Source organism: Zosterops lateralis (assembly GCF_965231275.1).
Source record: "Zosterops lateralis genome assembly, chromosome: 21".
NCBI classification, from domain to species: domain Eukaryota; kingdom Metazoa; phylum Chordata; class Aves; order Passeriformes; family Zosteropidae; genus Zosterops; species Zosterops lateralis.
In genome coordinates this window covers 7,117,119-7,259,941 of record NC_139781.1, presented here as the reverse complement: position 1 = coordinate 7,259,941, position 142,823 = coordinate 7,117,119, and the positions used below count along the sequence as shown (strand labels likewise).

Sequence of the window (142,823 nt, the reverse complement as noted above, 5' to 3'; positions counted from 1 at the left end):
TAATACTTCTCTCCTGGTTCCAGACACACCTGGAGAGAGAGCAATGGAAGCTCTAAAAAAACCCCCAAACTGCATCAGAATATTGTCCACAAACCACTAAAAGCAAAGACTGCTCCTACCCAGTCCCATGTTACTGAGCTGGCCCAGGAGTTTCAAACATTTCTCTAAAACTGTAATCAAAATAAAGAGCACTGTACTAACTTCAGGGAGGATAAAAAGAAATAAAAATCAGTCTTGTGAGCAACTGAGAGGCAAGATACCTGCTCCCTAATTTATTTTTATCCCCTGTGCCCAGCAGATAAGTACCAAGGAAGACTGCTGCTTAAGGACTTGAGGAGAGCAGAAGATAAAGTAGGAAGAGGAAAGCTCTGCTCAGTGAGAAACAAGTCACTGTGAATCATTAGCACTTCCTTAAAGAGTGATAAAAAAATACGCCCTCACTACATATGACATCAGAATACAAAGAAAACTGACCTTCCTTTCAGCATCTCCAGTCCAGATCATTCTACTCCTCCCTTTTTAGCTCTTCCCTTTTTATTTTATAAAAATATTTTGCTATTTTGTTGGTGAGAGAGATAAGATTATCCAGAGCTGTTGCTTAACCCAAGAGAAAAATCTGAAGACAACTACATCAAAAGCACCCCCTGTGCATTTTGAGCTCTGCCTGGAACTTCTGCACTCAGAGAATGTGGATGACTGGTTTACATTGAATCCCCAAACTGCTCTTCTATCACACTACCAAGTTTAAAGGTAGATTTTAGAAAGAAATCACATTTAAAAGAACATCTACAGGGAAGGGAATGAGAAAAGCATTAGAAAAAATCTATGAAATCCAATGCTTTCAAGGTTTATCACAGTCCATTTAAAGTAGCTTTAACAGTTTATCATAACTGGGTCTCCTTTGAGTACTAACCTGACACTTGTCTCCTAAATAGTACTGTCTCCCAGCAAACACCATGTAGTCAGTTTTCTGAAGCTCTAAAAATAAATGAATAAATAAATGAGGGGGAAAACAGCCTTTAAGCTACTGTTCTTTCATCACACATCCTACAAGTACATCATGACAGCACCCAACTACAATTTATAGGCCAGTTGAGTTAAATACTTCCTGTGCACACCTGAACATTCCCCACAGTAACAGCTGGAGTAACTTTAGATGTTCTTACAATAGACCATAACCAGGCTAAGTCACACGAAACCAGTGAAAGCCAGATAATGCAGCAAGCAGCACTACTACAACACTGCAGCTCCTGTGGTGACACAGAGCTAATCCTGCATTTAATACAAATCCTGGAATTAAGAATGTTGGACATCTCTTATCTCGCCAGAGTCTCGGTGGTACTTGGCAAACACGAAATGTCATCAGGAAAAGCTAACATTGCCTTAAGTCTCCTTGCTGTTAGATTTCAGCTTTTTTTACCTCTGTTCCTTGCCTGGCTTCTCTGCACGTCAGTATTCTACACAGATAATTGGTTACTGCACTCTGTTCCAAGAATTTTAATGATCCTCATTACTGATTACGCCGTGGTGAAATGCTGGAGTTCTTCAGCGTGCAAAGCACTTTGGGTCAGACATCAAGTATCACTTAAAAACTTATCTTTTTCTTGGTAACTCCTTGCTTTACAGATCTGCCACAGTGAGTGTCGAAAAGCAGCCAACCTTTCCCAAGCCATGAGAACCATGAAATCTCTGCAGAATGTTCAAGCCCAGGAGGGCTGGGAGGCAGGAGAAAAACTCATCTGACAGATCTCAATGCTAAATTTGAGATCTTCATTATTATACAATTCTGGGGCCAAAATCGTGCTCTAAAAAGAAGTCTTTTGCACACATGCTGTAACAAAAACCTCACATTTGAATGCTTTCCAATACAACAGAATGGCAACGGAGTTCTGTGCTCTGCTTTGAATCCTCCTATTTCCTGTGTACAGTCCATAAGTAGCAGAGATCAGATCTTTAGCAACCTCATACCATTATACAGTATCAGAAGCTGGGTATTTTGTATTTTGAATGCCAGACAGGAAATCAAGAACATTTCCTACCTACAGCTACCTGCTGGCTTCACCTGTGTCCTTCACATTTCAGCTGAAGAAACAGGGGACTCAGATTCATAAGTTTAATCCTAACCCTACTACAGGAAGAGTTTTTTTTTTACGTTCCCCTTTCCAAAGATACCTTTTCTGCTGTCCAGCCAAACATCAAACTCCACATTTCGATAGATGGTGGAGTCCAGTGCTTTTAGCACTTTATAAGGAACAGGCATCTTTGGAGGATTTTCTGGAGGCTAAAAACAGAATTGGAATGGAGCATTAACAAGTGCATTTCATGTGTTCAGCACAGTCTCTATCCTGCCAGCATCTGTGCACCACTTAAAAAAGTACAGATGCTATTTTCCAAAATTTTCATTTCCACTTTAATTCCCTAAAAACTAAAACTCAAGGGTATGAAAACAGATTGAGGCAATCAGGTGCTGAGCAAACTGACTCTGGAGAACAGAAAAAGCTCAAGAGTAAAACTTGGCAAGTTCTGTACTCAAAAAGAATCAAAGGAAGCCAACTAGACCAATGAAGCCACAGCTTCAAAAGTTGGTGAGAATTCCAGTTATTGTATCTGAAAATTCTACTTCTGTAGAATTTCTAAAAGTATTCTGAAGCAATTTATATTAGGGTCAAGACAGAAGTGAACTAATTTAAACCACATTCTGGGAAAAACAAACAGCAAATCAGGAAACATCTGCTAAGCTCCATCTTTTGGGGGAAATAAAAATCAGCCAGAAAAGAACTAGAGAATTTCAGAAAGGAAAAGAGCATTTCCAATTTAAGAGAAACTCAGGGGCAAAACCAAAAGACAAGTAGATGGAAGAAATAAGCCACCCACTTGCCAAAAATACATTTTTAGAAAGTGGTAAAGAGGATTTAGCCCTTGGAAGGGTAACATCATACAACAGAAAAAAAAAAAAAAAAAAAACCAAAAAAAACAAACCCAAAAGTAAACCATAAGGATTTTTCTCCAAACTGCCAAACCTTTTGCTCTTCAATGCCTTGTTTGAACTTGGTTTCCTGTGGGTTCTCAGGGTCATTGCCTTCCCAGTCGCCCAGTCTAAAAAATTGAAAATAAGACTACAGAAGCTACAACACACGATTCCCAGCCAAGATTAATATCACCAACAACCTGAAAAAGCACCATGGTGCCATCAAGTGGCACGTTTTGCCTTAAACACCAGCAAGGTGAAATGCAGTGCAGGAAAAGCCTTTTCCAAGCTTTAAGAACTTGACCTTTGTTCCAAAACCCACCTGTAATGAGGGCTACTGCTTGAAATTAGGAAAGGATGAAGGTGATCCCACCGATTGAATTCTTGCACTGTCAAGTACAACACTCTGTGCAAGGTACCATCAAACCAATGATGCCTTCAAGCATTCAGAGGCAGCTCTGAAGTCTTTCAGAGCTTTGGAGGCTTAGAAAACTAATAGGTCTGTCATTAAAAAATAATTTTAAAAAGCTCTAATGAATAAGGAGCAATTTTACTTACAAATGAGCTGTCATTTTACAGAGTAACACACAACTACAACACAGCCTGCAGCAGAGGATATTCAATACATGGCACTTCCCAGCTCCAAGGAAAGCACACTCTTCCACAATATACTTGAGCTTTGTGTTTGTGTCATAATATAGGAAAAGAAGAGTTAATGTTCCACAAAAAATCATAGAAACTTGGAAAAGTTGTTCTCTGCAAGGTTTTTAAGGTTTGGTGGGGTTTTGTTTTTTGCTTCCCTCTTACCAGATCCCCTTTCCCAGCATACTACCTCTTTTCTGATGGATTTCTGGGCTCTTTTTCATGGAGACCATCAAAGTTTGCATCCTCACTTCCTACAGGACCACTGTTTCTGTTCTTCTTGGATCTACTTCGAAACACCTCAACTGCAGACCTTAATTCTTCCTCATCCATGCCAAACACATCTTTGTAGAGGATCTCATATAATACAGCTGAACAAACCAACACAAAGCTCGATAATGTGAGATCCATGAGAACTCCTGCAGTTTTCAAGGCAGGCAGATCCTCAGATGTGATCTACTGTTACAAGGCAGTAGTGACATCAAATGCAGTTAGGGACAGGATCATAAACTAACTCAGTTGGGAATAAGGGACTTCTGGAAGTCATTTGGTCCAACACCCACTTAAAAGGTAAAAAAATAAGTCTATGCATAAAAATATACCATAAGTGAGCTTCCATCTCTCTTCTCCCCACCCTTGAAAATTGAAACAAACCTTGCCTCTAAACATATGAAAACACACAATTCTCTTCCATAGAAAAATGATTTCAAGTTTACCCTGGCAAATGGCAGCATTTTCCTGAAATTGTTTTGTATACACAGAGTCATAATGGCCGTTACCGGAACAACACAGTAAAATCTGGGAAAATAAAATAAGAAGAAAGTTTTAAGGCTGGAATGACATAACCCCAAATTCTGATAGCCTTTCATTCTCCAGTTGACATCAACTCATCAAGAGAACAGTAAAAATTCTCAATATAAACATAAAAAAGCTGTAGCATCAGCTCAAAGCTGAAATCTAGGTAAAGCCTCTAAATAACTTTGTATCATACAATGAAGAAAACCATCTGTACATCCTGCTGTATTGAACTTGTTTCCAAGACCACCATTTGCTCATGAGGTAAAATAAATACAACCCATTGAATGTAGCACCCCGAGACACACTATCCCAAGTGTCAAAGGCACATTCCATCCTCCTCTGCCTTAAAGGCCAGAAGAGCATTAACTTCTCTAACCCTTAAAAACTTACTTCTTTAAGCAGCAGAAGAGATGCTTTCTGCAACACATGCATTGACACACCATGTAAACATGTCCTACCAAACTTCTTGGCACACAAGCACAGCCAACTGCAATGGGCAGAAGCCCTGAGGCAGCTGTCAGCACACTGCCAGCGAGGATGGTGCCCAGAAAAAGCAGCTCCCAGATGCCAGGACTCTTAATTCTGTGTGCTCTGCGGATTTTGCCAACACAAGCTCTCCTCTCGTGGTGAGGAGGAGCAACACCAGAAGGAGCTGCTGCCCAAACTCACAGTGTAATGACAGACAGCTGCCAACACTTAATGAGAGCTCTGGTGGGAAAGCCTTGGAGGGCAAACATGCACTTGGATCATGCTGTTTGATTTAAACTCAGCTTGTTTTGGAATTAAATTAAGCTACACAGGAAACTGCGTAGATGAAGAAAGAAGAACACATAAATGAAGACAGCAGTGCTCATCAGCAGATCAGTGACAGCTGCAGCAGCACAGGTTCAGAGCAGAATGGCCAACTTGGCAAATCTAGGAACCTACACTGAAATCCACTCCACAGCAGCTTCACTGGCATCACGCCTGAAGTAGCCACACAATTGTACATCTACAGAAAGCACCAGAGGGGTCAGATGCAAGGTAATACAAAGTATTTGTCCTTTATGCCCTTTCATTCTGCTCCCAGCAGTAATGCTGATGTAGACAAGCTGTTACAATAGCTCCCATTCTGGACTGGGATCAGTCTGTAGATCACAAAAATCAATCAGTTACAGTCATCCCTTCCCATTAACTTCCCCTTTCCAGGTAAAAAAAAAAAAATTGCACAACTCATCCAGTTTCAGGAAAACTAAGGAAACAGACTAGGCAGGGGAACAGAAGGAAACTGCCCTCACTTCTACTGACCTTGTCTTCAAAGCCATTGTCTGTGGCATGTATGGGTGGCTTCCCGGGGTACCGGTACACAATGAAATCCCGCCTAGGGGAGCAGAGAGAAAACAACACTTGCAAGAGCACACTTCCAGTAGAAGTGCTGCATGTTATGAAGAAGCTTCCAGGGAGCAGTTTAGAGCTGCTGGTTTACAGAAAAATCAAGCAAAGCACTTTTCCTGATAAATGAATGCTACCATAATGCAACAGCCAGGTGAGCAAACCCATCCTGAGGGGATAATAAAAATTATCTGAGAAAGACCATGATATTTATTCACAGATTAAGTCAAATACTTATGCTTACAGAAAGGTGCTCAGACACTGAGACAATCCAGCCTAAGTGATTTAGGCACCCTGTGAAAGGACTAGAACCTCAGTAATTCTTGCCAAACTTCAGTTATCCCTTTAGTACTGGGACAAAATGAGATTCCAAAAGGAAGCTTCTATTTTCTACCACTAGAGAGCCAGACTGCTTTTCACAGGTGGCAGATAGTTCTGTGTTACCTCTGAAATAAATACCAGTGCTTACACACCAGGTAGGGCAGATACTGCTCACTTCTGGAGCTTTCAAGAACACCTACGTGAGGAGTTTTAGTCATGTTTAGTCAGTGTTTCCACTGCACACAGCTCTTTGGTTCTGCCTGTTTTCCAGTCTTCAGCCACTAGAGGCAAAACACTTGACGTTCAAGTTTAATATCAGCAAAAAGATAACAAACAAGCATCTCTGGAAACTGACCCTGCCCTTAACGCCCATTAAAACAGGGGCTGTGATGGCACCATTTATACATCTGTTAATTCCTTTAGGGAAGCATTTCTCATCATATTTCACACATTCACCTCTCAGTGGCAAACACAAAGAAAGTTCTGGGGCCAGAACTCCCACACCAAGTACAAAACAAAGCAAACCTTAAGAAAGAGGTACTTACTTGTACATCATTGATAAAGCACTTATTTCCAGCTGGCCAGCACTCTCCTATGCAAGAATATGAGATTATGTGAGATAGCAGAGGCATCTAAACATCAACAACTATATTTCACATTCCTGTAGTATTAAAATTCTGTACTATTAAAATACCCATTCAGTTTGCTTGTTAAAGCAATAATGCACTGAAAGTTGAGATGTAAGGATTTGGGAGAGTGTGGTAAAAGGAGTCTGCTACATGGGGTGACCAGAATTACCAAAATTAGTAAAATTAAGTTGCTACAACACATCACTTTAGATAAATTTTCTTTAAACCCATATTTGTCTCAGAAACTACTACATTCACCAAGGTTACTGGTTAAAGACTAAAGAAATTGAAGTTTGAACAGTAAAGGAAGAAGCAGGGGAGTGTAAAGCCTGACAGACATTTCATTTAAGGTACACTCCACATATTTTGGGTTTTTTTCCATAGAGAAGAATTACAGTTATGAATGAGCTTTTACTGTCCAGCCTCCAAAGACTGTTCCTCTGCACCCATGCAAATTCCCCACTAAAACTGGTATTATTTATACATGTACATTTTATTCACATTTATCCAGTACAAACCCTTAGTATTACTTATGCAATTGCTTCCCAAAGATTTGGGTCTATCTAAAAAAAAAATCCCACAAACTTAAATAACCACATTTTAAATAATTACCTAAACACCTGTTTAGTTCTAGTCTCTAGTCCTGTTCTACTCTCTTCACATTTAAATCTCTTAATACATCTTAGCTCAGGCTTACCTTGGGATCTCCGAGTCGTTCTAGGTATTTCTGAAATGAGCCTTCCACATACTTTTAACAAAAACAAGAAAACAAATATAAAAATTTAGGCAGTTAGAAAACAAAGTTTAAACTAAACCTAAACACTACTTAACAGCTACCAGCTGTTAGTTTGGAGGAGGCAAGGCACACAGAACATAGGAATGATTTGGGTATCAACATGAGAACTCCAGGAAATCCTAAAACAAAAAAATTAAGGACACAATTCCAAGTAATACTCAAGCCCCTCCTAGATTAGATGAAGCACTTAAATGTGATTACAGGGGAAACAAACAAACAAAAACCCCAGAATCCACATCAATACCCTACAAACCTACATTGCACTTCACACAAACTGCCACAGACAAAACCAACCAAAAATTCCCACGATTTAACTCCATTATTCCAGGATTTCCCACCACCTTTCAATGTTCATTTCTTGCTCCAAAATCCTACATATTTCCCACCTAAATCCTACAACGGCAGCTCCACAATAAATATGCTACACAAATAACTCTCCATACTCCTGATGTAGCTTTTAGCAACTCGCCTGTTTTCAGGAACAGCAGAAACAAAGTCAAATAAAACTTTTCCAACTGCGACTCAAGGTAAGGGAGCAGTCACCTTTTTCCTGCCTTCCGAGAGTGGCAAAGCATCCTATTCACAACGTTTAGTGCTAAACCACCCGTCCCACAGCATTTCCCAGTTTATATATACACAGAGCACACGGTACTTACGGATTCAAACCTGGACTGGTGCTGCCTCATAAACGAGACGCAGGCTTTCCTAACCTCGGCGTGGTGAATCTGAGATGAGAAGAGCTGGGACAACAACGTTAATAAAAGAGAGAGAGTTTAATTAGTGCCTGGCGTTAGGCACAATCCCTCCAGACCAAGGCCACCACCACCACAGGAGGCAGAGCAAAGGCTGGGGACACCCGGGGACACTGAGGCTGAGGGCTGGAACCGGGAACATCCATCCCCACACACATCCCCACCCATCCCCAAGCCATCCCTCGCTCTGGGCACCCTGCCGGCTCTCCCGGAGCTCTCCCGGAGCTCTCCGGGCCCACCCCAAGCCCACCCCGGGCCTGAGGCGCCTCGGCCGCCCCACACCCCCCTGGCCCAGCCTCGCACCTGCTCCGAGACCGCTCGGAAAAGGCAAGACGCGTCCTTCGCCGTCATCTTACGGTACAGCCCCAAGCTGCCTAGGTACTCATCCATAGCCACCTCGCTGAAGGACTTCTGCCCGAAGTACTTTTTGGAGGCTTTGTGCATTTTCCCGGCCGGGGGTGCGGGGGCTGAGGGGGGCGCGGAGCCGCGGCGGGGGCGCGAGGCGGGGGCGCGCGGCCGCGGCTCTTGAGGGGCCGGGCCGGGGTCAGTCAGGGCCCGCCGCGCCCACCTGGGGCCGCCCGGCCCTCACAGGGCTCAGCCCCTCGGATCCCTGCGGGAGGCGCCCCCAACAGGGATGTTTTAGCGTGGTTTTGGGTTGATTTTTAGCGTGTGTGGTGTGCAGAGTGGGTGCGCGTCGTGAGGTGCGGGGAGAGGGTTGTGCCGCACCTGGCTTGGGTAAGATCGGGCCTTTAGCTTTGTGTTATTGCTGTGAAGAGCCAGCGGGAGTGTCGGTCCGGTGGTTATTCAAAATTCCATCCGGGGTGGAGGCGAGTTGCTAGCAGTTTATTTGAAATAGCTCCATAAAAATTGTTAATGGAGTGAAAAAAAATTAAAAATCTCAGTTGTTTCTGCTCAAGTGTTTGGGGTAAACTTTGGGGTATTGGCAAACCTGGCCCTTGCACAATTCTGTGGCCGGATTTATTCCACCTGTAGCCCTTTGTGCTTGATTTGAATGCCTCTATGTACATTTAATTTCGTCTCCCTGCTGCGAAAAGTCAGTGGAAACGTCAGTCCAGTGGTTATTCAAAATTTTCTCTGTGCTCCCTCCGGGCTGGAGGTGAGTTGCTTAGCAGTGGATTTGAAATAACTCCATAGAAATTGTTAATGGAGTGAAAAAAACATCTTAGTTGCTCCTAATCAAGTATTTGGGGCAAATTCTAACCCTTGCACAAGTGTGTGGTCTGATATATTCCACCTGTAGCCCTTTGTGCTTGATTTGAATGCCTCTAAGCATACTTAATTTCGTCTCTCTACTGCAGAGAACCAGTGGGAACATCAGTCCAATGGTTATTCAAAATTCCCTCCGGGCTGGAGGCGAGTTGCTAGCAGTTTATTTGAAATAGCTCCATAGAAATTGTTAATGGAGTGAAAAAAAAATAATCTTGGTTGCTCCTATTCAAGTGTTTGGGGTAAACTTTGGGGTATTGGCAAACCTGACCCTTGCACAACTCCGTGGCCTGATTTATTCCACCTGTAGCCCTTTCTGCTTGATTTGAATGCCTCTAAGCATATTTAATTTCATATCTCTATTGCAGAGAACCAGAGGGAACATCAGTCCAATGGTTATTCAGAATTCCCTCTGTGCTCCCTCTGGATTGGAGGTGAGTTTATTTGAAATAACTCCATAGAAATAGTTAAGGGAGTGAAAAAAAACCAAAAAAACTTAGTTGTTCCTAATAGAGTATTTGGGGCAAATTTTGGGGTATTGGCAAACCTGACTGTGTGGCTCGATTTATTCCACCTGTAACCGTTTGTGCTTGATTTGAATGCCTCTAAGCATACTTAATTTCGTCTCTCTACTGCAGAGAACCAGTGGGAACATCAGTCCAATGGTTATTCAAAATTCCCTCTGTGCTGGAGGCGAGTTGCTAGCAGTGGATTTGAAATAATTCCATAGAAATTGTTAAAGGAGTGAAAAAAATCTTAGTTGCTCCTAATCGAGTGCTTGGGGCAAATTTTGGGCTATTGGCAAACCTGGCCCTTGCACAAGTGTATGGCCTGATTTATTCCACCTGTAGCCCCTTGTGCTTGCTTTGAAAGCCTCTAAGTACATTTAATTTCCTCATAAAAAATGTACTTATACATCAGATGGGCCAATTGAGTTTAATTTTCTTATTTTAAATAACAAAAGCACCCCCCCAATAATGTCATTGTAGGAAGGGCAATTAGCACCAATTGTGCATTTCTAAAGGTCTAGCGCATTAGAAGCCTAAGAACATGCCTGAACATGTTAAATTTTAAGCCCTCTTTGGTTTTCTTGATACTTACTTGAAAAAAATCGATGTAACATCAACATAATCTTCAATTTCAATACTTTAAATGGGAAGCTCTGATCAGTATCAAAGAATCCCAGAATGGCTTGGGTTTGCAGGGGCCCTAAAGCTGATCTTGGGCAGGGACACCTTCCACTGTCCCAGATGATTCCAAGCCCTGTCCAACCTGGCCCGTTCCTGTCCGTGTTTTACTTTGTGGGTGAATCACCCAAAGCCAGGGCAGCAGTTTGGCCGCAGGTTTAAACCTCCTGACTTTTTTCACCTGAATTCACCCCATCCCTTTGTTCCTTTTGAGGCTTCAATCTCTCACTTTTAAGCTGTCTTGTCAGTCCTTCTGTTAACATGAAACAAGAGCTGAAGGCATTTGCGGATCATCACAAGAACATCAACAAAGACAATTTATTTCCACCTGTACTTGGCAAAAATGATCGAGAGATCACTATGCCTATGCCGTGCCTGTAAAGAAGTAGTTTAGCTTGTCCTCATCAGTGCAATTACCATCCCAATGCAGCTTTTGTGACATAAATATGTTTGTCCATGCAACTCGACAGTTCATACTCCCTCCTTATTGACACTGTACTCTTTTTAAGCATAAAGCTGAATGAGTTTGGCACTAAATTGGAAGCCATTTAGTATCAGTTAACATTAAATGATAGTTTCTTTGAGTGTTTGGCCCAGTTGGCAGATCTTAAGTGTAGGAGATGAGACATTGTATTCCAACTTTTTTATTTCTCAGTTTTGTTTATTGTAACCCAAGAACTTTGTCCAAGAATGAAGCAAACTTTTCTGGCTGTCCAGGAGGAAAAGGTTTCAAAGCTGACAAGTTCATTGACTGCAGAGTCTCCACAAGAGTGCTGTAAAAACAGAACAAAAGCAAAAATTAAAGAAAGATCCATCTCATAGGAAATTTTTAACACAATTTTCTTTCTAGTCATCCATCCGTAATTCTTTAGCATGGAAATATGAAATAAGGATATGTAAGGAAAGGAAAAGCATGCACAGAGCAGCAGGCCCCAGCCAGCACTGGCTCACAGGCAGCATTGCTGAGAACACACTTCCATCAGCTTTCAGAGAAAAACTCAACTTTTAAACTTTTTAATCTTGCGTGGTTGCAATGCTGGGAGACTGAACAAGATCTGAGGCTCTTCTCCATAAACCATAAGAGGAAATCCATCCTATCTGAACACATGGCAGAGTTCTCCCCTGATCACAGAGCCAGAAAGAACAGCTACATCAATCTGTTACTTGCTATTATCAGGCTGCAAGTAAGGCTGCAATGCTTGGCACTGCCCAGCACAAAGAAATAAAAATTCCAAAGCTGACAGAAGCACCAAGATAATGAGTTTAAGAAACTTGCTCAATATAAATGAATGCCAGGCCCGATCTGTTCAGAAAGCTCTTCTGAAACATATGAAATTCTGCTTGCAAGGGCAAAGGAACAGGATGCAGACTAAGTAATGGGAGTTACATTTTCTCTGCCTTCAGTTTAAAAGTTATTTTTAGAGTGGAGTCAATCACAAGAGAAAACAGTAAGATACAGTCAAAACCAGGAGAGGAAATAAACGCAACAGGAGTCAGGATGAACTCTAAAACAAAAGGAGCTAGGAGTCTTGGTGATGGTGGGACGTTTTCATGTGTTGTTTGCTTGTGGGGTGGGGCTTTTTTTCTGTGTTTTTGTTTGGTTTGGGTTTTTCTCCTGAAGCGACAGGCAGTAGATCTGTGAAACTCCTTGTCAGAGAGTGTGGTGGATTCAGTGAAGTTTGGTTAAAGAGGCAGCCTGAATAAGTACTTGAAATACAGGGGCACTTAAAGTTACTAACCAGATAATATCTGATTTATGAATCCCCCTGATTCCAAGTGTTTTTCTTCTTTTAATCTAAATACATGTATCCTCAAATGGAAAAAAAAATAGAAGAGGCCACTGTCAAAAGGCTTGCTAAGTGTGATAAATTACTATCTAGTGTTAAGTCTATTCTCTCTGGAAAACCTAATATCCAGATGGAGATTACAGAGAAAGATGTACATTTCCTTGTTACATTGTCAGTTCTGCTGTGACACGGACTGAATGTTCTCCTCCAGCGGGAACAGCCACAGCAGCTCCATACCTGCAGTTACAGTAGAGCACATAACCATCTCTGTGCAGCTGTTTGGCCAGCTCGAGCTGATGGTTGTCCATCAGCTTGTCATTTATCACTACTATTAGCGGCTTTCCTTTCTCTAGAGTCTCCAGGCAGCTACCAGCACCTATGACAGAAACAGAAAAGATGGTGAGAGATTAATTATCCCCCCTCCTTGCTGAAACAGAGGAGCCTGTTGAACAACCCAACTCTAACTGTGGATCTCAGCATTCCCAACCAGCCGTGAGCCGAAGATATTTCATCCCACCGACCTCCCTTAGCCTCAGGAAGCAGGCGGGGCTGTACCTGCGTGGCTGATGACCAGGTCTGCTCTCTGCAGCTCCTCGGCCAGCGACTCCTTGAAGCGGAACACTTCCACCGCCACGGCCGAGCTGCTGCTGCCGGGCTGCGCCTGGGGCAGCGAGCCCCGGCCCACCTGCAGCACCAGCCTCTGGTACCCGCGGCTCTGCAGCGCCTGCGGGGGAGATAACGGGGAGATAACGCCGGTGGGGAAGACGGGGAGATGCCGGGTGAGGGGAATGAAGAGAGGGATGGAGAACAGGCGGATGACGGGTGTGGGAAGAAGAGGATGAGGCGGGGATAAGAGAAGGGTGTATGAGGGGTGTGCTCAGCTCAAGCATCGCGGTGCCTGGCACAGCTACCGGCTACACCGGCCCGGATACCGCCACCCCGCGCCACAGACCGTCCGTCCCGCCCTTTCCTCCACCAACACTTGGCGCTTCTCCCCGCGGGACCCCCCGAACCGCCCGGGCTCCCTCAGCTCTCAGCAGCGAGGGCGGGGCCGCTCGTGGCGCGCAGGCGCCGGCCCCGGGAGGGCAAGGCCCGGGCTGGAACCGGGGCCGGTGCCGGTGTCCCGGCCGGCTGACCTGCAGCGCGGGCGGGGAGCGGGCGGTGGCGATCAGCTCGTCGAAGCTGGTGGTGCCCACGGTGACGAACACGGACTTCATGGCCGCCGGGACCGGCCGGGCCGGGCGCGGGGCCGCCAGGGGGCGCCGCCTGCCCGCCTAGCGCTCGCTCCCAAAATGGCGGCCGGGCTGAGGGGAGGGACGGGGCGGGCGGGAACGCCCCTGTCCCCTCCCTGTCCCCTCCCTGTCCCCTCCCTGTCCCCTCCCTGTCCCCTCCCTGTCCCCTACAATCGCTTCTCTTCCCGCTCCTTCTCCGCTCGTTTTGTCCCGCTGCCTCAGCTCAAGCGGGGCGGGTGCCGCGGCGCTGTGGGGTTTTCCCTCACGGTGCCACCACACGAGCAGGAATGGTGGCCACTCTAACGAGCCCAGCATCGTTTAGAGAGGTAGCCAAGGATGTTTCAGTTTTTTAGACTTTCAAAGAGGAGACGTAGAAAAAAAAAATGGAAAAGGGATTCGGAAAGTTTTGGCCTCCGTGTGTTATTTCAGCATTGAGGACCTACATAAGCCCGTCTGGGTGTGTTCAGAACTGCCATGGCCAGGGCAGGGCCACAGCACCGTCCCTTTACCGACTGACATTGGCACAAACCTCCCACAACACTTACTGGGGGAATAACATGTCAACTTCTACACCAAAATTATAAATATTAACTATCTTAACACAGTATTGTTCCCTGAGGAGTAAGAATGACCTGAACAGTTGCACAAACTGAGCTGGCAGTTTCATTTCTTCATAGTAAACATAACACAGCGCACAAATATAAACCAAAGTTAAACATCTGAATCTATTTATTCCCTGAATTAAATTCAGAGGAATTCAGATGAGGTCACAACTGTATACAGTGTATATACAACTGTATACAGGTCAGAAGTGTATACAGTGTATAAGAGTTGTGTATACAACTGTTAGTGTATACAGAGTGTTGGAAGAAAGATGCAGCTGCCTTGAGGATACCTCTGATTGCCATGTTAATGCCTTCTTCACAATGCTCATTAGCCCCCTGTTGTTTTCATTTAGCATAATGAGCTGAAATGTATTTTAATTTTTTCGATTAAAGCAAGTAGTGCTGACAGCAGACACCGTCTGAGGGAAAAAAAATACAGTAGAAGAAAACAATATTAGTGTCCTGAATGCACAGGGACTTAGTGGCTCTGCCCAGCCTCATCCAGCTCTTGCTGTTGTCCCTTAGGAAAAGAAATCTGGGAGCTGAAGGTGGCCACAACATGAGCCAGGTAAAGACCTCACCAACAGGGCACAGTCTGGCAGTGACAGCTCCAGTGACCATCCAGCAAAGACATTGTGTCAATGGCACTCCAGGAAAAGCCAAACAACAGTTCAGGAATAGAATTAGCAGCAAAGCTGCCCACAAGTCACCTCTGTCATCCCAGCATGAGAAGGACACGGTTAGGCAGATCCAGAGGAGGGCCACAGGGAGGATCAGGGGATGAACAGCTCTCCTGGGAAAACAGGCTGGGAGAGTTCAGGGTGTTCAGCCCAGAGAAGCTCCAGGGAGACCTTAGAATCCCTTCCAGTGCTTAAAGGGGCTCCAAGAGAGCTGGAGAGGGACTTTGGATAAGGCTGTGGAATGACAGGACAAAAAGGGATGGCTTTAAACTGAAAAATAGGAGATTTAGACTGGATATTGAGAAGGAATTGTTCCCTGTGAGGGTGCTGAGGCCCTGGCACAGGGTGCCCAGGGAAGCTGTAGCTGCCTCATCCCTGGAAGTGTCCAAGGTCAGGCTGGATGGGATTTGGAGCAACTTGGGATAGTGGAAGGTGTCCCTGCCCATGGCAGAGAGTTAAAACCAGATGAATTTCAGGGTCCCTGCCAACCCAAACCATTCTGGGATTCTATTTAAACCCCAAGGTTAAATAAAGTCCCTGTCCAAGAGCTTGAGTGGAAGCACAGCTGAGACTGGTTTGGGCAATTAGGAACCTATTAATGCAGTCAGGGCCCTGACAGCTGTTGGACAAGAAGGTAGCCTTGAGATGAAAGGAAAATGCTAAATTTCCCAGGTGTTGGAGATAAGATTCAGCAGCTGGTAAAGGACAGGATACTTAAATGTTAGGGATTTTGGTTGTTTTTTTTTCATGTGTCACTAAAAGTTGGTGTTCTCTGCAGCTTGCACTTCCAGCTTCGTGCTGTATAGGGGGCTAGAAGAATAAATATTCACATGTAAAATTCCAGTGACTTAAATTTGTATTGGAGTTTTCACTGGAGGGTAGATTACACTTGCACATTGAATCATGCTTGTTAGGGTGATTTTAAACAGAAGAGAAAAGGGAAAATTATCCATTAAGGGACTCAATTTCATGCTAATTTGTACCTGCTGTTTTAATTAGAACTTGTGTAGGGCATAAGTAGAATTTTGCCCATGAGTGCTCATGCTGTGGTCTGTGAGAACTACAGATCACTCTCAAAATGAGGTACTTGGAGCTGGTCCTGTGCAGTTTTAGGGCAGGTAGAGGTGATGTAATTCAGGCTTGATGCTGTGCCTTGTTTCATTGCTGCCTCTGCCCCGTGTTCCTACAGATAAACCACACAGTGATCCTGTTCTCAGATCTGACCCCACAGTGACTTGTTTGCAGTCAGATCAGCTCACTGAGCTGCACAAGCAGCACTACCAGCACAAGGGAGGTGGCAGAGCTGTGGTACCTTGGATTTAGTCTGTCCTGAACACTGGGGACTTGCACCTCTGTTCACCCCTTCATTGTCATAAACTGCAGGCACATTCTCTGAGCCTTGTGGCTCAGGCAGCTGAGTGCCTGTAGCTTTTGGGACAAACCCTGTGTGAATCTATCCCTGCTTGGGCTGGCCAGTTTCTCTTTGCAGTGCCAATTCTCTCTCTCCAATCTGTATTTGTGTGATATTATCAGGGACAGTCCAGAAACAGGGGCTCAATCTGACATAAAGTGGTCCTGGACTCCAGGGAGTGGCTAGGAAAGGGCTGAAATGGAACAAGATATCTTGAGAGAGCTTGCTCCCATCTGTGCTTTGTAGGGCATGGTTTATATTCTGATATTTTCTTCCTGTGACAACATCTGGGCAAGAAAGTGAAGATGTCATGAGTACAAGCTGGTTTTTGTTGTGAGAGGAGTGACATTCCCTCCCTTCTCCTCCTTAGCTGGTATTTGAAATGTTTCTGGATACTCAGTTTTGAGCACTGTCACTTTGTATTCAGTTCAGCTTGCCACAATTTGCCCAGAAAGCTCTATAATTATGTTATTCAGAGGTGAGAAAGTGCATAAAAATAAACCAGTCAGCTTACATCTTTGTTTCTGAAAACGACATCCTGCCTTTAGTTTGCTCTTGAAGTCTAAATGCTGACCCACAGCTGTGGAGATAAAACTCTGATGACCCCTGAAATGCACGGGCCACTCTTGGGTTTGGTTTTCTCTTCCCCAAGATTCAGGTGATGGTTCAAATGGTGGTTCTGGTGGGTCTTTTTTGCCCTCTGCCCTCTGAAGGCTTTGAGACAGATGTGAGAGTGAATTGGAGTCTTCAGGTCTTGTTTTTTCTTGGTTTCTCATGTGTTTATTAATTCTTATGTTACAATTCTCTGTGCTGGCCGAGGTGTTCGCAGCAGCTCAGGCACAGTACAACTCCCCCCACGATGAGAGGTCACTTTGCTTTTGTACAGATTACTACATCTCTGTTATTTACAATTTCACACCAATGCCTAGTACCTATACTCATCTCTACTCTGATCCAATCCCCTCAAACTCCCTTGTGCCCACGTCACTGCAGAAAATGGATGCCAGGGGAGAACAAGAAGAACCCAGGGTTCCACCCTAAATCCTCCATTTTGTTCCCCAATTCTAAGAACCCAAAACTACAAAATTTTCCACCCTGTGATTAGCTACACCACTGTCTGTCACACCTTTGTGACTTGTAATTCCTTTCTGTGTTGGAAGTTTTTCTCATGGACTGAAATCAAGGCCTGTGTCTTCCTGGGCTCTGTGCCAGGGTCTCAAACCCCCCTGTACAAATCTCAAACCCTTCTTGCTCTGCTTCCAGGGTCCCCAGAGGGGTGCCCTGGACTCTGACAGGCCACAATATATCAAATAAGGAATCATTAAAAAATATACACCATCAGGAAGGCAGGAAACCTGTATGAGTCTACAAACTTTTATTTTCTTTGAAGGAAAAGAAGCCAGTGACTGTTATTGGCTAGTTACTAGCCAGTGGCTAGTTACTGACTTTCCTTTTCTTGTATTTTGTGCACAGATTGATTCTCCATATGGCTTGTGATATAATGCTGCAGCAGATGACATGAGGCACAGGAGAGCAATTAGACTTCTCCACACTAAATTTATGTTATATTCCAGTACTTTTTATATGCTTATAAATGTGCAAAAGGAGTGAAGATAGTCCTACTTTTCTTTCTGATTTGCTTTATATAAATTTGAACTGAAAAGTGTTTGCTTCCTTTTCCTCTCTCATTGAGATGTAGTGCTGTACCTATGAGGGTTGATATTTCTTTTACTGTAGGGAGCTTTGAAAATCAGATGGAGGATATTTTGGGGAATAATTCCTTCATATTACTGTGATTCAGAGGTGCTTGGCACGGGAAAATAATGGAGTAGCATTTGTCAGGCAAATGTCAAATTGAAATATTTCATCACATTTCTACATCCTTTGAATTGTGTCTTTTTGGGCTTGTTATTTAGCAGCTGGATGGACACAAAGGCTCAGACTGATGGAGACAGGGGGATGTTGGATCACCTCCTCCTCAGGGCTGTCTGACAAAAGACAGACATCAAAGCATACGGAGAAACTCTTCTGACTAAATGTAGAGTGGAGAGGAGGCTGTGGCTTAGCCAGAATGAGTGTCCACCATCTGACAACCCTCATGGATTTTTCTGGATTTTGCCACGTTTGAGGGTGTGCCTTTAAGCCCCTGGTTCTGGAATTATGGAATCATAGTTTTTAAGGCCTTATGTTTCTGAAGAGACAGAAAACCTCCCAGTGACCCTTTAGACCCTGAAGGCACAGTGTTTGTTAGAGATCTATAACTATGTATCTGTTTGTTACTCCTGTTTTGCTTTGTATTTAAACAATGTAATGATTCATTGACCCCTGAGCTTCAGGAAGCTGTGTTTACCCATCAGTAAGAGTAAAGTGCTGCTGGCCTTTGCTTTTACATGAAACAGGAGGGCACCTCTACATGTGTTTCAATTCTTGTTACAGGGACTGTGTTTGGCTGATTTGTTCCATCCCTGGGGCTGGATCCTTACTGGTGCTCGAGGTCTCTGCTAGTTTTCTGCCATTAATGAAATGTCTGCCTTAAAGAACCAGAAAATGGGCTCTGTATCAAATAAAATTTCTCAAAGCTGGCGGTTTTCAGTAGTGTTTGGGTTATTGGGAGGTTAAAGGAAATAGTTTGAAGAGTGGTGGCAAACCAGGCCAGGGTGCAGAGGGAGAAGGGAGTCTGAGGTCTATTTTGAGGAGGGCTCAGTGTTGTGATGTCTCCTGGTTACTGGTCCCCTCAGCTCCCCCAGGATCCTCCACCTGTGACAGCTTCTCGCTGTCTGTGGAAAATGCTCCCCACCATTCCTGCCTGCTGGCCAGCAGCAAACACCTCCACAGCAGTCCACTGTGTGAGCTTCATATTCCTGCATAATCCCTCTGACAACCAAATCTATTAAAAATTCATTTTCATCCAGGCAAATCAGAACTCCCTGAAATCAATTGAGCTTTGTTCTCTGAGGGCAGCTTGTGCTCGTGCAAATATAATCAAATCCTGAGGTGCCTTGCATGCATTTTTACAAGCGCTGAGATGGAATTCGTGTTTCAATTATTCTTTTTGATGTGCATTTTTGAAGGAAATTAGAATATTATGCTCAAGTAAACCAACAGTTTTAGATCTTTAGGAAGGAGCTCCAAATGAGCTGAATTCCTTTTCCCAGACAATCTCAATTATGCAAGTACATACAAATATCTCTGTTTGCCATGCAGCATAAAAATAGGTGAGGAGGTGAACTCAGTGTGAACTCAGAGTAAATTTCACTTCTGTCCATTTGCCTGCTGCTCTCCAAGAAGCTGGCTTGAGACAGCAGTGATTCATGTGGACAGGTTGAATTGTTCTCCAGAAGTATTCAGGAACACCTAAGTCAGTCCACTGATGAAGTAAATGGATTTTTGAAATATGTAGACTTGCTGAATATGTCCTACAGTTAAAGAAAAGCTGCTCTAATTTGAATTGTTCTCCAGAAGTATTCAGGAACACCTAAGCCAGTCCACTGATTAAATAAATGGATTTTGGAAATACGTAGAGTTGCTGAATATGCCCTACAATTAAAGAAAAGCTGCTCTAATTCTGCCAGCAAAGCAAAGGGGTGTTGGGCAGATGTGAGCAGTGGTGTTTGCACCAGGAGAGGGCTGCCTGCCTTGGCTGCAGTGAGGGCACCCAGCCTGCAGGCTCCGTTTTGCTCCATCTTTTCTGCACAACATTAGCATCTTCCCGTTTGCAATGCCTGTTTTTAATTGCCAAGCTCAGAACCAAAGAGAAACAGTGAAAGCACTGGAGGTTTCACTTCCCAGCCGATCAACTAACACAGATCCACTCCAGATCTGAAAATCCAGTGTTGTTCCATGAACTGTTTGCAGCCAGCCTTGTTCAGGGGAACTGTGCCCTCTGCATCATCCCCTGCTGCTTTGCAACAGCAGTCGGGGTGCTAAAAGCAGTGACAGACATGATTCATGTCTCTCTGCTGTTTGTTTGTGCTAACAAGATGGTAGCTTATTATTTACAAGCAGTCTAGTTTCCATTAGACATTAGGGATCATCACAGCAGCCACAAGATACTCAGCAAAACCACTGAGCTCAATTTGGAGATTCTCTTACAGCTCTAGGCCACCAGGTTGGGGGATTTTTTTGTGTGATATACATTGTATAGTGAGAAGAATCGATACCAAAAACATCTTTGCATACATTTCCTGTTTATGGCTTTCTTTTTATCACCAGAAATGCTGGAAATGTTTTATGCAGAGGCAAATCAGGAGGTTAATGTTATGCAGTGAATTTCACAAGGGGTGAAAAATTGTGGCTTTTATTTTTTAATGTTCTAAGGATAAGGATATATGCAGGGAGACATGTAAGAGAGATCTAAAGTCATATTTACACCTGTAAAGCTGTTTTGAGTGTGTGTGCATGTGTACTTTACAAATAAATCCTCTTATTTAGCTATCAACATATACTGGTGAATCTTCTCTCAGGATTTCTTGTGTCGTAATTCCAGGATAACATTAAGCTGTTTAAAATAAATCATCATTCTACAACTCGCTGGGAAATATTGGACCAGATCCATCCCAGGTATGATTGAACTGGCTTGGATCTAAATCAGAGCTCGGTGTTACATTTGGGAGAGCCATTATTACTGCATGCACTAATGTCAAAACAAGAATATTTTTCATTATCTTGCCTTTAGAGAAAGCTTCTGAACTCAGATTAGTCCTGTTTGCTGCACCCTTTATCACATTGAGGCATGGCCAACCTGTACTTCCATCCACAGTAATTCTCCCTTTCCCTTTCCCTTTTTCTCTTTCCACTTCCCTTTCTCTTTCCCTGCTGAAACCAAGAGCTGTTCAGCTGCTGAATGTTTGTGTTCATTAAACCAGGCTTTGTGTACCAACGTTTCCTGCTACAAAACACTGTTCTTGTCACTGTGCCATCTTAAAATGGTGATTCATGGTTAAATCCATCCAAATGAAGGGCCTTGGTTTTGCTTTTTTGTTTTGTAAGCGTATCACAGATTGGGCTGATGGCTCCAAAATCCATCCAAAAGTAGGGTGAAGCGTGACAGATGTACAGACAGGTCAGCTTTATGTGCCTTGTTTGGAAAGTGGAACTGTTAAAGCTGAAAAATTCTTCCCAGTGCACAGCATGGTCCATGTTTAATCCTTGTGGTAGCAGCTCTGAGGTTTCAGTGTGGGTGTGGGCAGGAATTGCACTGAAGACCTTTGCAGGGCCACCCTTGTGTAGAGCAGCATCAGGTTAATGTCAGACAGTGCTGAGCTTGACCCAGGGCCTTTGCCATGAAGAAAATTATATTTCTTTTCTGTCCCTTATCAAAAGGTTGGAATTGCCTGGCAGCACCCACACTTATATGTTGACACTTCTGGCGTAACTAGTAAAATGAATTAATTTTTCCAAAGGTAATGAGCTTGATATTAAAGAAGTGATTCATGCCTAAGATCAAAAGGAAATGTCTTCTGAAGGAGTGTCCCATGTCCCTCCAGGGCCTTAGATTTCTGTCATCACAGGGTAAATCATTCCCTTTGGTTCCTCTGAACCTGGAATTTTATATTTTATTTTGTGAGGCAGTGACTTGGTGAGGATTCAGGTAAAATCATTGATTCTGGGTTTGATTCTACACAAGGTACTGCTGGGATATAGTGATCCCTTATTGTTTTCTGTGTATGAACAACCTGCCCCAAGGTGCTAATTAGCTGGAGGAGTTGCATGTAGACAGAGCACTGGTTTGTTTCTCTCTAAAAATACATTTGGGGTTGATGTGACTTGGCTTAATTGTGAACATCCTGTGTTTTCTGAAATCAGCAAGGTAATGTAGCAAAAATTTGCGAGACTGGTGTTTTTTCACCTAAAAACTAATTACAAACATTTGGTTAATTCTTAATAACAACCATCCTCATTAAGGGCTTGTTAGATGCAATAAATACATTTAAATTATTTTTGTTTGTCTTCCACAAAATCTGGCCACATCTTGTTTGCACTCAATAAGATCAGTTCTTGTGGGTTGCTACCTTTGTTCTGTGGTTGTCATCAGCTATTTTCTTGTCCCAGGTGCTGTGCAGGCTGGAAGAAATTCTTCTTTTTGGCATACAAATATCATTTGTGCCATGCCAAGTGTTTCTATTCTGACTCTAAGGATGCCTGAACAAACAGGAGGCAAAGCATGGCTGGGTGTCATCTGTGGCTTCTGAGATGAGTTAATGCAGATGCCTTAAACTGATCTTCAGTTTTATTTTACTCAGAGGAAGAAAGTTCATGTCAGACTCAAATGAAAGTCTTGAAGATATTTGTGGGTTCTAGATAATAATGATCCATCAGTTTTAAGTTGAACTCTGTGCTTCAGAAGTGGCTGCAGCAGGAGGAACCAGCATGATCTCCATGGGTTTGTGTAACAAAAATGAACACCAATTACAGTGCATTTTTTCCACTGGGACTTAGCACATCATTTTGTCTAATTATGGTATGAATCCCACAATGGAGAAGCCCTTCTTCTGTAAAGAACTAATTCCCCCTAGAAATGCTAAAAATCTTAACTCCAATTACAATGAATTTTGCAATAGATAAAGAGAGCCTGTGCCAGCCACAGGGAAAACACAAAATAAAACAAAAAGGCCCAGAAAAACATGAAGGACTAGCCTGGGAGACAAAGAAGGAATGTGTAATTTGTATAAACTCCTCTCATCCTTTATCTAGGCTTGTACTAAATAAAATGACTGATCTATGAAACCTAACTTTCAATTGAGTACTGGTGGATTTATTGACATACAATCAAGGAATATTGTTGGATTAGAGAAACTTGGGAAGGAAATGGCTGAAAACATGTTCTTCACCACTAATAAATTCTGAGACAATGAGAACAGCAGTTCTATCACCAGGCATGTCACATCCCAGAATGGTTCGCCTGTGGTCAAGAAGGGAAAAAACTCTGATTTCCTCACTCACAGCCCTATTCTTCAGCCCAAGTCTCAGCATTGATTTGATTGGATTCCTGCAGATCTGAGATGGTTCACTAAGCTGCAAAGCTCTGTTGAGAGTTGTTCAAAAGACTGCTGAGTGACAAAAAAGTCAGCAGAGAGGAGAGCTGCAAGGCTTCTTTAGCACAACAGAGGATGAGAATGACAAATATTTGGCTCTGGTCACTCAGGGATGAAAACACCACATACACATATTTTATTTTGCCTGGTGTTCTCTTACGAGTTTAAAATCAGCAGTATTAAATAAAGAGGGAATATTTAATATTGAAATTGCCTTCCCCAGCTGTCTGGTGAAATTGAATCCAAACTCTTATTTTCCTTTAATAAAATGTAATATATGTTCATACTCCATAACACCAAATGAAAGATCTTTCAGACTCACTTACAAGAAAGAATAAACAGCCTTCCCCAGAGCAAGACTGCATTTATTTACAGATTGGTCTGTTAAAAAAACCCCCAAAAACCCAAACGAGGTGATGATTACTGCTGAAAGATGATACCTTGGGAAATGAAAACCTGGTACAGCTGGATCTAACCAGGTGAGGCAGTGACAAGAGCTCTCACAGCTCCCTGGCTGCAGAGATGTTTGTTATGTTTGTCTTTCCTTCAAGGAAACCATTGAGAGAATTTATACACCCAGAAAGACAAAATCCCTGTTAGACAAAACCTTCCAGCTCTCAGATCTTCCTTCTTCAATAACAACAAACTCAAACCACGGAGTAGCAGTCCAGGGAAACCTGGTTGTTTTCTCCTTATTTTACCTTTAAATTACATTCAAAGATTTTATCTAGATCATTCCTTGCTATCATTTTCCTGTGAGTGGTTGCCACAGTGATGTGCCAAGGTAAATGGAAGGAGCAGCCCATGGAATGTGCACAGAGGGGAACTGGAACCAAGCTGTGTTTGCTGTACCTGACCTCAGTGGAAGGGGCTGCTTGGCCAAAAGGATTTTCAGAGCAGGTCGTGCCTAGGAAAAGCAGACTCGTGGTCTGTCTGCATTCCCAAGTCCCAGGCTGGGAGGGCAGTTTGGACCATTTGGTTTGGCTGATTCTGGTTTCTCAGCCTCTGCTGCCTGCTGGGAGGGAGGTCACATTGCTCCAAAGTGAGAAATTGCTGGTCTTCTTGTCTGATGTATCCTAATGTGCATTTTTGCCTTCTATGAACATCACTGGCACTCTGCTGTGATTCATTCCCATGATTTACTGTGTGGCTGTTGTGTCTGCATTCAGCTGGACCATAAGTAAAACACCAGGAGAAAACTACAGTCACACATCCATCCTTGGCCTTGCACACCCCTTATATGGATTAATATTCTCTGTGTCAGGGGTACTTGTGTTCCTGCAAAAACCAGACACTCTGACCTAAAGTTTTCATGATAAGTATCTTGCTCTGTCCCCTGCTCTTGAGGTATGAATAATTCTTGTTTCCTCAAGAAGATAGGAAAAAAAAAAAAAAAAAGAAAAAGAGGCAACGATGCTGAACTATTCAGTATTCCTAAGATGGAGAGGCTTATCTGAGCTTCTAAGTGGCAGAAGTGACACAAATATAAAGGTGTTGTCTACAAGCTTTATGTCTGAACTGTGACTTGCTCACAGATATGAAAAGCAGCTTTCTAGAGAAAGGCCTTCAACACATCCCGCTACCTCAAAGTGTGATACACTTTTCCTCATCTCTTTGTCCAGCAGGGGCCTTGAAGGCACTGAATTTCCACAAAAGGAGTTTCCTTTTGGAGATGTTTTAAGAATTCTAAGCCAGCAAAATTCATTGAAAAAGTAGAAATGGAACAAAGTCCCACCTAGGCTAAGTATACACTCAGTCTGTCAGCATTTATTTTCCAAATTGCTTTGCAGCAAATTATTATTCATCTCATATAGCTCATATTATTCATTATGAGCAGTGTGAGTGGAGGGAAGCAGGTCAGCAGAACAATGATGTATCTACAGTAAATTGATGGATACTTACCAGCAAAAGTCAAACAAAGGAAAAGCAGCCTCAGCACTCTGATCCCAGGGGTTCCTTTCTTCCTGAGCATCTTGCAGAGGTGCATATGGAGAATACAGCTCTGGTTATCTGTTACCCATCCCTTCAGTGGTGGTCATGCCCTGAAACAATAAACAGCTTGGAAATTCAGCACAGCATTAGCCCAAAGCTGGTGCATTCAGGGTGTTTCCTGCTTTCCTCTGTTTTGTTGGACACAAACAAGAAGAAGTAGTCACATTTCTTCCCCTCTAGGTGCCAACATGAAGTGCAAACTGGTGTGGTGTTCCCACCCTGACAGAGCCAGTGCTGAAAGGGCTGCTCAGGGCTTTCCCAAGGTGTGAAGGCATGAACAATTTGTGAACAACAGCAAACCCACGTCAGTTTGATTCTGCAGTGACAAGCTGTAGGATTTGCCATGGAGTTTACTGCAGCAGCCTCACCCAGATCTGAGCTTCCTGGGGCATTGTGTGCTGGTCGTGCCACAGCGACTTGGACAGGTCCTTGTCACCTAAAGATTATGGAGTAACATTACAGAAAGTGCTGGATGTTAACTGCTGTGAGCACAAATTAGGGATTGCTAAGGCATAAGGAGTAAACTGGAAACAGCCACTTGTGAGTTCTGGGCCGAAGGCAGAATTCTGATATGGGAAGAAGAATGGGAAGCTGGAGGATGCCAAAGCCTATGGTACAATCAAATCCAGCCCTGTGTTGTCCTGTAGAGAGTTTCCCAGTGCAGCACTTGCTTGCCCACACAGTTCAAAGAGTAGCCCAGGGCCAGTTTGCTTCCAAATCTCCCCTGCATTGTAAAGAAGAGCTTCTCTGCCTGTGGCTTGCTCAGACATGTGGGGCACACAGAAATATCCCAGACAAGTCCTACTTGATCCCTCAGCATTGCTGGTAGGAATGTGGTTTTCCCTTTCCTTTCCTTTCCTTTCCTTTCCTTTCCTTTCCTTTCCTTTCCTTTCCTTTCCTTTCCTTTCCTTTCCTTTCCTTTCCTTTCCTTTCCTTTCCTTTCCTTTCCTTTCCTTTCCTTTCCTTTCCTTTCCTTTCCTTTCCTTTCCTTTCCTTTCCTTTCCTTTCCTTTCCTTTCCTTTCCTTTCCTTTCCTTTCCTCTCCTCTCCTCTCCTCTCCTCTCCTCTCCTCTCCTCTCCTCTCCTCTCCTCTCCTCTCCTCTCCTCTCCTCTCCTCTCCTCTCCTCTCCTCTCCTCTCCTCTCCTCTCCTCTCCTCTCCTCTCCTCTCCTCTCCTCTCCTCTCCTCTCCTCTCCTCTCCTCTCCTCTCCTTTTCTCCTTCCTTCTTCATAAAACTATATAAATAAACTTCAGTTTATTATTGCAATTGTGGTGCCAGTGTTCAAGGACTTGAAGAGGAACTGGCTTCAGGACAACAGCCCAGCTTAAATAAAATAAATTTCTTGCTTGCAGAGAAGAACAGATTTCAAGCATCAAAGAATGTTGCTGAGCTCTCTCTCATTTGGCTTTCAGGTGCCTTTTGTTGTCTTGCAATTGATTTTATTAAATGGTACTGTGAGAGTAGGACTATGGCCGTGCAGAGAGAATTAATGCAGAGAGAGGCAGCTTAGGAAGTCTGTGGCTATTAGCTTGATCAAATTATACTTTGAAAATGGGTTAATAAATCTGGAGGAGATGGGAGGGAGGAGAAGGTCTTTTGAATTATTCATCATTTGTTTGACAAGTTTACATAGCCATGAAATGCAGGTGGGAGTATAAGGAGTGGGTTATTTATTAATTACACATGAAATGCACAGACCTTTCCTTCTTGCAGCCAGATCTGCTTTCACAACTTGGCTTTGACTACAGCTGGACAAATTATTTTGCCTTCTGCTGAAGAAATTCTAAGTACCTTTGAAAAACCCAATCCATCAAAATTCAAATCCAGTTTATTTTTTCACTCTTAACATCAGTCACCTTAGATTATACTTTAACTATTCTTGATAATGAAAGGACTGAGGAGGAAATGTTCATCTATCATATTCTGGAGAGCAAGTGTACAAGAAATCAAATTATCATAGTGGGATTTTTTAGTTTTTTGGGTTTTTTTAATATCTGTGCCCACAGAATGAAGACCAGGAATTGAAGACTGCTCTTACTCTTGCTGGAACTTCACAACCTTCTGGAAAAGCCTGAGAAAGGTGAAGATCTGAGAGGGCTTTATGGGATGAGGTTTTTGGCAGATGGAATGCATAACGCAGTTCCTTTTTGTGAACAAATGTGAAATCTGTGTCAGGAACCGTAACTGAAAATACCTTCCCCAATCCACAAGTATTTATCCTTTTCCCTTAACATTCTGTGTAGGTTTTTTTGAGCCCACTGCAAAGACTGAGCAGACTTCACCATCTCTAGCTTTATTTTTCTACCAAAATATCAACACTCGAGTCTGCAGCTCATGTACCAACAAAACCCTGCTTGGGATTTCCCCTTTCCAGATATATCTGCATCTGAATTTTTAGCCATGAATGCCATTGTACCACTGCCCATTTTTCACAGGGCACAAGAATAAACTGTGAACAAACTTTCCTTCCATACCAGAATTAATCTGAAGCGTAGACACAACACAAAGATGTATCTTCTTTGAGAAAAACTACAACCACTCCATAATTTCATCTCACCTGCTGCCTGACTTGTAGCAGAGCTGGTGCCTTGTGGCATTACCTGCCAGAACAGGAGTTGTGTGAATGTCTCTTCCTTTCCAACCTGCCCCAAAGCTGGAGCTGTTTGTCTGCACTTCCCTTGTGAACAGATACCTCCTCACTGACTGCAGGGTAAGGATATGTGAGGATATATAAACTCCTAGTGAGGACAAGCCACACATCTAAGTTTTCATTAGTGCTGTCAGTTAAATGGATGGGTGACTTCACATAATTTTTGGGCTTTGAATATTTTTTATTTCTTTTTCAAGTAAAATTGAAAAAGATGTTTTGGGAAGGATCGAGGATCAGGGATCTGATCTTTCCTTTGGGAAGGATCAAGGATCTGATCCTCTGCTGAGTTATGTTGTTTGCAAAATCAAGTTTTTCTCTGCAGCCCTGAGAGGATATGAAAATATTTATTCTGACACAGAGAAGGAGCATATTCTGCATATCAACTCCTTCTGCTTGATGCTCAAGGGTCTGTTAATACAGAAAATTCATCCTTGTGAATGGAAATCACCTGGGTGAGGTTAATCCTGTGTGGTTTGGGGAGTCCCACCACACTCCTGCCAGCTCCCAGACTGGGAACCCCGGGAGATTTGGGATCCCTGGTGGTTTTTGGGGAGAGGAGGAGGGTGGCTCTGGGCTCACAGCCCCACCCAGCAGGGGAGGTGATGCTCGGGCGTTTTGTGCTCCTGCAGAACAACAGGTGGTTGTCTTCCCCCGCAGGCAGGGCACGGGGGAGGTGAGGAATTCACTCAAAACTCGCTTTGTTTCCAGTCTCTGATGGGAGTGAGGATGGGGGCAAACTGTGCTGGTTCAAATGACACTCACACAGACCACCAGAGGGTTTTCCAGCCCAGACACTCCCTGTGGCCACCAGGTTTGGGATAGTGGCACCAGCTGAGCCTTTCTGTGAGCTGGTCCCCCAGATCCACGAGTGGGAACGTACAGAGCAGTCAGTGAGTCACCATTGCCAGCACTGTGCCTCTTTATTTTTGTAAAAAAAACCCCCATTTTCTACAGCAGATGGACAAGTGGGAAGGGAACAGCCTGCAGGAGGGGAAGGGTATGGCTGTGAGACCTGCAGTGCTCCGAGATGCAGCAAAACTGTGCAAAAAGTTCCAATAATCACTTCTTAAAGCCAAAGGATGCCAAACTCCATTAGAGGCCCCTGGGCAAACACAGGGCAGCCCATCCCAACAGTCTCTTCTCCCAGACACATCCCTCAGGTCTGGGACAAATGATATTAAAAGAGGGGAAAAGGCATTCTTCTGTTTCTCAGTGGGAAAGGTTTTAAAATACACTGGCATTGTACAGACAAATGAGGCACCCTGAGTGCCACCAGAGCTGTAAATGTGTCAAGTGGGACAGAGTTGTTATGTGAAATGAAGCTTTAGAAAGGAAAATTTGTCATTTTTTTGTGTGAGAAGACAGGGCTGCATTCCATAAGAGTGCTGTATAAAAATACCCAGTCTGCCCAAAGATACCATCTGATATATAAAGAGATTACTCATTTATTTAAAGGATAAGTTACTGAATAAGCTTTAAAGTGTTGTGAGACTCTTCTGAATTAACATTCCTTAGTGTGGTGGGAAGAAGCTCAGTCCTGACACGTACCTCAGGGGCAGTTTTGGCTGAGATCAGAGCACTCAGAATTTGATAGTGTCATTTTCCATTAATAAGTCTGATATTTTGTATCAATAAAAGTCTGTCAATAAAAGCTGAGTCTGTCCTGCAGACTCTTGGATACAAGGCTTTTCTGCAGAGAGTTATGTTGGGAAGCTAATGTGGTTTATTTGCTGATTTAGTATTTTAGAATATTTCTGGTCTGGGTAAGTTGTAGCTGTTGAATGGAGAAGTTTCCCAGGGTGTGTCAGATGTTGAGCCTGGGCTGCCTCATGGTGGCTCAATGAATACCACACACCAAACCAATTTGAGCAGCGTAGATTTTTTTTTTGTTAATTTTAAATGTCATTGACTAACTCAGCAGCCATCTGTCTTGGTGGGATTAATACCCTGATCATCACACTAAATTTTGGCTCTTGTGCAGTGCTGAGAGTGGAGGAGCCAATCTGCAGATGTGGTGTGAAGGCTCCATCCTGCTGGTGCTGTGCCCATAGAGGATAACCTGGATAACCTGCAGCCTGCCTTTTTTCCAGGGAAACACAGCCAAGCATGGCATGGACAGACACTGCTGAGAGGGAATTTTTTGCTGTATTCCCTCATACAATCACTTGTGTGAGGTTTGGAGCAACCTGGGACAGTAGAAAATGTCCCTGCCCATGGCAGGGGGTGAATTGAGATGATTTTTAAAGTCCTTTCTAACCCAAACCATTCTGGGATTTTGTGATTCACAGATATCGTGGTTAATGAAGTAAAAAGGAATTATTCAGTATAAAGGAGCAATGTTTAAATGGTTTTGTTCTCAATATATCAATGAGAAGCAGCGCTAGTCCTGCCCATGGATCCAGTGTGTCCAGTAGGGATGTTATTCATCATTCTGCCTCCCCCCTGCCAATCATCTGTAAAAGCCCAGAAATTCCCAGCCCAAACAGATCACCCAGACCTTTAAAGGAAAGAAAAAAACCTGTTGTAAACAGAGCAATTGAAGAAAAATTTCATACTACAATCACAGGTCCATGTGACAGTATCTTCTCTAGTTTTGCACTGGGTTTGTGTGAGGAGTTCACACTTTCCAAGCCCTTGGAGAGATGAGAATTGGCAAATAAGAGTGTATGTGCCTGTGGAAAACATCCAGGGGTTTTATTGCTGAACTAGAGTTAGACTGTAATAAAGTGGATAAGCTGTGTAAAATACCTGCCCTTTAGAGACGTGGCTGAAACAATTCACTGAAGGTTTTTCTGTGAGCAGCAGTGGCTCTCCCAGGAGTGATTTGCCATATTTGGTTCCATCTTTTCCATCCCCAGACTCAAATCCTACCTCTGTACATCACTCACAGGGCTGGGTCACATTGTTGTTCCACAAATTCAAATAAACATTTCTTTTCCCCCGTGACATTCCATCAGGGTGTTTGAATCCAATCACATCTTTCAGTGCTCAGTGAGTTTATTTTCCATCTGCATGTTCCCCATTAGTCTGTCTCCAAAGCTGTTCCCACTATTCCTTATTGCAGTGCCAGGCCTGGGCAATTCCTCAGCTTTCTTTGGAGGAAAATAAATGAAAAAAAAAACAACTTTGGAAGAACTCATTTGTCTTTTAAGGAAGAAAACCCAATATGAGAGAACATGTTATTATGAACTCGAGTCTGTTGGGAGAGCAGTGTCAATTTGGCTCCCAAAAATTACACTGCATTTTAATTACTGAGTGATACTGAGGAGCCTAAAAGGTATAAAAATGTTTGTATTCAGCTCAGTTAATGTAAAGGAAGAAAAAGGAAGAGGTAGAGTGTCTTTTAAGCTTTTCAATCTCATTTCCTGCTGCGGCTGCTTCTTTTTATTTTAAACCTTGCTTAAATTTTGGCTTTATTCTCTTTCCTCTTTAAAGTTCTGTCTCTTTTTGATATCCAGTGTGCAACTATTCACTAAATGGGTTCTAATACCAGCAAGACATAGTTCCAGCAGGTGATGAAACATTTCTGTATTTGTGAAACTCCATTGTTTAATTGCCATTCAAGTGGAAAAAAAAAGAGAACAATTCAATATTTTCCTTCTTGAATGGGAGAAATGCCTGAGAATTTTCAATTCTGTGACAATTCCATGGGCTCTTCCCACTTACACTGTGTTGATTCAGAGAGAGAGGTCAGCAAACACAGGCTGCAGGACACATTCTGCTGTGTTTTTGGCTGTCATTAATGAGGTGTTTCCCATTTTCTGTGAAGTTTTTAGAAGTTTTGAGCCTCCCCTGGCAGCAGCAGGTTTCTATAATGTTGATTTTATGGAGGCTGCTGCACACACACAGCCGGTGACACTGCAAGAAACTGTGGGGCTCAACAGGCATCCAGACCTTCTTCTTTCCACCACCTTTTGCAGAATAAAACACTTTTCCCAAGCTTTTTTCCCCCTAAGTGGTGGGAATCCTGCTGTGCATCTCCACGTCCGTGAACTGCTGCGCGTTGTCGGTGCTCTCCGGGGACGTGATGGGGGACACGACGTGCTTGAGGCGCAGCAGCATGGAGAAGAGCAGGATCAGCAGGAGAGCCAGCAGGGTCAGGAACAGCCCCACGTACACGTAGAGGCCGGAATATTTGTCTGCTGTTGTGTCAACTTCGGTGGCCAGGGTCGGGAGGTGGACACGGCCGGTCAGGTTTCCGCGGAATTTGAAAGAGATCTCGGTCATTGCTCTGTGATTTTTCAGCCTTGTGGTGGTTTCACATTTCTACTGGAGTTTTCTCATGCTTGTAACAAGAACAGAGTGATATTTTGTAAATAACACATTCCTTTCCACTGGGAAGGAGAAATTGATGGGCTTCTAAGTTGATCACTGGGATCAGAGAGGTGTTGCTCTCATCCCCCAATCCCTGAACAAATTCCAAACCCTATTTAAACCCCAAACCATAATAAACTCTCTCCTCCTCTTCTCACTTCTCAACTTAACAGGTGAGTGTGGTTCTTTCGTGTCCTCTATCAACACTCTGTCAGCTTTGGTCCATTTTCCAGATTTACCTCAGATCTCCTGTGTCTCCTCAGCAGCCTCAGACAGGAGGTCAGGAGAGGAAACTGAGCACAGATGGCTCCAGCAGGAGATGCTCCATCCTCTGGGTGTCGAGGCTGCTGCTCACACAGTTGAGCAAACTGTGATGGACAGGCCTTTGCAAAGCATTTTGCACGTTGCTGTCACAATGACAACGAGCATCACACTTGTGCTTTACACTTTTCCTTCTGGCTTTTATTCCGTCCTAAAAATACCCTGGGCCTCCTTTTGGTAGGTCACCTCGTTTGGATGGTGAAAAGCTTTGGTCCTTCTCTCTCTCGAGCTGAGCCACGATGGTTTGCACAGCTTTGGTCTCTGTGAGTGTTGTTTTTCCAGACTGAGCAATCAGCTTCTCTCTCCCACAGCAGGTGGTTTATCCTTGGGTCAGCTGGGGAAAGTGGTTTTCTGCTTTGCCAAAAATGTCTGGGGGGATCTCTTATCTCTTAATTCAGGGCTGAAGGAGGATGGAGTTCTGAGTTTCTTGTTAGGAACGGTCAAAAAGTCGTCTTTCTAAAGGGAAAAAGTGAGAGAGAGAGAGAAATGACAGCAGGCACCAAAGCAGCCTGGCCTGGATGTGGGATCTTTAGAGCAAATAGATAAGAAACCCCCTGTCATGCTCCTGTGAGACACTTTGAGATGAGGAGAAGCACTGAAAACACCATCCAAATCTAATTGTTAATGTCCTCTCTGGTAGCACATTATTTGAGGGTACAAGAAAACCCCACAGGCTGTGGAATCAGATGTCAGAGACGAAGGGGGGATATGAATCCAATCAGTGCTTTTCACCATGTGTCTCCTTTATTGTGTGTCAACACCCCCTTTTTCTGAGGCTGGATGCACCTGGCAGTTGTCCAGAGCCCCACCTGTCCCCCTGGAGCAGCTCTGCTGCAGGATGTGACATTTCCTTCACCTCCTGGCAGCAGAACTCACTAGAAATTGGGGGAATATTAATGTTTTAGAAGTTTCACTTCTTCCAGCTGGAAACAGAAAATGAAAATGCTGAAATTTTACTGTAAATGGTGCATTCAAAAGCATCATGTCCTGCTCTGATAAGACCAGAATTTTGGTTTTAGCTGAAACAAGAATGAAAGCACTGAACAAACTGATGCAATCATTTATAATGCCCACTGCCTATAAACCTACACGAGATGTAAACAGAGTAATATTAACATGGTAATACACTATGATAATCAGAATAAATTAAACTTTAGGTCAATATAATGAAAGCTCTGACACATGACATTTCACCTAAATGACATATTGCTGCAAAATATTTTGACTTTTGGGGGACTCAGACTTTCACTACAAGTAAGAAAGACCTGCTTTGGCTGATGTGATGGAGAAAAAAAATCTGATTTGCTGAGTTTTTGGAGAAGGAACAAGGGGGCTTGGATACACTTTGCCTCCCGGCTCCTTCTCCAGGAAACATTTGAGAAAACATCTATCCAGTTTAGGGAATTATGGAGCAGATCCTGCTTAGTAATAAACTGGCCCAAATTGCTGATTAAAAAAAATGACCTTTTGAGGGTTTGACTTCTTCTGCAGCCCCTGTGTGGGCAGAGGACTCTGAGCTGTGCTGTGTGTAGGAGGCTCTGGGTGAGTTCAGCATTTTCCAGGGGCTGATCCAACCCCTCTGGAGCCCAGTTATTCTGGCAGAGGGTTTGATGCTGATGCAGAGGTGTGGGCAGGGCAGCCAGGCTCTTCTGCTCTCAATTACAGGGCAATAACTGTGATTTTCACACTCGGAATCTATAAATGGAAATTCTTCCCCCGTGAAGAATATTCTCATGTTACACAGCAGGTGGGAAATAGAGGGTGTGAAGGTAAACTGTATTAAATTCTCCTCTTACAATGTGATTTCTCTGCTGATAATGAAGTGCAACCAGTCTGGAATCTGACACTTGTGTGAGTTAAAGTACAGAGCAGTGTCTTTGCCCATCCCGTCTGCTGTTACTGAGAGGAGAAGCCAGAGCTGGTTTCTCTCCTTAACGAGCAGAGAGCCTTTAAATGTCTTCATATCCTTCATAAAATTAGACTGCAGAACGCTAAAGACATTAGTCTGAAGTTCAATAATTAACTACAAACCAAGATTTGAATTAGTAAAGCTCAGCTGGGTGTTTATTGATAAAAGGAGCAGATAAATAGTAAGAGGTATTAGCAATGGGGAGCTGGCACTGTTTGGGTTTTTTTTAGGCTCAACTATAGATTTGTCAGGAGCAATCAACTATTCACACTATTGAAAGCTGCAACATTAACTGCATCTTCTCCAGAAATGAGCCAGAAATAATTCAACAGCTCCAGGCAACCCCAAAGATTTTTTTTTGCTTTTCAATCCACCAGTTATCCCATTGAGCACATCTCTTTGGATAACAGCAGATTTAGATTTTGTACACTCCCCTTTAAGGAGCAGGAGCTGAATGAGTGTAGACACCAACATGATGGGAGAATGAGTGGTACACAACAATTCTGTGAGTAAAACAGGTCAGACTCTGAGTGTGTGACTCAGATTGGAGGAGACAGAGCCTCCCTGGTTACCATGAGCAGCCCTCAAGTTCATGGACACAGGAACATTCCCTGTGGCCTCAGTTTCCAAGGTTTAGTCATTCTCTGGCTGAACAATGCTCCAGCTCTGAGTGATCACTGGCGCTCAGTGGGTGCAGATTGATTCCAAGCAGACACTTGGGGTTGGTTTTTTTTAATCAGTTTGTGGCTTTTTTAAATCAGGGATTTAAAAAAAACCCACCCAAACCCAACACATTTCATTTAATAAAAATCTGTAACGAAAATAGAAACCTTCATACACAACAGGAGAAGGGTGGTTTGTTTTTTTTCCCCCAGAGTGTGTTGCTGAGCCAGGAAATCCATCAGCCAAAACTTCATGGGCACTGACATTCCCAACCTCCCACTGCAGCTACCAGGGTGAGCTTCAGTTCTGGGGGAGCATTTATGGAGCCTGCTCTGCTCTGCTCTGCACATTTAGTGGTCACAGGGGAGCAGAAAGGAAGATTTTCCCCAAAGAATGCACACAGGCAGAGCAAACTGACCCTGCAGCTGCAGGAAATGTTTTTGTCTTGCCCACCTGCCTCCTACTCCGATGTTGAGTGTGAGCATCACTTGCTCACAGATAGTTCAGGTGACTTTCCTGAGCTCCCCTTTGCCTCTCCTGCTGCTCTGGCTCTTACAAACAGGTAAAGTGGGACAAAACAGGACAATTATTTGTAAATCTTCTTCAAATACAGGAGGGTTTGGGGCTGAGCACACAGCACCAGGTGTGTTCTGTCTGGGTCACCTTTACAGAAATATATCAGCACTGAAGAAATGCAAAGAAAACTCCAAACCATCAATTCCACCCGCGGTTTGCATTTTCTCCATCAGATCCAAGGAGGGTCTGAGGGGGAGAAGAGATGCAGGGGGTGATGTGTCTCCTCTTCCCGGGGCACAGAGGGGATTCTGTTCTCACACTGACCATGTGTGAGAGCGCGGGGAGAGAAGAGAATAAAGCGCAGTTACCTTTCAGCGCTGGGATGAGGCACCGGAGTCCCTGATCCACACCGCGGGCTTCTCGCTGATTTCCCCGGGAGCATCTCCTCCGACTGTGCCCGAAGGGTTTGCTGGCTTATTGCCGGAGTCAGGACAGCGTCCTTTCACCCGAGAGCACTTTGCCTCCTCTGCTGGCAGCAGGGACGGCTCCGGATCCCGGGATGTCACCAGAGCAATCCCTGGGGGCAGCCGGGACAGGGGGGGCGAGGAGCTGCCCTGGCTGAGCTGCTGGGCTGGGATGGAGTAGGAAGAGCTTTGGGATGGAGTAGGAAGAGCTTTGGGATGGGGAGGGCAGAGCTCTGGGATGGGGAGGGCAGAGCTCGGGGATGGAGCGGGTAGAATCTTCCTCCTTCCCTCCCTCGGCAGCCGCAGCAACAGGCAGGGAGGGATGGAGGGATGGAGGGATGGGGGGATGGAGGGATGGAGGAACAGGCAGGAAGGGATGGAGGGATGGAGGGATGGAGGGAGGGATGGAGGGATGGGAGGGAGGCTCCGGGTGAGCTCAGCTCGCTGTAAAGTTTGTGCGAGGCTCGGTTTAACTCTTTCAGTGCTTGCAAAGGCGGCGCTGATGGAGGAGTGAGAGCTGAGCCAGGAAGGCGGCTTGGGCAGGTTCTCTCATTTTCTAGGGGGTGCAAAGGTTTGGTGGGATATTTTTTTTTTTGGTGGGTTTTTTGGGGATTTTTTTTGGGGGGGGGGCGGAGGGGGTGTTGGTTTTTCTTGGTGTTTTTTTGGGTTTTTTGGGGGGGGAGTTGGTTTTGGGTTTTTTTATTAAGGTTTTTTTTGGGGGGGTTAAGTTTTTTTAGGGGTTTTTTAAGGTTTTTTGTGGGGGGTTAGTTTATTTTTCGTTTTTTTGTTTTTTTTTTTTGTGTTTTTTTTTTTTTTTTTTTTGGGAGGTTGGTTTTTTTGTTGTTGTTGTGTGGTTGTTTTTGGTTGTTGTGGTGGGTTGTGTGTGTGTGGTTTTTTTTTTTTTTTTTTTTTTTTTTTTTTTTTTGTTTGTTTGTTTGTTATGTTTTGTGCCTCCTGGGCAGGGTTACCCTGTGAAGGCTCCCATCTGGGTTCCTGTCTGGAGCACTCACAAGTGTCACCTTTCAGCTGAGACCCTCAGGACAGTCCCCAGGTGTGAGGATTCCCATTGGTCCTTCTGCATGTCAGAGCCAGGATTGATGCACAGGACACCGTTTTTGTGGTTGGACTCAGATTATTAATTCTTATCCAAAGTACAGTCTCACAAATTGTTTTAGCTAACAGAGTAGGAAATGGTGGTGCCTCTAACTCCTTCCAAGGTTTTTTTACCAATAACTACCCAATAATGATGTCACACCCATATTATTTATACTTTTAACCCAATAATTGATTACTTAAGGTCCTCAATGCAGAGCCTTTCACCTAATAAAAAACCACCCAAAACCATGAAGAAGAAGGAAGAAGAAAGTGAAGAAGGAAGAAGAAAGTAAAGAAGAAGAACTTAGACAATGCCCAAAATCTTCCATCTTGCTCTATATACTCTGCTATATACTAAAATCTTAAATCTGAGTTTTTTACCCTGTAAGATAACACAGCACCATTCAAACTACACAATTCAAACAAACTACACCATTCAAACTCACAACCCAATGCTCTCACTTAATTCCTATTCCAAGGCTCAAGTCAAACACAGTCCTTGCTTGAGGGTCAGTACCCAGTAACACAGAAAACCTGAAATTTTCAGCCTCCAACCCAACACCGCTCTTTACCAGTGGAGTTTCTGGTGCATTTTTTGTCCCTGTGCTCCTGTTTGGTGGTTTGGGAAGGGCTGTGTTGAGTTTGCAGGTCCTGCCTCCCCTGAGTAGTTTGAAACTGCAAGAACAAGCACAACCCCAACTCTGCAGTGCTGAGTCAAATTGATTTTTGGGCAAAAATGATTTTTGCCAATATACCAATGCGTGAAGCACAAATTTATTTACAGACAAGATGCCACAGAGATGAGGCAGAAGGAGCCAGGGCTGGGTGAGAACCCAAACCATGGGGATCCCTCTGATTGCCACAGCTTTTAACCTGCATTTCTCCACCCTCCCAGGCTGGCACAGGGGGGATGATTCTGTGACAGATGCCACATTGCAGCTGTCCCCAAGCACAGGAGATGGAGTAGCAGTTTGCAGCTCTGATCACTGAGCTCATGCAGCTGTGTGCAGCTGGATTTCATCTGCCTGTGCCCCTGCTGGAGCCCCCCATGGGGTGAGCCTGACCCACAGCCCCACATTGACCTCTGGGCTGGTGACACTGCCCAGATTGTCTTTTGTGGCAAGGTGTCACCAAGGTGTCCCCAAGGTGTCACCAGCACAGGAGGTGGGGTAGCTGCAGTTTGCAGCTCTGAGCACTGACCTTGTGCAGCTGGATTTCATCTGCCTGTGTCCCTGCTGGAGCCCTCCATGGGGTGAGCCTGACCCACAGCCCCACACTGATCTCTGGGCTGATGCAACTGCCCAGATTGTCTTTCATGGCAAGGTATCACCAAGGTGTCACCAGCACAGGAGGTGGAGTGGCTGCAGTGTGCAGCTCTGAGCTCATGCAGCTGTGTGCAGCTGTGTGCAGCTGGATTTCATCTGCCTGTGTCTGTGTTGGAGCCCCCCATGGGGTGAGCATGACCCACAGCCCCACACTGACCACTAGGCTTGTACAACTGCCCAGATTGTCTTTCATGGAAAGGTGTCCCCAAGGTGTCACCAGCACAAGAGAGAGTAGCTGCAGTTTGCAGCTCTGATCACTGAGCTCATGCAGCTGTGTGCAGCTGGATTTCATCTGCCTGTGTCTGTATTGGAGCTCTCCATGGGGTGAGCCTGACCCACAACCCCACATTGACCTCTGGACTGCCCAGATTGTCTTCCATGGCCTGAGTTTGGGCCACTGAAAATGAGCTTCCCACTCTGAAAAGTGGGTCCCACACAGGGGTTTGGGAAAGACGAGTTAATTCTCTCTCTCCCTGCAGCTTTCTGTGTGACAAAACAGAGATATTTAATCTCCAAAGTGTCTCCTAGAATAGCTTTCCCTCTCTGTTCCCCATGGCCACAGCCTGAGCAGAGGGGCCAAAGGGTAATGAAAGCCAGAGCTGCACAGCTCTTTCATCCTCCTGGGATGCAGAGCTGCATTATAAATCCATCTCTCTAAAGGCCCTTCAGTCTCTGGGGTTCACAGGCACAGTGTATTATTACAATGCAGCACTCTTTAGATAAATAAAACATCGTCCCTTAAAAGGAACCCCAGTTTCTCCACGTTTCTGTGCAGGGATGAACTTTCTCTAAAACCAAGACATAAAAGGTGGCTTTGACTGCTGATTTTATTTCATATTTCTTTTGTTGCAATATCAAGTTCTGTCCCCAGTATTGCAGTCTGTGCCACCATTCCCTGCCAGGCACATCGGAATGAAAGCACAGGGATAGAGCAGAAGGAAAACTGTGAATTTTTCCCCTGGAATTGCTACAATTGCTGCTTCACCAACAAACCACCTGAGAGCACCTCCAGACCTTTGCTAAATGTCCTTGTATTTGAGCAGAAACAAGTGAGAGCTCTGTTTTAGCAGGAATTATGTTGCTGGTTGAATTTATGAGACCCAGAAGAGACAGAGATGTGGAAACCTTGCATCCTTGCCTGCCATATAATGCTAATGAGCAGTGCTGAAATGAAAGGCTCTCTCCCTGTCCGTGCCATCCAGCTTCTCTGCTCAGCTTTTTATTCCCCCTTTTGTTGATTTTGCAGTAAATTATCTCTCCCTTTTGTAGGACCAAAGCTGCTGCTTGCTGGGTGGGTGCACTTGGATTCCTTGTTTGCTTCGTGGCAGGGTGTAATAATGACAGATGAATTTTAAATGCTGCCACAATTTATCCCAGCTGAGGCTGATGAATACTTGGCTGAATGATTGCTGAATTCCCAAATTGTGGAGAAGGATGTAAATTTTTTGGGACAATCAGTGACAAATTTGTGTTACATTAAATGAAGGTGTACAAATTCCCCTGGAGATACTCAGAGATATGACCCCAATGAAAGTATATTTTTAAACAGCCTTTGGGAATTTGGGGGCAAAAAAACCCCAGAGAGCTTGTTGGACTCTTTCCTTTTTATTTGACCTGTGTCTCAAGCTTTTAATCAGGTCACTTTGCACATCTTCCTCATAATGATCCTCACCAGTCTTAGGGTGAAATTTGGATTTAAGAAGTAAACAAGATCTTTGAATAATTTTTAGTGAGTCTAATCTGAGTGTTCCTGTAGGGATTCTTGTGTTATCCTAACTCATGAGTCCTATCAACACAGTAAATGCATATTTTGGGTCTTTAAAAGCCCCTTGCAGTGCAGCTGCAGTGGATGGAGAGATGCTGATGCTGTTTGTCTTGGCAGGCTGGGATCTGTTGTAAATATGTTTTTGTTCTAGTATGTTTTGATCTGTACCACAAACAGGCTCGTAGGACACGTAAAGAGACATGTTTTGGTAGGTTTTGGATCAAGGGGTCTCTAATGGGTGGAATGTAAAATATGATAAATATTCAAGTTTGTGTGAAATGGCTCCAGCTGCTTTGAGGGAGGAACACCCACAGTCCAAGGGGTGACAACCTTGAAAGCAAAGAGTTTCCTCAGGCTTGTTCCTTGCTTAGGCCCCAACCAAACACACTGATTTCTCTCTGTCTCATTTCTTTTCCATGAAAAAGGGAAAATTATTGATCCTTCCCCCCCAAAAAGTGCTACGCAAATGCAGTGGTCATGTGTCCCCTGCTGCAGCAGCACCCAGAGCCTTTCCCTCTGTGCAGCCCCACACAATCTCCCTTTGTCCAGCACTGAAAATGCTCATCAGTTCGGACTGAGAGAGTTTTGTTGCTTTGAAAGGCTCCCAGGGATGTTTTGACAATTTGGCTTTGTTTGGATCTTCATCGTGGCAATGCTTCAGTTTATTTATGGAAACTCAGTCTCCCACAGATGACTGAAGAAAATCAGTGTTGTCTGATGTTGCTGCTAATTTTTAGGAGCATTTCTAATTTGATTTACATTTGTCAGTGAAGGGCTATGTTGTTCTGCACGGAATTCTGTCTGGAACAGCCCTGAGCTTCATTTTTTGTGAGTGAGCTTGTGGAGAAGGCATTGCATGACCCCAAAAATGGGATTAGCAGCCCTTGCAGAGGGGACAGGCAGTGCTGGAGATCCATCAGTGATCAGGTAGGGCCAGGTGGGAGTGAACGGGCTCCTGTGAACATCCTTTGGAGCTGGAGGGATTTGGGAAGCGGATTCCACCAGGACCCAAACCACAAATTCATGTCAACCACTCTCCATCCAGCTCCCACATGGACCACATGGGCCTTTGTTGTGGTTTGAAAGAAAAACGAGTGAGAGGCTCTAAGTCAGAAATATAATTTAATAAAAAAGAAAGGTAAAAAAGGTAAAAGTAAAATAAAATAAATGCAATAACACAAAAGAGCACTGCCAGAGTCAGAACACACCCTGAGCAGGGTGGTGGGAGCAGTCCAGGTGAGGGGCTCTTCCTGAAGCAGTGATCCCACAGAAAGGTCTGGGAGCTCTGCTCCTCTGGGAATCCAGTGGCTCAGGGCTGCTTGTCCTGTCCCAAATCCCAGATTCTCTCCAGGTGGGAATGCTTGGCTCCTCCCCCTGGGCGGAGCATCTCCCAATGGGATGAGGAGTCGTGCAGTGGGTCCTTGATGGCCCATTAAACAGAGAGAGCTCCTGGAGGGAGTTACCTGTGACTCATGGGCCAGGCGTTAATGGGCCATGAGCAGAAGACACCCCAAAGGCCATGAGCAGAAGAGGCAGGGGGCTTGGGAAAACACTAGCCCACCTGGATTCAACAGTTCATGAGGATGGTGATAAAATAAATACTTTGTGTACATCCTACACTGCAACCCAGGACAGCCTTGGCAAAAAATTATTGAAAAATGAAGCAAAAACTGAACTTTAAGCAGATTTGTGTTCACCAGCCGATAGTCCGGAATATTATTATTTCTCCTGAAGTAGGATAGTTCTTGCAGCATTGTCTATTTTTAGGGGAGTTCAGCACAAATTCTAGACCCAGGAGCTTCTAGGGCAGGTCTGGAAGAAACTTTGAGATGTGCTGATGCTTTGGTTTTGGCTGGCCAGTTGCTAAGATACAACCTGAGAGAAGACAGTGAGCCACTGTGCTTCAGTCACTGCAAATTCCTGCTTTTCACCCTCCCAGCCCAGCCTGTCCCAGGGCTCACCAGGCCATTGAGTCACAATTATTTAACTCTTGGCTAAAATCTTAACTCTTTAAAATTGTGATCCAGCATCATGTCACCACTGGTGGCTGCACACTAAACACACCTCCTGGGTCTTGCCTGGTCTCCAGGAGATGAGATGAGGTAATTTGTGTCCCTGTTGGAACATTAGAAATTTAGATTTTAAGATTTTAGTATATAGTACTGTGTGTGAAGCAATATGGAGGATTTGAGGTGTTGTCTAAGTCTTTCTTCTTCACCTTCTTCTTCCTTCTTCTTCACGGGTTTGGGGAGTTTTCTGTAATTGGCTGATGGAGTCAGCATTGCAGACTTCAAGGAGTTAGTTATTTAGTTTAAAATAAAAATAATTTAGGTGGCGTTTCATAATTGGACAGGTTGTCCTTGAAAAGACCTGGTAGAGATAGAGAGGTTCTCCATTTTGCCTCATGAATACTGTAAAAAGATAAGGAGAATAAACAATCCAAGTCCTAACTTGATCCTTCATTTCCCATGTCTCTATCCTGACTCTGGCAGAGAAGAAAAGAAGCCAAAACCATCACAGTGTCCCTGCATGATGGACAAATAATCCATGAGGACAATGCAGAGTTTGTTGGGTCACTCGTGGAATTTATGGAATTTTCTCCTTCGCATCTCTCATGGCAGAGCTGGTGCCCCAGGGGAAGTATCAACCCAACACCTGAGGTGTGTCAAGGTGTGAAATTTGCAAGTTTTGTGCTATTTGCTCTCCTCAGGGCACTCTGGATGGAGCCTGGAAATGCATTTTGTATTCCCAGCTCAGATCCCCTCTGCCAGCTGTGTGCTCTGGCTGTGGGGAGCATTTCCCTCAGTGCTCTTGGTACAGTCCATGGTCACTGTTGTGACACTGCTGTCCCCACGCTGCCACTCCCAGAGCTGTGTGCAAAGAGCCCTTGGACTCCTGTGGGCTCCTCCTGGGTTTCTGCCTGCAGGAACAGCCTGTAGGGTTCATGTTTAGATATGATTCCCTGCAAGGTGCTTTTCACAGCACAGGTGATGTGAGGCAGGTCTCAGGTGAGGTCACACATGTCAAAACCAAGGCACCAGCTGGGTTTGCCAGGCAGCACTTGTGAGCACAGCCCTGTCAGTAATTCCTGGGCAGATCCATCCCTAAGCTGGAGCTCCCTGTTAAGCAGGATGCCACTTTGGTCTGAGCCCTGGACTCAGGTATTGATCAACTCACCACTGCCAAGGGACCCCTGAGGCAAATCTTGAACAGATGAGGATTCCTGGATTGTGAGCAAATCCTCCCAGCCAGGCCACAGAGCTGAGTGCAGGGTGGGCAGAGCATGGGCAATGTGAGCTGCAAAACAGTTAAACCCTCCCCTGGAGCCTCTGCTGCCACATTATTTGCATGATTCACAGTTAACAGATGGGCTCCTGCCTATATTGAGGGGGGACCAGTTCTTCTATTACCATCATTAAATAATAATCATGACGGTTTATACTGAAAGGAAAACAATTTTTGTGATGACCCCATTACACCAATTTTTTTGTTGCCTTGGTTTGTTTGTTTTAATTCCAGTCTTGGGGAAGAAAATCTCTCTTCTCAGTTCTCATTTACTGAATATGCAGCTGAGAGAGCTCTGCCCACCCACACACTTTAACATTTCAGATATCAGCATTTCCAGCAGGACTGGTTGAACTCTTTCTAAACCTGTCTGGGGGAAACATGGCTGAAATCTTCACAGCAGAAAAGTGAAAAAACAGTGATAGATGCAAACACTGCCACCCATTTCCACTGCAGTTTTGGGGAAATCCTCTGTTTGGATGCATCTCTTCTGTACAGGAGAGCACACCACAGGAATCCTGAGCTGCTGAAAGAATTATTGTAGTTCAAGCTTTAAAAAAAATAACCTTACAAGTGACACAAAAGCCATTTAGGTGTTTCTCTGTAATCCCTTCTCACCAGCAGGGATCCCTCTTCTGCCATGGCTCCCAAATAACTGCTCCCCTTCCACCCCAGAGCATTTGTACCTCAGTATTTGCCATTTCCCCACTCAGAGCCCATGGCATCCAACACTCCTCTGGTTTTTTTGCTCTGTGCAAAGTAATCCCACTTCATTCTACAGCACTGAGGGAATGGGGAGAGGGTTAAGTCACTGAAACCAATTCAGAAATCCTGTCTGGTTCATGGGGAGCCCAGCTGGTGCTTGGGGAGAGGAGAAGAGAGCAGGCAGGATGAAGATGTGAAAAACAACTGCACCCTGAGTTCCCATTTTGTTTCACATGGGGCATCTTCATACAACAGTTTTAACTTTTAGTGCTTTCATGCCTGAGCTGTGGCAGCAGTTCCTACACATTTATACCAAAGCCAGGGGATGTTTCCATTTGGTGCCTTTGTCTCAGAGCAGTCACAAGTTCCCTCTTTCCCAGCCTCTGGGTCAGGAGCAGAACAAGCTCACTGGGCAGTTCCACTAAATTATTGTTCATTTTGGGTGAAGAAAAGAATAATCATCCCTGTGTGATTCTGCTTAACTGATGTGCCTGGTTATTAATAGCCAGTTTGGGTCCCCCTTCCAGCCCATGTGCCACAAAATACATTTCCCTTCTGTGTCCAGAATCAAGTTGTCTGTGAAGAAACTGTTCTGTAAAAACACTGGACAAAAAGCTTATTGAGGAACCCTTTCTTTTGAACAGAGGGCTGATCTCTTTATTTTTAGCCTATTACCAACAAACATTGCTTTATTGCCTCGCTTTTCACAGATGAAGATCTGTTTTCAATTTGGGCAAAGATCTCTACCCAGAAAGATTCACCACATGGTTCTGCATGGCCACTCTGCCTTGCTCTGCACAACCTCACTGAGTTCTCCCTGGAAGCAGGAATTTGGAACATTTTATCCCTGCTCCAGCCTGACTTTGCATCAAATCCCAGCTTCTACAATCCCACAACTTAGGTTTTAAGATTTTAGTATGTAGTAATGTGTGTGAAGCAACGTGGAGGGTTTGAGGTGTTGTCTGAGTCCTTATTCACCTTCTCCTTCCTTCTTCTTCATGGGTTTGGGTGGTTTTCTGCAATTGGTTGATGGAGCCTGTATTGTGGACTTCAAGTAGTTAGTTATTTGGTTTAAAATAAAAATAATTTAGGAGGCATTTCATAATTGGATGAATTGTCCTTGAAAAGACCTGGTAGAGATAGAGAGGTTTTCCATTTTACCTCACTTTCTCTGACTCACAGCTCGTGAGTCTGTAAATAGATAAGAATTAATAAACATCCAAGTCTGAACTTGAACGTCTCCTGTGTATCAGTTCCAGCCTTGGAGGAGAAAAAGAAGCCCAAGCCATCACAAGTTCCATGTACCCAGATTAAGGGACATTTAAACATCCTGGTGTCATTGTTGAGACAGTCACAACACACAAAGTGACAGGTATCAAGTTCTCAGAAGTCTCTCCTTTATTCTGGCCCCATGCTGTCATTTATATAATTTATACAAACCTCAAGGGCAACTTCTAATTGGTTAATAGCTGTCTTGTTAATTATTCTGTTGGTTAGTAAAGGTATTTTACTTGTCCATCAAATCTATCTATTCTTGGATTGTTTACATGTTTTCTTTACTGATTCTTATGGGACACATCCCTTGTTGTTACAGGTGCATTTGTTTTTCACCCTCAGAACAGATTGTTGTGTTAAAGGAACTTCTCATTCTCAAAACAGCTTCATATGGGAATTTGCAAATTGCCTGTTAGCTGCACTTAGAAGAAATGACAGAGCAGCTTTGGCTTTCTCCACATCCTGGGCCAGGTCTGCTCTCCACACGACTCCCGCTGGAATTGTAAAGGCATTCAACCCTTCTCTGGCAATGGCTTTAGGAAATAGGAGGTTTGTGTCAGTGTCTATTTAATGCTGGTGCTGTTCTCTGTAAAGATTTCAAATACTCTGTTCCCACTTGTGGAAGGGAGAGGATCTTTCTGTCTTCCCCTCTAATGCCAGCAAAATCCCTGTTCCCATTTCCAAGGATTTTAGTCCTGTGCCACAGGGAGGACAAGGCACATTATCTGCTCCTGCATACAATTTATTATCAACATTTCTTCCTGCTTCAGCCCTGCTTCTGGTGACAGGCTCAAAATAATAAAGAGAAAGAGCAGCAAGTGCAGGAATAATGTGCTGAACTGCTGGTGCCTTTCAGGAGCATGTAGAGCCTGTGTGGGATGTTCTGGGGCTCTCAGCAGAGGTCAAAGATTATCCTGGGAACAAATATCTGCATTAAAATGGGATGAGAATGGAAGAGAACAGACCTCTGAGGGCCACTGCTGCAGGATGAAGAAATCTCCACAGCCATGAGCTTGGAGCAGACTCAGAACCATCAGCTGGGAGGTTTTCACACCACTCTGCAGAAATTTCTGTGTGTGGACCCCACCGGAGTGCAGGAGTGCCCTGCCTGGTTTAATGCAAACACTTGAATTAATCATACAGATAACTCAGAGAGTGCAGCTTCAATTCCACTGGGGACAAGTAAAGTCCAGTCACTGAAAGAAGAACTTTACAACACCCTGCAGTGTGATCAACTCTGCTGATTTAAGTAGAAGTCCTCTGAAGGGAATTTAAATCTCCGAATCTTCCTGAACCAGCTGATCTCCTCTCAAGAAGAAGAAGGAAGATTTGTGCCACTACTTTTTCTACTCATAAAATGCCTCTTGCTCTTTCACACTTCGAGGTCTTTCATTTTCAGTGCCTGTAATTCCACAAGGTACCTTCATGTTGTGTAAAACACACAGACACTTTGCAGTGCCTGACCTGTGGTATAGAAACCACCTTCTCCCCTCAAATATTTCCTGTAGGCACTTTGTGAAAGAAAATAAGACAATCTGGAATCCTTTCCTGCTCTTTGTGGTATCAGACCACAAAAGAATCACTTTTTTCAAAGGAATCCTGTGTTAATAGAACCTGGCACGTCAGTCTCTGCATTCACACGTCGCTGTGTGAGGAAATCACGACTGTCACTTGGGGAGACACATCTTGTTCTTGCTGGTGGAGGGAGATGGAGGTCTGCTCTGCCTCAGATCTGCTGAGATGGGAGGATTCTCTTTGTTGCCCTGCTTGTGGCTGTCACAGCACATCAGGTTCATTAACAGCTGAGGGAAGATTTGTTTGATGAGCCTGACAAGAAATGCTGAAGTGTCTGAGGTGCTCGGGATAATTCATCTGAGAAAAAGGGTGAGTTCCTTGCACAGGGAAGGTGCTTGTCTGCTGGAAGGAGCTGCAGCTGAAGGGGGTGCAGATGTGCAGGAGAATTCCATCACAAATGATTGCACCTTGTCACCTCCCCTTAATAACCTTGGCCTGACACAGCCAGGTGAGGGATGCAGCTGGTGAGATGACATTTCCCTCAGGAAATGCTCTGTCCCTCATCTGCTTCCCCCTTCCCTTCATCTGCAAAATCTTTGATAATTAAATCACTGCAAAGGCAAAAGATCTGTTGGTACAATTCACTTGATAATTCAGCCTAAGCCCCACATTTCTCTTTGCACAAATGAAATTAGCTCTGCTCACAAAAGATCAGCTCCTGAGCTACCTGCTCACTCACACAACCCCTCTCCTAATTAAATGGCTGATCCCAGCAAAGCGTGGCTTCCTTCCCACCACAGGGAAACCACAAAGGTGCTTTTCACTGGAGAGGTCCTGAGAACCTTGATGGAAAGGGGAGGTAGAGATTAATTTTTGATTTCTTACTCTTTGTCTCCCATCACTCAGCTCTGCTTCCTTTCCTTTGGTGTGTGTTTCTGAGAGAACTGAATGAAGTTTTGATAAATGCCTATTTGAAGAAGAAGAGCAGCCTCCGGGTTTGTTCTGGAGAGCACAAAATTTTTGACAAATACCTTTTTGGAGAACAGCAGCATCCAGGTCTGGCCTGGAGAGCACAGAATTTTTTGACAAATACCTTTTTGAAGAAGAGCAGCATCCAGGTTTGTTCTGGAGAGCACAGACTCACAGTGCAGACAGTCTGTAGCTGGACAGATAAATCTGGCTATAACAAGAAACCAAATTTGGGTCTCCTAGTTCAATAAACAAGTCCCTAGGTGAACAATCATAGGATAGATTTAAACTCAGAGACCTCAATCAATCCCTTCCAACCCTAAATGCAGATTATCACTAACCCAGGGAGCTGGGCAGTGCTCAGACTCAGACCAGCCAGTCTCTGCACCTGGGAGTTTTGAACCCACTATATAAGAAGGTTCCCTAGTACTGGATTTTTAACCTGAAAAGGAAAAAAAGTGCTCTGGACTGTGTCTGGTTTCACCTGAGGGCTTTTTGTGCTGTAGGATCAGAACAAGGCAAGGGAAGACTGTGATGATTTGTGCCAGAGATGCCAGGCAACCCTACAGAAGTCTGTGTGCTAAGATTTTAAGTTCCTGGACTCCCTCAGCAAGGGAGATAATCTTTATTTCTGCAAGCATGGCAGAGAACTGTGTGTTATCATGTCCCTGCTGTCATTTTGTTCTTCACATCTGGAGTTTTCACTGCTGGGGGATTTCCTGACTCATTGCAGGGTTTTAAAAACTTAGAACTTAACTCAGTGGCTTTTTCCTTCCTCTTTTCCCCCCTCTTGGCTTAACTCTCCTTTACTGTCTTCATGTGAGCAAACAGACTGAAAATAATATTTCCTACACTTTCCAACCATGCTTGCTCTCAGTGAAACACCAATTCCAGGCTCTTTAGGAGCAGCCCTCTCTCAGTTTGCTGCTTGCCTTGCTCTCCCTTCTCTCCAGGCTGTGCATTGCTCCCTGCTGGGAGTCCCCCCTGCTCTGAGCCCTCCCTGGCACAGAGAGCTGCTGGCACAGGGCCACCTCACACTCCAGATGGTGCCACTTGCTGCTCCTGCCAGGGGCTCAGGAGACCAGCTCGTTATTCCAGACACAAATCCAAGGCTCTTCACTTCAGGGAATGCTTGCACGGGGAGGAGCTGCTGCCTGCTGCCCTCCTGAAGGACGTGGTTAGTGCTGTGGGAGAAATCTTTGTTCTTCTCCAGGGCTGAGGTGTGGGGCAGAGTGATTTCTGAGAAAGGTCTGCTGGTGGTGCCTTGGGAAGGCTGACCTGGAACACAGACTGGACAGAGATAGAGAATAAAGTAGATATTTATTGAAAGGGCCCAGGACAGGGACTGGCCAGGGCTACACCCAAGGTGGACCCAAAATGATAATAAAATGGACAAATGGTCACAAGGTCTCACATTTTTATAAGTTTTGGTCCATTTACATCTTGGGGTTGAATTGTCCAATTCCAGCTCCAGGTTGTGAGGTCCCATCCTTCTTGTTCCTCCCTCCAGCCACCCTTGTTTGTGCTTTTGGGCCTGAGAGTTGTCCGTGGTGTGCAGCAGGAAAAGGGTTTGTTTTGTGTCCCTGCTGTGTGCAGAGCTGAGTGACACTGACTGTGAGCTCAGAGCTGCACCCCTGGGCAGCACAGAACCTGAAATACATGAAAACTAAAACTTAAGGTATCAGTAGCACCTCTCCTCCTTGCAGCTGCTGTTCTGGTGATGACTGTCACTTTAGGGCTGGTTATTCTTGGTTTTATCCACCCCATGCTTTGTGCTTTTTTCCAGCTGGTGTGGCAAAACTAAAGGAACCAAAAGCTCTTTTGCAGCTGGTGTGATGTAACCTCTCCCAGCTTCTGAGTAGTTTGCTGGTGCTTGTTTGGAATGGCACTGCTCCACTCACATTGTGTTCTTTGTTTCAGTGCTCTAGAAATTTGGATTTAGGGCTTGTATGTCACGATTTTTCTTATGGATCCCATTGCACCCTCTGTAGACTTTGCAGCACCAGAGATTCTACAATTGGGCAGCCAAACCAATGAATACTTTTCTCCTACTGGGGCTGAAACCACAAAATGAACTGGCCACAGAAAAAAAAAAAAAAATTATCCTGGAACCAGTTTTTATTGATGAGTAAGTAAATGGAGGCATGTGGAGATGTGTATGCAGAGTCCAGAAAATGGTGCCACTTTCTGAGATTTCCATATCCAGCTGGACTGTGGCTAAACTGGAGAGAGGAGTTTAGGTGGGGAGCAGCAAAGCTGAAAGTGTGATGAGTGATTTCTTCATATTAGCAAGTATAATTTGGGTTCAAGCTCTCCATTCCTTTGGGGCAAAGGGATGCACGAAGATGTTTGGGAAATGCAAGAGAGAGAACAATTATTATTCAAAGAAGAGGCTCAGAGAGCCCCTGAAGAATCCTGAGATAAAGATGAGCTCTACCTCCTCTGTAACCTGAAGTTAGTTTGAGAAGCCAGAATTAGGGAAAGCCCAAGAGATTGTGTGTGCTCATCCTGGGACTTGTCCAGCTCCTGTCACTGTGGCAGAAACACAGAAATGCCACCAACCCCATCCCACAGCTGTGAGCTGTCCCCTCCCTGTCCCAGCTGTGCTCCAACACCCCCTGACCCAGCACGACCCCTGCTCTGAACAAATCCAGTGACACAGCTGCCATCCACAGCCTTCTAAATCCTGCACTGGATTAGAAATGTATTTATAGGAGCTGAGATGAATATTAATAAGTAGTTCCTCCCTGAAATCTAAATGTCTCCTAAAATCACCAGCTTTTCAGCCAACATAAATTAGCATAAAACTGCTGCTAATCTCTGTCCTGGGTGAGGGGTTGGGAAGCAGCCCTGCAGCACAGCAACTGGGAGTCTAATTAAAACCACCAGCTCAGTCAGTAGTTCAGAGGATGGGACCTCCTGTCCATTAATTAGCTGGATGTTGCTGTGAATGATCACTCACATCCCCTTTGATGACTCCAAATGGCCACTACAAGTCCTTCCAGGTGTGTTTGCCATGGTGGTTTGTAGGAGCATCTGTGGACAGCAGGGAGAAGGAACTCTGCAGACCTGAGATATTCTAGAAACACGTGGGTTTATTGCAAGGGTCGTGGGTAAAAAGGGCTTTGCCTTCAGCCACCAGCCTGGGCTGGAGGGAACCCCAAAGAGAGAGGGAGAGAGAGAGAGTGTGAGGTGAGGGAGGTAAAAAAGCTAAGAGGGGTAAGGGAGAGGTAAGAGAAGTAAGAGCAAGAGAGTGAGGACCTTGTTCCAATACATTTTATCTCCTCTTGTGTTGAATATTCTAATTTACAGTGACCAACCAGTGAGATACAAAACCTACAGACTTTGCCTGCAGCCCATGAGAACTGCTCTATCACAACATCATCCTGTATTCTAAACTCTAAAGAGACTTTTCTTATCTACCTTTTCCCTGATGCCTTGGCAGGGTGGAGAGGGGCTGCATCCTTGGGTCCTTTTGATTTCTGTCCTTCCACCCATCTCCAGCTCATCCCCGTCTTCCTGCCTGCCATGATCACATCTCAGAGCTGCCCTTCATTTCTATTTCACTCACAGCTTTTACATCTCCAGTATTTCTTACCAGCCAGTCATATTCATGAGCCCTTCCTGTCCCATCTTTCCCAACAGTGGTTACTTTGCCCTGTGGAGGGATAGTCCATAGTTTGTCTCCTCTCAGGAAAGCTCACACTGATGAAGATGTGCCTTGGTTTAGGGTCTGTTCAAGTGCTGGAAGCCTGAGCAGTCTTCTCCATTTCAGATCTAAAATATCCACTTTGTAGATGTAGAAGCAGAGGTTTGTGGGTTGTGGCTTGTCTGAATTCCTGCTCAAGCTTCAGCCCTCGGGGTTCTGCTGTGTCCCTGGGCACCCTGGAGTGAGAATTGCTCCTTCCAAAGAGGCAGCACAGCCTCTTTCACAGGGAACATCAGAGCTGCTCCCTGACAGCCTCCAGAAATCCAGGAGGACTCTGCTGAAGGCAACACTGAAAGTGTTTCTGCATCTAAACCCTAATCAGAAGTTGTTGGAGGAAGAGGGAAATATGAACAGCAAATCACTGCAATTCACTGCATAAAGTAGGAGCTCTTTCTGAGGAAAATGAATTCCTGGGCATGGAGACTTGAGAGGATGGGCTGAGTGCATATGGATTTATTTTGCTGCCAAAGCGTGTGAGTTCAACACTCTGCTTTGGACAGCACTGCTCAAAGGAAACCCTCTGCACCCAACCTCCAGTGGTGGGAGTGGAGGGGAACACTCTGCCACTGCCAAATCAGTGATCAGTGACCCCACATGCAATGGGGTGAACCTCCCATGGGCTGACACTGAGGAGCCAGTGAGAATTCCATGGGATGAGTTAAAGGCTATGGAAATGGGTAAGGATTCTATAGAATGAGTTAAATAAATATTGAAATGGGTGTTTTGGGGGACACCACAAAGGTGTCTCCACTGCAGGGTGTCTGGCTAGAATTTAAACACCCAGGTGTGTTTAAACAGCCTCTGAGCCCCTCCAGAGGTTTGGCACAGGACTTGGCTGACCCTGAGGAGGGGACAGCAGCGGGTCCCTGTGGCTGTGACAGCCCTGAGGCTGTGACAACTGCCAGGAACACAAACCCTTCTTGCATTGCCATCTGCTGGCACCGCATTTAACTGCTGCCGGCCGGGGCAGCAAAGGGACACCACAAAACAGGGACAAAAGTGCCCTGTAACTCATTTTATTCAAGTCTCTTCACTCGGTCTGACCCCATTCCCATAAGGCACATTACAGATGTTTCAATGCAATATTGACTAAGCTAAAACTCCATTTATGAAGGGGATTTTTTCCCCCCTGAAATATCTCAAATTATAAACTGGTATAGCCTAAATAATTCTATTCTGCTTCTGACCCTGTCAGGCAGTCCAGGCCTGAGAAATCATTGTAAGTGATTAGAGAGAAGCTGAACAGGGTGGGAGGGATGTGCTGAAAGGCTCCTGGGTTGAGATAAGGCCAGGGAGATCACTCAGCAATTACTGTCACGGGCGAAGCAGATTCGTCTTGGGGAAATTAATTTATTACAAATCAAACCGGAGTAATAAAAGCAAATAATGAAATACCTTCCCCCCTAACCCTCCCTTCTCCCTGGGCTCGGCTTTCACTCCTTCACTCACATATTCCCACTCCTCTCTTCTGAGCGCTGCTGATGCTGTGCAGGTTGGTTTTATTATTATTATTATTATTATTATTATTATTATTATTAGTTTGTTTTGTTTTGTTTTGGTGTTTTTGTGTTTTTTGGTTGGTTTTTTTTTGGGGGGGGGGTTGGTTTTTTTTTGGTTTTTTGGGGGGGTTTTTTGGTTGGGTTTTTTGGGGTTTTTTTTGAGGTTGGTTGGTTGGTTTTGGGGGTTTTTTTGTTTGTTTTTTTTTTTTTTTTTTTTTTTTTTGGTTTTTTTGTTTGTTTGGTTGGGGTTTTTCTGGGGTTTGTTTGTTTGTTTGTTTTTGTTTTTTTTTTTTTTACATTTTTAAATACTCAGAGCTGCTGCTGCCAGCACTGGTGGTGCCGGTGTGTCCTTGTCACCGCCTTGTCCTTGTCCCGGTGTGCGGGGACCTCTCTGTCCCCTGTCCCAGTGTTCTGTGTCACCACCGGGTGGCATCGCTGTCGCCTCTCGCGGGTCCCTGTGAAGTGCTGGGACAAGGATCCTCTACAAGGCAGGAGAGGACCATGCTGAGAAAGCTTCTGCTCCTGAAATAACTGTAAAAACAGAGACTGATGCAGAAGAAAAAAAAAAAAATCATATTTTAAATTATTTCTCCTCTGTACCTAAAACACTGTTCACAATAATCACTATTCTTCTTTGCATGATACCTAACTGTACAAGACATTACTACTTCTAGATGTTTATCACTGTTTATATTATTATTATTTCTCTATATTTATCTATTATTATATATTTATCTACTATTATATATATCTACTATTTATATATATCTACTATTTTATATATCTACTATTATATTTCTCTACTATTATATTTCTCTACTATTATAAATTATATATATCTACTATTATAAATTATATATATCTACTATTATATATTATATATATCTACTATTATATATATCTACTATTATATATTTATCTACTATTATGTATTTATCTATTATTATATATTTATCTATTATTAGATAGTTACTGTTGTTAGGTGTCTACTGTCATTAGATATTTATCTATGGTTAGGTGTTTATTATTGTCAGCTCTTTACTATTGTGAGATACTTTTTTGTTGTTGAATACCTATTATTAATAGATATTTAATATAGAGACTGGATAAGGAAAAGGCCTTGTCAAGCCTCTAAAGGGGGGAAATGATGCCTTAAGTTTCAGTTTTCATGTATTTCAGGTTCTGTGGTGCCCAGGGGTGCAGCTCTGAGCTCACAGTCAGTGTCACTCAGCTCTGCACACAGCAGGGACACAAAACAAATCCTTTTCCTGCTGCACACCAAGGACAACTTTCAGCCCAAAAGCACAAACAAGGGGGGCTGAAGGGAGGAACAAGAAGGATGGGACCTCACAGCCTGGAGCTGGAATTGGACAATTCAACCCCAATGTGCAAATGGACCAAAACTTATAAAAATGTGAGACCTGGTGACCCTTTGTCCATTTTGTGACCATTTTGTGTCCACCTTGGGTGTAGCCCTGGCCAGGCTCTTGTCCTGCCCAAGGTGAACCCTAAAGGTCTTTCAATAAATATCTACTTTATTCTCTCAGCTCTGTCCAGTCTCTGTTTCAGGTCAAAAAAAAACCCCAAAAGTTGTCTTTGGTCTCTAGCAGGAAAAGGATTTGTTTTGTGTCCCTGCTGTGTGCAGAGCTGAGTGACACTGACTGTGAGCTCAGAGCTGCACCCCTGGGCACCACAGAACCTGAAATACATGAAAGATAAAACTTAAGGCATCACAAGGGGCACAAGGAGACCTCCCTGCAGGTCCTCTCTCCATGGCAGAGGCAAGGAAGGAGGCCTGGACTGGGTGCCCCACAGTGAAGTGAGGGAAAAGTGCCATAAAGAAGAAAATGAAAACATCTCTGACTTGACCAGCCCGGAGATTGCTGGGGCTGTGTGGGCTGCAAGTCAGACAAGCCCTGCCTTTCATAACTCCCTGCCAGGGTTTTGGCCACAGCCTGAGCCCACAGGCTGGAGATTTGGGCTGGTCAGCAGAGCTGAGGGCTGCAGGGCTGTGAGGTGACCACAGTGGGAGCACTCAGGGCCATGCCCAGGGGATGTGTTCATGCTGGGTGGGCCTGCAGGAACAGTTAAACCGGGTATTTATGGGGTATCTGGGCAGATGCTCCCTGTGCTTTCAGGGGCCAGAAATGTAAGGATCAAATTGAAAATATTTGTTGGGTTGCCTGGAGAGTGAAAGTCATCTAATCCAGCAGGCAGTTTGGGTTTCTAATTGGAAACAGAGTAAAACTTCAGCTCAGAGCAGCAAAGCCCTTGGTGGATCCAAGGAACAGAACAATGGCCTGTCAGTGCTTGTGGCTCACCCTGTTTGTGCAGGGGGCTGCACTCAGCTCAGCTGCCTTCCTCTGGAATCAGACTAAAGCAGGAGGTGGGCAAAAGTAGCAATGATATAATAATATACCATTATGCCACGGTACAGAGGTGGGATGGGCACCTTCTGCTGGGATTTAATGCACACACAGCACTGGAAACAGGCCTGTTGCTGCAGGAGAGCCTTTGCACTTTAGCTGCTCTCATGGAAGAGATGACTGTGGTTACAGCCCACAGGGCCCTTGGTAAAGTCAGCCTGCTGCTGATACAATTTTCTTGCAGCTAGCCAGGATTGAAACTCATCTTTTTCTTTTTTTTTTAATTTTTTTTTTATTACCACAGCATTTCATCAGTTGATTTTCTGGCTTGAGCCACTTGCCCTGTCCTCCCATGCAGAGACAATACTCAAGCTCACAGTGAGTGAATTTAGGTCCCATTTACACCCTGCACAGTCAGTGGTTCTAGGGCTTGTTTCCCTGGAGTTTGAGGCCACAGGAAACTACAGCCACATTTCCCTGTGATTTGCAAGGAGCTGCTCTTTGGCTCCTGAAGATAAAGGAGCATCAGAATCATCTCTGTGGAGTTTCTGGTGTTGGCTTCTTGTCTAGTAGCGCTCACAACCGTCTCCTGTTTTAACAATCTTAAAAAGGACTTGGTTTTCAGAGAGCTGCAGATTTTCACAAGGTAAAAGGGAACTACTTTTTTCCCTAAAAAGGTGAGTGCCAAAGTCATTGTCTCCCTGCTGGATGATGCTTCTCTCCAGGGATCTGTTCAGGGACATTGCTTGTCTCTTGATGATCTCACTGTAGTGATGCCTGGAGAGGCTGACCTGGGACAGAGGCTGGACAGTATTAAAGGAATAAAGCAGGGATTTAATAAAAAGGCCTTCAAAGGATCCACCTTGGGCACTACAAGAGCCCAGTCAAGGCTACATCCAAGATGGACCAGGGGTGATGAGTTTTCACATTTTTATAAGTTTTTGGTCCATTTCCATATTGGGGTTAATTGTCCAATTACATCTGCAGGTAATGAGGTCCCATCCTCCCAGTTTGCTCTGCTCAATTCACGGTTGTTTGCACTTTTGGGCCTGAAGCTGCAGTGGTGTCCTTGGTTCTGGGGCTGGAAAAGGATTGTTTTGTCTGACTGAGCTGTGAGGAGAACTGGCTGACACTTTGTATGAAGTTCAGAATTACACACTAATGCAGCGCAGAATCTGGAGAATATGAAAGCCAAAACTTGAGGCATCAGTAGACTGGGAGAACTTCTGCCTGGAGCCATCTCTCACCTCTCTCACAACTGTGGTGAGCCTGGAGGGAGCAGGGCAAGAGCTGCAGAAGTTCAGCTCCGAGTTCCAGTACTTGAAATAAAGTTATATGGAAGGCAGAGTGTCCCACAGTCTTTCCATACTGCAACCTTTGCTTTAGAGATTAAAAAAACACAGGGTTCTACCTATGTAGGTCTTCAGGAGGTGTTTTAGAAATCAGTAGGTGCTTGGGTCAGGTTGTGTTTGGAACCTGCTCCCTTCCTGTGCTCAGGGGTGTCTTGTAGAAACCAAAACCCAGCTTTGCTAAGCCTGGCAGGAATTACAGGAGAGGAAAACAAGGTTTGGGTTAGTTTGAGGCAGAGTTTGCAGTGCTGGCTCTCCTTGCTGGGGAAAGGGGGCTGAAGATGCCAGTGCTGACCTTGTTTAATTGTTTTTCCATCCTGTCAGGCTGAGATTCCCTGTCTCTCTGGAGTGAGGGGCTGCAGCTCTGCAGACAAGAGACCCCAGTTCATTGATGTTTTAAACAATGGTCTTTCAATGTGCTCCTCATTTGCATGAGACTTCAGGCAGATAAGCTTTCCTTTTGATGTAACTAAATGAGTTTTCTCCTTGCTGTATTTACCTCTAAATGCCGGTACAGATGCAAAGCACCGATTATCAATAGTTTATTGTAGGGACACGATGTGTGTGCCCGAGGAACAATAGCAAAATAGCTGGGGAATATTTGCTGCCATGAAAAAAAAATCACCATTCATTAGTGCTGGCTGTGTTTTTAGGATAAAACAGATTGGAACCATCTCCGGAAAAGCATAAAACAGGCAGAAAAGCTTTCTTTACCTGCTCTCCTACCTCTTAATAGTAGACATACTCTACTACCCTAGTCCTAGGACACTGATCCAGCTAATCCTGCAGCCTCTGCTGGGCTTGGTCTGGGTGGAAGTTTCATGGAAAACAACTTCTGAAATGGTCTGTTGCCCTGGGTTGCAGTGTAGGATGTACACAAAATATTTATTCTATCACCATCTTCATGAGCTGTTGAACAAGTGAGGCAGTGTTCTAGTGTTCCCAAGCCCCTCCTTTGGGCTCTTCTGCTCATGGCCCATCAATGCCTTGCCCAGGACTCACAGGGAACTCCCTCCAGGAGCTCTCTCTGTTTAATGGGCCATCAAGGAGCCACTGCACGACTCCTCATCCCATTGGGAGATGCTCCCAATGCCCAGGGGGAGGAGCCAAGCATTCCCACCTGGAGAGAATCTGGGATTTGGGACAGGACAAGCAGCCCTGAGCCACTGGATTCCCAGAGGAGCAGAGCTCCCAGACCTTTCTGTGGGATCACTGCTTCAGGAAGAGCCCCTCACCTGGACTGCTCCCACCGCCCTGCTCAGGGTGTGTTCTGACTCTGTCAGTGCTCCTTTGTGTTATTGCATTTATTTTATTTTATTTTATTTTTACCTTTTTACCTTTCTTCTTATTAAATTGTATTTCTGACTTGGAGCCTCTCACTCATTTTGCTTTCAAACCATGATATCTGTTTTGGGGATTTTTAAGAGGAGCTGTTTTGGGTCTCTTTTACAAATGTTTCTCCAGTCACTTCACTGTCACTGTCTTCAGAGTGACAGAAGGGATCCATGTTTGAAAGGAAACATCTTGCACTCCCAACTTGAATGTGACGTGATCCCCTGTGATGGCTGTGATGGGATTTTCCTTCCCATCACTCAGAATTCCGTCAGGAAAGTCCTTCAAGCCAATGTTACCCTCAGCAGGAATCCTGGCAATCAGGTATTCACTTACAATTACTGTATAAAACAAAATCATCAAGAAGTTATTCAGTTCTTGGCCACAATTCTCCTAACTACAATGCAGCCCATGGACTGGAAAAAAAAAAAAAAGGAGAATTTGGATGTTTTGTTGTTCCATTTGTCATGACCTTGGCTGGGGCTCACAGCCCATGTATCATCCACAGCTTGGTCAGCAAAAATGACCCTCTGTGACAGCCTCAGAGGGGTTCTGCACATCCCCTGGGCACAGGCAGGGCATGGGGCAGGCATGGCCATGGATTTCTGCAGGGTTTGCACTTGGATTTGGAGGGAAAACGCTGAGCTGCCACCAGAGCCTGGCTGGTGGAATTATGGTAGAGTTCACCCAAAATACACACAGGGGGTGTGCTGGGGTGGGGTGCTTCACTTCCTGCTGTCAGGGAATTTCCTTCCAGCTGGGAAAGATTTGTTAATTGTGGTGGTTTGTTGTAGGAGAGAGGGGATTGAGCCAGAAGAGATCTAGTGCAGAAGTTATTTTCCTTTTGGATGGCTGTTGTGGGGTTGGATGCTTTGTTGTATCTGGGTGTGTTTGGAAATATCTTGAGCTCACTGAGCTGCACAGTTTCCAGATCCTGGAAAAATTTTTATTTTCCAGGCACAGAAAATGGCCTTTTCACTTCCAGCCTGCTTCCTGATGGTCCCTCAGAGGATCAAAAACTCCCAGATTTCAGAAATACTTGAAGCTAAAGTCACCCGCTGAGACTGAGGGCATCTGCCAGGGCTGTGGTGTGGTCCCCTCACTCAGAGGGGCCACAGGTTGTGACGCGGGTGCAGAAACACACAGAGGACAAGCAGGCAGCAGCAGGTCAGACATGGAAAGCTTCTTTAGTTCTCTGACTCCATCACTCATATACACTTTTTACAAATTGGCCCAAGGAAGTTACAACCTCCTGACTCCATTGGTCACTCTGACCATCAGTCATGTTCTCCTCTCAGAGAAAAACTATGCAAAACATACAGATAAATTCTAAAAATACATCTAGTTTACATGAAACAGTGTGAGAATCAGGCTGCAAAGATTCAAATACTCGAAAACAAGAAAATGCAGGGTGACAGTGTGGGCCTGCCATGCCCTGACCCAGCACAGCCTGTGGAGGGGTGGCAGATCCCATCCAGGGGACCAGAGATGTGGGACTGAGGTGTCCTGACCCAGCACAGCCTGTGGGGTGTGAGGAGTGGCAGATCTCACCCAGAGGACCATGAGTGTGGGGCTGCCATGCCCTGACCCAGCACAGCCTGTGGAGAAGTGGCAGATCCCACCCAGGGGATGAGAGATGTGGGGTTGAGGTGCCCTGACCCAGCACAGCCTGTGGGGTGTGAGGAGTGGCAGATCTCACCCAGGGGATGAGAGATGTGGGGCTGCTGTGTCCTGATCCAGCACAGGCTGTGGAGGAGTGCCAGGTCCCACCCAGGGAACCAGAGATGTGGGGCTGAGGTGTCCTGACCCAGCACAGCCTGTGGAGGAGTGGCAGATACCACCCAGGGGATCACAGGTGTGGCGTTGCCATACCCTGATCCAGCACAGGGTGTGGAAAAGTGGCAGATCCCACCCAGGGGACTCTGCTGCCCTGGGCACACCTGAGGGCTCCCACACTGAGGTTCCTCAGAGCCCAGCTGCTTCTTCTTCCATCCTCTCCTCCTTCCTGACACTGAAAACTTTTCTGCTCCTCCCTGGATGTCCCAGTGCCTCCTGTGAAGGGTTCAGTCCTTCAGCCTCAAGCTCTGAGCAGCCCCTGCAGATGTTCCCAAGGCTTGCAGGGGAGGGAGAGCAGCTCTGGAGGTGATTGATCCTCCACCCTGCTCTCCCCAGTGGCTGGGCTGACTTTGGCTCTCCAGCACTGGTATTTAAAAAGACTTTCAGATGTGTGTGGTCCCTATAAAAATAAATCTCCAAAGGAAACAAATGTTATGTGGTGAAAGTCTGCCAAGTCCCCATTGCTTATTAGCTCATAGTATTATGTAGGAGGAACTTGATATAGGATAACTCTTTGATGAACTCTCAGCTCTTTTGAAGATTTAGGTTTAAAGGATGTTGCTCTACAGGGTCAAGATTGAGCCATTGACTTTATGGGATTTCAGCTGTGAGTGCCCTGACACACTTTGTTGTGTGTCAAGACCCCTGAAATAAAAATTTGGCGTTTCAGAGAGTTTTTGGTGTTCAAGTTACATCAAGCAGAGCTTTGACAGAGATGATCAGGGATGACAATTTCCAAAGGGTCCAGAACAACAGAGGGAAAAATAAGAAAAGTATAAGAAAACATGCTTATAAATAGACTTATAAATAGATTTACTTGAGGATGTTGATCTAAGACTTCCTTCAAACCCAGAGATCACTTGATTTTTCCATGATTCTCTGGTACAGCCAGACCTTGGCTGCTTATCTCCCTAACTTATATCCTGTGCTGTGCTATCAGAGGCAATTTTTACAGAAGTCAAGAAGTTGCACAGCAAAGCAACTGGGCATTGACACAGAGTATTTGAGACTGCAGCTCCTAGTGATGCCAGAGCTGGATTTTTTAGGTGTTCATGAAGAAGTGAGCACACAGCATCCACACAGCCCCTGTCACCTGCAGTCTGTCCCTTCCCAAAGTGTCACGGTTGCTCAGCAATGTCAACAAACATGTATTTACAGGGATTTAGTTACACAGGCAAAAGTCTAAATGTTACCTTCCTGGAGGAAAGATGATTCACCTGATTTAAAGTAGATAATTCAGTCTGAAGAGCTAAATTTATCTTTCCTTTCCAGCTAGATGAAATTATTGATGGGAAGGAGAATTTTCCTTCCAATTTTCAATCCCTCACGCTGCCTAAAACTGTTTAGATTGTGATGTCTCAGAGGGTGAGTCTCTTCTGATGTAAATATGTTTTGACTGGCATTAACTCCTTCAGGCCAGGGAAGAAGCTCTGAAGAAGAAATGAAGTCAGGAGCAGTTCTTGCTTTCCTCAAGAAACTTCTGTTTATTTCTGTGCTGATGTTTGTGGTTTGAGATGATCCTGTTCTCACCTGGAGAGAAGCAAATATGGTGTGATTTCACTGAGGACACTGAAACCAGTCTGGCTCCAGGGCTCTTCACCTCTGGCTTGTGAGATCCTCCTGGTCTTGTGGCAGGATTGAAGGAGGACACACTGGAGATGTTTTGGGCACCGTTTAGGAGGAACTCGAGGTTTTACCCAAGATGAACATTACCATGATTTGCTATAGAAACCTTCTCCTTCAGTCAGGGACCAATCCCAGTTCTCTTGTTGGAGTAACTCTTTTAAAATGCTTTTCAATGGAAGTGCCCGTGGTCCAAAGAGCTTCTGTCCCTGTCCTGAGCGGAGTGTCCATGTAGACACGTTCCTCTCACAGTGGGTGCAGAAAGAACAGCCATCTGTCAATGATGCTTGATACCCTTTGCTGTCCTCAAAACTTCCCCTACAAGTCAAATTTAGGAGATTAACACATTGTGGTGCAGTTCCACATCGTCCTGCCTGGTTGCTTTGGTGGAGTGCCTGGATCCTCAGCCATCATCCCCAAAATCTTCCTCTTCTCTGTCAGTGCTGTGTGTGCCACTGAAGGCTGAATGAAGACTCTCCTTTTTCCCTCTTCTTGCTGCTGCTGTACTTGGCACATGCTGAATGATTTATATTTTTGGCAATTTTTTTAATCTGCATGGGCAGATTTATATTTACAGCAGCGCCGTGTTAAAGGAAAGAATTGTTAATTCTGGACAGATGAAGCTCGTGGTGACGAAGAGCCAGGAATTATCTAATTCAGAATAGGATTTAATGGCAAGACAAGGTTTGAAGTCCCACATATTTCTTGCAACTGCATCTAGAGGCTACTGGAAGAGGACAGACCCTTTTCTTCCCCTTCTCAAGGGCTGATTCCTGAGGGAGGAGAGCAGATCTGTCTCCTCTGCAGAGATCTGCCCACACACACAAGGGAGCAGCCAAAAGCTCCAGCAGAGGATGCATGGGAGCCTTGGAATATAAAAGGGTGGTTTCAGGGGATAAGAAACTTTTTACAAATGTCATGTGTGGAAGTTGCTGGCACACAGAGGAGAGCTCTCAGTGGGTTTGTGGCAGTGTTGCCTGGACTGTGGTGCACAGGGCAGACAAAGCTGGAAGAAATGCTAACTTCTTCTGTGTCAATGTGATACTGCTGTGATGGGCCAAAATGACAACCTCTGATGTTTGCACTCGAAACAGGCGCAGTGTTGTTAGGGAAGATTGGCCTTCTACAGATGGGAAAACTCTCCCATTTCCAAATCCCATTCTTTTCTAAAGGAAAGATGAGGCCAAGCCCCAGTGGGGTTAGGAGCAGGGTTAGCATGGAAATCTCCACCCAGAAAGCAGGTGAAAGATTTTGCTGTCAAAGTGAAAGAGCCCAGCACAATTTTTTAACAGCTGGGTCCTCCTGTAGTGGGATCAGAAAATAAATTTCTCTTACTGTGGGATGTGAGCCACGCTGGATGTGCTGGGTTTAGCTTGTGTTGAATGACTCCATCCCAAAGGCCCTGGGGATTTGAATGAACTGGGATTCAGCGCTCTGCCTTTGGCTTGTGTCCAATGCTAACAGAGAAAAAGTCTTCAGGGGCACCTCATGCAGAACCACCAAGTGAATTCTCCTTTTCTGCTGGCCAGAGGGAAGCACAGATGCCGTGTACACCCAGCACAGGAGCAGGACTGTGCCCAGCTCCACTGGTCAGAGATTTTTCTCAGTTGCTTTCCTAATGCACAGGAGTCCTGTGCCAGCACTGTGCCACACTGTGGGATTGTGACTGTGACCTCCCTGAACTGCTAATCCTGTGGGATTGGGGCAATTATCCTGTTTTTTTTTCTTTTTATTTATTTATTATTTTTTTCAGTTGGACCAGATGATTTCTTGCTACAACTGCATTCAAAGAAAAAAAAAAAAAATTGAAAAAAATTGCATCCTTCCAAACATCCCCCTGCAAACTTCCCCCCTCTAAAAACCTTTTATTTAATCATCTATTGACCTATCCAGAGCTGGAACCAGCACCCCGTTTTTGCCTCAAACACATCCTGTGAGCAGACCACTGATGGTGAGAGTGAGAATCACCGAGGCAAAGTTACGGTGCAGGGATGGAACAAGGCACTAGGACCTAGGAGGCGTCTCATCCACCCTGGCAGGAATTTCTTGCTTGGAGCTCAGACAACAAAGGCAGAGTGAGCCTGGTTTTCTTTCTCTCAGCATCTCCACCCTGCGCACTGCAAACCGGTGAGTAGAGCTTTCCTGAGAGATTTGCATGCAGAAAAGTAACGGGAAGGAGGAATCTTTTCTCGGTGCTTTGCAGCGTCTGCAGCTCATTTTAAAATCCGCATCCTCCCGATTCATTCCCGAAGTTGCTTGGACGTTTCATTGTTCAGTGCATGACACCAGGCTGGATCTACCCCGGCTGGGGGTAGAATGTTCCCAACTTGGGTTTTTTTTTTTTTTGTGAGGATCTCCTGCATTGTCATCTCCCTCACTGCAGCCTGGGCACAATGATTTTTATTTTATTTATTTTTTTTTTCTCGCATGGGTCACGCTGACATTGTAAAATACAGGGAGGGAGCGAGGGTGAAGGGCGGGGATGTGATAGCAACAGCTTTTCCTGGATTTCTACCTGGCTGTAAATCCCCTTTTCAGCCCTGTGTTAACACCATACCTGGGGCTGCATGTTCCTGCCAGGGAACAGGGTCTCTACTGCAGGGCTGGGGGGCTCCTTCTCCTTTTGTGTTGGGCTTTGGTGCAGCAAAAAAAGGTTTTTTTCTCGAGAATAAACTAGAGACAGCGCAAAATTCCTGCCGGCTGGGTGTCAGCTCCAGCCTCGGGTTTTCTGTGCTGGGAGCCCCCGGTGCTCAGAACAATGAAAGGTGAGGAGCAGGGGCGGCGTGTCCCTGGGGCTGGGGCACTTCCAGCTATTAAATCACTTAGGGCTGCAAGCGGGGGGTGGAAAAAGCCCCTTTATTTTTCTCCTCCTCATTAAACGGGAGAAAAAAAAAAAAAAAAAAAAAAAAAAAAAAAGGCAATTCAGAGGAGGCTCGGGCTGAAAAGAGCTTACCGAAGCTGCGTTTCAATGACAGATTTTTTTTTTTTTTTTTTTTTTTCCTTCTTTGCAGTCATTTCTTCTCAGAGATGTAGGCTGGTCCTGGGAATTGATTGATGGGCTATAGGAGGGGGCTGCGGATAGGGGGAAGGGTGGGCTGGAGCTCATTGCTAACCCTTATTGAACAGCCTGTCACAAAGAAACTGCTTATTCCCCTGCCACCGTTCTTTCAGAAACGCCGGTTTATTCTAATGTTAAACATTCAGATGCTCCGGGTCCTTCCGTGAAGGGCTGATTTACTGGGATCTCCTTGTTTCCTGTTGCCCAAGGAACCCTCGCAGGGCTCAGAGGTTTAATTCATTCCCTGGTGTTCGGATGAGGTTTTTTGGGGGCTGAGCGGTGATTGCCGTGTACCCCTTTGGCCCCAAATCCCGATTTGCTGCACTTTGAGAACTCCCAGGTGCAGGAGCAGCTCTCCAGACGCGCTCCCTGCTCCCAGGAGTTGGATCCCTTTCAAAATGCGAGGACCCCTCCTCCTGTCAGCGCCCAGAATCGATACAAATCTGGGTCAGGGGAGGGGGCTCTTCCCAAAAGCATCTGTCCTGCTCCAGACACAGCCTTAGTGCCATTTTCCTCTGCCATTTGTGGCTCTGCCGGGCTCTAACCCATCCGTTTTTTTACCCTCCTTCTCTCCCCGTCTCCCTTCCCGCCCAGCTTCAGCTCTCTAGTGTTCCCCAAACTATGGAACTTGATTTTGGACACTTTGACGAAAGAGACAAGGCGTCCAGAAACATGCGAGGCACACGGATGAACGGCCTGCCCAGCCCCACTCACAGCGCGCACTGCAGCTTCTACAGAACCCGGACCTTACAGGCGCTCAGTAACGAGAAAAAAGCCAAGAAGGTGCGTTTCTATCGCAACGGGGACCGCTATTTCAAGGGGATTGTATACGCCGTGTCCTCCGACCGCTTCCGAAGTTTTGACGCCCTCCTGGCGGACCTGACCCGCTCCCTGTCCGACAACATCAACCTCCCCCAGGGCGTACGGTACATCTACACCATCGATGGCTCCAGGAAGATCGGCAGCATGGACGAGCTGGAGGAAGGTACCCGAGCATCGCCTGCTGCAGGGAGGAGGAGGAGGGATGGGCAGGGAGGGAGGGGGATGCAGCACTAGGGGATGAATCGAGAGGTCGTGTTTTCTCAGCCCCCCGGGGGATGCTGAGTCTCGCTGTGTTCTGTTCAGAGATGCCTGGAGGGTGGAGGGGAGGGTGTCACCGCTGGGTGTCACCTCCGGGTGTCCCCAGCGCGGCCGCTCGGGGCAGATGTGCGGCTGGAGGGGTGTGTCCGGGCCGTGTGTCCGTGTGTCCGGGCCGTGTGTCCGTGTGTCCGGACTGTGTGTCCGTGTGTCCGGGCCGTGTGTCCGTGTGTCCGGTCCGAGGCTGTGTCCGTGTGTCCGGACCGTGTGTCCGTGTGTCCGGACTGTGTGTCCGTGTGTCCGGGCCGTGTGTCCGTGTGTCCGGACTGTGTGTCCATGTGTCCGGTCCGAGGCTGTGTCCGTGTGTCCGGACCGTGTGTCCGTGTGTCTGGTCCGAGGCTGTGTCCAGCTCGTGGCTGTGTCCGTGTGTCCAGCTCGTGGCTGTGTCCGTGTGTCCAGCCTGTGGCTGTGTCTGTATGTCCAGCCCGTACCTGTGTCAGTGTGTCCGTCCCACGGCTGTGTCGGTGTGTCAGGTCCGTGGTTGTGTCCGTGTGTCCGACCTGTGGCTGTGTCCGTGTGGTTGGCTTATAGTTGTGTCCATGTGTCTGATCCGTGGCTGTGTCTGTGTGTCTGACATGTGGCTGTGTCTGTGTGTCCCATCCGTGGTTGTGTCCATGTGTCTGACCTGTGGCTGTGTCCGTGTGTCCAGCCTATGGCTGTGCCTGTGCATCCAGCCCGTGGTTGTGTCTGTGTGTCCAGCCTGTGGCTGTGTCTGTCTGTCTGGCCTGTGGCTGTGTCCATGTGTCCGGCCCGTGCCTGTGTCCATATGTCCAGCCCGTGTGTGCAGCTTGTGACTGTGTCTGTGTGTCCAGTCCATAGCTGTGTTCATGTGTCCGACCCATGGCTGTGGCTGTGTCTGTGTGTCCGGCCCGTGTGTCTGTGTGTCCAGCCTGTGGCTGTGTCTGTGTGTCCGGCCCGTGGCTGTGTCTGTGTGTCCAGCCTGTGGCTGTGTCTGTGTGTCCGGCCCGTGGCTGTGTCTGTGTGTCCAGCCTGTGGCTGTGTCCGTGTGTCCGGTCCATGGCTGTGGCTGTGTCCGTGTGTCCGGCCCGTGGCTGTGTCCATGTGTCCGGCCCGTGGGTGTCCCCACGTGTGTCGGGGCTGGCTCAGGGTGACCCCGGCTGGGTGCGGGGGGTTTCCCAGTGGGGTGGGTGGGGATGAATGGGAAGGGAAGAGGGGCTGACTCCTGTACTGTGTGCTGGGGGTGGGAAAGGTCTGTGCACTCTGATGGGGATTTTTGGGGTTCGGTGCACACGACGTGTGTGCTGGAAGTGGGCGGGGTCTGTGTGCTCTCATGGGGAGATTTTTGGGGTTTGATGCACACAATGTGTGTATGATGGGGCTGGGCAGGGTTTGTGCGCTCTGATAGGGGATTTTTGGGGTACAGTGCACACAGTGTGTGTGCTGGGGGTGGGCAGGGTCTGTGCACTCTCATGGGTTTTTTTGGGTTCGGTGCACACGATGTATGTGTGCTGGGGCTGGGCAGGGTTTGTACGCTCTGATAGGGGATTTTTGGGATATGGTGCACATGATGTGTGTGCTGGGGGTGAGCAGGGTTTGTGGCTCTCATGGGCGATTTTTGGGGTTCGGTGCACAGTGTGTGTGCTGGGGCTGGGCAGGGTTTGTGCACTCTGAGGGGGATTTTTGGGGTTTGGTGCACAGTGTGTGTGCTGGGGGTGGGCAGAGTCTGTGGCTCTCACAGGGGTTTTTGGGGTAAGATGTATGTGCAGAGGGTGGGTGGGGTCTGTGCACTCTCACAGAGGGTTTTTGGGGTACAATGTGTGTGCAGAGGGTGTGGTCGGGGCCGTGCAGACACCTGGGGGTGTGGGGATGGGTGCTGGGGGTGCACAGAGGATGTTTGGAGGGCGGGGTGTTGGGGGTTTCAGCGTTTGGGGAGCGTGTGCAGGGCTGTGCTGGGAGTCCACAGAGCCTGATTAGAGAGGGGATTTAATGAGCGAGGTCTGTGAACAGAGAAGGGCGTTTTGGACAGGCTGCGCTGGGTGAAACTCGGGGTTCACGCGTGTATCTATGAGAAAGGTTAATGACAGGGCGGTGTGGGGGTATCTTTGGGTTGGGGGTCCTGCTCAGGGGGCTCTGGGGGTCTCACAGAGCGATGTGTGCAGAGAGGGCACGGGGAGTTCATGTGCTGCACACAAACGTGCACAAGGGCCGTGCCTGGTGAGCATTTTGGGGACTGTCCCTGCAGGGGCTGAGCCTGCTGTGGTCACTCTGGTGGGTCCTGGGGACAGCGTGGGGACCATCCCCTGCCTGGCCGGTGCTCGGGGCAGGGCTGAGCCTGCTGTGGTCACTCTGGTGGGTCTGGGGGCAGCGTGGGGACCATCCCCTGCCTGGCCGCTCTGGCTGTGCAGGGGGTGCTCAGATGTCCCCCGGTGTGTCCCCGAATCCGGAGGGGCTGTGGCTGTGCCTGCCCCTCTCTGCCGTCACTGTGGGATGAGGGATGAGCCAAAAATCCATCCTGCAGGGAAGGGCTGCCAGCCTGGGGTGCTCCCTGTGCTGCCCATCCCAGGAGTGTCAGGACAAGCCCTGGATGGAATTGGGGTGTCCAGCCCTGTCTCCCTGCCCGGGGCAGCACCAGGGACCAGCTCTGCTGGCAGAGGGATGGATGGAGAGCACCCACAGCCTCGCTGCTTCTCTCCTCCCCGAGCAATCCCTTCTTTGTTCAGACTGGAATATCCTGTTGCAGCAGGAGGGGAGGTGCTCTTTCCCCTTTCCCTTGGTGTTTTTCTCCAAACAGACATCCCGGCCGGTTTGGTAACTACCGAAAATCCACGGGGCTTTTGCCTTTAGTAAAAAGACAATAAGTGTGAGTGTTTGAGGCTGGGACTGCAGGGGCAGCCTCGGCAGCGAGTCATTGTGTGACCTTGACTAAAGCAGCTCTCCCTGGAATTCCTTGGCTGCCAGGCAGGATGCTCATCTCCTCCCCAAAAATAATTTGCAGGGACAAGGACGTGGAATAAATCTTGGTTTCCATAGAGGAGTTTTCCTGGGAAGAAATCGCTGCTTTTTCAGAGCTGTGATGTTTCCTAGTGGAGTTATTCTCAGCCCAATTACAGCTGTCGAATTGGAGGTGTGGCCTCCCCTTAATTTTAGAGATTCTGCCATGTTTTATTCTGGTCTCTTTATATGGCCACAAGCCTTTCTCTAATGGCAGCTCTCAGGTCCTAGGTTTTATGCAAATCTTCAGAAATAAGCCCAGGAGAAAATTCTCTTTTTACATTCTTCCTCCTCTTACACTCTTCCTGCTTTTTGTCAGTGAAGTTAAGAAATATTTAGTTGTTTCACCTGCTTTAGGTGGGGTTTGCTGCAGGTAAGGAGGTACCCAGTTCATGAAAATACATTTTGCTGGTTGAGGTACAGACAGGAGATGCTGATATTTGAGTTCTGGCTTTGTTCTGCCAAAATGGAAACAGCACTGAAACCAAAATGGGATTGTCTGTATGGCTGTGTCCTCAGCAGAGCATCAGCTAGGAAAATAAAACCTGAGCCGAGTGAAGACAAAGGAATCCATTCTTTGAACATGCCAGAGTAGGTCTGCACTCTGCCATTGATCCCACATTTCTGGGGGTGACCTGCACTTCTCTTGTAGAAAACCAATTTACAGCAGTGTGGTTATAACCAGCCCTTGGTGAACTCTGCCCTTGGCTGGGGTGTTTGCAGGGCTGTGTGCAAGGTACCTGCATGAAACCCAGAATTTGGGGGTAATTCTGCTCTGACACACAGGAATAGTACACACACTGCCAGGGCATGTCTGCCTTGTGAATTTGCTTTCTGCTTGGAGACTGGGGGTAACCAAACCAATGCTTGTTGCTGTAATGGGGCTAATTTATCATTGCAATTCCCAATAAACAAGTAGAATTTAGGAAAAGTCATCAAAGAGGCTCATCTCAGTGGTTTGATGGCAAACACTTGTGAATTACTGACAACATTCCACATCGTGTTCTAAGTATTGATCACTTCTGATTTCAAAATGTCCTTATATAGCATAGCCTGAGTGTAGTTCTGGAGGGGAGAGAAGGACACAGCCCCAATATCCTGGGACAGACATTTCAGGTGAACAAAACCCACATGGTTTTGTGCTGCTCATTAACAGGGAATCACTTTTTGTCCTGCAGCCCCAGAGCTCCTCCCTGGCACTCAAGGTTACTCTCATAATGAGAAAAAGTGAAGTTTTTCATGCTCTCTATTCCCATTCCTCCCATCTGTTGGGATGAGCCTCTTGGTCCTTTCCTGTACTGCAGCCTAACATTTCACATTTTGGGAGCCCTCAGGACTCTGTAGCTGAGCTCTCCCTCACTGCTCACAGGTTGCTTTTTCCATTCTTTTCCAGGGAGCGGTCTCATATCCCAATGACCTCTCAAAGTCCACCCACCTGATCATTTTTTCTTCCCCTTTTCATTCCTAGCAATCATCTTCCATCCCTGTAATCATTGTCTCAATCCTTACTTCCTATTTTCACCATCCAGCTTTAATAAATCTGTAAATAAAGCACCTGCTGATGTTGATGGGGACTGCATTCCTCCTTAATCTCTGTGCTGGTTAAATTCAGGGCAGCAGCAAACTCTGCCAGCACCTCCCACTCGTGTCCTACAGCCTTGGCTGGGTCAGGAGTGGATGTTGTTGGCCCAAGGTGCTGCTGTTTATTGTGGCAGGTGAATCTTTGGGAAAAGAGCACCAGATGAGTTTTATTCCCCTTCATACATGGCTGGTTCCAGTGACCAGGGCTTTGGGAAGTTGATTTATGTAGCTGCATTCACTGATGAGTCACTTGTACCAGGTAATTCTGTGCCTTGTGCTGTGATAAAACTTCCATATGAGAGATGCTGAAATAATCGTGTGCCAACCTTTCCAGCCTTTCTCAAGATGATCAGAGAGCAGCTCACTTTTCATCCAGGTTTCAGCTAAAATTTAGTTCCTTTGGTATCTGGATGTGGTGGTTTGGTCCTTGGTTCATTTTGAGCCTCTTCTTGCAGACTTGATGTGATGAGAAGTTGTCCCACCTCAGCTCTGATTATTTTTTGTCCTTGAATGGAGAGCTGGGTACAAGTGGAAGCTGCTGTTGTATATTGACTTCAGCACCAAAAATGGCTTAAGAAACGCTGCTCTTGGCCACTTGTTCCAGTCCCTATTGTCCCATAAATGAGTTCTTTGTGGGACAAAAGGGGTTTTTAGCCCTCTCCACAATTTTACTGTTTTCCCATACTCAGCTCCTTGACATAATGGAATGGACAGTGAGACACAACCTGGGAGTGAAGGCAAGGCCCATCCAAAGGTGGATTTTATGCCCAGTCCTGAGCTCCTTGTTTGAAATTTGCCCTTGTTTCAAATCAAACACTAGAAAAAGCTGAATACGGTTTTGTTTTGCTCATTGTGGTTTCATTTTGCAAATGCTCTTGAGCTGTGTGAGATATTCCAGAAAGTGATTCCAAGCTTTTTTGTATCCTGTCATGCCCTTGGGAATATTTTCCAAAAATCTTGTCCAGGAGCATTTAAAATAATCATAGGAGGGGCTCCACCCTGGAACTGTGCAGCGTCTGGTGTGTGCTGGGACTGGGGGGGTTTATAGGAAACGTCCTGGAATCTCCACCCATTGTGCATGTTCCAGTTTGCCTGGAAAAGTGAAATTCCTCATGTTTCATACTGAAACCTTGGTAACCTGTGGAATTGTTTTCTGTGGGTGTCTGTTGGCCCGATAGCTCAGCTAATTACATCCCACATAACAAAATTTATCTGTGGGGTTCTGTTTTATTTGCTTGTGTCACTCTAGCACTGGTGTGGTCCCAAAAATTTTAATGGGCATTGTGCGGTTTTGAAGGCGATTTCTAATCAAGCATTTCTTCCACTTCTCCAGCAGAACAAGGGGTGTTTCTGTTCATGGAGGAGCCAAGGGAAGGGAGCTCTTCCAGGGTTCATTTTGCCATGTTGGAGGAGGTCTTTTTAACTCATAAAGCAGCAGCAAGTTCATGCATTTGAAACTCAAAGCCTCCCTCCAGCACCATCTGGAATGAACCCTGCAAGGTGTTAAGTCCACTTAACTCCTGCTGCAGCCCTGGTAAATCCCACGAAACACAAAAGCTGGGCACAGTAGCACAATCTCAACTTTGCAACTGCAGAGCTGAGGGCCAAAATAATTGACTGCTGCCCACAGAGACTGTTCCTGGAATAACTGCTAACACTTAGACATTCAAGATGGCCTCAATCCAGCTTTCCTGATTTCTCTCCAAGGACTTCTGCCCGCAGTTCATTATCCTTGGAAAGTTGCTGGTGCATGCTGAGGAGGGATAACTTCTTCTGAAAGCACAGCCTGTCATTTTTTGGTATTGTCACAGGGAGCTGCTGTAAGAGGTTTGGAGGATTAATGCTCATCTGGAGCTTAGGGTTTTTCTAAGGAACCTTCTCTAAGGCAAACCTTATCTTTGCTGAGATCATCCCTTCTTTAGGAGCTGAATAATCTCCTTGTGTTCCCATCAAATCTGGGAGCACTGGGATGTGTCATGCACTTGGAAGCAGCAGTAATTCTGTGTGATCCAAGCCTGCCTTCAAATGGCAAATATGATGGTCATGGCAGGAGGTCTGAGCTCTGCAGTCAGCCCAGCCATGGCTGGGGGCAGGCAGGAGCAGGGAGGAAATGCCTTGGCTGCTTTGGTGGCACGTGTGACACGTCTGTGTCACCCTGGCATGGTGACAGTGCACATCCCCCCGTGGGCTCAGTGGCTCTGAGCTGGCCCTGCACTAAACAAAAACTGTCCTTGGCACCACAGGGGTTTTATCAGATGGTGTTCCCCACTCCCAGTGCATGAGAGTGTCTCTTTGGGGCTCCCTTTCTGGGGTTTGTTTGGGATTACTGACTCAGAATGATGTTTCCCACCCCCAGTGTGTGTGTGTGTCTTTGGGGCTCCCTTTTTGGGGTTTTGTTTGGGATTACTGACTCAGATGGTGCTCCCCACCCCCAGTGTGTGTGTGTGTCTCTTTGGGGGTCCCTTTTTGGGGTTTGTTTGGGATTACTGACTCAGAGTGGTGCTCCCCAACCCCAGTGAGTGTGTCTCTTTGGGGGTCCCTTTTTGGGGTTTGTTTGGGATTACTGACGTGGTTGTACCTTCTCATGGCTTGCAGTGGGATTTCTGCACGTGTGCACAGCTGCTTGCTGCCTCCAGATGTGTGTTCCTGAAGAATATTTGTGCACAGATTTTCGTGCTTAGGGCTGGGGAGCAATGTTCTTCTCGGAGCTGCTTCTTTTGCTCGTGACAAGATCTCACATCCACTTCCCATCCTTTCTGCTATGCTGAGCACATCCTCTGCTATCACACTGTGTCTGTCACTCATGTTTCTGTGGCTGGCACAGCTGTACACCTTGACTTCTCATTATAGGCTTAGCACAGGCAGATGTGGCAGAGAAACCCACAGAGAGCCCTCTCCTCCCTCCATGGCAGCTCTATTCCCTGGAAGATTTCTCCTTTTTATGATCTCCTGGCCACGCTGTGCTGTTAAAAGCTGGAAAGTTCACAGCCCTTCAGCCCATGGTTGCTCAATCCTGCTGCCACCATTGTCAGGTTTGGGTGAAAACAAATCCACTGTGGGAAGTGAAATCCACTGTGGGAAGTGTCTTCCTGGCTGGAAAATGAATGTGCCCCACTGAGGAACTTGAACGATGATTTTGCTGCTATTTGAGGGTCATAAACTGAGTTAGGGAAGACATTAGTTGAAGCAGTTTTTAAATGAAGTTAAAGCTTCAGGTCACATCCTTAGGTCAGGGAGGAAGGAGAGAAAAGCTCCTCTTCCCCAGAGCTGGAGCTGTGCTGCTGTGACTGCAGAAATGATGCTGAGAGGAGCTGCTGCCATCCTGGAGTGACGCTCCAAGGAAATTTCTCTCCAGATTCAGAATCGAGTAAAAATATGGATTTTATTTGCTGTGGTTTGGGTTAAATGAGGCAAGGGGAGAAAGGGCAGGTTCTATTTTCCACTGGTGAGTGTGAGCACAGCTGGAGAGGGCAGAGTGTGGGTGTGCCTCAGCTCACATCTGCAGAACAAACCCTACAAGAGTTTTGCCTTTGTGCCACTGTTGCCTTTGGTGTAAATACCCAAACAGCTGTGCTGTGCAGTGAGGAGCTCAAAAGGACTCAGCTGGGACTAAGAGTGATGGTACTGCACCAGACAGATCAAAAATCTCTTCAGCTTACTTTAAAATATGCTTTTTTAATAGAAAATAAGCCCCAGCATCTCACATGTCAACAGAACACAGTGCAAATGTGTGAAAATAATACAAATGAAGGTCAAATGCAGATGAAAGTCAGGCCTTGCCACACTTCAGTGGCTGATGGTTCTGTTTGTCAGGGGAGGAAGAAGAGGTGCAGGTGAGGTCAGGAGCTGGGGCAGGGGTGACAGCAGCATTCAAGTCACTTAGTGCAGCATTTAAACAGAGAAATCCCTTTTCTCAGAGGATAATGCACAGTTCTGCTGAGCACACTTAGCAGGGCTCTGCTGCTCAGGGATTATGGGCTTGGGAAGGCTCAGGTTCTTAGGATGGTTAATTCCCTGGGAGCATTCCAGACTCCTTGCTGCCCTTCTCTCAGTCTGGTGGAACTGGAGAGGAGCCTGGGCCTGCTCTGCACCAGGTGTCACTTGGCTGAAGCAGATGAATAAACCACAACTTATCACTTATTAATCGGAAAGGTTTGAAGTATTCAAAGTTTCTGGAAAATGATATCCCCAGAGGGAATTCTGTATAATGTGTGGTACTCTGGGGGGAGGAATTTTGAGTTTCTATTGAGTCAGATTCACAAAATGTGGGGGATTAAGGAGCCCCAGCTCTGGGCAGGGCTTTGTGGTTGGTTTATTGAGGGGTGTTGCTGTCAGCAAATAGAGATTTTTTACTGTTTGTTCGAGCCAACAGAACCTGCTGGTGGGATTATTGTTAGTTTGGGGTTGATAAAACGCCCAACTGAGTGTTCATCATGAACCTTGTCAGCTCTCTTCTCTCTCCTGTATTTGTATTCCATCTCTAGAAGGGGAAACAGAATATCTGCTTCCTGCTGATCAAAGATTTTAGTCATTTTTATACAGCTGATGGAGAGGAGCTGCAGTTGGTGATGTAAACACCACGAGTGGGCATCACTGGGTACAAAGGTGGGGTTAAAATAAAGTAGAATCTTTCATCTTTTCTGTGGCTGCTTGTGACATCACCCCTGATCAGTAACAGGGACAGAAACACACAGAGTGCTGTTTATTTATTATTTAAATCTGTTTATTGTGTGTCTGTTGTGGTCTCACCATGAACTCTGGTGCCTCTACCAGAAGTGCAGTTTGGTCAGCAGAAGGAGTTCCAGTATGAATTTTACCCTGGGCATGTTACATGAAACATCAGTGGGATGTTTGGAAATCCCTGTGTTTGCCAACTGGATGTCAAATCCTGTCCTAGAGATCCCTGGATGGGAAGCCAGACTTGGCTGTGGGATGGGCTTTTCAAAGATGTCTGAGCCTTGGAGTCTGCACTCAGGGACAGACAAGGAAATGCAGCCAATCTGTTTTTTTGTAAAGAAGGAATATATTAAAAAAAAAGTAAAATGGTTAAATCTGTATTTTGATTTCAAACATATTGTAGTATGTGAAGAACTGAATTCTGTAAGATCAGACAAAGAAAACACCAGAAGAGACTAAAATCCTACAGGTACCCATGTCATGCCTTCAGTTCCTATTAAAATTTTATCTGATGGCGAGACGAAATGTTCTTCCTCCAGCAGTGAGTGACTTTTTTTCAGTGCAGCCTGAGTCATTTCAGACCAGACAGTTACATTCCCTTAGGGATACTGGTTTACAGTCTCATTCTAGTAATAACTCATCCAGCATCCATCAGCTTTGCAGGCCCAAAAGAAGCTCCTACAAATCTTTTAAGGTGCTTTTAAAACCTTAGATAGATGGGATCCTGTAAATTACAGACAAAGCCTGAAACTAATTTTGGGTGGGATAGGGAAGGGCTTTTTGTGAATTACTTAAAAGAGCCTTTAACTCTTCTCTGCCATGTCTAAATTTGGATTTAATGTATTTTTGGTTGGTACCAGCCATGTAAATCAAGGAGTGGTATTTGGGGCAGTGTTTAATCTCAGCTGCCACTGGGTCTGTCCCCTAATAAACCACTGCTGCTCTAACAGTCCATATTTGTTATGCCTGCTAGATTTATCCAGGCTGCTTTTAGTGGAGACTGTTCAGGACAGGATTTTGATTATTTTTCAGGCATGATGCAGAAGGCACTTTGGGGATGAATGTTGATGTCCTCTTGGCAGGGAATGACACACTGGAGTAGTACCTGGGACTGTAAAGATAAAGAGGAAACTGGCAAATTTATAAAATAATTGGGATGGTGAAATGAATTTGGTGTTCTGAAGCTCTTGGAAAGCTTTGCTGCCTCTTCAAGTACCTGGTACTGTGAAGATGAAAGGGAAACTGGCAAATTATTTATAATTTAATAAATAGTTATAATATATTATAAAATAGTTATAAAATTAATATATAATAATTATGAAAAAATATTATTTATGGTTATTTATGAAATAATCAGGATGGTCAAAATAATTTGGTGTTCTGAAGTTCTTGGAAAGCTTAGCTGCTCTTTCAAGTACCTGGGACTGTGAAGATAAAGGGAAATTAATAAACTGGAAATAAAAAAATAAACTGGAAAATTATTTGCATTTTAATAAATAATTATATCATATTACAATTATAAAATAAATATATAATAATCAGAAAACAATAAATTATTATATATTATTATTTATAAAGTAATCAGGGTGGTCAAATGAATGAGGTGTTCTGAAGCTCTTGGAAAGCTTAGCTGCCCCTTCAAGTACCTGGGACTGTGAAGATAAAGGGGAAACTGGCAAATTTATAAAATAATCAGGGTGATCAAATGAATTTGGTGTTCTGAAGCTCTTGGAAAGCTTTGCTGCCTCTTCAAGTACCTAAATACCTTTGTGACTCAACCTCTTTTAACCCCTGGTTCGTGTGATTGTCTGCATTTGCTGATGGCTGACTCGCTTACTTCGTGGAAATATTTTAAATAACCATAAATATAACACTAAAACAAGGCAGGATGTTTTAAGAACAAGCCGCGGTGGGAGTGCTAATGGAAAAACAATTATTAATGGTTTGCACGATTCATGGGGAAAGAGCACAGGTGGTCACTGTAGAATCTCCTTTCTTCCCTCAAGGGGAGAGTTACGTCTGCTCGTCCGACAACTTCTTCAAGAAGGTGGAGTACACCAAGAACGTCAACCCCAACTGGTCTGTCAACGTGAAGACCTCTGCCAACCAGAAAGCCCCTCAGTCCCTGGCCAGCAGCAACAGTGCCCAGGCCAAGGAGAACAAGGATTTCGTGCGCCCCAAGCTGGTGACCATCATCCGCAGCGGGGTGAAGCCGCGCAAGGCCGTGCGCGTGCTCCTCAACAAGAAGACTGCCCACTCCTTCGAGCAGGTCCTCACTGACATCACTGAAGCCATCAAGCTGGAGACAGGGGTGGTCAAAAAGCTGTACACCTTGGATGGGAAGCAGGTAAGGAGGTTTTGACAGATGTTGCGTCTCTTTCTTCGTCCCGTCGCGCGGCTTTGCTGACTCAGGTTGGTTCTTGGAGCCTCAAATTAAGCTGAGGTGATTGCTGCCATCTGTTCCTTTAGAAGTATGGCTTGTCATGCCAGTGGTTAGGTTACTAAATTCTCCCTGGTATTAATACCAAGTGAAGAATGCAGCCGTGGGTCTGGGTGGAACAGATGCTCTCCCCTCAACGCCGGCGTGCGGTGCGTGTCTTGTGGGCCAGATAAATAAATAACAGGGGGAGCTGGGCTCACAGCCACCAGCTGATCCAGCTCTGGACTAGCTGGGAGAACTCCCCAGCCTTGGCTTCACTCAGCGAAAACGTGTTGCTTGACTTTCCTTGCCCTCTGGTGAAGGCTTGCTAAGATCAAGTGGTTGATCCAAGCACGCTCGTCTGGCCAGCTCCGGAGTGAGCAGGGAAAGTGTGGAGCTGTGGAGCTGTGGAACATTCCCTTGACTGAATGCACGAGGGGGTAATGTGCAGAAAGAGTCAGAAATATTTAGCAGGTCATCAAAATGTGCTTCATGTCTACATGTTGCTGGAACTGGAGGAAACATCTGTCTCTTGTTAGCAGCTACACAGCAACGAGCCACTTCATACTGCTGTATCTATGAAAAGCCTTAAAGGAATGTGGGGGATCGTTTTTAGAGCTGGGAAGAGCTAGATTCTTCAAGGACAATTCTGAGCTTGATTGAACATTTCTGTTTATTGTAATTGAGGAACGATCCTATTTTTGTCACTATTTTTGCTGCTCCAGATTCTGGAGTGAGGCAGCACAGCTCATGTGTAAGTTTGGATCCTGGCTATTCTAGGGATTGCTGGTTTTGCTTTAAATTAACTCTGTCTTGTCCCTGGAGAAAATCATACAAGTACTACCTCTGTCCAAGAAAATGCAGATTGTACAAATGAAAATGTTCATCCCAAATACGGGTTCCTACAATGTCCTGTACAGTCCAGGGGTGTATTGTAGTGCCTGGGTGCTGAGAGCAGCATGTCACTCTGACCTGACAGTCTGGTGTCCCTGCCCATGGCAAGGGGATAGAATTAAATTATCTTTAAGGTCCCTTCTAACCCAAACCATCCTGTGGTTCTTGCTTTGTCCCATCCTGTGTCCTGCATGTTAGTTATTGTCAGGTTCCAGCTTCAGACACACAAAAATTCCCATCTGTCTGCCAAAGCTTTCCTTTCCACTTGTTCAACACAGCACTTTTCCCTCCTCAGATGCACAGTTTGCACATGAGAGTGTGACTGTCCAGCTGCAGTGTCCACAGACACAGTGACCTGCTGGAAATGAGCAGTGACCCCAGGAGTGATGCACTGCAAGCCTTGGGAGAGACCAGAGGGGGAGGAAGGAAGGAGTCAAATAACCTGTGTTCACTGAGGTGATCACACCGGGGCACAGTACCATGCCCTTGGGGTCACAGCAGCCTTGCAGAGGGTTCATAATTGGACCTGGCCTGAGAGCAGCTCCCTGCTGATGCTGACACAGAGTCCTGTTGTCCTCCCAGCTGGGAAGGAGGACCTTAATCTGAACCTGTGAGTGGCTCAGTTCCTGGAGAGCTGCAGGCAGTTTGGTGGGGAGATGTTGCTCTGGGTGGTGCAGAAATAGGGATGCTCCATGAGCTCCCATCAGACTGTTCTCTTCTCCCCCTTTAGCTGTTTACAGGATCAGATGGTGATTCCCTTGCACCTCTGGCTGGGGAGCAAGACAGGATCAGCCCTGATATGACATTTAACTTGTTCCTCTGGCTTTACAATTCACCATTTTATGAAATGAGATATTTGATTGCATGTTGGAGGCGCTGCTGGGAGTTTCAGTGTGTGCAAATGTACACCCAGTAACACAGTTATTGCAGACAGTGAGACTGGGATTTGGCAACAATGAGATGTTTGATATTTGTTTGCAGCACCAATTGCTGCTGGAGCTTCCTGAAGAGCAAACCTGGTTCACCAAGGCTTTGTTTTTAGTGGGAGGTTTCTTTCAATGCTTGTTCTTTGTTAGAGATGTGTGTTCTTAGTGTGTGAGAAGTCAGAGCTAGAGGTTCATGCTGCTGTTAGGCTTTCCATGACATACTGCTCCATAAAATCTGACCTCCTGACATGACGTTAGGGGGTTTTGCATGTCTGATGTTGACATTAGAAAGAGATTACCGCATGCGGGGTTCTGACAAACAGCACTTTATTTTCAGGAGGAAATATTCATGCAAAAATGCAAGCTGTTCAAAAGCTGAAATGCTGACAAGGATCCTGACAGTCTGTCTCTTTGAGTGCCATCAGAGGCACGCTGCTCCCTCTGTTGTGAAATGATAAAATTTACAAAAGGAACGTACAAAGGGAAATCATCCTCCCTCAGTCCACGAGCTGGAAACTTAATGAGGAGAGATGATTATTTTATTTATAGGCATTTCCACAGTGCTCATCAGTGCAGTAATCAAGATGCTTTAGAAGTACAGACAGTGGTGGCAGTGACAGGGTGGTTGTGGATAATTACATTTCTGTGCACTGCAGACCTGCTGCAGTTGGAGTGTCAAAGCAGCTAATTGAGAGCTGGTGGGCTGTCTTTGAACAAATGTGGCACTCGAAATGACAGTGGGGTTAGGTTATTTTAATGAAATTGTGTCTTTTTATGTCTTGGGTTGGCTTGGAGAAATATGGCCCTTGAAGCTGCTAAATTAGCATCTTGTCTTTAAGTAGTTTATTTAACTTGCACGTATTCCCAATGTCTGTACTCCAGCTCCTTCCCTCCCTGGAGCAGATTATTACCTCTTGGTGCACAAAAGATTTTTCAAATAGCTGACCAAAAATGAGTCGTGACAGGGGATCAGAGATTTAACTTTGGAGCTTCCTTGGAGTACAGGAAATGGTGTGAGTCAACGAATTCAGTGCATTAAACAAATGGGCCAAATTCAGTACTTGGTTCCATGGCTGCAACTGTCGTAGCATTGAGATGTGTAATACATACAATTAAAATCCAGGATTTCATTTGGTCAGGCCTGTGGACCATGCTGGAAAACAGCTATTTTGGTAGATTCTCCCTCCTCTTTTAAACTCTTAATTCCACCCAATGCCCCAAATAAATCTGGATTCCTGGGCTGCTTTATGGACACGTGGTGACAGTTCCTGCCTCGCGTCATTAAAAAACCAAATTTCTCATTGGAGAAATATGGCCCTTGAAGCTGCTAAATTAGCGTCTTGTCTTTAAGTGGTTTGTTTAACTTGCACGTATTTCTAATGTCTGTGCTCCAGCTCCTTCCCTCCCTGGAGCAGATCATTGCCTCTTGGTGCACACCCTTGAGCTCGAAAGGTTTTTCAAATAGCTGACCAAAAATGAGTCGTGACAAAGGATCAGAGATTTAACTTTGGAGCTTCCATGGAGTGCAGGAAATTATGTGAGTCAAAGAATTCAGTGCTTTAAACAAATGGGCCAAATTCAGTCTTGGTTTTGTGACTATGACTGTTGTAATGTTGAGATGTGTAATACATACAATTAAAATACACCCATTCAGGATTTAATCTGGTCAGGCCTGTGGACCATGCTGGAAAACAGCTATTTTGGTAGATTCTCCCTCCTCTTTTAAACTCTTAATTCTACCCAATGCCCCAAATAAATCTGGATTCCTGGGCTGCTTTATGGACACGTGGTGACAGTTCCTGCCTCGTGTCGTTAACGAACCAAATTAGAAAGCAGAATTTGAGACCGTGGATGAAGTTGCATTCAGATATTTTGAATGCAGCAAAATATCTGAGCCAGGCTTTGCAAAGGTTGTGTAGATTTACTGTCCTGCTCATTCAGGACAATGGGTTGGTGTTGTCTGGGGAAGAGGAGGCTGCTCCATCACTGGCAGCCCAGTGCAGTTGCTGTCAGCACCTTGTTTTGAAGGTGGGCTCTGCCTGCATTCCTTCCTGCCTTTGAGTGACCTGTGAAAGCTTCTGTGCTCACTGAACTTCTCTTTCCCTGCCCTGTGTTCTATTCTAAGTTCTGTGAGTTGTTCAACCAAGTGCCTGAAGAGATGCAATGACAAAATCAGTCTCTTTTTTCTCAGAATTTGAGACCGTGGATGAAGTTGCATTCAGATATTTTGAGTGCAGCAGGCTGAGCCAGGCTTTGCAAAGATTGCGTAGATTTACTGTCCTGCTCATTCAGGACAAGGGGTTGGTGTTTGAGGAAGAGGAGGCTGCTCCATCACTGGCAGCCCAGTGTGGCTGCTGTCAGCACCTTGTTTTGCAGGTGGGCTCTGCCTGCATTCCTTCCTGCCTTTGAGTGACCTGTGAAAGCTTCTGTGCTCACTGAACTTCTCTTTTCCCTGCCCTGTGTTTTATTCCAAGGTCTGTGAGTTGTTCAACCAAGTGCCTGAAGAGATGCAATAACAAAATCAGTCCCTTTTTTTTGGTTGTTGCTGAGTTTTGGTGATGCTCTGGCTTAAACAGAAATCCATCAGACATGTTCAGTTGTACTTTAGCATTAAGATATTTTTTGTGGTGTGGAATTTCCTCTTTTTCTCCAGATGTTTTGTTGCCGTGTCTTAATTAACTGAACACCCCATTGTGTGACCAAAAATCACCAAAAATAAGCAGAATAGGTGCTGTTCAGAGCAAGGAGAGCTTGTATGCTTCAGCTGCACATAAATAGAGATATTCTGGTCAACAAGCAGGGAACAGACTGTGGTTTTAGGCATGACAACATGCAGTGATCTCCTCTGGCCTTTGAAATCTTCAAACACGGGGAGAAGTGGCCCATTGGCTGCTCCCTTGCCCAGACACAGTGCTGCTGTTCCATCTGAGTGTTGGCTGTCTCCTCAGATGAAATTACATCCATTTCCATATGTCAGGGCACTTGTGACTGCGCTCCCAAAAGAATTTCCAGCCTTTAATAAAAGGGTCCCCTCCAGCAGCCTGAGCTTTGATAAGGATATCGAGTGGCAGGTGATGAGGGGAGTCCATTCTCTGTTTGCAGAGCTGATGCCAATGCCCCCAGGGCCAGCCCATCTCTCCTGGCCAGGCAAGAAGTTGCCATTTCATTTTAGATTTCCTGGACTGGGAAAGGGCAGCAGCCACAGAAGGAGAAGCTGAGAGGATGACAAAGTTTACAGCAAGTTTAAGGTTGAGACTTTGTGGTCAAAGTCAATCAATTAGTTGATAAAGCAGCTCCTAAATACTACATTAAGGCATCCCTACAAGCTGCACTGGAGAAACCAAACTTTGGAGTTGCTGCACTGATTTTAAACTGGTATTTGGAAAAAATAGTAAAAAATTAATCACTCAAGTGTTGATACCAGCAGTGGACCAGGCTCTTCCAGGATAATGTAGATCTATTGATTGTATTAATGGAATTGTATCAGTGAGACATGGAACAAGGTTTGTACCGAAATATAAAAATGCCTCCAACAGCTGTAATGTGTAATTGGTGCTCAGGAAGAAGGTGACACCTGTGTGACTGCAGCCAGTAACATCTGCACTGCTGGAAGATCAGAGGGAATCTATTCCCTGCAGAGCCCTGGCAGGAGTTAACTCACCCCCTGAGGCATCAGGTTCAAGGTTACAAAGTGAGCAAATTGCTTTGTGCTATTGCACATGTTGAGGGGAAGGATGACACAACAACTTGTCCTTCTAAGTTGCTGCCTGCCCTTTAGGATACTGAAAAACCTCACTGGAGTAACCCCATGTGAAAAACAGAGTTCACTTTTTCGGTAAATTTTAAGAAATAAGTTTAATAATAATAATTTTAAAAAAAGACAATTAGGAAACAAATTAAGCAAAAGGAAGCACGGCTGGCGGGGTGACTTGCCATTCAGCCAAGTCTACAACTTGTTATTTCAGAGGCTTTCTTTAAATACTTTTTCTATTGTATCAGTCTTGTTGAATATTCAAATTTTTTACAAACTAGTTTCCATATTCCAGGAACTGTTTAGCCTGGTTCCTCCTTGGGTCCACCTTTTTAGAGCCTGTGTGTTTCTGGGCTGTGTCTTCATTATCACCTTCACTCTGGGCTTTAGTTTATATTTTTTTTAGATGGTAGATGCTGATAGTTGGTATATCAATAGCAGGGTCTTTTTTACATGTTCACTGGATATTATCTTGATCAAACAGACAGTTTAAGCAACTGCATTAATACAACATAACTTTCTAATATAACATATTACATATACATATACATATATATACATGTATACAACATATACATAACATATAGCATTTATTTCAATATTTTTGAAAATCCAATCATATAATTTATTTATAACACCCCAGAACAAGCAGCTCCATGCACTCGTGTAAAGCTGGAATTCAGCCTGGAAGGAAACCAGAGGGAAGAGCAGGAGAGGGGTGTGAGCTGTTCTGTATCCCACCTTCTGCTAAAGCTCCTGCAGCAGCCAGAGCCAAGGGGAGCAGCACCTTCCCTCCCTGCTGCACAAAGCTGGAACAGCAAACCTGAGTCTGCTTTGCATCTGTTCCTCAGCCCTTTCCTCTCGGAGCTGAGATTTGCCAGGCCCCGCATAAATCTCCCATTTGGACAGCAAGGAGACAGGTCTGGAAGGGCAGAGGGATTGAGCAGGCAGGATCCCTGCCCACATCACTCAGGACAGGGATTAATTAACTCCCAGGCTCTCTCCTCCCCGGGGCTGTTGCAGATGCTGTGGCTTTGGGCTGCTTGCGTGAGATCGCTCCCCTGCAGCCGCCCGTGTGTCATGCCAGGAGGATCAGTAATAATGTATGGGCTGGAGAACTTCTGAACCCAAGTCACTTACAGAGCCAGACAACACAGCCTGGTTCTCCATCTTCAGGGAGCTCTCAGTGTGAGCTGGAGGTTCAGCTCTGCCTGATTCATGCAGTGACTAGACACTAACACAGACAAAACCAATTAGTCCGCAGGTGTCCCACAAGGATTTTAGCGCTCGCTCGAATGAACAAGCTGAGCTTCCACCAGTGTGTATCTAAGTACTTAGGATGAAATATTCACAAGACTTTCCAAGATGTTCTTTTAGGAACCTTATGGTTATTAATTTCTGTTTCCTTGGGTCTGTGGGCCACAGAATGTGAAGAGGGGCCTGTCTGGAGCACTGTGAATCCCAGTTCCTGTGATTATTAAAGCAGGCACAGGCTGATCTCAGCAGCTGAGCTCCTGATCAGACCTTGGTCAGACCTCCTGTTCTCCTTGTACTCACCTGGTTACCATTGGTGTGGTCTCTGACCATTCCCCAACATAGGTAGTGATGGAAACAGGGGGAAATGGATTTCAACTGTCAGAGAGCAGATTTAAATCAGATTAGGTAAGACATTCTTATCTTATAATAAGAAAATAAGATATTAAGATATAATAAGATATAATATATATAAGATATATAAGATATATAAGATATAATATATAAGATATATAAGTTATATTATAAGGTATATTATATAAGATATATTATTAGATATTAATATATAATAAGATATAATATAAGATAAAATAAGAAAATAAGGAAATAAGGAAATAAGGAAATAAGAAAATAAGAAATTCTTCCCTGTGAGGGTGGTGAGGCCCACAGAGAAGCTGTGGCTGCCCCATCCCTGGCACTGTCCAGCTGGCACTGAATGAGCTTTAAGCTCCTCTTCAACCCAAACCATTCTATATTTCTGTGTGTAGAGCAAGGGCAGACAGTGGAGGGAAACATCACCCAGCAGACTTTGCTGGAGGTTTTTCCATTGCTTTGCCTCACTCTCAGGCTCTGGAGGAGGTGTCATCCTCCTGCCTGCCATGCTCAGGGCTCTGCTGCTCTGTACTCCCTGGCACAATGCTGTTACACAGATCCTGGTTGTGCTAAATCAGTTTTTCTCTCCAGGCAGTGAGGCTCCCAGTCCACAATCAGCTCTCCAGAGCTGCTGTTTGCTGGAAATGGTGGATTTTAGAGCCAGGCACTGACCAGGCTCCACATGAACACCTGCTCCTCGTGTCACAGATGGCAGGCTGTCAAAATTACTGAAAGATGCAGTCAGAGGTGACCTGGTGACCCAAGAGTACGTGGCCCCTGGTTCTGCATCCTGGTGCTATTCACACCCCCAAAGAGACGGATGCTAAAAATTCCATCCTCAGTGGCATCTTTATTTTAGCAGTTCCCTCTGTCATACAGAGTGACATGTTCCCTTTTCACTCTGAATCCCAAGGGAGAAGGGGATTATTCACTGGAGTGCCAGAGGGTTTATCTTGGAATAAATGGGCTGAAAATGAGCAAGGGAAATAAGGCTGAATATCTGGAGCTGTGGACAGGCCAAGAAAACCTTATTGTTTTTTTTTTTCCCATCGTGAGTTTGTGTCATTATATGAAAATGAAGTTTCTGGCTCCTTTTTGATACTTCAGCAGAAATCCCACCAGTGTGAATGAGAATCCCTCTTGCTCAGAGAGGGAGAAGGTTACATCTAAAATATCCTGAGCAGGGGTGGGGATTCTTGTAAACATCTTATTTTCATCACCTGGAATAATCAAATCTGTGAATTCCCCCTGTTTATGATGGGGAAATGTCTTTCCTACTCTGGTGTGCCAGGTCCTCAGTGTTGGGCTGTGAGTGGCATCACACACTGGTTTTTTGCTCACCTCTCCTTATGTTGTGGTTTGAAAGCAAAATGAGTGAGAGGCTCCAAGTCAGAAATACAATTTAATAAGAAGAAAGGTAAAAATAAAATAAAATAAATGCAATAACACAAAGGAGCACTGCCAGAGTCAGAACACACCCTGAGCAGGGTGGGGGGAGCAGTCCAGGTGAGGGGCTCTTCCTGAAGCAGTGATCCCACAGAAAGGTCTGGGAGCTCTGCTCCTCTGGGAATCCAGTGGCTCAGGGCTGCTTGTCCTGTCCCAAATCCCAGATTCTCTCCAGGTGGGAATGCTTGGCTCCTCCCCCTGGGCATTGGGAGCATCTCCCAATGGGATGAGGAGTCGTGCAGTGGCTCCTTGATGGCCCATTAAACAGAGAGAGCTCCTGGAGGGAGTTCCCTGTGAGTCCTGGGCAAGGCATTGATGGGCCATGAGCAGAAGAGCCCAAAGGAGGGGCCTGGGAAAACACTGCCCCACCTGGTTCCAACAGCTCATGGGGATGGGGATGGAATAAATACTGTGTGCACATCCTACACAACAACCCAGGACACCTTACCTGCTGTAGCTCAAAGATTGAGCAAACACCCCCTGAATTCCCTCAGGGGGACACACCTTGACAATCTCGTGGTGGTTGGTGCCACATTCCACATCTCATTGCAAGTTCACCTCATTTTCTTGACTGCCTGAAACCACTTCTTCTTTCCCCTTCCCAGCCCTTACTGGCCTTCAACCAAAAAGCTGTTTTCACTCAGTGGCAGGTAAGCTGTGGCACAGTTCACACTCTTCTCTAGGAAAAACCTGCTCTAGGTGTGAATAAAGGCAAAGAACCAGGTAGCAGAGGCTGGTGAGAAATGGTGTGATAGAGCTGCCAGCCAGAATTTCTTTCTTTCCTCTGAAGCTGCACATGGGCTGAAGCAGTGAGTATTCATTTTTGTGGGTAGCACAAAATCTTGATCTTGATGGAGATTAAATATTAAGGGAATATTTAAAGGTGCTGCAAAGGGCCCTGTGAGTGTGAGAGGTTGTCAAAACCCTTTCTCTTGGCCACGATACCAGTGACAACAAAGGTGATTTTATGGCCAGCAAGGGAAGGAGTGATAGCCTTACTCATGTGCAGAGGATGCAGCCTCCATCCACCCTCAGCTCTGCCAGGAGTGACAAAAAACACTGAAATGTGTGTCTAAAGGAGCTGGGGAGGAAGGAAAAAAAATAAAATTTGGATGCAATCCCTGGAGCTTTTCAGAGCTGGCTGAGGTAGGTCTGCACATGTGGGGAGGAGCAGAGAGGAGCTGTGAGAGATGAGGGCTGTCCCAGTGCTCCTCAGGCTGCAGCAAATCGATTAAAACTGAGCTGGAACTGCAGGTCTGCTCCTGGAGATTTGCTCAGGCTGAATGGGGAGGAATAAGCAGGGCTAATAACCAGAATAACCATTCACTGCTCCGAGCCACAGGCACACCCTGTCCCCTGTGGATGTGCAGCCAGGCCTTGCTGCATGTTCTATAGTGGATATATAATAGTATATATAATATATAATAATAATCTATACTATTAAACTAGTTCCCTGGTTAACTATTAACTATTTATACTATTAAACTGGTTCCCTGGTTAACTGCAAGCCCTGTGTGTGTGTAAACACATTTTTATCTGCGTAAATACATTTTACTAAGTGTTGTACAACACATCTCTGCAGCTCAATTTGCTATCTAAGCAATCTTAACTCTTCCTGTAGTTAAAGAATCCCAGGGACTATTGTGCTCTGATATCCCCAAGCCATGTTATTGTTTTTTGTTCCCTAACCCTAATAAACCAAAACCAAAGGCATCTCACTGCGGTCTTTAACTGTATTTTGAAAATGTTTGCTTTACTTTTACATTATTCTTTGACATAAATATCAGTCTCATTGTTATTAACAGTTTTAAAATTATCCACATAATCTAAAATGAGTAGGAAATTAGGGTGTATTAGCTCATGGTGCCTTTGTATTTTTTTTATCTTGAAAATACCTCAGAACAAGGATTTTTCAACTGGAGTAGGTGTAGGATCTATCCTACCTTTTACAGTTTCTTTTCCCTTTTTTTTTTTTTTTTTTTTTTTTTTTTTTTTCCCAGTGGGGGATTCAGTAATGAACAAAATCCCGGCATGGGGAAGATGAGATAATATGCCCCATTCATTAGCAGGATTTTTCCAGGGGATTTTGCTCCAGTTAGAACTGGCACGAGGGGTCAGTCCTGCAAGTCCTCCAGGTCTGAGCTCTGTTATCTGGAGGACAATGAGCTCAACGAGCTTTTATTGGCTCCACAGGGATAATTATGCAGCCCCTGAGCCTGCGGGGCAGCAGGGGAGAGCAGGGCTGGGGCTCCTTCCTCCCTGCCCTGCCCTCACCATCTGCTGCCTCTGCTGCTCCTCTGCTGCTCCATCCCCTGGGGCTGCAGGACCCACAGCTCGGGTCCTTGGGCATCAATCCCTGGTGTGGGCATCGATTCCTGGTGTAGGCATCAATTCCTGGTGTAGGCATCAATCTCTGGCCATGGGCATCAATCCCTGGCTGTGGACACAAATCTCTGGCCATGGGCATCAATTTCTGGCCGTGGATATCAATCCCTGCCTGTGGGCATCAATCCCTGCCTGTGGGCATCAATCCCTGGCCATGGGAATCAATTCCTGGCCATGGAGAGGAATCTCTGGCCATGGGCATCAATTCCTGGCCTGGGCATCAATACCTGGTGTGAGCATCAATCTCTGGCCATGGGCATCAGTCTCTGTCTGTGGACATCAATATCTGTCCATGGCCATCATTCCCTGGCCATGGCCATCAATCCCTGGCCATGGACATCAATCCCTGGCCATAGATAGGAATCTCTGGCCATGGGCATCAATCTCTGGCCATGGACATCATTCCCTGGCTGTGGGTATCAATTTCTGACCATGGGAATCAATTCCTGGCCGTGGGCATCAATCCCTGCCTGTGGGCATCAATCCCTGCCTGTGGGCATCAATCCCTGGCCATGGGAATAAATCCCTGGCCATAGACAGGAATCTCTGGCCATGGACATCAATCTCTGGCTGTGGACACGAATCTCTGGCCGTGGGCATCAATCCCTGGCCACGGGCATCAATCTCTGGCCATGGGAATCAATTCCTGGCCATAGACAGGAATCCCTGGCCATGGGCATCAATTTCTGGCCCTGGGCATCAATCCCTGCCTGTGGCAGAGCAGTCCCTGGCTGTGGCAAAGCAGTCCAAGCCCCCACCTGAAACACCTCCCCGTGCTCCTGGCAGAACAGTTTGTGGCTGCAGGTGTTGTTTTTTCTGCCTTTGTTCAGGTTCTCTGAACAGGGAACAGAAATGGGTTTAGGAAAGCATCCCCTGGTGTGTGCACTCTGCTGTGAAAGAAGCATTTCCTCAAGTTATTGCTGTGCCCCTGCACTTCTGACATCAACTCTTGTGCCCTCCCTCACTCCCTTGTGCCCAAATTAGTGCAGAAAGAGGAGCAGAGTGGGACTGCTCTCCTCTGTGTGTCTGGCAGTGAAAATACACCAGGAAACTCAGCTTCTGTGCTAGATAAAATCAAGTGAGAGATAAAATTGTGAAAAAAAGTGCTATAACATGCAAAAATCCCTTTCACTCTGATGATCTTTTAGTATAAAATAATAAAACCATGGGTGGGGGAGAGGCAATAAACATCTGGACTTCAAAATTCATGAGGAAAGAAAGGCTCCTTCAGGAACCTGTGAAGGAACCTGAGGTAGTGATAAGAAGCAAAAATATTATCACAGATTTGAAACTGGTTTAGAAGAAGAAACCAGGGTAGAAATAACTTCTTATCAGAGTAAAAAAAAAAAAAAAAAGTGGTGTTTACTATCTTGAGTGATCTGGAGGTGGAAGCACTTGGTGAAGATGATGAAAGGACTGTTGTAATAAAAGAGTTGGGAGACTGGGGTGAACAGGCAGTGTAATGGATGATCATAAGTTCAAAGCAGCACTGGTAGAAATTACTCTTATGTTTGTCTTTTTTTAAACTAAAAATAACTATTCTGGAGGGAGGATTGCCTTGCTGAGGCAGGCTAGTGAATAATATCTGAGGGGAGAATCAAAACAGCATGCTGAGGCATATGGTATCCATTCAAAATTCACGCAGAAAGGAGCAGCTCTTAAAAATATCGCTGTACTCCATTTACCTTTCCACTTCACCTCCCCACGTTCTCAGATGTGTCTGAGAGTAAGGAGGGAAATAAAGAGCTGCTGCAGTGGCTGTGCTGTGCCCCCATCTCCTGAAGCCCCCAGGAGGGCTGGGTTGGCACCTGCAGGTGTTGGGAACTCGTGTTCATGCAGCATTTTGGGGCTTTGGTGAGACACCAAGGGGGTAATGAATGCTCAGAGCCTGTTTTCTCTGCAGTGCTGAGTGCTCAACCACCCCCTGCTGCCCAGCCTTGCTGTATTTTTGTGCTGCAGCTTTGAACCTGGGGAGTTTGGCTGTGGCTGGGCTGTGGAGGTGACCTGGCTGCCAGGTTCAGATCTTTTGGAGACTCAAAGTTTCCAGTTATGCAAAGATCACAGAACCACAGAATTTCTAGGTTGGAAGAGACCTTCAAGATCATTGAGTCCAACTCAGCCCCGACACTTCAAATAAACCCTGGCCCCCAGTGCCACATCCAGTCTGCTTTAAACACATCCAGGGATGGTGACTCCACCACCTCCCCAGGCAGACCATTCCAGTATTTAATCACTCTTTCCATGGAAAACTTTTTCCTGATATCCAACCTGTATTTCCCTTGATGCAGCCTGAGACTCTGTCCTCTCGTTCTGTCAGTGCTGCCCGGAGAAAGAGACCAACCCCAGCTGAGCACAGCCACCTTTCAGGGGGTTGTGGAGAGTGATAAGGTCACCCCTGAGTCTCCTTTTCTCCAGGATAAACACCCCCAGCTGTTCCTCACAGGGTTTGTGTTCTCAGCCCCTCACCAGCCTCGTTCCCTCCTCTGGACGTGCTCAAGTGTCTCAATGTCCTTCCTAAACTGAGACACCCAGAGCTGGACACAGCACTCAATGTCCATCCTAAACTGAGAAGCTCCAGCTGTAGCCCTGCAGATGGGGAATATGTTGAATTTCTACAGCCAGGTGACACTTATCTTATCCCACTCCATGGCATGGTTTGCAGCCTTCCTGTAAATAAATGGGGCTTATAATAAAGATGGGGGCACATTTTTATCCTGGGACAAGGTGTAATTGTTTTAAACTAAAAGAGGGTAGATTTAGATTAGATAAAAGGAAGAAGCTTTTGACAATGAGGATGGTGAGGCCCTGGCAAAGAGTGCCCAGAGCAGCTGTGGCTGCCCTGGATCCCTGGAAGTGTCCCAGGTCAGGCTGGACAGGGCTTGGAGCAGCCTGGGACAGTGGGAGGTGTCCCTGCCCATGGCAGGGGAATTGGATGAGATTCCCTCTAAAGGTCTCCTCCAACACAAACCGTTTCATGACTCTGTGGTGGAACCTTTGAAATGGGTTTGTCAAAACTGCACAGAATGACCCTGCTCTTTACATCACATCAAATTTAGTGATTGTAAATGTCTTGTTCTTGCTGGGTATGGACCTGTCCATCCTTCATTCAGATGTGCTGTAGAGCCAATAACTCAGCATTTGTAGCCTCTTTCAGCCACCTCTGTAACTTTTGCTCTCCTTTTATCTACCAGATACTATAAATGGAGTGGAGAGAAAAATACACCCCTCACTTTCCTCCCCACCCCTCACTTTCCTCCCCAACCACACAGTGTTAAAAGGAACTCATAAAACATTTTACTAATGGAAAAAAGGCAAAAATCCAGTGCAGCTCACTTCAACTTGGTCAAGAATTTTAAACTTGGCAGATCAATTATTTGGGGAGAAATGCTGAGAAGCATTTGCAGGCAAGCAAAAAAAAAATCTGTGTGAAACCCTAAACCTGAGCATCATGGAGCTCAGCTTTAGCCCATCATGAACTAAACTTCTCTTCCTCAAATGTGCAGATATCAGGAACCTTATCAACTGCTGGCAGGCTGCAGGATTACATGTAAATGAAGTGTATCAAAGAGTCGAGTTAGGTAGCCAACATTAGGCTCTAAGAACGTTATTCTTGCTCACTTGAAAGCCCTTCATAATGGATTAGGAACAAGAACTTACATCTCTTAATACCAGCTGAAATTTGAAGTATCTTTTTTTTTCCTTCTAGTGAATTTTAATATTTTCGAGAGTAAAATGGTACCAGGGATTTCCTTCATTTTAGACAACCCCAGTCATGGAGGTTTGCAAAGTGATGTGTTCATTTCACAATCAAAATGAAAGCCATAAGGATGAATTTTTTTGTACAAGAGACTCCATAGAGTTGTTGGTAAATGTTATTTTTAGCACTGTAGAGCAACAGGGATCTTTACAGTCTTGGCATTTCTTGCAGTTTTAAAATGGAGAACAGCTCCTGAAATGTCTGCTTTTCCTTGAATTTTCATCCATATCATGAGTTTCTTCACAGAAGTTTTTGCAGCAGGCAGTGATTTAGTGCCAAGCAGTGCAGAACTGCTCCATTTTTTTACACCATTCCTGCAGAAGGCCCTTTCTTCCAAAAAGGAGATGCTGCAGAAAATGCTGTCTGAGCCTGACGTGCATTGTTTGGGCTGTTTCCAGCTGCGTGTGTTCAGTGCAGTGTAAAACAGACAGCAGAGAAGGGAAAACAGAGTTGGGCCAAAAGTGCACTGAGCACTGTTTTACAGATCTCATAATGAGTGAAAACCAACTTGGGATTTTTTTTTCTCTTCCCAGCACAAGCTCACAAAGACCTTAATTCTCTCAAAAGCAGAAGAAGGTAATTGCCTCAGGAAATCTCTGATGTCACAGATGAGTGACAATGTGCTGCAGGTATTCAGGTCCTGGCATGAACCCAACTGCACTGTGTGACCACGAGCAAGGCAATTAATTTGCTGTTTTCAGGCCGGGCTGCTGTGACACATTTAAACTCACAGGGAGCCGAAATGAGTTTGTCAATTTGTCTTTAATGTCCAGACTGGAAGAATTTTCATGCATCTCTGTCTTTAGATAAAACAGGACTCATTTGTGAGGCTGCTGAGAGCTGGGGGATGCTGTGGCTCAGGGAAGGTGCCAGTCAGGGTTTCTCAGCCTTGCCTAAATTCTGCAGGAATTTCTCAGCCCTCTCTAAACAGTGCTGTACATCCAGGAGCGAGCAGAGCACACTCTGAATGGTCATTTATCTCTCCACGTCCCCTCCTCCCATTCTATTCACTCCCTGCCTGTGTGCATGGGGATTTTCCTGTTTGCTTTGCTTTCCTCCCCATATTGTTCCAATTATCAGACAATCTTTTTTTCACCTCCACTTCACTTACTCGTGGGTGTAACTTACAGCTGGGACAATGCAGTCATTTCTGGCAGCTGCATCCTGGGCCACCTTTTACTGCTTTTTTGGACCACCAGCTAAGACTGATGGGGAGCAGAAGTCTCAACAGCATCGTAACAGCCTGAATCCCCCTTCTTTTCATTGCATAGTGTTATAAATGATTAAGAGCCAATCCAAAATCAAAGAATTTATTTAGCAATTTCCAAGATCAATTTTAAAAGGCCACAATAAAATTGGACAACATTGATCAAATGTTGGGTGGACAGGGTGACAGCAGCAAGGGTGCCATCCAACCTTGCCCACAAATGCTGGGTCTGTACGGCTTTTATACAGCTTTCCTGCCCAAAGGCTATGTCCATTGAAAGGCCAAATATTCATGTATTTCTTTATTTCCATGTGAAGTTTTGAAAGGGTTTCTTGATAGTATGAAAGACGTCCCAAGAATCCGCTAGGATTCTCCTTTTGGGGCGCTGATTTGATAATCCTCTGGGATCCTCCACCAAGATTGATCTCAGATCTTGATCAGCTGTGGAGGTCCACCCTTGATGAATGGGCCATCTCCAGTCCAGCCTTGTTGTTTCTGTCACAAATTTTGTGGTTTCACAGCTGCACAATGGGCCTTGGAATCTCGGAGATGCCCTTGAACAGCTTTTGATAGTCCAAACTTTTAGTGACAATTTATAAATTTACCACGTACAATATTTTTTACGGGAATTTATACACCACATCTATCCCACACAGCTTGCAGAATACCTGCTCTTATTTCTGCAAGGGCTTGTCTTGTAAAACAGTTGTGGTTTGAAAGCAAAACGAATGAGAGGCTCCAAGTCAGAAATACAATTTAATAAGAAGAAAGGTAAAAAGGTAAAAATAAAATAAAATCAATGCAATAACACAAAAGATCACTGACAGAGTCAGAACACACCCTGAGCAGGGTGGTGGGAGCAGTCCAGGTGAGGGGCTCTTCCTGAAGCAGTGATCCCACAGAAAGGTCTGGCAGCTCTGCTCCTCTGGGAATCCAGTGGCTCAGGGCTGCTTGTCCTGTCCCAAATGCCAGATTCTCTCCAGGTGGGAATGCTTGGCTCCTCCCCCTGGGCATTGGGAGCATCTCCCAATGGGATGAGGAGTCGTGCAGTGGCTCCTTGATGGCCCATTAAACAGAGATAACCCCTGGAGGGAGTTACCTGTGACTCATGGGCCAGGCGTTAATGGGCCATGAGCAGAAGACACCCCAAAGGCCATTAGCAGAAGAGGCAGGGGGCTTGTGAAAACACTAGCCCACCTGGTTTCAACAGTTCATGAAGATGGTGATAGAATAAATACTTTGTGAACATCCTACACTACAACCCAGGACAAAAACAAAATAAGCATCCGGGTTCTGCTCCCTCAGCAGGTGAGATGCAATCTCTGGTGCCACATTTAGGCAGGAGACAAAGCTGAGCTTGGCTCAACCCCAGCCTTCACTTGTGTTTCCTTCCATAAGTCGTGCTCTCAGTTCTCCTCTGCAGCCTGGCAGCTGCCAGGGCTGGTTGCTTTGGTGATGCTCCGAGCAGCACAAAGAGCTCTCAGCTGGGAGGCCAGGGCTGCCTGCCACAAACAGCTGGGATAATTCTATTTGTCTTCCTCTTGTGCTCAGTAATTGCGAGGACCAGAATGAAAAGTCAACATAATAGAAAAGGGAGCAGCAGCAGATACTATTTATGGCTTATTTAGTGTGCACCTTTTTTCTTCCCTGAGTCAGGGGAGTGACAGAGTGTGCCAGAAGTGGTCTGTGATTGCAGAAATGCAGGAATGAAATGAAATTAAATGAAAAGGTGTGATTTCCACTGCTGGTTCAGGCAGGCTTTTACCAGGTTCTACATAAAAGCAACATGTGAGACGGGGATTTGGATTTATAAATCATTGTTCCTTAATCCAGTGTGTGACTGTGCCTGCCTGTTCATTCTTTATAATAATCCTGTGCTGTGCAGGTCATAGCTGTGAAATAGCTGTGAATGACTCCTCCTCTGCCTCAGAAAGAGCACACTGTGAAAGATAAAATAATGAATAATATGTGGATTCTAGTCAGGTGTAAATGGCTTTTTTGGTAATTTCTGCAAGGTGCTATGTGGTAAGAAATAAACTCTAAATGTTTACAGTTCACTGATGAAATGCACACTAATAAACTGATGTATGAATGCACTGAGGCTCTGCTGTTAAACTCAAGACCAGGAAGTGTTGTTGGGTTGTGGCATTTTACTCTCAGATCAAAAGCCCTGAAGGTACCAAGAGGTAAAAATACCTTTTGAGAGTTTGGGCTGCTCTGCTCCTAGAGCTAAGATTGAGGAACATGAACTGAGGTGGAAACACACCTGCCTAACTCAGTGCTAAATGTAGCATGCAGAGCTGCTGGGAAAGGGCTGCGTTGGTGTGACCTTCTGATCTGATTGTAGGAATGAGGACTCTGAATTTTAGTGCCTCACACTCATGAGCTGTTGTCACCCTGACCTTTAGCCTTCTGATGATTGTTTACATATTTCTTCTAGAGTTTCTCAAAACAACGTAGATTGTTTTCATATTTCTCTGTGATGGACTTCTGAATTGACCATTGGGGTCAGAGAGATGTTCCTCTCATCTACCAATCCTCGACCAAATTCCTGATCCTATTTAAACCCTAAATCATAATAAACTGCCCCTTGTTTCCTCACCTCAACCTGACTGGTGAGTGTGTGGTTCTTTTGTGTCCCTGACAGTGACAAGCTGTCCTAGCAGGTGTTGTAGTGGACACCTGGAGGCTTTGGACCTTTTATTTATGCCCCCATCCCTGCCCATCAGGGCCTTATTACATGTACCTTTTCAGAGAAGAAACAGCAGCTGGGGTGGAATTTCTTTCTTAAAAAATCACATACTTTAGTCATAATCTCTTTTTTTTTGCCCTGATTTTGTCACTCTAATACAAGCACTTATGGCACAGTTTTCATCCCTGAGCTGGTGCTTCCCAGACACTTTTTTGCACGCGAGGCATTTGCATGGATTTTGTTGATTCCCAATCCAGCAGTTTTTCCTCACTCGTGACGACTTTGGGATGTGTCGAGACAATAATCAGGGCAATCCCCGAGCTCATGCTTTGGGGTTTACATCCATCACTGAGGGGATCAGGGAGGAATTGGCCTTTCCAGGCAGCAGGAAGATGTAAGTACATTTGTGAAGGAGGAGCTTCCCTGCTCACTGGAACATCAGCTGAGCATCAGCCCTCGATGAACTGAACTGATCCCCTGTGTCAAATCCTTATGTAAATCCACCAGCCTAATCCCCTCGCCCTAATGGGAATTTCACACCTTAATCCTCACTGTGTTTGGGAGCAGAGACATTCCTACCAGGCAGTTTGACAATCCATCCTTTTTGAGGGAAAGCACAAGTTTGAGGAACTAGGGGAGCTCTGCTCTCAGATTTGTAGGGAAGACTGAAGCATGGCACTAATAAAAGAGAGGGGATTATGTTCCTGATTTGTCAGTGGATTTCAGAGGATTTGCCACACCAAATGAGACCATTTACCTACAGAGTCCTTCATTTTGCCCCTGGCTGACTCACTGTGCTTTAGCTGGAGATGCTCCCTGGGCAATAGAGGAATGGGATTCCCTCCTGAGCCCTGCAGCAATGCAGGCTGTGCCCTGCAGCTTGGCACGGCTCACGTTGGAGGAGGTGTCCATCAGTGCAGGTGGTGTCAGACTGAATAAACCTGTAATTTACATTATTATGTAACCTCCAAGAAGAACTAAAAGGGCTGGAGCACAGCACATGGCAGGGGCTGGGCACTGCCTTGGACTCACCTTTTCCCATATAGATATGGATGAATCCCTCAGGCAAGGAGATTTATTCCTTGCCCAGTGCAGAGCTTTGTCCAGAGCTCACTGAAGTCAGTAGAACACTTCCACAGGCCATGACCTCAGCCTGATGCTCCAAGGCCTTCCATGATGAGGGGAAACCAGCTCTGCTCCTGCATTGTCACCTCTGACAGGGATGCACTGGTTTCCCCTCACACAGGGAGCCAATTGCCTCACACACAGAGACTCCTTTCCTCAGCATCAGATGGGCCACATTTGTATCTCTTGTGCTCCTGCTTGTGGAGGTAATTTTTTGGATGCAAATTAAGCTCCTGGATGTGCTGCTATGGAGCATCACTCCCCCATCATGTTTGCTCTGCCTCCTCATGCCCTGATGTCTTGGTTTGGAAAGACAGGTGTCTGCCAGGGAAAGCCAGAGCTTCCCTTGGAATGGAGAATGGAAACCCCTTCCCTCCAAATTATTATAATTTTGAAATTAAGGGACTTTCAGGCAAAGATACAGGAATAGGAATAACAGTGCTTTACTAGGAATATTAAAAATACAAATGCAGGAGTAAAAAAAAAAACCTGACAGAGTGAGAACACAACCTGACCCTCTGTTGGTTCAGGCTGTTGGTGTCAGCCCAGCCCAGCCCTTCTGCAGTGCCAGATGTGGTTCTGGTGGAGCAGAGATGATCCTGTAGAAGGTCCAGTGGTGCTGAGCTGGGTCTGGTCTCCCTCTGGGAATCCAAACAGGCTGTGCCAGGGTTCTCAATGCCAGGTTTGATCCAGGTGGGAATGCTGGGCTCCTCCCCCTGGGTGGAGCATCTCCCCATGGGCTGATGGAATTGTCTCAGCCCTGCAGTGAGCCTGGATGGGCCATGGACAGCAGAGATCCCCTGGGGGGAGGATGGGCCTGGAGGGGATAAAGAACACGAGCCCAGCTGGTTTAACAGCTGCCCAGAAACAGGAGACACCCACTCCCTCCACCTGGAGTTATGAGGAATGGGTTCTACAAGAGATAAATAAAAAAACACTCCCCAACCAGTTTCAACAGATGGGAAATAGAAAACACACTTTTGGTTACACATTGCAACCCAAGACACCTGAGCAGAGTGGTTCTCACTGGGATCACTGGGATCACTGGGATCACAGCATTCTGTGTGCACAGCCCCACAGGCAGCAGTGCCCAGCTGCCCATTTGGAAGAAACCTGTGCAAATGTGTCCTGTTTTGTCCACTGCCAAAGCTTTTCCAGCCCAGCCTTTTGTTTTACTTCATTCCTCACTGCAGAAGCTTGTTACTCCCTGCCTGCTCTCTTGTTGTGGCTCCAGCCCCTCTGGGCTGCTCTTTGGACTTGCTTTTCACCAGTGCAGAATGAGGCCTTTATCCCCATCCTCAGCAGAGTCCATTCTCCCCTTGCAGCATTTGCATCCCAAATGCCAACACACTGACTTAAATCTGCTGCTACACAAAATAAGCCTTGATTTATTTTTTTTTTTCCCAGGCCAGCTGGCTGTAGAAAGTTTTGTTCTTTGTGACTCTAAATGCTTGTGTTGTTTTTAATTGAACTTGACTGTAGCTCACTTAAAAGTTTGTGGCTTTTCCTTAGGAATGATATCACTGTCCCAGCCAGCTCCTGTGGAGCAAGGGCTGGAAAAACCTACTTAAAGACAAGCTATAATTTAGGAATCAGCAATGTCTGATGTAGCAAGAAATGCAATTTTGGAGGGGAAACCATTACCCAGTCATTTAAATGCTTCTGTCATTTGGAATAAACCCATCTGTAACAGCAAAGGTCACAGCATCCCCAAGAGCTACTTTTATTTTCTATTGTTTTACTCGTGTCTGGCATTGAGTTAGTGACCTGTGTGCAGGTCTGTCCCCTCCTGCAGATGTCCCTGCCCTGGCTGGGCTCAGTTTGTGATTTTAAGAAAACCCTGAGAAATGCAGAGGCAGCTGTGGCAGTAATCAAATCTCTGGGTGGATCCCCTGCAAATGCAGCCTTTCCTAATGGTTTTGATAATTGCATGCCATTTTTTTCAGCCTGACTAAAGCAATTCTGATATTTTCTGGTCTTGATGCCCTGCATCAGCATTTCCTTGTGCTAAAGGTGCCTAAGCAGAGCCTGGTCTCTGTTGCCCAGTGCTGTTTCAGCACTTTCTGCTTGTCCTCCCATGAAAACAGTGCATCTTGTTGGATACAGAAATGGACATGGCTGGAGCTGCCTCAGATATTTTAAATAATATCTGTAAGAAGTAAAATAGCCAAACTTAGGGAGGGATTAAGCTCTGTGACACTTTGCAGGTGGGGACCTCTGCCCCATACTGGGAGCATCCCCAGTGCCACAGTTTATTTGCAATAACCAGGCAAAATAACCAGGAGAAAACTGCTGAACTCTCAGTGGAGAGCTGTGAAAGGACCCCTTGTGGGTAGCACCCATGTAATGGATGGCACAGAGGTGGAGATGCTATTTCTGGCAGCACTCAAAACAAACATATTCCCAAAAGCACAGTGCACACAGGTCTAGACTCTGCAGAAATCCATTAGCAGGGCTGGTAGGGGAGTTGTCTGGCTGTCACATTTGGGGATATATTTGCAAGAGAGCTGTTAGAAAAATAGATCCTTCTTGACAATGGAATATCCCCAAAGCAGGAATTTGAGACGCTGTAAAAGGGGAGGTCTGAGGTGCTATTTGCAGAGGAAGAACTCACACAAGCCTGGGTCACTCTATTAAAAGCAGTGCAGATTTATTGACTTACACTGCCTGATAATCTGTTCCTAAAGCTGCTTTTAAAACCAAAGTAATGTAGTTCATATTGCTTTCCCTTGTCCTTCCTAACAGTGTTGCCCCTCGTTTAAGTGCTAACAGTTTAAAAATGCACTTGGAAAGGGTGTAGAGAGGATTTTGAGCATGATACTGTTAGCAGGAGCACTGTTCTGCCAGTCTCAGAAATTACCCAGTTTTCTCTTAGGGCAAATGTGCCATTTTATCCACTTAGGCACCAGACAAAACAACCTTTACTATTTTCTCCCTGCCAGCATCTGAGGCAGCTCCAGGCAGGAGGTTCAGTGTTTGTCCTCTTCATGGCTGCAGAGGAAAAAAAATGTGTAGAAGAAGAAAAAAATATCTTAATTTATGTGAGCAGCTCAGGATCATTTCTAAGCAGCTGCATCCTTGTAGCAGAGCTCTGTGAGCAGAGGGGAGGTGAGGGCAGTGGGGTGAGCACACAGCACCCCTGTGCAGCAGGGATGGAAACCCAGCTCTGGCTCATCCTTTGTCTGAGAAATTGCCTCAGTGCCAAAGCTGAGCTGCTCAGGCTGTGGCAGAGGAGCTGCTTTTCCAAGAAATAACTTCTTCCTCCTGCCTTAGAAGGGATGCTTTCCTCAGAGGTGCTTCCCTCAAAATAATTTATTTGGTTTTCATTCCGTCGTGCTACTGGCACAGATCAGAGCTGGATTATTCTTGGCCACTCAAACTCCTGCTGACCAGGACATGGCCCCTTCCCCTCTGCTGCATCACTGGAGGGTAAGACAAGCACCTTTGGAGATCCTGCCCTGGCTCATTAATTCACAGGGATGCCCTGAACAGACAGTTGGAATCCTGGGGTTCAAATCTCATCTGAGAACCTGCAAGCAGAACTGGACTTCATTAATCCAACCATTTGTCTGTTTACCTGCAGAACACAAAAGAAGCTCCCAGTTCCACGTTTCCTCCAGTTAATTTTGAGGTAATTTTCAGATTTTTTCTTTTGCTCACTGAGCAGACATCTGCTCCAATGGCTTCTCCACTGTGCAAGGGCCACAGGCAATCATCAGACAGGGAAATGAACCTGGACAAGAAGGACTGAGGGATCCACTTAATGTGCTGGAAGGAAAATAGGAAAATGTCTCTCTGGACAGGATGAGGGCATTATATTGAACTTCCAAATATAAACATGTGCACCACCTGTAGTGTCAAACACTGCAAATTGAGGGCACAGCCCCAGTCTGATTGTTTGTAAATTTGACACACTTTGTAATCTAGCAAGAGTTTAATCCTGTTAGTGGAGGTGCTGGTTTATTGCCCAGCTGGCCACAGAGCCCCTGGTTTTCTGTCTTCCTTTGCAGTCTGCTCTCACTTTTTGTTGGTGTAAATGGCTGAACAAAGCCTGGGGTGACCAGCAGTGGGCTCTGAGGAGAGCTCTGGTGGTGTGAGGTCCCCAAAAGCCAGAGCAGATCAGAAGTGGAGCAGATTCAGTGCTGTTCTGCCTTGCTGTGGTAGCAGTGGGGACAGCCCTGGTTCCCCCGGGTCAAGGCGCTGCAGCATTTTCCATCAGTGCAGTTCACTGCCAGGTCAGCAACAGCAGCTCCCACATGCCCATGCAGGGAGGCAGGTGAGGAAAAAGACATTTTTTTGCACACCCCAGTGGGCAGAGGATTAAAACACATATCTGCACAGGTGAATGGAAGGGTGCCCGTGGGATGTGCTGCCTCCTTCTTGCAAAAAGAAATAAAAATGTTGTGCAAAGGCCAAATGCTGAGGGGCTCTAAATGCAGCATGGCCAGTGAGCTGGACTGGAAAAGTTCATCTTCTTGTGGAGCTCGAGAGGGGCATCAGAAGGTCCAAAAATTCATTTCCTTGGCTCTAAGAGGTATCCAGCCTGATGGTTATTTCAGCCTTATCAAATAGGTTGCATTTGCTGGCTGGAGCAGATGTCAAGTCTGCAGGGCCTTGGGTGAGGGAAAGCACCTGTTCTGTCCCTTTGTCACTGGGGCAGGGACAGTGAGCACAGCCACTGCCTTGGCACCTCTGGCTGTGCAGCACTTCTGCTCTAGGAGTTGTCACTGGATGAATTATAACTGAGAGACCAGATCTCGGAAGTCATAAAAAACTCCCCAAAACCTGTAAGACATGAGAATCCAGTGCCTTTTTAACCTAATATAGTGAATTTTTTAGTGAATTTTTAACCTAATACAGTGAACACATTCTTCTCCATTTTACTCCAGCATTTATATAAAATAAATGGACTGAAAATTAAGCTCAAATGGGATTTGACCTTTCAACACCAGTAATAAAATTCATTTATATGAAAGAATCAATATTTACCACCTAGGGAGATCTTATAATAATTCCTCTTGCTTTCTATCCTTCTCTTTCTCCCTGGAATAAGAAAGAACATGGATATTTTACTATATAGGTTACCAATGCATGAGGCTTGCATGATTTGGGTGTTTTTTTTGTTTGTTTGGTGGTTTTTTGTTTGTTTGTTTGGTTGGTTGGTTGGTTTTTTTGTTTTTGTTTTTTTGGGGTTTTTTTATTTCTTCAGAAGAAAAAAATACTGCAGGAAATTTTAAGCAATGTACTAAATTAATTCAAAACTTGTTCAAATTCAGTCTTGTTTATTCAAAATACTTTATTCAAAATACTTGTTTATTTGCCTGATGTAATGGGAATAAAAAGCAAGCAGTGGAAAGGGAGCCAAGCCATTTTTTTTATTTTTTTTTTGCAGTCTGCAGGGGGGAAGTTGAGTGCATCTGGAAGGCAGCAGAGTGGAGACAGAGAATTTATAATTGAAGTGGCACATGGCAAAAGGAACGTTGGGGCAAATCTGCGTCAAAATAAGGGCGGTGTCAAATTGGGCTCCAAGTCAGTAATCACAGGTGCCAAGTGGATGAATTTGGGTTCAAAGTTTAGAATTGTTGTGATTACTGTGGTTATTCTGGGCTCCTTTTCTCAGACGGTCCCAGCAGGCGGCATGAAAGATTAAAAATTTGAATGTAAGGACATCGATGGGGAGAGACACTTTCTCCTGCAGCAATTCAGAGTGGGAAGTTCAGGGAATATTGATGAAATGGAGAAGTGCTTGTGATTCAGTTCAATATAGGACACTCTTTGAGTTTTACAGCCCTCAAAAGATGAGTGGTAGCTTTGGTGACTTGCATAAATGGATTTATGCCTCAAAAAGACAGGATTACCTTGGCTGAGCACACATTTTAATTTGGGGGGGGAAAGAGCTCCTTCCAAAACAAGCAACTTGTCAAGCATAAGAACACTCCAGGCACCAGGCTTGATTAAATTATTCAAGGATGAGTCAGACCAAAATCCAGGGGAATCATGTACATTTGGAGAATAAAGAGATTTTAGTGTTGGATGTGGGAGGTGATGCTGTGAACTCAGGAAGGACATTTGCAGCTCAGGTGTGGTACAAATGAAACCTTTGTGGGTAGGATGTGGCCCTGATATTTCTGGGTCTGAGAGATTTCAGCCTGCTGGCATTTTTCCCAAGGAAAAATTTCTCAAGAAAGATTCTTCTCAAAACAATCTTGGCAAACAACTCTCCTTTCTCAAAACAATCTTTCTCCAGGTGTTTCTCTGGTTTAACCAATGGGATCAGAGAGGTGTCATTCCTGTTCACCAACCATGTTCAGTCTGTATGGGAACACCTTATAAAAGGCAGTGAGAATTAGACAATAAAAGCCTTTTTCCTTGTAATAATAATTCAATAATAATAATAATTTCTTGTAATAATAATTTCAGAAGGCATATTTCTTTGCCTTCTGAAATATTTGGAGTCTCTCATCTTTTTTCATGTCCTCCAACAACAGGTAGGAGATGTCACACTGGTCCTAAAAGCAGCCAGGACCCCTTTTCTCACTGATCTGGTTTTATTTTTCACCTCCAGCCCTCTTGGCTGGCCCAGGTCACCCAGCAGAGAGGTTTCAGCATCTCCCTCCTCAGTGATCCTTTCCACACCTCTCTCACTTCCCCCACTACTGTAACCTGGTTCCCTACAGCCCTTGGAAGGTTTATTTTCTATTTTTCCTTGTCAATTAATCAGGCTCCCAACTGCATTGTGCTGAACTGCTGCACTGTGTGCTCTTTCCATACCTGCTCCAAATTGATCTTCCTGGACAAAAGCACGTAGGCAAATTTCATTTATCAAAGTGAGGGCTTTGGGGAGAGCACAATTAATCTCCAACTTATCCCTGGAGGACCCTCCAGGTGGAAATGAGGCCTGTAGGTGTGAGCAGCTGGAATAACTTGATTTTTTTTTTTTTTCACAGCTCCAAAATGAAGGAAGAATTCCTTGTGGGGGAGGTGTGGAGGGTGAAAGGAGAGGGCAAAAAACAGGCTGGTGATCTGAAGTTTGGGATCATTCCTTACCTCATGTGTAGCTGGTAGAAGAGCCTCTTTATCATTAATCTGCCACAGGGAACAGGATGATTTAGAAGAGCAGGAGAAGGGAATTAGCTAAAATAGAGTCAGCAGTGCTTTTCCAGCCTCCTTTGCAAACACTGAAGCTTTCTGTGTAGCAGGAGATGCTTCTCAAGCTGTTTTGCTGGTTAGATAAATGGCCTTAACCTGTTCCTGGAGCACCTGGATGCACAGGGAATGTCCTGCCCCTGCTGATCCAGGTCTCCTGGGTGCAGGAAAGGAATCCTGGGTGTCACTGAGGTGTCCTGGGTGTCCCCTGCCTGTCACCTGCAGGGGTGACACTGGACACCTCCCTGGGGCTTGCTTGGTGTCAGTGCTGGGTGGGTTGGGGATGGTGGGAGCAAGCTGGGTTATCTCACCTTCAATGAGAGAGCAGAATGACTGAATTTAGCTGAATTCAGCCACTTTAGTGGCTTTACTGGCCAAAGAGAAAACTTGGGAGCCCGCCCAGGCAAGATTGTGGCTGCAGCCATGGAAGGGCTGTGGACCTGTGCCTGTGTCAGGGAACAGGCTTTGTGTGTGTCATGCCCCATCCCAGGGGACTCCTGTGGCCATCTGCCTCTGGGGCTCTCTGTGCTAATCCAGCCTTTGGAACCTGCCACTCTGGGCTTTGTTCTCTGCTCTTCTGCTCAGAGAACGTCCAGAGTGAGGGAAAAACAAACCTGCAAGGCTCTCATTTGCTAAAAACCACATTTTTCCTTCTCTTTTTCTTTCCCACCACTCAGTTGAGAATAATGCTCATCCCACTTAGTGGGATCAGGGTATTGATCAAAATCAAAATCAGGGTAATGGCTTGGATTTTCAAACTTGCAGATATTTTGGGGCATGAATTCCTGAGAGGGTTTCTCTTACCTCGAGTGCTGAGGCTGCAGCAAAGTGGGTGCTCTGAGAGCTTCCCAAATCCAGCACCTCAGGGGGAACTTCACCTCAAAGAGCCTCACATTTGGACACTTCCCAGTGGCCTGAAACACATTGAGAAAATGTCAGTGGTGCCCCTCACTCTTGTGTTTCTCTAGGGATGGTTGGGTGTCCACAAATCTGGTAATTTTATATATATATAATATATATATATTATATATATGTGTGTGTACGTGTATGTTTTTTTAATTAGTTGCTGTAAATCTGCCCTGAAGTGTGTTGGGAAAGGGGAAGTATTTTGTGTATTTTGTACTGCTAGAAATAAATACATATGAAATTTGTTTATTCAATTTCTTTCAGGGAAAGGGCCTAAAATTCATGTGTTAAATTTGAGTGAAAAAAAAAAACACAACACATATGGCATTTGATTAAAGAGATATAAGTCTGCAAGGGTATTGATTTAATTTAGATACATTCATGGAGCTTTATTCAAATGCTCCAAGTTCTAACACGGGTCATTAAAGCCACTAGTGATTTCTGTATTCAGGAATCTATTTCCTTATAGGAACTAATTTGATGTAGGACCTTCAACAGCTGCTTTGACATTTTGTCCTTGAGGATCTGACAGTGAAACCATTTCATCTGAGATATTGTAAAATATTACACTATGTGTTCTTTCAAGATGTGAAATCATCTTTGTGTACTTGCACATAAAGATATAAATATATATAAGATATATAAACATGAGCACAGATGAACAGCTCTGCAGACACGACCTTTTCTGCATTTTCAGGTGGCTCTTTATAGGATTATCTCAGGCTGAATCATCAGACTGTGCTCTGCATCCTTCTTGCTGAGCTCTTAAAAGCTGGGACACTCCTTTGGTGGGTCAAATAACGCGTTGGAAATAATGCACTGCAGAAATGTTCATGGTTTGCATTGCCTGGTTTTTCAGAGTGTGGTGCACTGCAATGGCTATCCACAATCCAGCCTCTTAACTCAGAAACAGCAGCTCAGGAAAAAAAAAGAAAAAAAAAAAAAAAAAAAGATGGTGAGCATTTTTGTGCAAAGACACATTTTTCTTAGTATTTTACCAAATAATAATCTGTATTTCTGTGAATCAAATTTACTCCAATCAGGATGACTGTGGGTGAAAGTAAAAATTCCAAGATCTGGGTAGAGTGGCCATGGGTGTTGTACCCAAAAAGTTGGAAGTTTGTAGGAATGGACTTAGGAATGGGATAATTTTTGTAATGGAAAAAACAGGCTGAGACCCAGGGAGGGAGAACTAAACTGGAGGCAATACAGAGGGAAAACAGGAGCCTGGAATGATCCTTCCCTCCTCAGGACAGGGGGAATCACAGCACTCACAAACACACAGGGCTGCATGCAATCATGGCTTATTAGGCACCATTGCAAAAGCAAAATGCTGGAGGAATTGGTACAAAAAGTGCAATAAAATATGCATCAACGTGATGAAATATGCATTGGAATGAATACTAAGTGGGATGAGCATTATTCTCCACTGAGTGGTGGCCTTGGCAGGGCTGGGTTCATGGCTGGACTCATGGATTTTAAGGCTCTTTCCCAATATAAACCATTCTGTGATTCTTTCCTCTCAGGCAAACCAGACAGGCTGTAACTTTGGTTGGAGATTTTTATGTTTCTTACTGCACAAAACACTCCTCCTCTAGGATGAGGCTGTGCTTTAAAGGGGAATTTGGCACCTCCTGATTTCCCCCTCACAAGGAGGGCAGGCAGGGCTGTCACAGCCCCCTGGGGAAGGACAAAGTGCTGATGCAGGCTCCAAGCCACAGGGAGAAAGTAGAGAGAGATAAAATATTTTCTGTAATATTTTTCTGTATCTCATTCCCACTCCAGCACATGGAGGGAAAGAACGAGGCAAACCCCGACAGGGGAAGCCCTGGGCTGAGTCCTGCCCTGCCTTATGTCATCTTCAATTTTCCTGGAGACACTGGAGCTGAACAGGGCATGAAGGAGGTGAGGCACTGCAGTTCTGGCCCTGAAATGCAACTGAGGTCTCTCCTCACAGTGATTTTAAGGCTTAACAAAGTCTCCAGTGGCAGTGGAAGGACACAGAGCTCTGAGCACATCTCCACCAGACAAGATCCCCTCAGCAAGGAAACTCCAAGGCTCCTGTGGCTGTATTTCTTAGCAGCTGTTTGTGGGTTTGGCCACAATCCTATTGTAACTATTACCATTAATCATATTCCTATCATATCCCTGCAAAGCACCAGGGAAGGTTTTCCTGAACAGATTAATTGCTAATGAATTTGTAATCTGGCTTTGATCACCCATTCCTTTTGAATGCTGGTAGGTGGAGTTTACATGCCAAGCTTTTCTGGATAATGAAGATGTTGCCTCTGAGGACCCTTTGGAATAATTTTTTTTTTCGAATTTGGATCTAATATGTAAGCTGGGCTCCCATAGTTGTCAAGAAAGGACAAATTATACAGATGTGGAGGCTTCCACATGCTCTCACTGAAATAAAAAAGCAACATTTGCTCTTCTCCTGGAGAAAGCTGGAGCAGACAGGTAGAAGAACTTGCAATCAAAAGGGCAGACAGGGTGTTAGCAGAGGAGTTTGAGCAAATAGCTCTTGAAAGGTTCAATCTCTGATCCTTCCACCCCGTGGTTTCCAGCACTGAGTCCTTTTGCAACGTCAGCAGCACCTGACAGCAAACATCCAGCCAATAATTCTGGTCAGCTTTGACAGCAAAGTGTAAATCTCATGTCTGGTGAGGCGTGAGTGTCAGAACACAGTCTGCACAACAGCCAAAGGCAGGGCAAATTGTAATTAAAAGCATTTAATTTAAGTTAATCTTCATTAGAAACGTAATTATGTCCGCACACAAATTGCCTCCAATGTAATTGTCACAGTTGTAAATACCTAGTTCTATTAACCAGCTTTTCCTCAGGATAAACTGGCTGGGAGATTATCAAGTGTTTTAGAGCAAAAACCCATTAGTGTGTCTGTGTGTGTGTGACCAGACCAGGCTCAGCACCTTTGTCCCAGCTCACATATCCCCCAGGGCTCCAAAAAATCCCCTGTGCACAGATCAGATGATGCTGCCTTGGAAGTTCATTAATTTATTAAAACTTGGTTGTAGAGGAGCAGAACCAATGGTCCTCCCCCCAAAAACTTGGCTTTCCAAGGGATGTTTTATCCACAATGGCACCAAGGTTTCAGCCTTGTCCCTGTTTTGTAGGTTTGAGTATGTGGGGAAAGTCCACTTTCCATGAAGTTTTCCTTTTCTAATCTGATTATCAGTGAAATCTGTGTGTGGATTTGCTGTCCTGATGCCCCCAGGAGAACTGCAGGTTTTAGGAGCTGTGCTCCATCAGGAATGTTCCTCTGCTGCTGCTCATGTGGCACCTATCTCTAGGGTTGGGTTTCTCTTCACCTGGTGGTGGTTCAAATGGTGATTCAAGAGAATCTTTTTTGCCCTCTGCCCTCTGAAGGCTTTGAGTGTGGTGCCAGAATGAACTGGAGTCTTCAAGGTCTTGTTTTTCTGTGTTTCTTGAGTGTTTATTAATTCTTATCTTACAATTCTCTGTGCTGGCCAAGGTGTTCACAGCAGCTCGGATGTGAGGTGACTCCCCCGTGATGGGAGGTCACTACCTCTTCTACAGATAATTATGTATTTATTATTTACCATTTTACACCAATGCCCAGTGCTCATATTAGAAGGGTCATTTCTACTTTGACCCAATTCTCTCAAACCACCTTGTGCCACCATCACTGCAGAAAATGGATGCCAGGGGAGAAGGAGAAGAACCCAGGGCAACACCCTAAATCCTCCATCTTGTTCCCCAATTCTAAGAACCCAAAATTACCAATTTTTTCACCCTGTGATTAGCTACACTACTCTCTGTCACACCTTTGTGACTTGTAATTCCTCTCTGTGTTGGGAGTTTTTCTCATGGACTGAAATCAAAGCCTGTGTCCTCCTGGGCTCTGTGCCAGGGTCTCAATCCCCCCTGTACAAATCCCAAACCCTCTTGCTCATGTCTCAGACCCCTCTGCTGAGCTCTGTGACCTTCCAGGGTGCCCAAGGGATGCCCTGGACTCCTACCAGCACATTTCTGGAATTCTTTCTCTCAGATCCTTAATTCCTGTAGGGGTTTGGGGTTGACCCCTCTTGAATTCATCAGGGATTTTCCCCTGTGTGGTCAGAAATCACACAGAGGAGAGCAGAACATAACACACTCATGGGGATCTGCTGAGGGCAGCCTGGCCTGAATGCAGAGAAGTTTGAGAGTGCAAGATTTATCTTGGAAAATTATCTTTGGATTTATCTTAGGAAAGGAACAATTCAACTTTCTTCACTGCCTCAGGAAACAATGCCATGAATACAATCAAATAGCACTTGGGAGATGAGTGAAAACAATCCTTGAATGCTTGAAATGTCCCAACAACACAGTTTGAAAGTACAGGGAGCTTTTAACTCTTGTCAGTGCCCTTCCCAAATAATCTGCACTGTTCCTGCTAATTGGCATAAATCTTGCTGGTAATACCCATAGCAGAGATTTGCACAGAATCCATTGCTAATCCTATAAACTGTTGAGTTTGATAAAGTGGGTTGCTCTGGGCATTGCTAATTTTATTTCCATGCCTTCGACTTGCTCTCATTCATTAACCCCCAAATGGCAGCCTGGGCTGTGTGCACAAACAAGGGAGCAACATCATCTTATTAGGGGCTTTATTACAGCCTGATGAATATGTACACACAATTCAAATTGGATGCCTTTTCTTGTGTGCTGCTATGATGCTACCTGCTGAAAAAAAAAAAAAAAAAAACAAACCACCAAAACAATTCAAAATTAATTTAATTTGGATTTAATTTTTAAATTCAAATTTTACTTTTTAAATTAAAATTTAAATTTCGATTTAATTCAAAATTAAATCTAGTACGAGGAATTTTTATTTTTTTTTAATGGATGGCATTATTTTTCACATGTACCCAAGCTGCTGTTTGTATCCCAGGATTTGTTTCAAGGTACCTGTGTCACATTGCTCAGATTCTGCCCCACACACAGCTCCAGGAGCAGCTCTCAGCATTGATCTCATATCCAGGGCTCAGAACTGCTCCTGATTCTCACTGAGTGTGGTGCTCACCAGGGTAAACCCTAAATTCCCCCAAACTTCCCTAATTCCCCCCAGTTCTCCCCATTTTCCCCCAATTCTTCCCAGTTCCTCCCAATTCTCCCCAATTGTCTCCAATTCTCCCAAATTTCCCCCAATTCCCCCGAATTTCCCCCAAATTTTCCTCCAATTCTCTCCAATTCCCCCAAATTTCCCCCAATTCCCCCAGATTTCCCCCAGTTTCCCCAAATTCTGGGACATCCCTCATCAGCATTAGAGGAGCTGCAAAGGATTGAATAAAAGCACCCCAGGGCTCATCAGAGATGTCCCTTTAATGCAGAATTGGAGGGGATGGCTGTAGCACAGTGGCAGACGTCACAAAAGTGAAATTTTATTTCTAATTCAGCATAGGTGAGCTGAAATGGGATTAAATGGGCACCTTAAATGGGATTACAAAGGCAAAAGTTCAGGTCATAAAATAAGACTTCCCAGATTTCCATTTGTAACCTGAAGAGAAGAAAAAAAATCTGTTCTGAAAAAGACTGGAAACTTTTTCTGCCACTCACTGGCCTAAATTTTACATGCAGTAGCCAGAACAACAATCTTTTTATTGATTGTCAATATGTTATTGTGATAAAATGCTCAGTTCTATGACCACCTGGTGGTCCTTAAATAAATGTGTATTTATCCAGTCTGGGTTTGCTCCCAGGGAAGGAGATCTGGGTGTAAAAACAGCATCTCACTGAGTTTGGTTTGCACACAAAGAGCCTCCCCCTGCTCACCCCAGGCAGGCTGTGGGTGCCCAAGTTGGGATTTCCATGGTCAGAACTCAGCTGAATAAAACTGTGACTTGACCAAACACGCCCAGGGACAATTGGTGCGTCCTCAGGGCCAAATCAGACAACCAGGGGAAAGGGACAGCAGAGTCCTCAGTAAAAATTGAAATATAACTCAGCTTGGGAAAGTGAATTTAATACGTGCCTTGCTGTTACAAAGAAGTGGAAAGGAGTTGCAAAGAGAATGCACCATTCATTATCTAAGGCTGATTCTCTAGGCAGGCAGTATTTTTCTTTTGTCTAAGGAGGCTGCCTTGGAACTAAAACAAGACAACAGCGCAGATTATGTATTCTCTGGAGGAAAGAAACAAAATATTTAGCCTGGACTACAAAGGTTTTTAAAATTACTTCAGCATGTTTGAGTTCAAGACAGCAGAAGCAAAATGCTTGTTAAAGCTGCTGTAGTGTGCAAGTACCATGGCTGAGCTGATGTTCCAGGAATTGACTGCACCAGCATGTTAATTGTCAGGACATGATTCCCTAATTCTTTTTTAAGGGTGCTCGTGTGTTGCCTTATTTGGTTACAGATGTTTCTCTGCCTGGGCACACAAGGGGGGAAATGAGAGGAAGTTGTTTTAGCACGGTGACATTTTAGTGACCTCCAGCACCGTGTTCCAGATGGAGATAAATATCCTGAACAAGATTTCTTCAGAGACACCAGGGAAAGCACAACACTGGTTTTGTTACAATCACCTCTCTCCACTCACCCCTGCTCTCCCAAGCTTCAGAAATTATGTGTTTCTGCAGTTCTTGAGCCCAAGTGGGATTGGGCTCAAGAAATTCAGAAATTCAGTGTTTCTTTACAAAAGCTCAGCCCTGGCTGTCTGTGCAGGATGTTTCTGGGAGTGCTGGAGCAAATTGAAAGCACACCACGGAGGGCAGGGAGAGGCTGATGCTGCTGGATTACCTGTCAGGAATGATCTGGGTCTGAGATGAAAGGGGGGAAGGCAGCAAAGGGAGGCTGTGAAACGTTTGAGGGGGAAAAAAACTAAGAATACAAAGTTTCAGAGGTGCTGTCAGTGCAATCAGGGAGTGATGCTCTGCTCCAGTGGGTTTGCACCACGAGGCTCAAGTGTCCTTTTGGCCCTTTTATTTACATCCCTGTTCAAAACTGCATCCTCAGCCTCCGTGCAATGCCTACATAGCTGTGAAAAACCACTTTTGCTCCCTTTTAAAAATTTTATAAGTTTAATAAGAATTAAAAATAGACAATTAGGAGATAAAAAGCAAAAGTTTCTCAGCTGAGCTTGGCATAAAGTCAGCCAGCAGCACCCTTTTCACTCTGTCAGACTTCGATATTTAAGGATTGCTGTGTCTTTTCAATCATTTTATCTGGTAGATTTATTTGTGGGTGGCTCCACTCTGTCTGGTGACATGGATCTCATAAATTTTCTTCTTGAGGTTTTTGGTGGTTTTCATTTTGATAAAAACCCAGAAAGCTAGCAGGGTTTTATGCAGGGTTACAAGGTGACAACCCTCTCCTATACTTTTTGGCTTGGTCAGTTTAGATGTTACAAAGAAGAAAAAAAACTTAATATTTTTACTATTTATACTATGTCACAATCAGAAAATACATTCATCACTTTTCTAAACTTTTAATAAAACATAATACAGTTATATATGCATATATACACACATTGTATATATACATATATATGTATATATACACATATATATACAGTACAATTATACATATAGTATTCATGTTAATATTTGCAAAAAGCCAACTTTATAATCTGCATTTATAACAACAGCTCTTTGTGTATGAGCAGCTTTCCCACCGTGAGCAGACAGCAAACCTTGTTCCCTCCTTGGCATCCACAACAAAATTAAAAACCCCTGAAACAAACAAAAAAACCCCACAATGACAAGCCAAGCCAACAGAACACCTGCATCTTTTCATGGGTATTATTAATGTGTCAGCTTTGCTGAGCCTGACAAAGGGTTATTTAACATCCTTTTGTTCGACTGTAGCTGCAAAGTCACTGATCACAGTCACCAAGGGGACTCAGAGTGCTCTGACCCGGGGCTGGTGGGCACATAATTGAGATCAGAAGTTGACTCAAAACCTGCCAAGGAACAAGAAACTCTTTTGTGCAGAGGTGAGGCTCAGCAGGAAGGGTCAGGGGAGGAAAGAATCTGCAATATCTACCCCTGGGAGGGTGAGGACCACTGTGAGGTGCTCCCTGTGTCCATCATTGCCTCTCAGCAGAGTGCCAGGGGGAATGAGAAGCTCCTGTGGCAGGACAGGGGCATGGCAGATACCAGGCTGGTGTCCTGCACAGCACCAGAAGGTTCCATTTACCATGGAAACAACACTTAGTGTCCAGAAGTGAGTGTTGCCCTGATTTTTTCAGCCTTCTGATGTTTTTACATTTCTATACTGGAGTTTCTTGCACATTGTAACCTAAACACAGAGTGATGTTTGTAAATCATGCATTCCTTCATGTGGGAAGGACAAAAGGATGGACTTTTGGCTTGACCAGTGGGGTCAGAGAGGTGTCAACCTCGTCCTCCAGTTGCTGGTCAAAGTCCAAACCCTATTTAAACCCCAAACCCAAAATAAACTTCCTTCTTCTTCTTTCTTGTCTCACAACCTGACGGGTGAGTGTGGTTTTTTCGTGTCCATCTAGTGACAGGTGAACATCACCCTGATTCTTTAATCTCCTGATTGTTTACATTCTTGAACTGGAGTTCCTCAAAACAAAGTAAATTGTTTTTGTATTTCTCTGTGATGAACTTCTGAATTGACCATTGGGGTCAGAGAGATGTTCCTCTCATCTACCAGTCCTTGACTGTCACTGTCAGGGACACGAAAGAACCACACACTCACCAGTCAGGTTGAAGTGAGGAAAAGAAGGGCAGTTTATTATGATTTAGGGTTTAAATAGGATTAGGAATTTGGTCAAGGATTGGTAGATGAGAGGAACACCTCTCTGACCCCAATGGTCAATTCAGAAGTCCATCACCGAGAAATATGAAAACAATCTACGTTGTTTTGAGAAACTCCAGAAGAAATATGTAAACAATCATCAGAAGGCTAAAGAATCAGGGCGACACTTGACCAAATTCCAAATCCTATTTAAACCCTAAATCATAATAAACTGCCCTTCTTTCCTCACTTCAACATGACCAGTGAGTGTGTGGTTCTTTTGTGTCCCTGACAGTGAGAGGTGAGGGCTGAGGAAGAGCTGGAGAGAGGAGGACAGGTGAAGAGCTGATGAATTCATGCAGCAGTGGATGGGGGAGTTAAAAATCCTGATGCATCATTTCCGTGGTTCAAACAAGCAAAGCAACACCAAATTATCCCTGGGAGTGCACAAAGGGGATGTCAATGTCTGAGCTGTGAGCTCCTGCATCACCTCTGCACCAGCCCAGAGCTGGGCAAAGAAACACACACACTTCTGTGTGCAAGCCCCTGGCCACCTCCTGTTCCCATCACAGATCTCTTGGGGGAATCTCACAGCAATTAGTTTCTAATTGCCTCAGCAGTCTACAACCCAGTTGATGAGAAATGCCACGCAAGTGTAATGGCTCTTGCACATTGCACAGGAGCAGAAATTAATTGCAGCATCATTTTAAAAACTCATGTTCCCCCCATTTCCCCCTCCTTCCATCACCTAACATTTCATATTGCAATAAAAGAAAGGTCAGATATTAAAAAATCATATTTTTATTTCTCTAATCAGCTGCTCTTCTGCCACAGCTCCACCCTGATGTGCTGTGTTTCTCACCACGCTGTCATTCAAAGCAGTGTGAGCCCTGCAATGCCTCTCCCAGGTGCTGTTTGGTTGAGGTAGGAAAGGTTTTAACCTCCTGCCTCCTGGAATCCTGCCAGTAAATCAACTTGCACCTCGGGATCCTCTCCAAATGAAATTTGCTCGCCACGCAGCAGCAAGGAGACGTGATGGGAGTGCAAAACAGGACAATTTTTCACTGCAGAAATACTTGAACTCACTCCAGACAATTATGCAGCCTGCCATTTTACACATCATCTGTTTCCCTATCCCTGCATCAATTATTCCATTAACGTTGCTGCACACCGACTGTCACTGGTCCTGCAGATGTGGAAGGGATAAAATATGTTGCAAAAAAGGAGATTTTCATGTCAAAGGCTTTGGGACATCCACTTCAGCTCCCTCTCTACATGTGCTATACAAAGTATTTTTATCTCCCAGCCTGCTTAACACTGTTAATTTCTATCCTAATATGGTTTAGCTCAGGACATAATGCTGAATTTTCCAGTACTCTGTTCACTGTCAGCTGAGTTGAAAAGACCTGTTAATTAAGGAAAAAAAAATTAATAGCTTTATTCAAAGATTAACAGAAATTAGGGTGAAAACAAAACTCTTCTGATAGGGAGGGGATATGCATTCGCTGTAAATTCAGGATATCTCCCAAAACACAAAGAACAGGTTCAGAATTGTAATTAAGGAGGAAAATTTAGCTCCCTGGAAGAACAGCTTGATAACAATTGTTACTTTCCTTTAGATTTCATGTAGCATCTGTTACAACTTAATTTTTAAAGGCCACCATTTTTAATTCCCATTAATCCCCAGAATTAACAGTGTGATAAAGATCCTGGCAAACACTGAAATTTAACAAGTCAAAATGCCTCTATTTGCCTTTACAGAATATTAAAGGAACTGAGCAATAGCACTGATGCTTTGAGCAAGATGAAATACAAAGCCAGTGTTAATTAGACACAGACCAGTTGCATCTTCTCGTGTAATTTGATAATTTGGCTGACTTGTATCCATCCATAGGGTGTAAATGAATTTATACTGCTGGGGGATGGGAGAGTTTGTCCCTCACCAGGTTTGGAGACGAATTAGGAAGAGTTATGTACAGGTTGAATACTTGTTGTGGTTTGAAAGCAAAATGAATGAGAGGCTCCAAGTCAGAGATATAATTTAATAAGAAGAAAGGTAAAAAGGTAAAAATAAAATAAAATCAATGCAATAACACAAAGGATTACTGACAGAGTCAGAACACAGCCTGAGCAGGGTGGTGGGAGCAGTCCAGGTGAGGGGCTCTTCCTGAAGCAGTGATCCCACAGAAAGGTCTGGGAGCTCTGCTCCTCTGGGAATCCAGTGGCTCAGGGCTGCTTGTCCTGTCCCAAATCCCAGATTCTCTCCAGGTGGGAATGCTTGGCTCCTCCCCCTGGGCATTGGGAGCATCTCCCAATGGGATGAGGAGTTGTGCAGTGGCTCCTTGATGGCCCATTAAACAGAGAGAGCTCCTGGAGGGAGTTCCCTGTGAGTCCTGGGCCAGGCGTTAATGGGCCATGAGCAGAAGACACCCCAAAGGCCATTAGCAGAAGAGGCAGGGAGCTTGGGAAAACACTAGCCCACCTGGTTTCAACAGTTCATGAAGATGGTGATAGAATAAATACTTTGTGTACATCCTACACTACAACCCAGGACAATACTTCACACTGGTGTCTTTTTTTTTCGTGAAGTTTGATAGCAGGAAGTGAAAATATCAACTCCTCAGCATCTCCCTGGATGGGAAATTATGTAGGATTTTACAGATGTACAAAACAGAGGGGCAAACCCTGTGCCTGTGCTCCAGTCCCCTTCAAACTCCAAAGGATTGGGGCCACACTCCTGTACCTGTGTCTTCCCTGGGCTGGGAAACTCAGGATGGCGCAAAAAACATTTGCCGAAGTGCCAAATAAGATGGAGGGAAAGTATTTATCCTGTCACTTTTTGGATTTATTGTGGAGTTTTTTGTTTGTTTATTTCAGGGGTTTTTGTTTATTTTATTTTATTTTACTTTATTTTATTTTATTGTATTCTATTTCATTCCATCCCATCCCATCCCATTCCATTCCATTCCATTCCATTCCATTCCATTCCATTCCATTCCATTCCATCCCATCCCATCCCATCCCATTCCATTCCATCCCATTCCATCCCATTTTATTTTTTTATTCCCTGCTCTTGAAAAGAAGATTATGCAGGCCAAACAAGGCCAGGCCACTGTGTCTTTTAGACTGAAATTTGTGATTTTTTTTGGTGACTTACTCAATCCTAATCACCAAAATCTGTCCACCACAAGTGCCAAGGAGGATGAGGGTGACAAAGTGTGTCATTGTGCTGCTGTGCCAGGAGAGACACAGCCAGGGCAGAATTTGCTCCTTCAAAGGAGTGCTGGTGCCTGACTTGAACTGAAATGTCCCCAAACTCTGCTGATGCGCTGATAAAAACAGCAACTCTGACACACATTTTCCCCCAGCACTTCTTTTGGAAGGAAGTTACTGATGTCAGCAGGGCAACCTCAAATAACTCCATTTCTCAGCGAGGCTGCCTCTGTGGGTGAAACACATCCACGTGTTACAGGGAAACTAAATCACATTTCATGGAATTTCCTTTGTCACTCTGGATAACTACTGGAGACAGAATTGTCTCTCACATCTCTTTACGCTGCATCACAGAGGATGGAGGAACAAATACAGCTATTTTGTGTAATCTCCATTTTCCCAGAACTTTATTTGTGCTGGGGTGTTGCCCTCTCCTTCCATGGCTCTGTGCTGGGCAACAGTTAAAAATATTATTTTATTTTATTTTATTTTATTTTATTTCATTTCATTTCATTTTTATTTTATTTTACTTTATTTTATTTTACTTTATTGTGGGTTGAAAGACAATGGGTTTACCCCTGGAAATGGAAATGCACAAGTACATCAGTTTTGTCCTCAAGCACTCCATGCTGGCACAGTGTGCTGTGTTTGTGTTGTTGTAAGTAGGGTGAGGATCTATTTCCCCAAATCTCCCCATCACTGTCAGTGCCTCACTCAGGAGGGACCTGCACAGAGCTGAACATCAGCCTTTCCCTTTTATGAAGCTCTGCACAACAGGATCAGCAAAAGCTCCAGGTTTTAGGAGTTTGTTGGAGCTGGAAATCCCATTAATGGATATTCCAGCCTCACCTTTACAGCCTCCCTGTATCTTTACTCTCAAGACTCCCATTTCAATTAGTGCTGCTTGGCCTTGGCCATGCAGTTGTGCTGCTTCCAAAGTCTCTGCTGCTCTTCTGTCATCCTGTCCTGGTTTGGAAAGACAAGTGTCTGCCAGGGAAAATCCAGAACTTCCCTTGGAATGGAGAATGCAAACCCCCTCCCTCCAAATTATATTATAATTATGGGCTTTCAGGCAAAGATATGGGAATAGGAATAACAGTTCTTTACCAAGAATATTAAAAATACAAATATAGTAATAAAAAAACCCCAAGCAAACAAACAAACAAAAATCTTAGAAACACTGACAGAGTCAGAACACAACCTGACACACTGCTGGTCAGTATGTTGGCCCAGCCCAGCCCTCCTGCAGTGCCAGATGTGGTTCTGGTGGAGCAGAGATGATCCTGTAGAAGGCCCAGTGGTGCTGAGCTGGGTCTGGTCTCCCTCTGGGAATCCAAACAGGCTGTGCTGGGGTTCCCAATGCCAGGTTTGATCCAGGTGGGAATGCTGGGCTCCTCCCCCTGGGTGGAGCATCTCCCCATGGGCTGATGGAATTGTCTGAGCCCTGCAGTGAGCCTGGATGGGCCATGGACAGCAGAGATCCCCTGGGAGGAGGATGGGATGGAAGGGATAAAGAACACGGCCCCAGCTGGATTTAACAGCTGCCCAGAAAAAGAAAATATCACCCAGGAGTTATGAGGGATGGGTTAAAGAAAAAACACCTCCCTAACCAGTTTCAACAGATGGCAAATAGAATACAAACTTTTGGTTACGTATCAAAAACTACAGTTTCCTCTCAAGAGTGATGAGGGGATGCTGGTTAGAGTTCACTTTTCTCAGTTCCAAAGTGCTACCTGTTCTGTAGGCTATTTGTGCTGGCAAATCTCTCCTTTCAAAGTCAATCTGTCACCCAGAATTCCTCCTTTTATGGTTTTCTGACTGGAGAAATGGTAATGTTTTATCTCTGGGTTTGCATGGCTGTGCTCTTTGTTCCCCCAAACTTCACAGCACGTTTATCCTCGGCGTAATACCCTCATGAATGCAAGAGCAAGCCTTTCTTCTGCTTAAAAAAAAGAACCAACAGCCTCAATATCTGTTTCACAGTCTCCTCCATATGTATAGGGAGTGGGGATAACAAACTAACCTTTCTCCCAGAGGCTAATTGGATTTCACACAATTTGGAAGCACCACGAATTCATCAGATATATTAAAAATTCAGCTTTAACATTCCTACTGGGTAGCTTGGCCACTGACCTCCTGCTTTTTCTTCCATTCTCTTTCCAACTCACCCATTTCCAGCACTTAAATAAACAGGCACCGTGTGCTGCAGCCCCTTGAGAGGAGCATTTCCTTCATGCATGAACTCCTGCAAGCTGCTGTGGACACACACATGCATGAATGTTTCTTCTTCCACTTAAATAAGCATCACAAATGCTTATCCTGGACATAAAACATATTGGTCAGGAGCTGGTGTCCCTGCTCTGGGTTAGTTGTGGCACAACCTGCTGGAGTTCCACAGCCTCATTAATTAAGAGGATCTGCATTTTTTTCAGCGACAAAAAGGTGCTGACATCAAAGGAAACATTTGATCATCTTGACTGGCCCAGGACTTTTCTGGAGGTGAGAGAGGAAGGAAAAAAAAAAACCTTTACAGGAGGGTGGAATTTGATTGTTTCAACCACCTTGTGCAGGCAGGGTCTGAATGGTCCCTGTGAATAGAAGGAAAAGTTAGATCTCTGAATAATGCATGAAGGAATGGAGAAATCTCTGCATGATTATGTTGAGAGGTCACAGATGAACCCAGATGGCAGAGGTGGCTTTTCCTGTGCCCCACAGGAGTGAGGGGTCAGCATGGTCATGGTTTGGCCAGGTCTTCACCCTCCAAAAATGGATTTTTCGTGGCCCAGGGGGGCAGAGATGGAAGAACAGGTGACAGAGGCTCCTTCCCTCCCTGCTGGGGAGCTCAGAGAGGGGCTCCCCAAAGTGCAATTAAAATATTTGTGTGGCTGGGCATGCAGGGCCCACTTTGTGTCAGTATTTGTGGTTTTCCTGCTCCTCTTTTTATTGCTTATCAATTTTAAACCGTTGGTTGTTTTTTTTTTTTTTTTTTTTCTTTCCCAGGAAAACACTAAGTAATTCTCGTTCTGTGAATGCAAATGTGGACTCTATTGAGTGGGTGTGTGCATACTTTAAAGAAATAATTGAATCCAAACATCTCTTATTTTTAAATGCAGGAAACCAGAATCTAATAAAATGTAAATCAATTCAGTGTCTGCTTTGGGCTAGCAGTCTTCAGACTGTTGAAAATAAAAAAAAAAAGCATTAAGTGCTGTGCATTCCAATACCAACATCTTTATTTTCCATTGCATTGCCTTTAACCCTTCAGTCTCCTGAAATCTTTTTCTTTATGGGTGTGTGGTGAAGAGCTCACTACCCACGTTCATCAATTCCCACATTCCTTCTGAATAATCTTCCTGTGGGTCAATCTGAGTGTGTTTGGTTTCTGTGCTGATTGCAGACACCCAAGTGACACATCATAAAGCACAATTTTCTTTGTGATTTAGGACTTTGGTTCCTCACACCTAAAACAAACAGGCCACTGCCAACCTGACTTGGAGTACAGCTGATGGAGCATAAATAAATCCCTTGAAATCGCTGGTGTGAGTTAAAACAAGAATTTAAAGAGGTTTTAGTGACATTTTCAGCCCAGTTAACTCTTGGTGCCTGTTCTGGCTGCTGGTCTGACTTGAGAGAGAAAGGAGAGGAACAGGCATCAAAAACACACTGATTGTATTTTTTCTGGTGATTGAATGTGTTCAATTTTACCTCTAGAAAAGAAGAGTGTGCCTTAATTCAGCTCTGTTCTTACAGGCTGTACATGTGTGTGGCATGGAATTGTCTTCTGTGATGTTTCTGTCCCTTTTTGGGCTTTTTCTGTAGAGATTACCCCCTGTTCTGACCTTTGGAAGCCTACAAGCTGAAGAGCTGTGATGATTTCAAGAAAGCAAGTGAAGATCTGGAGTTTTTTGAACAGAACCATTAGATTTACAGAAAGTCAGGGACTTTGAAGCTCCTTGTGTGCTGCTGCCACTGTTCTGCTGCCTAAATTCCCAAATGGGAGGGAAACTGCAGAGGGATTGGTTTACAAAATCATGACTGAGAGCTGAAAACAAGAACATTTTCTGACTGGAAAAGACAATTCTCTGAAGGTGGGGAGGACAGTTCACCCTCTGTCACTGCTGTGCCCACGTTTGGAGTGACAGAGAGGGGCCCATCACCTGTGAGGGGCTGAGAGGGGACAAAAGGAGCTGGGAAATCTCAACCCTTCAAAGCAGCCCAGGCTCTGCTCTGCTGATTCAGGCTAAGGCTGAAGCCTTCACTTTTTTTTCCCCCTAATTCTTTTAAATTGTTTTATTTATTAATAAATTACAGTTTCCAAACACTGCTGCTGCCTCCTGGAGGAACGTGGGAACAGGCAGTTACTCTGAGCTGTGCCAGGGCAGATCCTGGGTTTTCCCTGCTCTTTTTCCAGGTGAAGTCAGAATTTCTGCCAGTGCCATCACAGGCATTTCAGCAAAGTGGGAACTCACATCCAGGTGAATTCAGAATTTCTGTCTGTGCAACCACAGGCATTTCAGCAAAGTGGAAGTTCCCATCCAGGTGAAGTCAGAATTTCTGTCTGTGCCATCACAGAGAACTGGGAGCTCACATCCAGGTGAAATCAGAATTTCTGTCTGTGCCATCACAGAGAACTGGGAGCTCACATCCAGGTGAAATCAGAATTTCTGTCTGTGCCATCACAGAGAACTGGGAGCTCACATCCAGGTGAAATCAGAATTTCCGTCTGTGCAACCACAGGCATTTCAGCAAAGTGTGAGCTCACATCCAGGGGTGTGTGTGAGACAAGCCCCATTTTGTCAAAATCCTGCAAAACGCTTAGTGCCACAAGTGCTGTATTAAAATGAAGCAGAGGCTCACACAGCAGCTCTCACAAGGCTGCAGCCTTTCCTTTCAGCAATTAAAATTGCTGCAGCAGGCACTGATGGACTGGCACTGCAGAAATCCCAGCTAGATTGTCCTCTCTGGGAAGCTTTTTCTCATATAAGCAGAGAAGGATTTAATTTAACAAGGAAAACCTAAAGAATTGCAAACTAATCTCTGCAACCTTCCATTTCTTCCAGAATATATATTATGAAGGTTTTTACAGCTCAGAGCTTGGCACAAAGGAAAATGCTACCATCAGATCTATTAGAAATAATGACTTTGTAAGAAATAAATTTGTGCCTCATCGACTGGGGTGTGAAAATATGATTTCTTTCCTTGGAATTGCTGAAGCTACAGGAATTGGAGAGCAAACATTTCCTGCAATATGATCCTTTCCCAAGTCAATATTGTCCTTTCAATTCTGATTTTCAAATCCGATATTATCCTTCCCTTAAACAAAGGCAGGCTTGGAAATCAATGCTGTTTATCTTGTTGACTGTAGTTATATACACAGGTTGAATTTTTGTTAGAGATGAAAAATATTTCTAGACTGAAAACTGCAAAAAGACAAAATCTTCCTGTTTTGCTGGTTCCTGGTGTCATTGCTGGGGGTGACAACAGCCACCAGCAAAATCACCATTTTCAAGTGGCAGAATTGGTCCTTGCCCTGTCTGGCCACTATTGGCTTTTGTCTTGTGCTTTAATAAATTTATAACTAAAAGCAAAACACAGCATTAAAAAAAATAATTTTCAGCTTATCATCTGGGGTAAATTTTTTGTTGGTATAAACCTTCTTTCAGGGTTTTAGGGGTTTTTTTTTCTAAGGTGTTCCAGCTGAATTATTGGATATAATTAGGGTGGTAGATGAGCTAAAGTGAATTTAGCTAAGAGTGAGCTAAAGCAGAAAATATTCTTTTAAAAAGTCCACACTGCTTGGGGGGAGACTTGTATTACATTTATTTGTTTGTTTATTCATTCATTTTACTATTTCAAAGTATTTTTAATATTTTATATAAATAAAATCTAGAAATATCTATTATATATATTTTTAATTTATATATTTAATATTTCAGCAAAATAATGTTTAATATTATTTTAATAGAATAAATAAAATTTTATTTATTTATTTTAATGGTGAAAACATCAGAAAAAAGACTTCTGAAGAACAGAGAGAAGACCAATAATGTAATTTAGGACTCACTAAAAGCATCTACAACATTATTTCAGGTAGAGTTTTGGCTTTGCCTGTCAAGAACAGCCCTCAACCATCCCATGCTGGTTAATGAGGCCTCAAACCAGTTACCCCAGCATGGGATGAGCATCTCCAGGGCTTTACCCTGGTGGGTTTCTCTTTTCCCCTCACCCTCAGACGAGCTGCTCTCAGCTCCAGCACTGAAATCATGTTTTCCCAAGGAAAGTTTACTCCAGAGGCTTCCTGTACACAGGAGCCCATCTGGGATGTGTTTCAGGGACTCAGAGCAATGACCAAGGGCTGGAGTTGAATAAACAGAAGGTAAATAGAAAATACCACACAAGTAGTGAGTATAAGCAACAGAGCCATGGGGCAGGACCCCAGTTATTTTCTGAATTTTGCACTGTTTAAGGAGAGTGGGGTTGGGGTTTTTTGGCTGCCCTTTCTACTGTGTTGTGGTGAGCTCTTAGTAGTGGAGTTATGACAGGAAACCCAAAAGGAACAAATAAGGCAAATGCAGAAGTGATTGTTTCCTGAATATTCAGAGTTCAGCAAGTGGGTTATTGAATTCTCTACCAGCCTCCAGTGCTCAGCCAGCTGAGCTGGCTATAAACTATCTCATAACTATAAAACACACATCGTGTCTGCTCTCTGGAGGGACAGCAATGCAGAAAAGTGAATTGCAAGTAATCTCTGTTTGAAATGCAGTCAGTCCTTGGACATTCTGGGGCTTCTCCATCGTGTTTAGACTCAAATCTGAAGATTTTCTTCATTGCCTGGACTTTCTTTTTGCTTGGGGTGGTTGTGGGCAGTCAAGGACAAAAAATCCACACTTGGATTTCTGACCTGGAGACAACAAAAGCATCTGTGGGTTCATTCTGATTTCATGCAAAAGGCTGGGAAATGTTTGAAGCCTTTTGATCCAACTTTAAGTCACAGATTTAACTGCACAGTGGAGCAGAGCAGCCCACGGGTCCTTTCAGTGGCACAAGTGGAGTCCTTGGTGTTCAGATGGGAACTGGTGTGTTGAGCCAAACCCAATTATTTGCAAATGAATCAGTGCCACACATCCTCAGGGGGAGGGATGGAATACCGAGGGCTGGTTTGAAATGTCATCTTTTCTTCATGAGAATTCTCTGCAGATGAAGTTAGCTATTTTCAGTCTAATTTTAGGCAATCAGAAATAGGAATTCACCAGAGCTAGCAGAGAAAATTCTGACTCTGATCAAAGGCACGGCAGGTTTCAGCCTGCTCCATTTTGGAAATCATGACAAAGTGAAAAAACCAGGCTTTTCACTAAGGTTTGGCATTGCCACCAGTGCTGGCACTCACAGGCAGTGCTTTAATTATACATTATACTAACCAGTGTGAAATACTGAGCCTTATTAAGATAGCCAAAAGCCTTCTTTAGAGTTGATTTATTAGAGCTTGAAATTAACTTTTCACAGTCCAGCTCTGAGAGATCAGCAGATAGAGAAATTCAGCTCTGCCTCTGGTGAGTTCCCTGTGGTTGTCTGCAGTGCTCTCTCCAGTGCTCAGACAAACCGTGGGCAGCAGCAGCAGCTCTGAGCCTCTTCCCTCCATTAGAAACATCAGAGCCCACCTTGTGCTTGCTTGGAATGGTTTCCTGGAAAAGTGGAATTTCACTTGGTGTGGTGGTTTCATGTTTGATGAATTCCGTTGTGCCAAATTTAGTGTAGTGGTTTGAGTGTCTGCTCTTTTTACCTCTGGGAGATTGGATTGTTGGGAGAAATGTTTTTGTAACTGTAACTTTGTTAGTCATTCCTTTCCCTAGGAGGGACTTCTCCTTGATGTCCCTCTGCTCTGACCAATGGGAGTGAAGAGGTTTGTCTTTGTGTCACTGTCGTGGTTTGAAAGCAAAACGAGTGAGAGGCTCCAAGTCAGAAATATAATTTAATAAGAAAAAAGGTTAAAAAGGTAAAAATAAAATCAATGCAATAACACAAAAGAGCACTGCCAGAGTCAGAACACACCCTGAGCAGGGTGGTGGGAGCAGTCCAGGTGAGGGGCTCTTCCTGAAGCAGTGATCCCACAGAAAGGTCTGGCAGCTCTGCTCCTCTGGGAATCCAGTGGCTCAGGGCTGCTTGTCCTGTCCCAAATCCCAGATTCTCTCCAGGTGGGAATGCTTGGCTCCTCCCCCTGGGCATTGGGAGCATCTCCCAATGGGATGAGGAGTCGTGCAGTGGCTCCTTGATGGCCCATTAAACAGAGAGAGCTCCTGGAGGGAGTTCCCTGTGAGTCCTGGGCAAGGCATTGATGGGCCATGAGCAGAAGAGCCCAAAGGAGGGGCCTGGGAAAACACTGCCCCACCTGGTTCCAACAGCTCGTGGAGATGGGGATGGAATAAATACTTTATGTACATCCTACACTACAACCCAGGAGAGTCACCAATCAAACTGGTCTGTGTGAAATAGTATAAAAGGGAGACACATCCCAAGAATCAAGGAGTCATTTTCAGCCTTCTGAATCTCAGAGTTGTGTCGTTGTGGTGTAAAACAACATTGTGCTGTTTTTTAAATTTTTATTTTATTTATTATTTATTTATTAAATCTAAAAATTAAATTAAATTAAAAACTGAAATGAATGACTTTGCTCTCTCTGCAGGTGACCTGTCTCCACGATTTCTTTGGGGATGACGATGTGTTCATCGCCTGTGGCCCAGAGAAATTCCGCTATGCACAGGACGACTTTTCCCTGGACGAGAGCGGTAACATCAAACACTCACTGTGCTTTTATTGCATTGCCACTCACTTCCTTCTATCTGATAATGATGCTGAGTGCTTTTGTTCTGCTCTTTAACACCCAGCACATGGAGTTTTAACATCCTCTTGTGATACTTATCCAGTCAGCACTATTATAATCAGGCAAACACTGACTGAGGTAGCCCAAGTCAGGATAAATTAATTCCTACAGCATTTTGACATTTCCTGCAAAATCTGGGAGTGTTTATGCTTTCAATTTTCTCCAGTCACAGTCAGATAGATGCAGTTTTCTTGAGAACTAATCATCCTTATGCAGACACATGCATATTAAAAATGGAAACAAGCAACAGTTGGGAAAAAAATAATCAGATTTCCACTTCTTACTTCTGCTGATTCAAAAAGCAGGACAATAATTCCCTTTTTGGGGGCATGACTGGGACAGTACTGTTATTTCTCCTTGTTGCCACTGCCAGCAGAAGTCTGTAATAGTGTCTCTGTGATCAATTAAACCACGAAATCTTGGATTTTACAGAATATGCAGAGCTGGCTTGTAGCACATTCCACCCACCCCACCTGGCAACTGTACCCACCTGTCTGCAGGTGCCAGTGAGTGCAGCAAGAGGAAATGAATGTCATTTTCACCATTTAAACAAAAAAAAAAAGAGTGCTCTCCAAGAGTCTAGGCTCACTTCCCAAAGCTCTGGGTGTGCTGTGTAGAGAACACAAGCTCCATCCTGTCGTATGTGCTGCAAACTTGTTCTATATTAAAGACCAAAGAGGATTTTTGGTGGGTGCCAGGAAGCCAAGCAGCCTCTAATCTCCAAACACTGTGTTTTTTATGACTCCTTTGCAAGGCTGATTTTATTTTAGTGCTGGTGCTCCTGACCCGTGTACTCCAGATGAACCCACTTGATGGTCTTGGGTAATTCACAGAAAGTTTCCAAGGTTCAGCTGAGCCTTTGCAGGCAGAGAATAAAGCCCCTGTCAGGCTGGGGAAGTGATCTGTAAGCTGAGCTTCACATTTTTTTACCACTCAGCAGTTGAGTCAGCTCCACAGGGAGCTCCACACTGGAAAACTGCTTGGATGAAGTCCTGGCACAACAACGGGATGGGAAGCCCAGATCTCTGCCTCCACTTCTGCTCACTGCTCTCCTCTCCAGCTCGGATTCCTCTGGCAGAAAGAAGCCAGGTTTGCTGTTGGGAAGGCAGCAAGGAGCTCCAGGGGTATTTTTAGGGGGAATGCAGCTCTCAGGAGGCAGATGAGGAGCCTCAGCACCCATCACCTTTCCTCTTTCCAAGGCAGATGCTGCCAGGAGAGCTATGAGTCCTGAGGTTTTGCAGATGACTGAAACCTCCCCTGTCATGGGGAAATTTCTCTTTCCTCTTTGGATGACACACACCAGGATTGCTGGTTATTATGTTCACTCCTGGCAGGACATCAGGAAACAAAAAGAGAAGCAGCACAAGAGAGGATTATGTCATCTTTTTCCTCCTGGCTGCCCACCACAGCTTCCACCCTCTAATCCCTGCTGCTGAGCACCTTCCAGATGACATTGCTCTGTCCCTTTTGTACCCACTGCTTTCAGCACTGTGGAAATGTCACATTTTGGGGACATTTAGAGGCCTTTTTACACCAACCTCAGCACAGCCAGGTTCCCACCTCCTGCAAAAGCTCAGGGATTGCCTCTCGTGTGCTGACTCTTGCCAAGGGCTGAGCTGGAGGAATTCCTCAGAGTCAGCCTTTCTGTGCTGGAAAATGCAAAGCCAAGTTTCCTTCCAAGGAATTACTCCCCAGGGAAGAAGATAAATTTGGAAGCTCTTGCGAAGACCTGACATGATGTATTTTTACTTTTTAGGTTTATTTTTTTTTTTTTTAGTGAGTAATTCAGGTGACTAAACACAGCTGCCTGACACCCTTTGAGTCCCCTCATAACATCAATACTGCTCTTCATATATAAAAAATTGGGGCTGTATTGGTGCTGGACCTCTACAAGCTTTTCTGTGACATCATCTGTGATAATCCAAGTAATTTTGAAGGAAAAAAAAAAAGACAACTTTTTCCATTCCTGATTTACAATTTCCAAGATTGATTTAGCAGGAGGGAAAATGTGCTGACTGTAGGTTTAACTCTTGCCATGCAGCATCCCTGGAGCACAAGGCCTCCTCTCCTCACATTCTTGTGCTGCACAACCCAACAGCAAAACTCTCATTTCAAACCATCCAGAAGGAGCAGAGATGGACCCTGGGCTGGCTGAGAATGAGGAAAGCCTGGGGGAAAATTTAAGGCAATTACATCTTCATAGATACACTGATATATAATTAAATACCACATACATTTAGGTCAGACAGCTTGCTGTTGGTTGACCAATTATTTATCTGCTCTGTGCTGCCTTAATTCCATTTGGGGACTCCATTCCAGGGGGTCCTCAGAGTGGAGCATGTGGGGCTGAGCTGAGCTTTGCCTGCATGTGGAACACACAATTCACATCTGTAAAAAAGACACATTTTTCATATCTTGGTGAGGACAAGCTGTTGGAGGAATGAGGTGGGACCAGCCAACACTTGACAAAAAGGAAATCCCTTTTTTATTGCCTTCTTCTCAACTGGGTTAAGTTAATAATTTGAGGGGTGGAAAGTTCTTTTTTCTGTTAGCTCTCCAAGTGAATAAAGGCAGGTCCTGAAGATCAGGCATGCCTGAAATCCTGGGACACGTGGAGGTTTGTTAGTATTTCAGTTCCCCTCTGCAGGACTCTGTAGATCATGTTTACATCTTCCACTCTCCCTGGCCTATTCAATTTTTAAGAAAGCACAGTTGGAGTTCTCATCTGCTCATGTCTTCCAGCACATAAATCTGCTGGGCTTGTTTATACAAACCTTGCTGAAAGGGACGAGTGGCCAGGACAGAGGATGTGCTTTGGAAAACCATTTTGTCTTCCTTTGCTTTCTGCATCTGAGAAGCTGCAGCTTGTTGAGGACTGGAGAGGCTGATCCCAGCTGGGTGAAAACCTCCTGGGGCAGCTGCCCCATCTGCCACTTGGAGACTTTATTTACATCACACCACGAGCTGTTTGCTGCCTTTCTGCACCTGCAGAACAGGCACTCATCATCCCTGTCACTGGGTACTCATGGAAGGGTTACAGCAAATTAACTGGATTTTCTTGGCCTGGGTGTTCCCTCAGTCAGTGTTGACCATTTTCATTGTGCTCGTGAGAGCCAAGAGAAGGGGAAGGGCAGAAAATGTTTGGTAGGACACGGGTAGGAGCCAGCTTTTCTCTTGCCCTTGGTATTTTCTGCATCTCTCTGTAGACAAAGCTGCCCATGGCTGATTCCCACCAGGGCCATAACCAGGTGGGTGTTGGAGCCCTGGGAACTGAGAATTCCAGACTTTCTGTGCTGACAGGCTCTGACCCCCAAGCAAACACTGCATGGACCTGAGGCCATGGAAAAGGCTCCCAAAATGGAGTGACAGCACTGGGATTGTGGGTGTGGAGTTTGAATAGAGGTGTGTGATGTCATGGGGTGGAAAACTTAGAGTTTAAGGGGTTAGAATATATTAATATATATAAAGCAAGATGGAGGATTTAGGGCAGAGGCTGAGTCCTTTTTCACCTTCTTCTTCACCTTCTTCTTCACTTTCTTCTTCATGGGTATGGGTGGTATTTTGTAATTGGATAGAAAAGTCAGCATTGTGGGACATGAGTGGTTGGTTATTGCATTAAAAGTAAAAATAATTCAGGTATCATTTCTTAATTGGACAGTTTGTGCTTAAAAGGCCTTGTAGAGAAAGAGACAGAGGCCATTTTTTAGTTTGTTAGCTCGAAGTGCTGTAGAAATCAGGGTTTGTAAGACTGTAATAGAGATAAGAATTAATAAATATGAAATAGCATTTAATCCCTAGCAGAAAAGAAAATTAAAAAAGACAAAAATGCATTGGGTGTATCTGTGTCTCCCCAGAGTGCCGGGTGATGAAGGGGAGCCCAGCAGGGGCCACGGGCAGCAAATCCTCCCCCACCCCTCAGAAGAGCTCGGCCAAGAGCCCCGCGCCCATGCGCCGCAGCAAGTCCCCGGCCGATTCAGGTAACCACCAAGATGGTGAGTGAGCCTTCCTTGGACTCTGGGGTTCTCTGTGCTTGAGGGATGTCACCCCCTCACTCAGCAGGTGAAGATGTGGAAAGCTTCTTTGTTTTTTTGACTCCATCACTTATATACACTTTTTACAGAAGGCCAGGATTGGCCCAAGGAGGTTAAAACCTCCTGACTCTATTGGTCACTCTGACCATCAGTCACATTCTCCTCTCCCCCCCACAGGATGGTGAGTGAGCCTTCCTTGGACTCTGGGGTTCTCTGTGCTCAAGGGATGTCACCCCCTCACTCAGAGGGGTCACAGGTTGTGACGTGGGTGTGGACCCTCACAGAGGACAAGCAGGCAGGTGAAGGCATGGAACGCTTCTTTATTTTTCTGACTTCATCACTTATATACACTTTTTACAGATTGGCCCAAGGAGGTCACAATCTCATGACTCCATTGGTCACTCTGACCATAAGTTCTCCTCTCCTCACCAAGATAGTGGAAAAACAAAGCCCACAGTGTTCCCAGGTGTCCCCTGTAGATGCAGAAGTGATTGAGGGTAACCCCTTGCACAGGTCAGGAGTGGCTCCTTCCAATCATTGTTTAAAGGAGCCCACTGACCTTGCAGTTGCAGAAGAGGTGATGGGTTTATTGATGTGACACTGAGGCGCTAATTCAGCAATGGAAGAGAAGGGAAATGGGAATCCTAATTTGCTGCAGCAGCAGCTTGTATCATTTGAAATGCCTCCTTCCTTCTTCAGCATCAACCTGGGTTGGCAGCACATGGAGAGCTGCAGAGCTGTCAGTCCAAGGCTGGGCTGCACATTGCACTAATCCTGGTAATTAATGGATTTTAGAGTCATGGAGAGTTTCTGGGGTTATGATTGATGTCTCACCTGCCTGCCTGTTCTGCTCCAAAAGAGACTCAGACATGGCCTCTCACTAAAATGGCCAAATCATCAATTAAACATGTCAGAATTCCAGGAGAGATTCAGGTTCAGGTGCCCCACAGCATCAACACAGGTGATATAAACCAGAAATTCCTTTTCACTCTCATGCTGATGTGCTGCATTTTGCATGGGAATGTCACACAAGAGCTGAAATGGGATTATTAGACAGAAAATTCTCTTGGCAGTGGTCAGAAGGAGTTCCCCCAGGAAGCAGTTCATCTGTTTAGGGTGTGTGGGTGTTTTCCAGCCACCCAAAGGGACAGTGTGAAATTGGCTGGCACATGCCAAGGCTCTGTGTTTTTTAAACAATTGATTCTTTCTAAGGTGGTTTTGCCTTCATAAAGCTTTTTCTTTGAGATTCCATTGTTGGCTATTGTCAAACTCAGCGTTTTCAGGCTGTTTTCAGGCTGGTTTTTGGGGTGTTTTGGGGGCTGGTTTTGGGCCATTTCCAAGGTATTTGGGGGGCATTTTCCAGGCTGTTTTCCAGCTGATTTTGGGGGGATTTGGGGGCATTTTGGGGCTGTTTCCAGGCCATTTTCAGGCCGGATTTTGGGATATTTTGAGTCACTGCATTCAATTCAATGTATTAATTGCCATAATTTAACCACTTCCACAATCCCAAATGTGTGCTAAAGCTGTGTGGGCACATTGCTGGGAAAGCTGAAACCAACAGATTTACAAAAACCCAGAAGTAACATTCAGTGAGTGATGTGGGAGTCAACTCATGCACGAGCAGCTTTAAACCTTCTCCACAAGCATCAGGTGCTGATTCCCACCAGAAAGCAGAGTTTACTGCATGAACACGGAGTTTAATGTGAAATGGCAATTATTGTGTGCCTGATTTAACTGATTTTAAGCAGGCCCAGGATGGTGACTCATCTGATGAGCTTTAATGAACACACTTAGCAAAGCTTTTCAAGGGGAGATTAAAACAACCAGAAAGGCTGAACAATGACCAGTTCCTGGAGTTAAGGTCAGTAATGAAGAACAAATCAGTTTGTTTTTTTAATCTGTCCAGACAAAGGTCTTTCCTGCTTTCCTGTAATTTCAATAAAGGAAAAAAAAATGCCACTTGTCCTGATTAATGAGAATTAAAAAGACTGAGCTCTTTCAGGGCTGAAAAATAGAAGAGTCTTGTTTTCTCAGGACAGAGAGAAAAAAAAGAAACACCATTTTGTATTCCTGTGTTGAACTGGTAATAAATTAAGTGGATTTACACATCTTTTAAGAATCAATATTTACATTTAGATGGGATTTTTTGAGTTGTCACAATCAAAAAGCAAAGAAAGCTGAATGAAGTCTGATTAATAAAAGATGATCTGACCTATTTTTTTCCCCTACAGAATCTCACCCATTTAATACACAGAACTATTTAAAAGCAGTTTTACTTCAAATACATGCAATATTTCTGCTGTGTGTTTGCTCTCCTACCCATTTGTACCTTTTTTATTTGTTCCCTTTCACTCTGCTGTGGTTCTCCTGTGGAAACTCAGGAGAGTTTTCTTGGTTTGGGGTAATTTCTTTTCTTTCCAGCTCTTTGCTGTGTTGGTTTTTGTCTCCTTTCTTCCCACCAAGGTCTCCAAGGCCACTGTGGCATGTCTGGGCACTGATGTCAGTGCAGGTTTGGGGGTAAATCTTTGGGTGAGGGGGGTCTGAACCCACCTCACAGGGAGGTGTCAGGGCCTCCCTGTGCAAAGCTCAATCCCTTCAGGCAGCCAGAGCCCTTCAGCTCCCAGCACATCCAAAAAAAGTGAGGTAGAGAATCCACAAAAGCAATTTAAACATTGTTCTCTTGGCACTGTGCTTTCCTCTTGCAGCCATTTAAATGAATGAACGAAAATTAAATGAATGAATGCAGAAGAAAGAAGTGCCTTGCTCTAAAGAGACGGGAACACACCCCCGTCCTTGTATTCCCAAGGGAAATTCTTTCTCCCTTCCCTCACTAACAATTATATCTCAACCTGTATCTCTTCTTCCTGAGCAATGCCAGTGCATTTGTGGCAAAATTGCAGTTACAAAGCTTCTGTGTATTTCTAGCCTTAATTTTTCTTCCTAGGGAGTCAGCTTTGCTAAAAGACAGAGCTTAGAGCAGTGAAATCCATATTAATCCACACCTGCACCATCCAATTCCTTCTCCTAACATGACAGAGGAAAAAACTGGGCACAAGGAGAGAAGTGTCTGTGCCTCTGCTCTGATGCATGAGATTTAAATGGAGTAGGGTCAGCATGAAGTTTGGCAAAATTTCTTTAACAGACTGCTCCAATGGGGAGTCAGACCAAGCAAAAGCCAGAGCTGAATCTCAGGGGAGAAACACAGGAGAGAAAAGAATGATGTCATTTGCCATTCTTTCTTTGTTACAAAAGCCTGAATTTATCTTACACTAACTGACATACCAAACAAGGGTTCAGTTGTATAAAAACATGGGCTGGGATAGGAGAGCTCATGATTTTTAAAACCAGGACAGAGTCACAGGGATCTGAACTGAAATTTTAAAATGTTTTTGCATTGATTTGGCTTGAGGAGAATATAAGCAGGGCTCTGAGGCTGCTGCAGGAGCTTCAAGTGCATTAATGGACAGAAAAATCACATTCTCCAGGCAGCAGCAATCAGCAAACAGAGCCAGAGTGTCCGTCTGTCCTGGCTGCAGGGCTGATCCCAGGGGTCATTAGGGATGAGTGTGTCCAAAGGCAGCAGATGTCTGGGGAATGTCCCATGGGACAGAGCAGCTTGTCCCTTCCCTGTGTCCCCTCCTTGTGTCCCCTGCTTGTGTCCTCTGCTTGTGTCTCCTGCTTGTCTCTTCCTTGTGTCCCCTGCTTGTGTCCCCTCCTTTTGTCCCCTCCTTGTGTCCCCTGCTTGTGTCCCCTGCTTGTGTCCCCTCCTTTTGTCCCCTCCTTTTGTCCCCTCCTTGTGTCCCCTGCTTGTGTCCCCTGCTTGTGTCCCCTGCTTGTGTCCCCTCCTTTTGTCCCCTCCTTGTGTCCCCTCCTTGTGTCCCCTCCTTGTGTCCCCTGCTTGTGTCCCCTGTTTGTGTCCCCTCCTTGTGTCCCCTGCTTCTGTCCTCTGCTTGTCTCCTGCTTGTGTCCCCTGTTTGTGTCCCCTGCTTGTCTCCTGCTTGTCCCATCCTTGTCCCCTCCTCGTGTCCCCTGCTTGTGTTCCCTGTTTGTGTTCCCTGTTTGTGTTCCCTGCTTGTCCCCTGCTTGTGTCCCCTGCTTCTGTCCTCTGCTTGTCTCCTGTTTGTGTCCCCTGCTTGTGTCCCCTGCTTGTCCCTGTGTCCTGCTTGCTGCCAGCCCACAGGGCACTCCCAGGAGAGACCCAAACGCGGGGGAAAAGGGTGCCAGCACTGCAGAGCTGAGTGCCTGGGAGTTTGGAGGTGCCTGAGCAAAGGATGCCTGTGCAACCTGAGTCCTTCCACTCCTGAGGGTTTATTTTTCAGGATGGCTCATGCTCTCTGAACAATTGCTACATTTCCTTCCTGCTGTCCTTGTTCTGCTTGTTCCCTTTCTTTATTTTCCTGGCACTGCAAACCCTGACCTGGAGACAGAACCATCCATGGATTTCATGCTCCTTCCTCTCACTCCTGTGGGGTACAGGCTCCTCAGACTGGGATCTCATTTGCAGAATCCTGGGAACCCAAATCAAGCACAGATTATTAACCTTATTTAACAAATTGGTAGAAATAGCTATCTTCACATATTTTGAGCACTCACTGTGAGCTTTGAGCCTTGCTTTTTCCAGTTGTTTGTGGACACAAGTGTGAGTTCCAAAGATGGATCTCACTAACCTCATTTGCAGGTCTTGGTGCTTATCACCAACTGGAAATTCAGATCCAGAGCCCCAGTCATCCCAGCAAACCTAAGCAACACTCAGGGAGCAACTCCATATGAAAAATCTGATGAAAATAAGTCTAAAAAAAGGCTGAAGAGGGACTTGAGTGATATGACAAAGGGGGGATGGACTTAAGCTGAAGGAGAGCAGGTTTAGATATTAAGAAGAAATTCTTTACTGTGAGGGTGGCCCAGCCCTGGCACAGGGTGCCCAGAGCAGCTGTGGCTGCCCCTGGATCCCTGAAGTGTCCAAGGCCAGGCTGGACAGGGCTTGGAGCAATGTAGGAAGGTGGAAGATGTCCTTGCCCATGGCTGGGTGGGAAGTGAGATGAGCATTAAGGTCCCACCCAACCCAAACCATTCAAAAATATCTGCGGGGGAAGCAGAGAGAGAACTCAGTTTACCTGGATCTCACATCTCAAACATGTCAGGAATATTCTCCATCCTCCCTTTCACATGCTGGACAAGGCTGATTTCTCTCCTGAGTATAAAATCCCTCGTGCACAGGGGGAGGTGAGGATCCTGTGGAAAAAAGGTGCAGTTAAATTATATGACATAAACACTTTAATGTAAATTGACGTTGCAGAGCAAATACAATGCCACGAATAACCCATAATGCACAAAGAATAAAATTGTGGAAAAAAAACCTCAAAGAATTGAAAGGAAAGCTGGTTCTAAAGAATAGTTTCTAATAGCTGAGTGTAGGTGAGATCCTGAGCTACCCTAAATCATCAGCAGATTTTAGTGGAGCAGCAGTGTTCTGCACCACCTGGGACCTGGTCTTTGCCTCCTGATATTTTCTTGCATTTCAGTTCAAAGGAAACACAGGCAAGTTTGCTTATGAACACTATTCTTCATTAACAGGCAGAGAAAATTAAACTGGGCTCCTTCATCGTTGCTCCTGCTGCAAAATTCTGCTCTGTTTGTAATGATATCCATTTGTCTCATTCCATTTCTGATCGGGATGCCACATCTGGTTTTTTGTTGATGCTCATAAAATATTTACATCCCTTCTGTAGCACTTAAAACTCTCATTGTATTAGGGAATTTCTGTCCTGCCCTGCAGCAGTTACATCCATTTTGCTGCACACTGGCTCTGCTGTTGTTCCAGCCTTGCTTGTGGAAGGGAAATTGGGGTTTCTTGCAGAGTTGTTAGGTGGCATTCTTCAGCTTAGGAAGGATCAGTGACACTTGGAGATAAAAGAAAGAGGCATTTTAGAAATTGGAAATGGATTCTAGCTAATGGAGATTATATCAGTCCTCTTGTTCCCCACATTTCCTTTAATAGGAAACAGAAATTCACTCAGTTAAATAGAACATTAAAGAGATCCAAGTTGTTTTTTTTTTTTTAACTGAATTGCCTTCATTATTTGGCATATAGTTAGAGAATTCTAATTTTTTTTTTCCCCACCAGCCTGGAGGGCAGCTCATTTTGTAGAGTGGCCCAGCTCAGTGCAGGGGCCAGCAGGAAACAGCTTCTGCCTTTCCAGAACAGGTTTTTTTTTCCCCTCTCAATAAAAAATGGTCTGAGAGGGATAGGGAGGTGAAGTGTCACCCTATTCCCCAATTACCTACAAATCATTATTTCTACCACCTTTTAAAAATACCCATTTCCTCAGTGAGGTGCATTTGTCATAGGAAAAAAGCTGTGTATGATGAACAACCTCCTCTTTCAACGGAGGAGGAAATGCCTGGAAATGATGGATGTGAAGGCAGAGGAGCCACATCACCATGAATTTGCTGCATCCGAGGTGCTTTAACGTGCTGGCAGCTCCTCCTTTGCCTGTTTCTTTTCACACCTGTTTGAGCTCTGCCTTTGCTGCAAACCTGAGCTGCCCCTTTTCTCGCAGGGAGGTAACAGAGAAGAGGAGGGAGGGTTTCTCAGGCAGCAAAGCAAGAGCTCTGCTGGTTTTTGCTCTTAAAAATAAAGCATTCACACATTTTACTGTACAATATTTTATACACTTCTTCAGCCTCCTCCAGACACTCAAGTACTCGATGAGTTTTAAGTGACTGATTTGCAGATTCAGCTGTTACAATTGAAAGTGTAATTCCATCAGGCTCTTCGGTCATTTAATCCCACCCACAGCAAACTACAGCCAGGGCATTCCAGGCTGCTGTTTGTCCAATTTTTAATGTGTATAATTGACATCTGACATTGCTTGGGTCAGATTCAGGATATCTTCAGCCTCTGGTTTCCAGTCATGGCCTTAATCAGTTTGAGAACACAGAAACTGTCTTTCTGTTTTTCTGGTGATGTGTGCCTCGGATTGACTGGGTGAATATTAGTTGTGTGAAATATTTCTCCCTCGATTTATTTTGTATCTCACTGTACTTTGCAGTCACCCTGAGCAGCTGAAATCCTGGAGTTATGTTTATAGCTAAGCTATTCACTTTTTGTTTTGTTGTTTTGGTTTCTTTTCTCCTGCCTAACACGAACAAACCACGGTGTTAAATGTTTGGAGACCTTCCATTGTCGCCCTGATTTTTCAGCCTTCTGAATTGTTTTAATATTTCTACTGGAGTTTTCTCATGAATTGTAAGACAAACAAAGACTGATGTTTTGTAAACAACATTCTTTTCAGGGGGAAGGATGAATTAATGGACTTCTGTGTTGACCACTGGGGTCAGAGAGGTGGTCCCCTCATCCCCCAATCCTTGATCAAATTCCAAATTCTATTTAAACCCCAAACCATAATAAACTCTCTCTCCTCACTTCTCAACCCGACGGGCGAATGTCGTTCTTTTCGCGTCGCAATTGTGACATCCCATCTCCAAAGAGGAGAAAGATCCTCCTCTTTGCTTGCCCGATTTCCAGCTTGTGTCTTGTTTCCTGGCAGCAAACGGGACGTCCAGCAGCCAGCTGTCCACACCCAAGTCCAAGCAGTCACCGATCTCCACACCCACCAGCCCCGGGAGCCTCCGGAAGCACAAGGTATTACGTTTCTTATACCTTACTACAGCCCCTTCTGCCTCAGTCCCTCAGGTCTGGGTGGAACTTGGGAAAAATGAGCTCCACTCTCTTTTAAAAACTTATACATTTAATAAAAAAATTAAAAATAGACAATAGGGAGACAGAAAAAGTAAATTTTCTTGGCTGAGGCATAAAGTCAGCCAGCAGCACACTTCACCCTTTTGGATTTCTATCTTTAAGGATTGCTGTGTTGAATATTCAATAGATGTTAATCAAATATTCCTTTTTTGATCTGTTTTAAGCATCTCTGATCATCTTATCTAATAGATTTATTGTGTGGGTGGCTCTCCACTCTGTCTGGCAACATGGGTACAAATCTTCTCCCGAGGTTTTCTGGTTCTTTTCATTTGGAGAAGAAAACAGAGAGTTAACAGGATTTATTTTTTTTTTTTTATGAAGGGTCACAAGGTGCCCCCTCCCAAACCTTCTGGCTTGTTGGTTTAGACGTTACAAAGGAGAGATAAAAAAACCCAAGTCTTTTACTTTAACCCTCTGGTGTAATCAGAAAATACACTTCTATTAATAAAACATAACACAGTACAATTATACCCATAGTAGTCATGTTAATATTTGCGAAAAGCCAACTATATAATATGCATTTATAACACACTGAAATTATGGCCATACCCTCTGGAAGAATAACAGCAACTCTTGATGTTCAAACAGCAGAGTTTGGCCTTTTACCTGTAAAAGTTGTGCTTTTGGGCAAGGGGTGAACAAAGCACTGGTCTGACTCCTGCCCTGGAGTTGATCATGCCTTGAGCAGATGATGTTCTAGATGATGTTCTCCACCTGTGCAAAGTGCCAGCCTGTGCCAGCTCACCTGCTCCTCACTCACAGGCCCAGTTTTGGCACCTGAGATTCTAAAGAGTCTTAGTTTTGTTGTGGAGGGCAGGAAGAGAGTTTCTAGTTTGATGATTAACACGCCAGCAGAAGCTTGGATGAGATTAGGAATGATTGTGTCAGATGCTAAGTAAGGTTAGGACAATAATGCAAATTATTCAAATATTGGTTTGGATTTTTTAAAAAATAATTAAGCAAAAAATCCCCATAAATCAGCTGAGTTATTTGGAGCAGAACACCTTCCACATGCAATCCAAGGTAACAAATATTTATACCTCCTATGATATCTCTCTATCTCTGTTTGGAACAGCCAACACTGAAAACACTGTGAGAATTTGTTTTCAGGTTTGACACCCTCTAGGTCACTTTTTATAGCAAAAAAAAAAAAAAAAAGCAATACACTTTTTATAAAGGAAAGTCTTGTATCTGTGTTTTGGGAGTAAGGATTCAAGCTCCTTCCTTTTTATAGACACTGGTAATTTTTTTTTGTTTAAAAAACACATTCAGAAAAAAAAAAAAACAAACAAAAACAAAAACAAAAACAAAAACAAACCCAACCAGAACTGCAGAACAATAATAACAGCAACTGATGGATATGGTTCCATGGAAACCCTCCTGTCCTGAAAAGCCCCAAGTGTTGGCAAACCAGACCCATTAAACAGCAGAAGCCATGCAAATGTTACTGGAGCTCTAAGACATCACTTTAATGATGCTCCTCAAGAATTTATTTAATTTTTTAAAATTATTTAAGGCCGTGCTCTGTTTTACAGGAAGCAGGCGATGTGGTAATTGTGTTGAGGAACACAGACAGCGTGGCCAACAGGTAGCACAGCATCCTGGCAGAGATCAGGAAACCTGTGCTGCCTCATGGATAATTCATGCATTGATTTATTTAAAAGGTACAGCAGCTGGCACAGCTTTTTCAGTTCCTGTTATTCACACAGGGCCCCTCTGTGCTGAGTCCTGACTTTCATTTCCATGGGTTTTTGCAGTTCTGGAATGGGCATGATGCTGCTCCCAGCAGTTTTCCCTTGATATGGGGAATTGGAGCTTGGACACAAATGTGGGTGTGAGAGGAGGTCATGGGGTTTCTCTTTACCTCTCAGCCAGACTTTGAGAGCACTGGCTCAAAGTTTTTGAAGAGTAATTTAAAAATTCTGGTGGTGCTGAGGTTTTGCAGCCAGCAGCCACTGGAGCCCACCGTGGGCCAGACTGCAGGGGTTGAACTAACTCTGTTTAACAAAGGCACAGCTGAGTCCAAAAGAAAACTCTGTTTTCTGTTTCCTTTCCTCTGTTCTCAGCTGCTCAGTCTAAGTTTGAGAAAACACCCCAAATTTAACACAGTGTGTCCAGGTTTATTATTAATTTATAACTGAGAACAGAATCTGGCCCATGAGTTCATCAGTTCAGCAGAACTAATGCTGCAAACTGCATCCTGTGCTTCAGGGACACAAAATATCTTCCAAACTTTCCACCTCATTTAGAACTTTGGAGACGATGATTTGTTTCTTGGTCAAGACAAGTAAAACTCACCTTGCTAATGTTTTATGCATGTTTTTAGCTGGCTGATTTATGCAGCCCTGAGACCATTTGTAATAGATGGTGACTGCTGAGGGCAAAGCCAACCCAGCTATGATTTTCTCCACTAAGTTAAGCCAATCAGCAAATACAAATGCAGCATTTTAGGTTACCAGAATATTCATGCATCATTGTCTTTCTCCCAGGAGCAATTTCCTGCTTATGATGAAATAGCTTTTTTTTTTTCCCTTAAAGCTCAGTGATAAATACTTAGGTTGAGTTCACCACAAAGTCCTATTTTACCTCTTCTTATATCAAGATTTCTGTGAATTTCCTTCCTGAGTATTTAGGGTTTTTCTTCATTTTGCTCACAGTTATTACCTGTGTGTGGGCTAGAGTTCAAAAAAGGTCCCAGGAGAGCTTTAGCCCTTGAGCTGGTTCCTGTACCTTGTCCCACACAGAACTTTAACAAGTGGAATAAAATGATTATCCCAGAAAAGCTTTACATTGAGCATTTGATCCAAATAATAAACTTGGGATTATTTTATTAACCCTTCCAACTGATTAAAAGTTACTTAAAACAAAGAATAAACCATGGAACTTGTGATTTCCCTGGAGATTTGTCCCGAGGGCAGCTGTCAAACCAAGGTAAGACTCTTCATTGTGGACTCAGGTTTAAAGAGATGTGTTTAAGGCAAGGGTGCTGCTCATCCATGCATGTGCTGGAATGAGCACACTGATCCAAAACAATAAAAAAAACACTTCTCATACTTATCCCAGAACAGTCATCAGGAACAGAGATGCTCTTGCTCCTCTGTGCAAGGAGCCTGCCTTGGTTTTAGACTGGAACTCCCTGGATTTTGGGGAGCCCAGCCCAGTCACCCTCTGAGCTGCCCTCAACTGAGCCCCTCAGCTGCCTCATTTGTGTGGCCAAGGGGGGGTGTTGGAACCCTGGAGGCTGAAAATTTCAGTCTTTCTGAGCTGAGGTGTGCTGACCCTCAGGCAAACACCACATTTGACCTGAGGCCATGAACAGGCTCCCGAAATTGAGTAACAGCACTGGGGTTGTGGGTGTGGAGTTCGAATGGTGTTGTGTGATCTCACGGGGTGAAAGACTCAGATTTGAGATTTTAGTATATAGTAATGTGTGTGAGTCAAGATGGAGGATTTAAGGTGTTGTCTAAGTCCTTCTTCTTCACCTTCTTCTTCCTTTTTCACTTTCTTTTTCTTTCTTCTTCTTTCTTCTTCACCTTCTTCTTCCTTTTTCATTTTCTTCTTCCTTTTTCTTCACCTTCTTCCTTCCTCACTTTCTTCTTCCTTCTTCTTCATAGGTTTGGGTGATTTTATGTAATTGGGTGAAGAAGGTCCACATTGCAGTTCTTGGGTGGTCATTACTGGGTCAGAAATAAAAATATTACAGGTGTCATCTTGTTATTGGGTGATTAGCACTTAAATCACCTTAGAAAGAGTTAGAATCACTCCATTTTACCTCTTTTCTCTAACTTGCTAGTTACAGCTCATTGCTCATGAGTCTGTAAATAGATAAGAAACAATAAACATCCAAGTCCGAACTCGAAATCTACATTTCCCGTGTATTATTCACCCTGAGCTTGGCAAGGAAAATGAGAAGCCAGAACCATCACAGGTGGGAGCTGGTGGTGAGGGTTAACATTCTCCCCTTTCCCCCTACAGGACTTGTACCTGCCTCTGTCTTTGGATGACTCGGATTCCCTCGGGGATTCCATGTAGAGCGAAACGTCCGCGCCGCGTTTGGGACACGGCAAAGTACCTCTGCCAAAACAAGCAGATCGGTGACTGGTGCTTTCGAGTCAAAAGGACACACGGTTAAATGTCATTTTTGTTCTGTGATTTCTCCTCTCTGTGCCACAAACCAACACCTGCCAGTCTTATAGAGATAGAGGGATACCATTCTTCTGAGTTACAGGGATGCAAAATGGGCGTTGAGAGAAATCTGGGGCCGGCGCGCCAGCGATTCTGTGCATTCCCCATTTTCTTCTATGATTTCTTCTTCTGCTGCAACCATGTGGTTTTTTTTCCTAGTGTTAGTCAAGTAGCTCCCCTGGAGGTGTGCAAGTGGACCCCTTGCTGAGCACTTTGCAAACTGGAGCGGAGCAGATGATGTTCTCCACCTGTGCAAAGTGCCAGCCTGTGCCAGCTCACCTGCTCCTCACTCACAGCCCCAGTTTTGGCACCTAAGATCCTAAAAAGTCTTAGTTTTATTGTGGAGGGCAAGAAGAGAGTTTCTAGTTTGATGATTAACACGCCAGCAGAAGCTTGGATGAGATTAGGAATGATTGTGTCAGATGCTAAGTAAG

General features: G+C 44.9%; 4 protein-coding genes across 5 annotated transcripts in view; 1 reads left to right on the top strand and 3 right to left on the bottom strand.

Moving 5' to 3' along the window:
- Positions 1-8,721, bottom strand: part of LOC310917708 (UDP-N-acetylglucosamine transferase subunit ALG13-like) — a gene marked incomplete at both ends in the record, with an annotated part of 20,766 nt that extends 12,045 nt beyond the window's left edge. The window contains 11 exon segments of the mRNA XM_083876202.1: positions 1-29; positions 914-978; positions 2,173-2,281; positions 3,021-3,096; positions 3,801-3,981; positions 4,327-4,408; positions 5,696-5,768; positions 6,646-6,692; positions 7,427-7,477; positions 8,182-8,265; positions 8,581-8,721. The exon segment at positions 1-29 is cut by the window's left edge and continues 72 nt beyond it. Coding sequence (XP_083732328.1) covers positions 1-29; positions 914-978; positions 2,173-2,281; positions 3,021-3,096; positions 3,801-3,981; positions 4,327-4,408; positions 5,696-5,768; positions 6,646-6,692; positions 7,427-7,477; positions 8,182-8,265; positions 8,581-8,721 — 938 coding nt within the window.
- Positions 8,722-11,331: 2,610 nt separating this feature from the next.
- Positions 11,332-13,729, bottom strand: LOC310917886 (UDP-N-acetylglucosamine transferase subunit ALG13-like). The gene is made up of 4 exons (XM_083876497.1): positions 13,615-13,729; positions 13,034-13,202; positions 12,716-12,854; positions 11,332-11,464 (listed from the first exon to the last, which is right to left on the bottom strand). The coding sequence occupies exons 1-4, from the start codon at positions 13,693-13,695 to the stop codon at positions 11,353-11,355; spliced, it is 501 nt and encodes a 166-aa protein (XP_083732623.1). The 5' UTR covers positions 13,696-13,729; the 3' UTR covers positions 11,332-11,352.
- A 17,932-nt stretch (positions 13,730-31,661) lies between these two features.
- On the bottom strand, positions 31,662-36,457 carry SERTM2 (serine rich and transmembrane domain containing 2). The gene is made up of 2 exons (XM_083876366.1): positions 36,173-36,457; positions 31,662-33,172 (listed from the first exon to the last, which is right to left on the bottom strand). The coding sequence occupies exon 2, from the start codon at positions 32,306-32,308 to the stop codon at positions 32,033-32,035; it is 276 nt and encodes a 91-aa protein (XP_083732492.1). The 5' UTR covers positions 32,309-33,172; positions 36,173-36,457; the 3' UTR covers positions 31,662-32,032.
- Positions 36,458-65,595: 29,138 nt separating this feature from the next.
- Positions 65,596-142,236, top strand: DCX (doublecortin; the record flags this gene model as incomplete). Of its 2 annotated transcripts, none has more annotated exons than XM_083876238.1 (6): positions 65,596-65,959; positions 77,328-77,668; positions 126,214-126,316; positions 130,266-130,388; positions 137,993-138,087; positions 142,180-142,236. In XM_083876238.1, the coding sequence occupies 6 exons, from the start codon at positions 65,596-65,598 to the stop codon at positions 142,234-142,236; spliced, it is 1,083 nt and encodes a 360-aa protein (XP_083732364.1). The 2 variants fall into 2 exon arrangements, with proteins under 2 accessions (XP_083732364.1, XP_083732363.1); XM_083876237.1 differs by having other exon boundaries at positions 130,266-130,403.
- Positions 142,237-142,823: the final 587 nt, after the last annotated feature.

Coding starts and splice junctions, on each gene's coding strand:
- LOC310917886 (XM_083876497.1), bottom strand. CDS start 13,695: ATGAAGTCCGTGTTCGTCACCGTGGGCACCACCAGCTTCGACGAGCTG. Junction 12,855..13,033: donor CCTGGTCATCAGCCACGCAG/GTACAGCCCCGC, acceptor TTTCTGTCATAG/GTGCTGGTAGCTGCCTGGAG. Junction 11,465..12,715: donor GTGCTCTACTGTAACTGCAG/GTATGGAGCTGC, acceptor CTGTTTTTACAG/CACTCTTGTGGAGACTCTGC.
- SERTM2 (XM_083876366.1), bottom strand. CDS start 32,308: ATGACCGAGATCTCTTTCAAATTCCGCGGAAACCTGACCGGCCGTGTC.